Source organism: Heterodontus francisci, chromosome 17 (assembly GCF_036365525.1).
Source record: "Heterodontus francisci isolate sHetFra1 chromosome 17, sHetFra1.hap1, whole genome shotgun sequence".
In the NCBI taxonomy this organism is placed as follows: domain Eukaryota; kingdom Metazoa; phylum Chordata; class Chondrichthyes; order Heterodontiformes; family Heterodontidae; genus Heterodontus; species Heterodontus francisci.
Genome location: NC_090387.1, coordinates 60,651,806 through 60,795,984, shown reverse-complemented (window position 1 = coordinate 60,795,984; position 144,179 = coordinate 60,651,806). Strand labels below are relative to the sequence as shown.

The following is a 144,179-nucleotide window of genomic DNA, read 5'->3' as shown; positions in this document are numbered from 1 at the left end:
TCTTACATTTAATCTTACACAATAAGGCTGCAAAAAATGAACCTCAATGATGACTATATTCAATTTATACAAAAGTAGCTAATCATGGACTAGGAATCGTGACATTATGGTTTAAAAATCAACAAAGCATATAGAATGCTGCATCAAGCAAGACAAACGATAAAGTATGTCATAAAAAGTCATGCTGAAACTATATAGTGCTCTGTTCAAATCATACCTTGACTAATACGTTCAGTTCTGGTCACCAAGATGCAAGGGCCATTCAAGCACTGCAAGTGGTTCAAAGAGCCACAAGACTGGTTCCAAGCATTGGAGGATTGAGTTGTGAGGAGAAACTTTGGCTTTACAGCTTTGAAAGGAGGTGACTAAAAGGGGATCTTATGTACAAGATAGTAGGAAGTAGAGAAATGGTATATCCAAAGCACTACTTCAAACTATGACAGCAGGACTGATGCCAGGAAAGTCTTCTATGCAGAAAAGGGCTCACTCCATGATTGCACAGTGCCAATACTTCAATGGAGCATAGATTGAAAAATCACAGCTCAGCATCTCATGATTTTCCGACCATTGAAATTTCCTGACTTGTACTTGCTGTGAGCCACTTCCTGTTGGTAGTAACTGATCGCAGAGTCAGGCCTAATTTAGTTTTAGTTTAGTTTAGAGATACAGCACTGAAACAGGCCCTTCGGCCCACCGAGTCTGTGCTGACCATCAACCACCCATTTATACTAATCCTACACTAATTCCATATTCCTACCACATCCCCACCTGTCCCTATATTTCCCTACCACCTACCTATACTAGGGGCAATTGCTAATGGCCAATTTTCCTATCAACCTAATGAATGATCAATACAAGGAATAGAATTACAGGTAGGGCAGAAACCTTGCAATCATTTAAGAAACACTTGGATGCTACAATGAGGTGTTGGGGGCGGGGGCAGTGTGTGGTGGTGGTGATGGGGAATGGGTGGTGGTGAGGACTGACAAAGGAGGAACTATAGAATTATTCTGAATGGATCAGTTAAGATGGGCTGAATAGCATTCCTCATCTATAAGATCTTGTTAAGAATTTACAAAGATTTAATTTTGCAATATGTACTGAGAAACAATAATATCTGAAATAATACAATATGAGTTTAACGAAACAGTGCTCACTAGATTCTCTAGAGATTGTTTCACAAAGGAAAATATCATGGCCATACTTTGTTCTGGTTACGTTAATGTTAACCTTTTTATTTTTTTCTGTTCTGTAGCAGATTACCAGTATCCTTTACAGTCCTTTGGAGTTCAAATGACATTAGAAACTTCCGATACTAATATTCCAATCACGTCAAAAGCCTTCAATGGCAAGCATTTTTCTTTTTGTGCCTAAAATAAGTGCTGTTATTTTGTGAATGTTTTTCCAGACACTGATCATTCTAAACAAATTATTCAGGTTTGTGCTGGGCGCTTATGATGTATGCCATTTCCCTTTGATTACTACTTGTCTTGAATGGAAAAGTTATTTACATAGGTCAAGTGCTTTCCTTCGCGCACTTAAAGCAATAATTTTCAATCATTACATCTGAATTTGGATTGATTGCCTTACATTCAATTTACAGAATTTTTTATGCTATTGTAATGGGTGATTCAGCAAAGAACACTGGCTGGATTTTCCCACCCCTAACCTGAGTTGAAAGGTGTTTTCCTGCCTACAATCAGAAGATAATGCACCATCAGGGAAGTCATGAAAGAATATAAATTGCTGATGTAAGCACCAGAAAGGTTTTCACTAACAATTATTCCTAATTGCAGAAGGCAAATAGATTCACTAGTTCATAAGAACTGAACACAAGGACTATAGAGAGCTTCATTTACTGACGTTTAAGTGTTCTGTCAACAGTGGTATTCCTGCACTGAATTTAAAGTATAATAGATTTTTTTTCCAGATCTGTGGTTATTTAACTCCTCTATTTGAGGATACCCCCACAGCACACATCAATTTCTTTAAATGACATCTTAGAAGGTGGTTAAGTGAGTTCTCCTGAATTTCTGATAAGGACAATCTTGTGCTAGCCACCTGTGAGAGTGGACTATGATGGCTTCTCCTCTGACAATCCCTCTTTCTAGATAAATGAAAGGCTTCTGCTCAGTGCCTCACTCTGAGATCTGGCACTCACAGCAGCAAAGTGTATGTATGGTGTATGTATACGAGTACCAGTGATGCATCACCTTGTGCAGCATATTACCGCATCAATGCTGCATCACCACCCATTGAATCTTGGGTTCACGAATGGTGCAGCATCATAATGACTTCAATAACAATTGTGAAAACCTTTTGGCTTAGTTAAATGATTGACAAGGACCTTTGGCAGAGTGTACATTGATAATAGAATTTATGGATACATAAAATACATAGGAGTCACAACATGGAAACAGGGCATCCGACCAAACCAGTCTGTTGATGTTTACACTCCATGCAAGTAAATAGTCCAGAGTCCTAATTACATTTGACCAACAATTTTCCCATTCCCCTTTTCCTTGGAGCATGGCAGAACTCTGTAGCTCTTCTTCAAATAATACCATGGGATTTTCTTTTACAAAAGGTAACACTTACGACAGTTCAGAACTCCCTCAGTACTGCACTTCAATGCCAGGTTAGATTATGTGTTCAAGTTCTGGACCCGAGTTTCAAGGCATAATCTTCTGATGCAAAAAAGTGGGTACCAAGGCTGACACTTAAGCTGTGAGGAAGATTAAGGAAGGTGGGCTTGTTTTCTTTGAAAAAGAGTCTTTGAAGTGCTCTACCAGAAGTTTTCATGATTAAGAAGATGAATAACATAATAGGCAATTTTTTCAGTATGGTGAAGAGTACACTATGAGATGACTGGTTTAAAATTAAAAAAGTTAGATGGAAGGTCAGGTGGGAATTTGCACTCAAAAAAGAAAAAGAGCTGTAGAATAAATTACAGGGAAGCCATTAAAACAGTATAAAAGTACTCAAGAGACAATGGGCAGAATTTTTCCAGCCAGGTATAGGAGTGTTCCGGTATGTGTGGGGTGGGAAAGTTCCAGAAAATGACGTTGGCTCTTGATCCTCACGTCAGTTTGCCCTCTTCCAGCTTTCCATGGGGCGGGTTCTGAGTCCTGTGGGGAACCACCGGGTGTCTGGCAGGAAAGCAACTGATGTTATCAAAAGGGTAATTAAGAAACATTTTTAACCATGAATTCCTTCTTTCCCAATAGCACATGGCTTCCAAGATATGTCTGCACCTCGCCAGGGTCACCAAGGCGATTGCACAGTGAGAAGTTTCTTCAGTGAAACTGACAAATTGGGACGCCTTTGATCAGTTGCACTGAAGAGCCCCGGCCATGGCCATTGACAGACTGCTGTTCGAAGTACTTCTTCTTTCAGAGTGCTTTCACTGCTTGACCAGTGATTGCCAACTTCTTGGAAGACACTTCACCTGTCTAGCACTTCACTCACCTTCAGCTGCACTTTCCTGCTGCCAGCCTTCACCACAACATGGGAGCAGCTTATGCAGCTCCACCTTCTACCTCTGCTGAGGGGCAACAGCAGAAGCCACACCACTCTCAACAGCTGCACCAACAGCAGGGCCAACACCAGAAGCAGCACCTTCTCAGCCATATGTCCCTTCACAAGGAAGAGGGAATGGACACAGAGATCCAGCTGGAAGATGGCAAGACACCCAACACAGAATCTACAGGCATAGGATCAGCTGTCTCGACGTTGCTGAGCACCAGGGCCTCAAGAGGCTCAGGCTCTCACGGCAGGTCACTGCTGGCATCTGCAGTCTCCTGGAATGAAACCTCCTTCCCAGTGGAGCAGGTGGGCATGCTTTGCCAAGGTGCCTGTCACTGGATGTCCAGTCCCACCCTCTCTGGTTCTCTGCCCCTTGCCAAGTTGTGTGCTCTCCTCCTGCAAGGATAGAGAACAGAGGTGTGAGTGTTTATAATGGCTTGTGTGGAGAGGAGTAAAGGACACCATTTGTGGAGGGTGACTGTGAGGCATGGGTGTGAGAGGGCAATAGTCTGAGTATGAGTGTTGGCTGTTTGGATGGGGATATCAGATGCCTGCAGAGAGAGTAATGACTGGAATTGCAAGGTGTGCTGACATGAGGAGTGCTCTGGAGCAGAATGCTAGGAAAATCAGAATGTGGGGCTTGGCACCTGAAAGTGTTAAGCCAATCATCTGTCATGCCCACCTGAGGTCTTGGATCCTCTTGGTGCATTGACTCCAGGTTGGAGGGAGCACACTTCTGTTGTTGTCTTCCTCAGCCACTTCCAAACACCTGCTTGGCTGGAGAGGTTGTCCTTTTCCTCCCATCCTTGGGAGAGCTCATCTCACTGCAGTCCCTCAGAACCTGCAGCAGAATCTCCAGCTAAGAGTGAGAGACCCGGGAAGCAATCTTCCCAGGTCTCCTCTCCATTCCTGTGGTTGCTGCAGCCTCAAAAATCCAAGTGCTGGTGAGCCCTTGTAACCCATGCTGTGGTCCCTTTAATTAGAAATGCTCCTTTGACAGAGTGGACGTGTCATCCCTCATGCTCTCCCTAATTAGTTGTGGAGTCCAGAGGCGGGATGCTAGTGCTGTTGCTTTGGGAAGGAGCCTTGGCAAAGCCTGCCCATTAGTTCCTGACCCAAAAATCGTCTCGCCATCCCTGCAGGGAATAAGTGGAGAAGATTCTGCCCAATGTGTTTCTGGGGAGGGAAGGAATTGAGGGCTATAGGAGTGGGTAGGTGGGTTTGATCTGGGAGAAAGTAATGGGTTTGTCCGGGCCTTAATGACCTTTTCTCATTCCTGAAAGTCTTATGGCCTTGCATGAATAAGGTAGTATGAAAAAAAGTATTATTTTGCGCTAAACTTATCTTGAGTGCAATTATTTGGCCAGCTGGGTATCTGACACACACAGAAATCCACAGTGTGATTTTGAGTGCAAACATAATTCTGTTTAACAGCAGCTGTAAACAGATGGACAGATGATAACAAATGGAAAACAAATATTATTAAACTGCTATATTCTTCAAAACTATCTGGAAAAAGAGATCTCATATTTCTTTCAGATGTTTATCAGTAGGTGACAATATATTCCATAATTAACTGTTGTCACTGTAAATCATGGAACATGTCCCTTTAATCAGGAGGGTTGAAAAATGTTCAGGAAAGTAAAGCAAAACAATCAGTTAACATGCTGGTTGATTTTCTATTCCTGAGAAATTACTGTTGGTAATGTCAGCAGTTGTATGTTTATAGGTTGAAATGACAATTTCTCTGCCAGCTATTTTAATGGAAATATTAACTCACTGAAAATAAAGGAAGAACATTATACAAACCTGTTAATATTGCCAACTGTAATTTCTAGGTTTTGATTAGAAGAAATCCATGAGGCTGGTTATAAATTCAATCAACATTCTGTAGGTCTAAGCATTTCATTGACCTTTGACTCCTTGCTAGTTAAACTTTTAATAAGTTGAACTTTTAAATGCTTGTAGTTCTTTAATTTTATTAATTCTACATTGAATTCAATTTTTTAAAAATCCTGTGCATTATTTGAAATTTACTTATATTTCCTGTTTTGTCTGTAGAATATAGTGTGGAAGAGCCATGAATAGATTCTGGGGGTTTTGGCCTAAGAGCTAAAGACCTGCCACCTGACTCAAACCCGATGGGACCCAACGACATGTGTCGGGTTCGGGTCGGGTCAGGTCGCTCTTCCGGGTCCGGCTTTTGGGTTCGGGTCGGGTCGGGCACACGCAGTAAGTATTGCTCTGCTGGGAAGTTGAGATTACTAAGTGTCAAAAGTTGAAACGCCTACCTGAGCTGGGAGTCCGGGACGTCAAAGAGGGAAACTCTGAGTCTGCGCAGTGAGCGTCTCTATGACGTCATCGCGCTCATGCTGCAGCTTCCTGCAGATTCGGAATCGCAAGCTAGGTAAAGTGAACATTCTGGTGATCGGGTCAGGCTCAGGTCGGGTGCGGGAAAAAATGGAGGGACTTGGGCCGGGTCGGGCTTGGTCCGATATGGTTCTGTTGGGTTCGGGTTGGGGTTTTTTTCCCTGACCTGAGCAGGCCTTTACTAAGAGCTACCCATTGTTGTGACAAGAGAGAATTTATGACTTAGCATGAAATTTACTTGGAAAAGTAGTTTCATTTTGAACTTTAAAAGCCAGTGGGTTTGGACTAAGACAGGCAATTGGAATTTGAGATGACCTGCCAGGAGTTCAGAAGGAAAAACAGAAAGCTATTACCTCTCTTTAAAGAATCCCTGCTCTGGAAAAGCAAAAGCTTGTATGAAGTGGTACTGTTGCATCCTGTAATTTTGAAGGCATCCTGTAATTTTGAAGACATCCTGAATGCTTGCAGAAACCTTGCATCTTTAAAAAAAGGAGTTTTGCAATTGAATGTGTGTGAGGACTGACACCTGTTGCTACACACCTGATGGAAGACCTATGGGAAGCCTTCTACAGTTGAATTTCTTTGAATGTCTATCCAAACAGACTGTTCATCAACCTCACCTGGAAAAATTCCTAGTGGCAGCCAACTATTCAACTTTGGGACACCTCGCCAAACCAAAGCACTTCCTTTCAGATCATTGCAATCTAAGTTTTTTTTATTGTTATTCCTTTTATTCCTTTGAAACAGCTGTAAACAAAAATCCCTTTTTTTCTGGTTAACCGGTTGGATGTATGTGTGGGTGCATGAGGGCTAGGATAATAATATGAAAGTAAATATATATTCCCTTCTAACTTACCCAACACACCAACACACACACACCAGTTAAAGCAAAAATAAAGAAGCTTTCTCTGCAGAGATCAGCTTTACAAAAAACAAAAATACTTTAGCCAAATACTTGTAAATTCTTGAAGAAAAGGGATAAAATATGGAATTTTCCAGATAGCTCTTTGGTCTGGCATCCAAGAACACGTAGACGGATGTCACTAGACATATGTGGTTGTCACTGGTATCTTTTCAGAAGCAGTTTGTTCAGGAGATGTTGAGAGAAATGCTGCATCAATTTATCCAGTTCTCACACTGAATTCTCAGGGTTTCTCAAAGAGGTGGAATGAGATGAGCTGATAGCCTCTCTTAGCAGGCTTACACCCCAATTGCCCACTTAGACAGTTCAAAAACAAAACCAACCCCTGACAACCATAAATCTAGACATGTCACTTCTCTGTAAACAACTCCAATAGTCAGCAAGGCTCCTGCTGTTTACTTAGCTTAAGACATGTGACTTCCAGTAAGTGTTTGTTTTTAAACAAAGTCCCAAGTGTCCTTACAGTGACCTTTTAAAAAAAAAGTCCAGCATCTCCTCAAATATTCTCCACAGTCTTTTACACACATCCTCAAAAAAATTAACAATGGAAGCACGTTCATGATAATTGTTTTAAGTTCGTTCCTCCCTCCCTTTTACCTCTTGATTTTCATATATTCTTGGGATTTTTTGTGTGTCTTCAACAGTGTAGACAGGCACAAAATACCCATACAACCCTTCCGCCATTTCCTTGTTTCACATTATTATTTCCCCAGTGTCGTGCAGGCCCCCACCTGCCCAGAATGAAGCACATATATTTTGCCACATAAACATTAAATTTTAAAATTGTTACTGGAGTAAAGAAAGAACTTGCTTTTTTAAAAGAAAGCAACACCAGACCCTTGACTGGAAAGACATTTGCATATTTACAGACAGTGCTTAAAAGGGACAAAGACCTTTTCCTCATACATTCAAGTAATTGAAAGGTAATTGAGGTAGTTTAGGAAGCAATTGACTACAATTTTACGTCTGAGGTCTGATTTAACGTCCGTAAATCGGCTCGTGGGGCATGTCGGACATCCGGCAGGTTCATAAGGGCGGCAGGCATTGATTGAGGAGGGAGTTGGAAGTACAATTTTCAGTTTTACTCTGAAATAATTCTAATGCTATTTGTATATCCTGACAAGGTGTGTGACTTGCAACTAGTGCTAAAGGAATCATCTGAATGTTCTGCACTGCTGATGGGGACCCATCAACTTTGATTTATGTTATGAAAGGAAGGGGATCTCGTGAGCCAGTCCTAACTGCTGGAAGCTAATACCTGTGGTCAGAGCATCTGGTGAGTAGTACAGCAGTGGGAATTGTTCAATCTGGAGGTGGATTATCAGATGAGGAGGACCTTGCCCCTGTGAGGGACAGAAGGACAAATGGGCAGGGGAACGTGCGACAAGCTGACCCAGTGCACCATCGTGATGTGGGAGGGAGAGTAGGTGGCAGAGTCACCCGGGAGTGAACACGTCAGGATACGTGCCTACCCAGCAGGAAGGCATACCGGCCGTGTCTGAGCTACCTGCAGCTGTCAGATCGCCAGTGCAAAAGAAGACTGTGGCTGTCACGGGAGACTGTCACATCTCTTTGTGAGATGTTGGCAGTGGATGTTTCCTCAAACTGTATCAGAGGCCATCCAATGTCGGTCGCTCTAAAGGTTATAATAGCTCTTAACCTCTATGCGTCTGGCTCATTCCAAGCCTCAGCAGCAGACTTGTGCGGAGTCTCACAAGCAGCAGCGCATTATTGCATCAAGGTTGTGACTGATGCATTGTTCCAACGTGCTAACCATTTCATCACGTTCAAGGCGGACAACACTAGTCAGGCTGAGAGAGCCAGAGGCTTCAGCACTATATCTGGGTTTCCAATGGTACAGGTGCGTGATCGACTGTACTCATGTGGCCCTTAGAGCCCCAGCAGGTCAGTCGGGGGCATTCATTAACTGCAAGGGATACCATTCAATGAACGTTCAGCTCGTCTGTGATCATCGTAAGAGGTGTGTGCACGTTACCGTGGGAGTTGTCATGATGCCTTCATTCTGCGAAACTCCCAGGTACCTGCATTTTCAGCCCTCCAGACAGAATGGAGGGATGACTACTTGGCGACAGGGGTTATTCTCTGAAGACATGGCTCATGACACCAGTGAGGAATCCAAGGGGTCATGCGGAGGAACGATACAATGAGAGCCATGCGGCCACCAGAGTGACCATCAAACAAACTATAGGCCTGCTTAAGATGAGGTTTAGGTGTCTTGACTGCTCAGGTGGAGCACTGCAGTATGCACCTTCAAGGGTTTCAAGAATAATTGTCGTCTGCTGTGCCTTACATAACCTGGCGATTGAAAATGGAGAGGCACTGGAGGCGGATCAATGTCAGCGCGATGTGTCATCAGATGACGATGATGTTTCTGATGATGAAGCTGGACATGACTCACTTGATGGTCATGGCGAGGAAGCTGAATGTAATTTGGCCCTAACTGCTCGAGAGACAAGAGAGTCTTTAAGAGGCAGACGTTACCATTGAGAGTCTGTAAATTTTCGCACAATTGGGATTACCGTATGACAAGACTAATTGTGAGGCTCTGAAAGGGCAAATTCACTCACCTTCACGGGGAGAGAGAATGCAACTATGCAATCCTTCACATCATGAGGAACGCAACCCAAGTGTGAGACCTCACATGTTGAACTACTTTTGTCGAGCAACGATGTTGGATTTGACTTGAGGAAAGCCATGACAAAATCTCAGATAACCCAATTTATTACAATATTCTGTAACACATTCAAATAAAAAATCTTTCAATTCACCCTGTGAACCAATAGTGATGTTAAAGTGATTTCTTAATTCTTTTCCGAGTGCATGATCCGTCGCCACCAGACACACAAGAGGCAGGTGGCTGAACTGTTTGCCGCCCTGCTTGTGATGACTTTGGCGGACGTCCTCTGCTTGCTCGCGGCCGTGAGGGCCTCGGCATCTCAGGGTTCTCCTGAGAAATCTCATGAGTACCCTGTAACACCGTGGGATTTCGCTGATCACATATCCCTGGCAGAGGGAGCAAGGAGCTGGAGGATGTATCAGAGGCGCCCTGAGAGGAGCTCCCATATGCGATCTGCTAACCCTGTGCCCTTGTGAGGCTCAGACGATCCTCAATGGTGACATCAGAGGGATGAGTGGCCTCAATCTGGCGCCAGTGCATCAGATTCTGCTCTCTGGTGCTCTGGTCCAGGGAGGCCACACTCGATCTGACGTCACGAAGTGCATCCAGAACTGGCCCCTCCACTGCAGCCACCAATCTGTCAATGGAGGAAGCCAGATGTTCAATTGCCTGAGAGTTAGCAGAACTCATACTCTGGATGGATGTAGCCAGAGTTTGATTAATTGCGCGCAGTGCCTCAGGCAACTCCGCCAGATTTCCAAGGACCGCTTGCTGCACCTGCAACATCTCCCGCCGAATGGATGTTCTCAAAGGCATGTCATCAGCTTGCTGCTCTGCACTGGCCTGGCCTCCCACACTCCTCCAACTGTGTGAGGCATCGGCCGATTCTGCCTCTGGTGGCTGGCCTGGCACCTGTGATGTGCTGACACCTGGATGTGAAATTGATTCCATGGACACGCAAATCCCAACCGAGGTGTCTGTATCTGTGCTGGTGCTTGGTGTGTCGCGAGGATGTGATGGTGCGCCCTCTGAGGCGCCCTCCTCAATCTCAGAGGTGAATGGCAGTACAACGGAGACGCTTCCTGTTCCATGCTGTTGGTCACCTGCTGGGAAAATCATATTGATCAGTTTGATCAGAAAGCCAGAGTGAAGAACATGTATTTGAGTCCATTATGGTCACATCAGTGTGATGTGACATTTGAGGGCAAAATTATGTTCATTAGTCAATCATCACAACATTGGTCCACCAGCGCTCCCCCAACCTGCCCCCTCGCCCCCGAAATGCACGAATACACCACTTTCCGGATCTCTCACTCTCATGGCCACGTCCACTGGCCTCGCCATCTGCTACGGCTCGTCCTCCTTCCTCCCCTACTATCATCAATGCGTCCTCCTCCATTCTACTGAGGAATGCAGGACAGGCCACGCCACCACCTGTCCGGGACCTCTCGCGGGCGTTGTGTGCCCTCTTTTCCTCATAAAAGAAAAAAAATTAGTTCAAACATTGTTGTGGGCATGTCACGCAATCACCCAAATGGGTTGATGTGGCATTTAACTGCTGTGCCATTGCTGAGCGTGCCCTCAGCAATTCCTCCTCAACGTTCATCTCACATATGCCCATCTTGCATCCCAATGCAAAGAGGCAGCCAGGCAATGATCACACAGGGGTTCCACATTGCATCATGAATACAAATACACCCTCCCTTGACAAAATAGTGATTAGATGAATGAGGAATGCCCCTTACATGGGCAGAGCGAAGCAGGTCATTGAGACGCTTGCGGCACTGTATCCATGTGCGCCGAACAACGCCACGGCTGCTGACCTCCTCCGCAACCTCCAGCCAGGACCTCTTTGTCACTTTAGACGGTCGCCTTCTACCATCTGGGTTGAACAAGGTCTCACGCCTCTCCTCAACCGCGTGAAGGAGGACCTGTAGTGATGCATCCGAAAAGCGGGGGGCTGAGCGAGTGCTTCTCCCCTCCATGACTTTCTCCACCGGTGTTGAAATCTCTAAGTCCTTCTGCCCTAACAAAAGTGTAGCCTCTCAGTGCACCATAACTAATACAGCACATTTACAAATAATGAATGACTACCTGGTCAATTTCATTGAACTAAACATTTTTCAAGGGCTTACGTCAGATATTCCCGGATGTGGCTCTGCCCCCAATGATGTATATCTTCCCGCCCGCATGGGCCGATTCAGGTCTCAGTTACGCTGCGGGGCCGCTAATTGGCTGTCCCGCGCGTGATGCTGGTAGACAGGGGATGCAGCGCAGGATCGGAGGCCGCATCTGTTTGAGTTCCACCCGTACCGGAGCCAGCGATTAAGATAAAATTCCGGCCAGTGTGTTTAAAATTAAACCCTGTTACAATAAGACCAGGCTGAGAAAGACCCCTAGCCACCTTTCTCACATGGTCATAACACCAGTCTCACTCTCTAAGTGATCAATGCTCCACTTTAGTTACTCTTTTCCTTTTTAAACACTTATATAAACTCTTACGAATGCTTTTTATATTTCTAGCTAGCTTTCTGTCGTACTCTAATTTCTTCCTTTTTTTAGTTATTCTTTGCTGGTTTCTAAAATCTGTCCAATCTTCTGAACTACCACTAATCTTCACAGTATTGTACACTTTTTCTTTCAACTTGATACTATCCTTAATTTCCTTAGTTAGCCAATAGATGGTGTATCCTTCTCATAGTCTTTCTCAATGGAACATATCTTTGCTGAGAGTTATGAAATATCTCCTTAAATGTCTGCTATTCCTTCTCTGTTGTCCTTTTAATCTATTTTCCCAGTTCACCTTAGCTAACTCTGTCCTCAAACCCTTGTAATTGCCTTTATTTGATTTTAAGACACTAGTCTTAGACCCACACTTCTCACACACAAACTGAATGTGAAATTCTATCATGATATGATCACTATTGCCTAGAGGTTCCTTTGGTATGAAGTCATTAATTAACCCTGTCTTGTTACACATTGCCAGGTCTGGAATGAGCTGCTCCCTGGTTGGCACTAGAACATACTTCTCTAAGAAATTGTCCCAAATACACTCTATGAATTCCTCTTCCAGGCTACCTTTGCCGATCTATATGAAGATTAAAATCATCCATGTTGAGGACTCCCAAGCCCACTCCCACTAACAGTATAACATTGTGTCCCAACCTTTGGTGAATCTATCCCATAGATGTGACAGGCATGGTGATAGAGGAGACTGCTAGAGGAACCAAGATTTGGTAGGAATGGCAGGCTTCCTTCCCTGAAGGATATCAGTGGCGTTTTATGAAAATCTTGCAGCTTTCATGGTCATTTTCTTGGTACTGACCCACAAGTTATCAGATGTCTTAAATTCAATTTTATAACTTGCCATGATGGGATTTGAACTCATAACCTTCAGGTTGATGGCCGACTACATTACTGTACCCCTATATTAAAAAAAATCTTTCTGAAGTCCTCCTTATGTTTCTGCTTTCTAACTTGAATTGCAATAACTGAGAAATTTAAAGCATAGTTCAAAAATAAGAATGGTAAGCTCACCACTGCTCAAGCTTTGACAAAGGTGTCAGCTCCATGTAAATCAAACAAATTGAAGAATGTCATTAATCATAAACTGGAAGAGATTTTCTTTCCATTATTGGAGATGAACCTAAATTAAAATTTTCCATTATGTTGGAATCTACAGTGGCTGCAATGGATCCAATTTCTGGAATGCACTGTGGAAAGCCAACAAAGAAAACTGGATGATTTAGAAAGCTAGGAACAGACAAATTATAGCATTTGGCCAAACTAAAGGAATATAAAATACTTGCACTTTCCCCAGGCATTGAAAGTAGGTGAGTTAATGGAGCACTGGCCTCTCACAACCCAAGGTAACAATGCCATAAGTTGCAAATACTCTGCAAATGACATCAAATAGAGAATTAAATGTTGGATAGTCATCAAATCAAGATGCTTTTTGAACTCCTTGCCGCATTGCATTGCTCTTGATAAAAAAAGATACAGCGATATACATCATGGAGTGAGTTTCCACAGGGATTAGGTAAGATGGAACCCTGGAAAAATGTCTTAAACAGTGTATGGGTGAGACAGAGCCCATGGAAATTCGTCCCTACTGCACCCCATATACTTTGAGAGACAAGATGCACTCAGGTGCTGGGTGTTTGAATCAAAATCCAAATTGAAGGAGTAAAGGTTTCCACTGTCCAAGCTGGAAGATACTGCAAGAAACTGAATCTGGGAACTTTTAAATAATGTTTTAGTTTGTGCAGGCCCCTAGTATAGAACTGGCCACAGTTTGTGTCTGTAACTGCTAAACTCATCTAGACAAATGTTGAAAATGACTGTCGCAGGTAGTAGAAACATGTCTGGGGGTACAATGTGCAGAGGGGCTCTTCTGCTGTGGGAAGCTAAAAAAATTATTGAAGCAAAAGTAGAGGAAACTTTTCTATCTCATGGTCGTGCAATTCTTGACCTGGGAATTAGTAATGCTGGGTGGTCAAAGTAGAAAATTGTCCATTCCCCAGCACTGACATTCCTTCACTGACGAGGGCATAAATGCCCTAATATAAAAACGGAAAGCACTGGAAATACTCTGGCAATATCTGTGGAGAGAGAAACAGAGTTGACGTTTTGAGTCTTAAGACGTCATATCCTACTTGAAACGTCAACTCTGTTTCTCTCTCCACAGATGCTGCCAGACCTGCTGAGCATTTCCAACACTTTCTGTTTTTATTTCAGATTTCCAGCATCCGCAGTAATTTGCTTTCATTTCAGTGCATAAATGCCCTGTTGCACACCACATGATGTTACAAGGCAAAAAATTAAGCAATGTACTTCAACTCGCCAAAGAAACAACAATTCTCAAGAACTGCAACACCAGTAAATGAATGTATTTGGACTATTGCTTTATTGTTGTTTCTGTGAATGATATCATGGCTACAAAATTCATTACCCTCGTGGCACTTAGCAGGGGTGCGATGTGCCGCCGAATGCTTCTGCATAATCCATTTGGTGTTCTATCAGGAAAGGGCGCGCCTGATGTGCACTGGAAGGCTGTGAATGCATGCTATCTTCACACCACACAGCCCAACTGGCTGTTGCAACACCAGGATTCCTAACTTAGACCCAACAGGTCCAAGCAATAAATTTGTCACTCACTCAGCAGATAACAATCATGAAGCTGCAAGATGGGCCCTGCATCAGCATTCCTTAAAGGACTATGCATGAAAATTGCAGGTAAGGTCATTTTTAAGAACCTCTGCCATAGCAAACTGTCTGGAAGTGCTCCTGTGTGTTTTTGGAGATGTTCTGGTGAGTTCCTGGACTTGCGAGAGTGCGTCGCTGCACCCTTGCAGAGATGACAGAGGATTTGGTGACCTGTCCACACAACGACTGCAACAGGTATGGGGACAGTAGTGACAATACCTCTGGGTCTGTAGCATGACAGAGAGATGGAGCAGAGGCTGCAGAGGTTAAGCTCTGTGCCATGTCTTCTGCCAAGTTGCAGTTGGACTCCTCCATGCTCCTTGACATTGACAGGAGGCTGTCTGACAGGCCATCCAATGCACCTAGCATCTCAGTGTGCACATCCATCAGCATTCTGCTGTATGCCGCCCCATCGAGGTCATCATCCGAGTCCTCTGCAGCGACTTCACTCTCCAGCGAGCGAGCAAACGAACCATTCTTTACCCCTGCAGGCCACTTGGGCCTGTAAGACTCACTATGTGCTGTACCCAAACCTATACTTGCCTCCAAGGTATGTGCAATGCTAGTATCAGAGCTGGTGACTGCGAGTGTCTCATCAAGTGATGGAGCCTCTTCATTACTGCTATATTGTTGCTTTCTTTCTTCCTCGTTGGGCTGCTGTGGCTGGGCAGGTGGCAGTTCTTGGGTGTCTGAAAGCAGGAAACCAGAAGGGGAAGGTTGGTGTGAGGGAAAGGGGGTGGAGTAGAAAGCAAGAGGTCCATGCTCACTATCTACAGCTTGCTCATCATGCTAGATAGCAGAATGAGGGTGAGCTGGGAATTGAGAAGGGGCATAAAGTAGGTACAAAATGTTATGCTCAACGTTCTCATGCTGTAAGATATGGGCTGTCGTGCTGGCCCCATGATGTGGACAACGACCTCCTCTGTAAGCTCAAGAGATGCAGGCATACTTGGCCCCTGCTCTGCTCCCTTCTATTGTGGGCCAACTTGTCCTGCAAGTGAGAGGGCAGAATGTCAGTGATTGTGTTGCATTGAGTTTGGACAGTGTGTCTGCCACAGCTGAACAGCTGGAGGTATGTGGAGGCAGTGAGAAGTGGCTGTGAGGCTGGCAGCATTAATAGGTGTGTGAGGGGGAGGGGGAGTATCTGGATGTTAGGCGTTAATCCTGAGTGCCAGGGAGGGCTGATGGGTGAGTGATGGGAGTTTGGTGCATTGAGCAGTGTGAGAAGTTGATAGTGTGATGGGTAGGAGATGCCATGTGAAATTGCATTCACAGCCCTTGATCACCTGCATGGGGTTATTAGATTTCTTGTGGTACTACTACCAGGTCCTTGGGATCAGATGCTGGGAATTGACCACCCTGCCACTTGCTCCCAATCCCTTCTGAGGGTGGTGTGTGGGGGACTCTTGGTCTCCAACAGAACCATGGCGTCTCTCCTCCTGCCCAACTCCACCACTAATGCCTCCAGTGTCACATCCGTCACACTGGAACCCTCTCTCTGTCCAGATGTTCAATTTTCCATGAATTAAATTCCACCAATATTATTCAGTGCAGCTACCCTTTAAGATGGACAGCCTGGCTTTAAGAGAAGGCTGGTTACACCACATGGTATCTGCACAATGCTGTCCGGCCCCCTGCTGTGCACAGAGGCAGCCAGCAGCACGAAGGAGAAGGAAGCAGCACAGGACCTGCTTGGCCAAATACTACAGTCATGGAGATGACGTGGGTGCACCAAATCTATGCGCTGCCCAACTCAATCTGAAAGAGCCTGGGCAGGTTGCGAATTATGACCCCCATACCCAAAAACCAGGGCATACAAATTTCTCGCCCTATATCTTCAACTCAGAAATTACCAGTTTTGTGTATAGAGTCTGTCACAATATAAGTCTTGAAATTAGGCTGTGTGGTTACAGTATAAAAATGCTTGATAGTTTCATATTAAATTCCCTATTCTGCTATTTTAATGCAAGGATTAATCTGTTTTAAATAATGCACCAAAGAGTCATAAAGTGGTACAGCACAGAAACAGGCCCTTCGCATCCATGCCGACCATAATGCCTATCTATACTAATCCCACCTGCTTGCATTAATTCCATATCCCTCCATGCCTTGCTCATTCAAGTACCTGTCCAGATGCCTCTTGAATGTCGCTACTGTTCCTGCCTCCACCACCTCCTCCGGCAGCTCATTCCAGATACCCACTATTCTTTGTGTGAAAGATTTACCCCTTTGATCCCCTCTAAACCTCCTCCCTCTCATCTTAAATCTATGCCCTCTAGTTTTACTCACCCCTACCATGGGAAACAGACTCTGGCTATCTACCCTATCTATGCCTCTCATAATTTTTTATACCTCTATCATGTCCCCTCTCAGCCTTCTTCACTCCAGGGAAAACAGATCCAGCCTATCCAATCTCTCTTTATACCTCAAGCCCTCCAAACCAGGCAACATCCTTCTGAATCTTTTCTGCACCCTCTCTAGCTTAATCACATCTTTCCTGTAGTGAGGCGACCAAAACTGCACACAGTATTCCAAATGTGGCCTAACCAAAGTTATGTACAACTGTAACATTACGTCCCAACTCTTGTACTCAATGCCTCGGCCGATGAAGGCAAGCATGCCATACGCCTTCTTCACCACCCTGTCTACCTGTGTTGCCACTTTCAGGGAACTATGTATTTGCACCCCAAAGTCTCTCTGCTCAAGAACACTCCCCAAGGCCCTGCCATTCACTGTATATGTCCTGCCCTGGTTTAACTTCCCAAAATGCATCACTTCACACTTGTCTGCGTTAAATTCCATTTTGCCACTCCCTTGCCCACTTTCCCAGTTGATCTATATCCTGTTGTAACCTTAGACAACCTTCTTCACTGTCCATTATACCATCAATTTTGGTGTCATCTGCAAACTTACTAATCATGCCCCTTACATTCACATCCAAGTCATTAATATATATGACAAACAACAGAGGGCCCAGCACCGATCCCTGCAGTACACCCCTAGTCACCAGCCTCCAATCTGAAAAACAACCCTCCACTACCACCCTCCGCCTCCTATCACCAAGTTAATTTTGTATCCAATTTGCTAGCTCACCCTGGATCCCATGTGTTCGAACCTTCTGGACCAGCCTACCATGCGGGACCTTGTCAAAGGCCTTGCTAAAGTCCATGTAGACAACTTCCATCGCCTTGCCCTCGTCAATCCTCTTGGTCACCTCCTCAAAAATCTCAAAGAGTTTTATATAAATGCATTAAGCCTTTGGTGTCCAAGATACAGTCACTAAGTTCCTGCAGGCTTTATTCTTTACGCTTGTGGACAAAGCCAATTTCAGCACCTTCAACCTGTTCAATGTTCCAGGGCCTGAAGGACTGGAAAAATCTGCTCCCTGATTGGTACATTGTGACCATTCAGCCTTTAACCATCCTCCTGGCTCTGCAATTTTTAAGAACTGAAGCATACTCTCTCTGTACCAATATTTGAAGTGCATTATTATCCAGAGCAAAGGATCTAATTATATCACAATGATTATCAATTGCTTGCCCAATCTTCTGAAGGTCCTTAATCCCTGCTGCAATGGTAATGTTGACGATGGCAAAGCTGGTTAGAAAATTTCTGCTTTCATTCAAAGTAAACGAAGTCATTGCAAAATGAGGTTCTGCAATGGGGGAGAAGGGAATGTAGTAATGACAACAAATCAGGCCTTGTGGTAGACGAGCTGTGTGCAAAACAGCCAAGAATTTTAAGTTTAATTTCTTCTTACCTTTTGTACTTAGCTTTGCAATAGTACTTTCTAAAGGGAATTTGCACACATTTAGAACAGCAAAGAATGCCACCAAAAGACTCAATATAGGAGAAACACCACAACTGGGTGAAAAGGAAGTATGTGTGGGATAGATGAATGGTCATGCTTTTTTGTGGATGGGGTTTCGCTGGTTTGCGTTGGAGATCTCGTGTGTGTGTGTTTCTGCTTGCCTCAGCTCATCTGCTTCTGAAACCCTGGCTACCTCCAGACTTGACTCTTCCAATGTTCTCTTGGCCAGTCTACCATCTTCCATCCTCCAAAAACCTGAGCTCAACCAAAACTTTGCTGCCCTTATCCTAAATTGCACCAAGTGCTCTTCACCCATCACCCCTGTGCTCACATTGGCCCCCAGTTCGGCAACGCCTCAATTTTAAAATTCTCTTGGTTTTCCAAGCTCTTCACGCCCTCACCCCTCCCTATTTCTGTAACCTCCTCCATCTCTACAACCCTTGAAAATATCTGCACTCTTCCATTCTGGCCTCTTACACAACCCTGATTTTAATCACTGTACCATTGGCAGCTGTGCCTTCAGCTGCCTATGCAGTGAGCTCCGGAATTTCCTCCTTAAACTTCTCTGCCTCTCTTTCTCCTCAAAACTTACCTTTTTGACCAAGCTTTCGATTATCTGTCCTAATATCTCTCATGCCTTGGTGCCAAATTTCATTTGATAATGCTGTGAATCACCTTGGAATGTTTTACTACATAAAAGGCACTATATACATGCAAGATATTGTTGTATGTGTTTGTATTTTTGTGTATGTGCCCTCGCTTCGCTGTCATCATATGCAGCACACTCACTGATCTTTGCCAACATTATTCAGCCCTCAGTTCCAAAAGGTTGGAGATCTCTGTAGTTAAAGTTTTCATGCTGACATTCACACAGCATAATTCCAAAACACAAGGGCATCAGGCCTTCTGGAGGATGTGTTTTTGATTTAATCATCAGGTGGGAAACAAATGCTGAAGAGGAGAGCGGATTTTCAGAAGTCTATGTGAAGAGCTGCTGCTCTAACATTGGTGATTAGTTGAACTTTTGGATCAAATATATATCTCCATAACAGGTCATACGGCATTGAAACTATTAAAAAAATTTTAAGTTCATATACAATCAAGGTCCACGATTCATTGTTCAATTCATATAATCATAAAATAGTGCAGCATAAGAGGCCATTCAGCTCATCAAATCTGAACTGATTACTGCAAAGAGCAAACCAGTTAGTCCCATTCCTCAGTTTTTACCCCCATATCCCTGCAATTTATTTTTTCATTCAGGTATTTGTTCAATTCTTTCTTGAAAGCTACTATTGAATCTGCATCTACCACTTTCTCAGGCAACACATTGCAAATCCTAGCCACTTGTTGCATAAAAAAGGTTTTCCTTTCGTCTGTGCCTCTGATTCTATTGTCAATCACCTTAATATCTGTGCCCTCTGGTTATCAATCCTGCAGCTATTGGAAACAGTTTCTCTTTATTTACTCTATCTAAACCCTTCATGATTTAAACACCTCTATCAATCTTATCTTAGCCTTCTCTCCTCAAAGAAGAACCCTAGCTTCTCCAGTCTATCCATGTAACCATAATCCCTCAATCATTCCATTAAATCTCTTCTGTACCCTCTTCAAAGTCTTCACATCCTTCCTAAAGTGTTGTGCCCAGAATTGAACACACTACTCCAGCTGGAGCTGAACTACTGCTTTATAGCATAACTTCCTGGCTTTTGTACTCTATGCCTCTACTTATAAAGCCCAGGATTCCATATGCTTTGTTAACCTGTCCAGCCACCTTCAAAGATTTGTGCACAAAAACTCCCAGGTCTCTTTGTTCTTGCACCTACTTTAAAATTATAACATTTAGCTTAGATTGTCTCGCCCTCATTCTTCTTACCAAAATGTATCACCTCATACTTGGCTACGCTGAATTTCATCTGCCACGTGTCCACCATTCCACCAGCCTTTCTATGTCCTCTTGAAGTCTATTACTATCCTTGCCAGTTTTGTGTCATCAGCAAATTTCAAAATTATACCCTGTATCCACAATCCAAATCATTAATGCACATCAAAAACAGCAGTGATCCTAGTACTGAATCGTGGCGACCACCACTAAAAAGCTCCCTCCAGCTCGAAAAACAGCTGTTCACCACAACTCTATTTTCTATCCTTTAGCCCCCAATTTTGCATCCTTTTTCTCCCACGGGCTTCAATTTTGCTAACAAGCCTATTACGTAATATAATTTTTCCAATTTTACTGAGCAATTTTGTAGTGCAAATTATAAAGAGGCTTTTTAAGCCCATAATTGGCCAAAGGAGAGCACTAAACTCCCAAGACCTAAGCTGCCCAACAAAAACAAAACCGAAGACACACAGGACTATAAATTGTAGCCATGTGACCTCAAAGGTCTATTAAACAAGGGCAAAGGTGAAGGTGCACCAGAAGTAAAAGGAAAGTCGATCTACTTTCACCTTTTCATGAGGACAATGCATTCTTCCTCAGGTTTTGGTAAGAATCCTCTTCTAAATTTTGTGTTCCTGTAATTCAAAATGCAAATACCCTATAATGCTGATCAACATAATATGGATGTCAACAATTTACAGAACAAATTATACACAAATTCAGTGCCTGCTTTTATCCACATCTCAGTTATTGAAAGCAGTTTTCAATATTTTATGCAATAATTTTATGAAAACTTGAAATGGCGTTGAGTTCAAAGCTGCACATTCATGAATTATACTTTCATTTCCACACAGGAGATTCATTTCACAGCACAAATCGTGAGCAATTCATCATAAGGCAACTCAATCTATGGATTTGAAGTGCACGCCACAGACATTAGGGTGGTCTCTAGGACTTTAAACTAGTGATCGGGGGGGAAGGGAAAGGGAAAACGACAGGGAGTATGATGGTAAATAAAAAGGTAAGCAGCAGGTTAACATGTGTGCAGGAGGGTTTAAGTTCAAGGCAGACTATGAAAGAAGCAGAAAGGAAGGATAACTCAGGAGTTATTATTAGAGATGTTGGAAATCATAAGGGTAAGAAAGCTAGCATAAAGGCACTTTACCTGAATGCTCGTAGCATTCGTAACAAGGTTGATGAGTTAACGGCGCAAATCATCGCGAATGAATATGATTTGGTAGCCATTACGGAGACATGGTTACAGGTTGGTCACGACTGGGAGTTAAATATCCAGGGGTACCAGACTATTCGGAAGGACAGACAGGAAGGTAAGGGAGGTGGTGTAGCTCTGATATTCAAGGACGACATCAGGGCGGTGCTGAGAGATGATATAGGTTCTATGGAGAATGAGGTTGAATCCATTTGGGTGGAAATTAGAAACTCTAAGAAGAAAAAATAATTGATAGGCGTAGTCTATAGGCCACCAAATAATAACATCACATTGGGGTGGGCAATAAACAAAGAAATAACTAATGCCTGTAAAAATGGTACGGCAATTATCATGGGGGATTTTAATCTACATGTAGATTGGTCGAACCAGCTCAGTCAGGGTAGCCTTGAGGAGGAGTCCGTTGAGTGTATCCGTGATAGTTTTCTTGAACAGTATGTAATGGAACTGACGAGGGAGCAAGCTATCCTAGATCTAGTCCTGTGTAATGAGGCAGGAATAATTAATGACCTCATAGTTAGGGATCCTCTTGGAAGGAGTGATCACAGTATGGTTAAATTTAAAATACAGATGGAGAGTGCGAAGATAAAATCCAATACCAGGGTCCTGCGCTTGAACAAGGGGGACTACAATAGAATGAGGGAGGACTTGGCTAAAGTAGACTGGAAACAAAGATTTTATGGTGGGACAGTTGACGAACAGTGGAGGACTTTCAAAGCAATTTTTCAAAGTGCTCAGCAAAAGTATATTCCAGTGAAAAGGAAGGACTGGAAGAAAAGGGGTAATCTGCCATGGGTGTCTAAGGAAATAAGGGAGGCTATCAAATTGAAAGAGAAGGCATACAAAGTGGCCAAAAACAGCATGAAACTAGAAGATTGGGAAAACTTTAAAGGTCAACAGAAAGCCACAAAAAGAGCTATAAAGAAAAGTAAGGTAGAACATGAGAAAAAACTAGCACAGAATATAAAGTCAGATAGCAAAAGTTTCTATAAATATATAAAACGAAAAAGAGTGGCTAAAGTAAACGTTGGTCCTTTAGAGGATGAGAAGGGGAATTTAGTTATGGGATATGATGAAATGGCTGAGGCATTGAACAGGTATTTTGTATCGGTCTTCACAATGGAGGACATTAATAACATGCCAGTAATTGACAAAGAGACGAACGTAGGTGAGGACCTGGAAACAATCATTATTACGGAAGAGGTAGTGTTGGGCAAGCTAATGGAGCTAAGGATTGATAAGTCTCCTGGCCCTGATGGAATGCATCCCAGGGTACTAAAAGAGATGGCGGGAGAAATAGCAGGTGCACTGGCGGTAATTTTCCAAAATTCGCTGGACTCTGGGGTAGTCCCAGCAGATTGGAAAGCAGCAGATGTGACACCACTGTTTAAAAAGGGAGGTAGACAAAAGATGGGGAATTATAGACCGGTTAGCTTAACCTCTGTAGTGGGGAAGATGCTTGAGTCTATTATCAAGGAAGAAATAGCAGGGCATCTCGATAGAAATTGTCCCGTTGGGCAGACGCAGCATGGGTTCATGAAGGGCAGGTTATGCAGAGAACTTATGTTGCAGCTGTATAAGGTACTGGTGAGGCCACACCTGGAGTACTGTGTGCAGTTTTGGTCTCCTTACTTGAGAAAGGATGTACTGGCACTGGAGAGGGTGCAGAGGAGGTTCACTAGGTTGATTCCGGAGTTGAGGGGGGTTGGCTTATGAGGAGAGACTGAGTAGATTGGGATTATATTCATTGGAATTCAGAAGAATGTGGGGGGATCTTATAGAAACATATAAAATTATGAAGGGAATAGATAAGATACAAGTAGAGAGGATGTTTCCACTGGCAGGTGAAGCTAGGACAAGAGGGCATAGCCTCAAGATTAGAGGGAGCAGATTTAGGACTGAATTAAGAAGGAACTTCTTCACCAAGAGGGTTGTTAATCTATGGAATTCCTTGCCCAGTGAAGTAGTTGACGCTTCTTCAGTAAACGTTTTTAAAGCTAAGGTAGATATCTTTTTGAACAATAAAGAATTAAGGGATACGGTGAGAGCGCGGGTAAGTGGATCTGAGTCCACGAAAAGATCAGCCATGATCTTATTGAATGGCGGAGCAGGCTTGAGGGGCCGGATGGCCTACTCCTGCTCCTAGTTCTTATGATCTTCTTATAGAATACTGCAGCTGAACCAAGGACCTTGCTTAGTTTGTAAGATTTTGTGATGTTACAGAAGATATCGTACAAATTTACAATATGTCTGGAGCCGACTAAGCAAATGCTTATAAACTAATGGACTAACTTCCACAATAAACTGTGCGTGGAGCTGCTAGGGTCCCACAGTCTAAAACTAAGTCCATTGGCACAGGCATGCAAATGAATTAAACCCTGCACTTGATCATTTGTTTACTATATTGCAAATGCCATCTAATATGTGAGGACCATAATATAAAATGATAAAGATGACCGACAGCAATCAGGAGTTTCCTCCCCCACCCCATCACTTCAGACTGGGAGTGCCCAAGAGCTTATGGTGCTGGAGTATTTCTGAATGCTACACACAGTCTTGGACCTGCTGCAGAGGGACATTGCACCTATGCATCATTACTGCAGCTATACAGGGACAGCAGTTACTCTAGGCGATTTACTGTCACCTACTACCCACCTCCATGGCAGCTTCAGAAATTGCCCTGTCAAGCCCATGGGGGTTTATGAGGCAGTTATTGGTCGCACGGTTTGGATGGCCTCAATTTCCACAGTGAAAAATGTGTAATTTTTCTCAGAAACAGAACCTATGGGGACCTTGCAGCTCCATCCACAGTTTATTGGGGCAGTTAGTGTTTGGTGGAATTTTGCCAAAGATAACATTACTTTTAATATTTCTCTTTCAGACGTGATGTAGCTTGTAGCTACTCTGCAACGTTTCAGTCCACTTGGCTGTGGCTTGGGATCCCGATAGTGAACCTTCTGGTCAAAAAAATTAAAGAGTTGAATTCTGATTGTACAGGGGACAAGTTTCTTAAAGGAGCATACTTTCAATGTCTCTCCCCTCTGCCTGGAACAATACCAATAGTCTACTAGACATGGAGGTTGAATTTCCTTCAAAGTATTTAGACAACCATATCTTTCAACGAACCAATACAGAATTAACAGTTGTTTTATTTAATGGTTTACTTGGTTGCTAATGATTCAGAAAAGAAAATGCATTATGCTCTTCTTTTAGTTCAATTAAAAATGCATCAAAGTAACATTGGACCCATGCCAGTAAACCCTTCAACATGCCCAGTGCCATTACTGCAGCTTATTAGTAGTAACCATTGCTGATATATCAGGTTAAAATCTGCTTTCATCAAAATGCTTCAATAGTTATTTGGATGAAAAAAATGAAAGCAAAAAGACTGAAGAGCATTATTAGGTATTGAAAATTAACACAATATGAATTTTGTCAAAAGATTAACATTCTAAATGAGTGTTAGCACCCGTACTTTATGAGCTGTGAGATAGTCCATTCGAAAATTACATGGGGTGTCCAGAGGCAGCTTGCTGGTTTTGGCCACAGAGACCGGTGACAGTTGCAGGTCAGTCCTGAGAGAGGTGTGGGGAGGTGAAGCCAAGAGGGATGGTGGAGTGGGGAGCCCGGACTGGCAGTAGCCTGCAGTATTTTGGTAGAATCCCAAATAGCACTCTTAAATTGGTAATCAGGGGTCCATGTATGTCATAGGACCCTGATTTGCATCTTAAAAGGCACTTCCCTCCTGAAATGGGCAGGCTTCTTCAGTCATCCTGCAGTAGGTTCCTGTGAAAGCAGCAGCCAGCTGAGCCTAGGTTAACGGGTGTCTAATTCTACGGAACAAAGTCTAGTTTAACCCCGTTACCCCCAATTTCAGCAGATTAGAACTGACTGTCAATATCTTTAACGTTAGCACAAAGTCAGATCATTCATTAACCGACCAGATTAGGAACAAGAAGCTCTTAACACATTTTCAACACTAAAAGAACCAATCAAATCAAAACACTCCAGTTTTTTTAGTTACAGAAAGGCCCACAGATGAAAGTCCAAATTCCATGCTCTCACGACCACAGTGGGAAACTCATGTTCACAGGCTATTGGATCAGGGATTCACTGTTTTAGCTACATCTTAGAGCTGCACTTCCTTTGAGCAGTGTTTCTCACTTGGAGCACGGGATTGCAGAATTAACCCTCTAGGGTCTTCAAAAAGAAATATTGATGAAAAGACAATGATGAGAAGTGGAAGGCAGCATGGTGGAGTCCTTCGACTTAACACCTGTACAGTGAGCATTCTTCTTCAGCGTAAACAAAACACAGCACCTTTGCTGTCATTTTATGCTCAATGCCAAATTAGATTACAAGCTGAAGGCACAGGCTTCAATGCACAACATTGCAGAGCTCTAATCTGTACACAAATTCATCACAATACTGGATTCCCACTAAAAAACATAGTTTCAGGCAAAGAATTCCCATACAGCTCATGGCCACCTACAAAATGATGCCAACTGCTGCAATTCCAACGTGCAGCATGTGTGTAGAAAGGTCTGCTTTGTTCAACCTATAGCAAGTACTCAAATAATAAATAAGGAAACTGGCATAAGGGAATTCTTAAGCAGATCAAGACGGAATTAGACATGGCAAAGCTATGCCCTAGTACTGAATAGAACAGTAGCAATGAAATGGAGAAGGTGAATTAAACAAAAGGAATAAAACGTAAATGATGATGCAGTAGCACCTTGAACCAGCATTCTGCCAGTACAAATATACATAAAAACACAATAAGAATGTTTGTTTCTGTACTTTTTTTGCTACGTTCACTCATTGTTAATACAGGAAGATAGAGAAGAAAGCCAACTCGATGCATAAAGAAAATACATTGCAGTGGGATGGGGGTGGGGGGAGGGGAGGGGGGGGGGGGGAAGGTATGACATATGTGAAAAGTCTGTTATGGCAACTAAGAGTAAGAATATATGTTAAATAAATATTTCCAGGTGGTAAGTGAAGCCATAGAATGGCCTGCGCAGAAATGATACCACATCTAAAAGGTATTAAATCATATGTGGTTAATGGGTTGAAAACTATGCAGGTATTTGTGTAAGGCAGAAACCAATAGGGAAAGAAAACAAACACTTTAGCACTCGCTGCAGTTTCTCTGGCAGACCAGGATCTCCCTTGTTCCTGAGGCATGTGGCCACCATATTAAAACAACATTCCAGCAAAATCTACAGAGTTCATGGAAGATCAGCCACAAGAAAAACAAAGAGGGAGTACTGGCTGGTTAAAAGTATGTATAAAACGTTGCGCATGCCACTTCATAAAATTCCAATTTATTGCATTATAGCTGGGATGTCAGTTGTTATATTTTCATCAGTGACAGACTGTTTTCTTTTATTCATGTCCAGAGAGGTAGTACAGGTAATTTCTGTGCCGTCGGAGGCCTCTTCGTCTCTTTTTCGCTTGTGCTTCATTGGGTTTTCTCCCTCACACAATCTTCCCTCAGGGAGTCCGAGAGATCGCAGGCACACAATAGCTGCGGATTGTTCCACTACCTTCTTTGTTTTATCCCTGAAAAGAAAAATAATGAGGCTAATTTTAAGGTTATAATGAAAAAAAAAAGGATCTGTTTAAACAGGCATCACTGTTCGCTGGGGAGGGAGGATAGCTGGAGCAGCAGTTTGTCACGTTCATAATGTTAATACATGCAAGTGACATCATTTATATTTTTACCCTACATACAGTTGCATTTTGACAGGAGCTACACCGTTGGTCTGACAAACACGTACCCAAAAATGGAAAAATCATCCTGGTTATTACCCCTGATCTATAGAAGTCAGGCAAGGACAAAGTTAGTTCTGATTGGGATGTCCTATAGAGTGGAATAGCTTGTTGATGTTTAGTTTAGACTACAGGAAGTATAAACCAGCATGAGTCACAGGAGAAAAAAGGATGAAAACTGGGGAAAGATAAACACAAATTATATAACAGATGTTACGATCAGGTGAGGAGAGGTCACTTGTCTCTTATCCTTCCTCTTATTTGACTGCAACAGAGTTTATTCCTTTGTTAAACAGTGGATGTGGTTACCACTTCAGTAAGTGTTTTACGTTTTACCTTTGTTGTGATCGTAGAAGAACCAATCGGATAGGTTTTCTTGAGTTTAAACAGAAAGAGGTGAGTTTATTATATTTAATAATCTAAACCTGATCTAAATAGAATAAAATAACACTACACATTCACGCATGCACTCACACGAAAATCACACACACACTCACAAATAGATGAGAGTGATGAGGGGTAGATTTGTGGTTGGATTAGAGTCCAGAACACATAAAAATTAATACACAGTCTGTGGGGTTGGATGATTCCGTTGTCCTCCTGCTGAAGTTGTGTTCTTGCAGTCTTTGGCTGGTAAATGTGCAGGTGGCTGGCCTACCTGGTTCAGGCTTTTCCTGTAGGCTGAATTGTAGATGGCTTTCTTCCCCTGGTGTCTTTGCCTTGGATCCAGCAACTAGGCTTTGCACGAGGTCTTCTGGAGAGAGAGAGAGCTCTTCTGGCTTCTATCCAGAATCAGTCACTGGCTTGTCTCTTTTATCCAAGGGAAAATGCCCAGCTTCCACAAGATGGACAGACAGACAGTCACATGACTGCCTCAGTGTATTGCCTGGAACCTTCTAATGAGATTCAAGAGTTTCAAGTTTAGGAATTTCAATCCCTCAGGCTTCAGGATGTTACTATTTACACCTGGAAGGGTTGGCCCTTTCAAAGTTAATATGCCACGATGGCTTTGAATGCCACACGAATGAATGTAATCTCTCGTGGTTCACTCAACAGAGTAAGCCATTGTCTTGTGTACAGGCTCAAACAGGTGTCACCTGTTTGAGGCCTTGGAATGTCTAAGGTGTTCAAATGCAAATTGCAGTGGCCATCTTGGCTGCCAGCTTTTTAAAAAAAAAGTTAACTGTAGAATTCCAGCTCTTTCTGTTTCATTAAAAGTTTAGTGTATGTTTCCAATCAATGAATTAAAAAAAAAACCTTTGGCATAGCAAGTTTTCTTGACACAGACCTGAGATTTATTCTAAGTCAACTACAAGCAGCTGATTTGAGATTAGACATTTTTTACCTTATAAAAATCATAACCTGACAACACCAGCATCTATACAGAGAAACTTTGATTCAGTTATCTAGTGTATAATGCAATAGCTCCAACAAAAAACTTGAATTTAAATGATATAGTGATCTTAACTAAATGTTATTTTGAACGAGCCACATAAATGCTGCAGTGCACAAGTGCATCTCAGCAATGAAACAAGTAAGGAATGCTTTCCACAGATGTAAATGACTGGTTATCATTTAGGCTGCATTTGCTGACAGCGCAACCACTAGCTGGTGCAGTACTTGCACATGTGGCCTCATGCACTGAAACGTCACTGTCTGCGTCGTTTTTGGCAGTTGCCAGTAGTAAAGGTGGCGCTGCTCAATTTATCACAAAAATGAAAACAAATGAAACCCAAAGTCTCCCTCCCCTCCCCTACCTATCTTGTCACTGTCTCTCTCCCCCGCTTCCCCCTTGCGGAGAAGAATGGCAGCAATTGCAGGAGGGAGTGGGGAGCAGAAGCAGAGCAGAGGGGAGGAAGTGGCGAGTGGTCCAAAGTTAGGTGGGGGGGCGGTGCGGGGGGAGTGGAGAGTGAGCAGCCGAGGGAGGAGAAGTGGCGAGGCGGGAAGCCAGTGCCTTACAGGTAAGTGGAGTAAGTGGAGAGGTGAAGCGGGGAAAGAGCGGCCGAGGGAGGAGAAGTGGCAAGGCGGGGAGTGAGTGGTGAGCAGACGTTGCAGTACATGACGACGTTTTCGCGAGCAAGTGTGAATTAGACCTGGCAAGCTGGGTGCTGACGTAGGCTGCACATGTGCAGCACCATACTGACTGCAAGAGTCTCTTCTGCGCATGTGCGAAGCTGGGAGCCCTCTGATGTCAGCGCTGGGCTACATTGTCAGGAGTCAATTTGTATCATTTAAGCATATGGCCCCAATAAAAAGCAACCCTCACTCAAATAGATCATAGAAATTTCTGACTCAAACCATAAAGGGCAAATTAATTTATTAAGGTCATATTTTCTCAAAGCAAAATAGCCCTTCAGCAATTAATTAATTAATACGTACAAATGAAGAGCAATATTGCTAAGCTTTTAATAATCAGGTAAACTTCTGAATATTGCAGGTCAGAAACTGACTGCACATCAAGTCAGAACTCTGGAGGACAATGGGATTTTTGTTTTGAGTATTTTTTAAATGTTAATCATTTGCTTGGTGTTCAGTTATTTGCTTCTACCAGACTATAAATAGTCTCACTTTACCCTTGTACGTTGTACCAGGCAAGAAAGGCTGAGGAAACATGCCAATGTTAGTGAAAGTCCAGTCACTTGTTAAAGTGAACTCCTGTTAACCCTTGGATTAACTGGCTGGACAGAGTCAGGATCAAATAAAATTTCACCTGCTTGTACAGGTGGAAAACAGTTCAAGCTTTTTAACTTGTACTGGTTCCTTTTCTCACCCCTGCTTTGGCTCAGTCCTTTCAGCTGGCAAGGTAGGTGAGCAGCTAGGTTGTTTAGCCACTGCTATTCTGTACCTAACCGTTGGGAGGTGTCAACTGCACCATTCCATCCTGTGGGGAAGCACCTGAGTTAATCTTGCATTAAAATGCCCAGATAGCAGCTGTGTGAGAACAAGGTGTAAACCTGTGCTGTGCTGCTCTACGGCCCGGATGATGGCACATCAACTGGACAAACTTAATGGTAAATTTTCAGAGAGAGCTGTTACACAACACAAAATACCTAAGATTGGGCTCAAGTACTATGATTAAATCTGCACTTAATCATTAGCTTAAAAAATCCTATCCCCATTTCAAAAAAAAAGTTCTGAGACATTTATAAAGGACTTCATATTTGTAACTCGACCTCAGAGTTTACGTATTTCTGGAAGCCAAGCAACGATAAGATATGGAATCACAGAGGGTACAGCACAGAGAGGGGCTACTTTGAACATCAGCTCTTTGCTGGAACGATGAGTATTCCTGCCTGAGTCAGAAGCATAAGATTTATATCCCACTCCAGCCAGTCTTGGTGATTGGAGACTGGAGCTCTGGCTCTGCATTCAGGGTTGACATCGAGAGAGATACTCAAGCCTCGTGACTGTGGGTGGCCCAGCCCTCATCAGATAGGCTGTGGGAGTCCATAAGCACGAAACATATGGGACTAACCACAATATCAGCTGGTTTAAAGATGGTTACAGCTATGGAAGAAGCATTTACATTGCAGCCTGTCAGACTGTTAAATAGTTTGAGAATTCTACCACAATTCTCCAAGGGAAGATATAAAAACAACTAGAGAAATTCAAAATTATTCCCAGTGCCCCAAGCTCCCCCTACAGCCTGCACCTTCCTCAAATATAATCTTCCTGCTCTTCAGGCACTGTCCTCTCCTTCTCAAAATGAGCATCATTATCCCTCTCCTGAAAAAAAAAATCTACCCTCCACTGCTCCATCTTGCCAAACTACTCATCTCCAATCTTTCCTCTCTAATCTGTGCTCTTCTCTCGAGCAACTCTCTGTTTGAATCGCTCCAATTAGGTATCCACCCATATAACTGAAATGGTCCCAATCAACCCCAGAATGCAGAGTCAGAGCTCCTGTCTCCAATGACTATTGCCATGTTGCATTATCTTCCATATTCTGCTCGACGTGCCTGCAGCCTTTTTTCATCTAGCCACACTATCCTCCTCCAATGCCTCTTCTCTGTTGCCCAACTCGGTGGGATTGTCCTTGCAATCTCACCTTGGGGGTCACTCAAGGATCTATCTTTGGGCCCCTTCTCTTCCGCATTTTCATGTTGCCCTTGGAGCATGTGTAGATATGGGCTCAGCTTCCACATTTATGTTGAAGATACACAGCTCTCTCTCTCTCTCTCCACCAGGCTCATGACTCCTCCACTGCCTTTGTGTTGCAAGACTGCTCGTCGAACATCCAGTCTTGGACGATCCACAATTTTCTCCAGCTAAATATTGGGAAGATCTAAGCCGTTGTCTTTGGCCACTGCTACAAACTCCGCACCCTTTCCACCAACTCTATCCCTCTGTCCAGAAACTTTCTCAGGCTGAACCAGACCTTTGAATCCCACTTGACCCTAAGGTAAGCTTCGACTTCATATACTCTCCATCCAAAGACACCTACTTCCACCCCCATAACATCATGTGGCAAGTCCCACTTACCAATAACCTTGTTCTCACTGACTCACACTGGCTTTCACTCCCCCAGTGTCTCAAATTTGAAACTTTCATCCTTGTTTAATTCCCTTCATGGCATCAGCCACTGCCCGCACCACCTCCCATCCCGCCCCCACTCCATCTCTATAACCATCACCAGGAGTACAATCCCTGCCCCTCAAACTCTTCATTATTCTAACTCTGGCTTCACCCCCATCCGTTTGCCCCACTACTGGTGACCAGGCCCTCAACTGAATTTCGGAATTGCCTCCCTAAACCCAACTGTTTTGTTACCTATAAGACTTTCCTTAAAACCCACTGTTTTGTCCAAACCTTTGATCATTACTCATACTTGGGATCAATGGTCATTTCTCCCCTTGTGAAGTATATTGGGATGTTTTTCTATGTTAAAGGCACCGTATAAATACAAGTTGTTGTTGTCCTTTCGATAATGAGGATCCCAAATCAGCAAACAGTGCATTAAAGGTGATTCAGCCAATCACAGAATTGTTACAGCACAGAAGGAGGTCATTTGACCCATGGTGTCCACACCAGCTCTCCAAATGAGCAATTCATCTAGTGCCATTCCACTAGTGCCTTCTTCCCGTAACCCTGCACATTCTTCCTTTTTAGGTAACAGTCTAATTCCCCTTTGAATGCCTCGATTGAACCTGCCTCCACCACACTCTCAGGCAGAGCATTCCAGATCTTAAACACACGCTGTATGAAAAAGTTTTTCCTCTTGTTGCTTTTACTTCTTTTACCAATTGCTTTAATTCAGTGCCCTCTCGTTCTCGATCCTTTCATGAGTGGAAACAGTTTCTCTCTATCTATTTGGTCGGTGGAGTTGTGGATAGTGTCGAAGGGTGTTGTAGGGTACAGAGGGACATAGATAGGCTGCAGAGCTGGGCTGAGAGATGGCAAATGGAGTTTAATGCGGAGAAGTGTGAGGTGATTCACTTTGGAAGGAGTAACAGCAATGCAGAGTACTGGGCTAATGGGAAGATTCTTGGTAGTGTAGATGAGCAGAGAGATCTTGGTATCCAGGTACATAAATCCCTGAAAGTTGCTACCCAGGTTAATAGGGCTGTTAAGAAGGCATATGGTGTGTTAGCCTTTATTAGTAGGGGGATCGAGTTTCGGAGCCACGAGGTCATGATGCAGCTGTACAAAACTCTGGTGAGGCCGCACCTTGAGTATTGCGTGCAGTTCTGGTCACCGCATTATAGGAAGGATGTGGAAGCTTTGGAAAGGGTGCAGAGGAGATTTACTAGGATGTTGCCTGGTATGGAAGGAAGGTCTTACGAGGAAAGGCTGAGGGACTTGGGGTTGTTTTCGTTAGAGAGGAGGAGGAGGAGAGGTGACTTAATAGAGACATACAAGATAATCAGAGGGTTAGATAGGGTGGATAGTGAGAGTCTTTTTCCTCGGATGAGGATGGCAAACACGAGGGGACATAGCTTTAAGTTGAGGGGTGAAAGATATAGGACAGATGTCAGAGGTAGTTTCTTTACGCAGAGAGTAGTAGGGGCGTGGAACGCCCTGCCTGCAACAGTAGTAGACTCGCCAACTTTAAGGGCATTTAAGTGGTCATTGGATAGACATATGGATGTAAATGGAATAGTGTAGGTCAGATGATCGGCGCAACATCGAGGGCCGAAGGGCCTGTACTGCGCTGTCATATTCTAATTCTAATACTCTGTCCAGACACCTCATGATTTTGAATACCCCTATCAAATCTCCTCTCAGCCTTTGCTTCTCCAAAGAAAACAGTCCCAACTTCTCCAATCTATCTTCATAGAAATGTTTTCTACAAATTTATTATTACTTTAATATTGTGCTTTACACTGGGGAAGGTGCTACGGCAGACTAGTGCCCTTTTTCTGGGCCATGCTGCACCTTTAGCAGCTTCTGAAAGAGAAAGCGGGTTTGGAGATCTTGGAAGCCTAAATATTTCTTCGGATAGTGAACAATTTAAGTGGATAATTTAACATTTTCACACAAACTACATCATAACTGGTGGATTATTACAAGCTTTTTCTCTTGGAGAATAACATTCTTTTTAAAGCTGTTTTCTTCTGGTACTATGCAATATCAGAGCCAAGGCAAAAGACAACCTGTTCCAAGGATTCAGTCAGTGCTGCTCTGAATAGATTGGCAGGACATGTACAGCATTAGGCCAGAAGTGATTTGGTCTCTGATATTTGTGTGGGAAAGCACCTGGTCTCTGGCCAGGTCATCCTTCCCTTCTCACCAGCTTTTACTCTACCAAAGGCATCAACGTTTTAATAGAGTTGCATGGGTGCCAGGTGCTATTTGGTATCTTATACAAGTGGACATTGCTCGTGTATGATCCTAGATATTAAGTGTCAGCACACTATCTGACCTCAATGGGGCAGTGGGAAGGGCCTCATCCTGAGCTGACTGTGTCCTCACCCGATAAGCATACATACACACCAGCAGGGCTTCTCTGCTAGCTAACCAATAGAACTTTGGTCAATATTCTCCTCAACAGCAAGAAAGCCAACTGTAGCATCCCTAACTTAAAACATAGTACAGTCCTGTCTCCGACCAGGGAACCTCTGGTCAGTACAGTCAGGCTTCACAATGTTAATCAACTGAACCATTTGGAAGGGAGGTGGGGATGCTCTGTTCTTCCTAACAGTGATGCAGTTAAAACTGGGCACTCAGTAGAAACGCACATTCAGCCACCTCATGGTGTTGTGCAGATGTCCCAAACTGCCATCCAATGAACACCACCCAAACCAATTCTAATCTGTACAAACACATTATGGCTGGAATTTTACGAACCCTCAAAGTGCGGGATGGTGGCTGGGGGTGGGGTTGATGGTGGGCGTAAAATGGAGTGGGGGGCTGCGGGGGGCCCTTCCCGACCAGTTCCCGCTTTACGCAGGGCAAGAGCGGGAAACGACCCGCCCTCCCCAGGCCAATCAAGGCCCTTAAGTGGCCAATTGACGGCCGCCACAGGAGATTTTAACCTTGGCCAGTTGGGCGGCCCAGGCCTGAGAAAAGCCGCCTGACAAAAGCAGGCAGCTCTCTGATGGCTTGATGGGGGCGGGGGGCCCTCCTGGTCAGGGCTGCCTCCTATGTCCCAACCACCCGAAATGTCCAGCAGGGCCCTCGCCCCACCCCCCCACCCCCCAATCAACCACCCTTGCCTCGCCGGGGCCCAACTGATCACCCCAGGTGAGGCCCTTAAAAGTTACCTTTTCTCGGGGTCGTCCTTCCTGTTCTTGGCGATGTTGGGTTGCACTCCCAGCAGTAGCCACCGCTCCCGGTGGCGCTGCTGGGACTAAGAGCTGCCAGCCCACTGATTGGCTGGCAGCTCCATTAGGCGGGATTTCCTGCCTCAATGAGGCAGAAGTTCCACCTCAGACTTTTTAAAAGGCTTGGGGACCATAAAATTCAGGCTGGATCCCCAGGCCAGGCAGATGCGGGATCGCCACCTACCTTTTGGTCGGTGGACGGCTCCCATCCAACGAGGATAAAATTCAGCCCTATGAGTTCAACAACTCCAAACATTTAAGATGAAACAAAAGCCTACAAGTGAACAAGTTACAACCGCAGAGACTAATCTGAATACTCGTGGAAGAGAACATGTGAACAGATGAAAAAATAAAAGTTCATCTGCTATTCTCTACCATGCTGTCAAGTAGACCTCTGGCAATTATTTCACCAGAAGAAAAGTAAGACACCCACTCAGCATTCACTTGCATTGGGTAACTAGGTGGTGCAGTAGGTTTGTTATTGGCCTATCACCCCTGGGATCTCAGTTTAAATACAGCTCAGAAAGGAGAAAGGAAAGGCTCTGCCTGCTGGCCGTAGGCGACCTATGTGAAATGGGTTCTTTTTATTTGTTCATGGGATGTGGGCGTCGCTGGTAAAGCCAGCATTTTTTGCCCATCCCTAATTGCCCTTGAGAAGGTGGTGGTGAGCTGTCTTCTTGAACCCCTGCAGTCCATGTGGTGTAGGTACATCTGCAGTGCTGTTCACGAGGGAGTTCCAGGATTTTGACCCAGTGATAGTGAAGGACCAGCGATATATTTCCAAGTCAGGATGGTGTGTGACTTGGGAGTGGGTCTTGCAGGTGGTGGTGTTCCCATTCATCTGCTGCCTTTGTCCTTCTAGGTGGTAGAGGTCATGGGCTTGGAAGGTACTGTTGAAGGAGTCTTGGTGCTTTGCTGCAGTGCATTTTGTATATGGTACACACTGCTGCCACTGTGCGTCTGTGGTAAAGGGAGTGAATGTTGAAGGTGGTGGACGGGGTGCCAATCAAGCAGGCTGCTTTGTCCTGGATTATGTCGAACTTCTTGAATGTTCCTGGAGCTGAACCCATCCAGGAAAGTGGGGAATATTCTATTATGACTCCTGACTTCTGCCTTGCAGATGGTGGACAGGCATTAGGGAGTCAGGAGGTGAGTTACTTGCCACAGAATTCCCAGCCTCTGACCTACTCCTGTAGCCACAGTATTGACGTGGCTGGTCCAGTTCAGCTCCTGGTCAATGGTGACCCCCAGGATGTTTATAGTGGGGGATTCAGCGATGGTAATCAGAACAAAGAACAGTACAGCACAGGAACAGGCCATTCGGCCCTCCAAGCCTGCGCCGATCTCGATGCCTGCCGAAAATAAAACCTTCTGCACTTCCGGGGACCGTATCCCTCTATTCCCATCCTATTCATGTATTTGTCAAGATGTCTCTTAAACGTCGCTTTCGTACCTGCCTCCACCACCTCCCCCGGCAGCAAGTTCCAGGCACTCACCACCCTCTGTGTAAAAAAACTTGCCTCGCACATCCCCTCTAAACTTTGCCCCTCGCACCTTAAACCTATGTCCCCTAGTAACTGACTCTTCCACCCTGGGAAAAAGCTTCTGACTATCCACTCTGTCCATGCCGCTCATAACTTTGTAAACCTCTATCATGTCACCCCTCCACCGTTCCAGTGAAAACAATCCGAGTTTATCCAACCTCTCCTCATAGCTAATGCCATCCAGACCAGGCAACATCCTGGTAAACCTATTCTGTACCCTCTCCAAAGCCTCCACGTCCTTCTGGTAGTGTGGCGACCAGAATTGCATGCAATATTCTAAGTGTGGCCTAACTAAAGTTCTGTACAGCTGCAGCATGACTTGCCAATTTTTATACTCTATGCCCCGACCGATGAAGGCAAGCATGCCGTATGCCTTCTTGATTACCTTATCCACCTGCGTTGCCACTTTCAATGACCTGTGGACCTGTACGCCCAGATCTCGCTGCCTGTCAATACTCCTAAGGGTTCTGCCATTTACTGTATACTTCCTACCTGCATTAGATCTTCCAAAATGCATTACCTCACATTTGTCCGGATTAAACTCCATCTGCCATTTCTCCGACCAAGTCTCCAACCGATCTATATCCTGCTGTATCCTCTGACAATCCTCATCACTATCCGCAACTCCACCAACCTTTGTGTCGTCCGCAAACTTACTAATCAGACCAGCTACATTTCCCTCCAAATCATTTATATATACTACAAAGAGCAAAGATCCCAGCACTGATCCCTGCGGAACACCACTAGTCACATCCCTCCATTCAGAAAAGCACCCTTCCACTGCTACCCTCTGTCTTCTATGACAGAGCCAGTTCTGTATCCATCTTGCCAGCTCACCTCTGATCCCGTGTGACTTCACCTTTTGTACCAGTCTGCCATGAGGGACCTTGTCAAAGGCTTTACTGAAGTCCATATAGATAACATCCAATGCCCTTCCTTCATCAATCATCTTTGTCACTTCCTCAGTGGTTAGCACCGTAGCCTCACAGCTCCAGCGACCCGGGTTCAATTCTGGGTACTGCCTGTGTGGAGTTTGCAAGTTCTCCCTGTGTCTGCGTGGGTTTTCTCCGGGTGTTCCGGTTTCCTCCCACAAACCAAAAGACTTGCAGGTTGGTAGGTAAATTGGCCATTATAAATTGCCCCTAGTATAGGTAGGTGGTAGGGAAATATAGGGACAGGTGGGGATGTGGTAGGAATATGGGATTCGTGTAGGATTAGTATAAATGGGTGGTTGATGGTCGGCACAGACTCGGTCGGTCAAAGGGCCTGTTTCAGTGCTGTATCTCTAAAAAAAACTAAAAAAATTAGTGAGACACGACCTCCTCTTCACAAAACTATGCTGCCTCTCGCTAATAAGTTTGTTTGTTTCCAAATGGGAATAAATCCTGTCCCGAAGAATCCTCTCTAATAATTTCTCTACCACTGATGTAATTATAGGCTCACTGGCCTATAATTTCCTGGATTATCCTTGCTACCCTTCTTGAACAAAGGAACAACATTGGCTATTCTCCAGTCCTCTGGGACCTCACCTGTAGCCAATGAAGATTTCTGTCAAGGCCCCAGCAATTTCTTCCCTTGCCTCCCTTAGTATTCTGGGGTAGATCCCATCAGGCCCTGGGGACTTATCTACCTTAATGCTTTGCAAGACACCCAACACCTCCTCCTTTTTGATAATGAGATGATTGAGACTATCTACACTCCCTTCCCTAAGCTCATCATCCACCAAGTCCTTCTCTTTGGTGAATACTGATGCAAAGTACTCATTTAGTACCTCGCCCATTTCCTCTGGCTCCACACATAGATTCCCTTCTCTGTCCTTGAGCGGGCCAACTCTTTCCCTAGTTACCCTCTTGCTCTTTATGCTGTTGAACATCAAGGGGAGATGGTTAGATTCTCTCTTACAGGAGATCGTCTTTGCCTGGCACTTGCGTGGCATGAATGTTACTTGCCACTTATCGGCCCAAGCCTGAAAGTTGTTCAGGTCTTGCTACATGCAGGCAATGACTGTTTTAGTATCTGAGGAATTGCGAATGGTGCTGAACACCGTGCGATCATCGGCAAACATCCACACTTTTGAGCTTATGAGGGAGGGAAGGTCATTGATGAAGCAGCTGAAGATGGTTGGGCCTAAGACAATACCCTGAGGAACGCCTGCAGTGATGTCCTTGGACTGAGATGATTGGCCTCCAACAACCACAACCATCTTCCTTTGTGCTAAATATGACTCCAATAACAAAAACTTATATTTATATAGTGTCTTTTATGTAATAAAATATCCCAAGGCACTTCACAGGAGCATTATAAACAAAGTATGACACTGTGCCACAAAAGGAGATACTGGGTCAGATGACCAAAAGATTGGTCAAAGAGGTAGGTTTTAAGGAGTGTCTTAAAGGAGGAAAGCTAGGTGGAGAGGTGTAGGGAGGGTATTCCAGAGCCTGGGGCCTAGGCAAGTGAAAGCGTGGCCACCACTGTTGAAGCGATTAAAATCAGGGATGCACAAGAGGCCAGAATTATAGGAGCGCAAATATCTTGGAGGATTGTGGGACTGGAGGAGATTTATTTACTTATTTAGAGATACAGCACTGAAACAGGCCCTTCAGCCCACTGAGTCTGTGCCGACCGACAACCGCCTGTTTATACTAACCCTGCAGTAATCCCATATTCCCTACCACCTACCTACACTAGGGGCAATTTACAATGGCCAATTTACCTGCAAGTCTTTGGTGGTGGGAGGAAACCAGAGCACCCGGCGAAAACCCACGCAGTCACAGGGAGAACTTGCAAACTCCGCACAGGCAGTACCCAGAATCGAACCCGGGTCGCTGGAGCTGTGAGGCTGTGGTGCTAACCACTGCGCCACCCGTTAAAAGGAGGATCACTAATTCTTCATTGTTGTGTGATGTTTCAAGACCTCATACTCGACCATTTGCCAGCACAAAGACGACTTGTCAAACCAAAATACTGAGAATCAACCGTTTCTGCTTGCCTGATAAGTGCGGATCGTCAGCATGGATTTGTTAAGGGAAGATCTTGTTTGACCAACTTGATTGAATTTGTTTGAAGTAACAAGGAAGGTAGATGAGGGTAGCGCAGTTGTTGTAGTCTACATGGATTTTAGCAAGGCTTTTGACAAGGTCTCACATGGCAGACTGGTTAAAAAAATAAAATCCCAGGGGATCCAGGGAAATGCAGCAAGGTGGATACAAAATTGGCTCAGTGGCAGGAAACAAAGGGTAATTGTTGACAGGCGTTTTTGTGACTGGAGGGCTGTTTCCAGTGGCGTTACAAAGGCTCAGTACTGGGTCCCCTGCCTTTTGTGGTACATATTAACAATTTGGATGTACATGTAGGGGGCATGATCAGTAAGTTTGCAGACCACACAAAGATGAGATAGGGAGGGGCAAGGCCATGGAGAGTTTTGAAAACATGGATGAGAATTTTTAAAATCAAGATGTTGTTTGCCTGGGAGCAAATGTAGGTTAAGGGGTGATAGGGGAATGGGACTTGGTGCAGTTAAGACACAGGCAGCAGTAAAATGTGGGAAACCAGCCAGAAGTGCATTGGAGCATTTTCCTCTGATTCACAATTACTTCAATTTTGCTAAGACGTCTTGATGCCACACTCGGTCAAATGCTGCCTTGATGTTAAGGGTAACCACACTCACCTCACGAGTTCAGCTCTTTGGTTCATGTTTGGACCAAGTTGGTCATGGGGTCTGGAGGCCAGCGTCCTGGCAGAACCCAAACTGAGCGTTGGTGAGTAATTGCTGCTTGATAGGGCTGTCAATGATACCTTCCATCACTTTGCCGATGATTCTGAGAGTAAACTGATGGGGCGGTAATTGGCTGAATTGGATTTGTCCTGCTTTTTGTGGACAGGACATATCTGGGCAATTTTCCACACTGTCAGGTAGATGCCAGTGCTGCAGCTGTACAGGAACAGCCTGGCTAGGGGCGCAGCTGGTTCTGGAGCACAAGGCTTCAGTACTACAGTCGGGATGTTGTCAGGGCCTTTGCTGGTTTTTGGTCATTCTTAATCCCTTTCCTAGTAGGCATGGGCCTACAGCACAGAATTGTCCTACTTCAGAACTAATCGGCAGTCTTACTCAGAGATACCACAAAATGGCTGGCTGAGGGTGGGAAATGGAAAGAATGTCACACCAGTAGAGTAGAGGCTGAAGTAGATGGAGCTTTACACTGCGTCTGGCTGTGCTATACCTGACACATTTACTTGATGTTAATGTACCTGAAATGAGAAGAGCTTCATTCCCTTACCTTGATGAGCCAAAAACAATTTTTTTTAAAAACCTGAATGAGATAGGCCGAACAAGTTTAACTACCAAAAGCGATCCATTTATTCTATCTAATTAGTTTTTATTTGCTACTGAATGCAAGCAACAAACAGCAGAAACTGCATTTACTGCAAATGCCATCTAACATACCCATTAAACAGCTTAATACCAATAATTTCTCTTGGACACAGAATCCTACCCAGTAATAATTGTAAACCATCAAAGGGATTGCTGTATCATTGCAAAGATATTAGCCATGTATCTAAGGCTAGTGGAACACCGGTGGGCTGCAGGAATTTCACAACCTGCTTTGCAGAAAATGGCCAGGAAAATCTGAGGATCTAAACATTACTTTTGAAAGACGAGAGATGGCCTTAGAGAACCAATTGATCTGATTAGAACTGAGCATGTCACAGATACTCTAACTCATTGAACAAGGATCTGACCCATTTTCTACATCTAATAATTCCAATAGCTTTAACAATTTTTATTTAACTGCACATTTTCCTAGTTCGCATGCTACATTCTCAGTGGATCATAATGCTGTGTAATGAAAGCTCTTTAAAGCACAAAGTAAATATTCTCATTAATCTGTAATTATCTGACTAGTTAATCTTCAGCACAGTTTTCTTTACTGGCTGAAGAGTCTGCAAAGTTTTGTTTTCTGTAAAATCCTTTGTTAACATATAGTCGGTCATGAATTAAACAAAAATTTCTATCCCCACAGGTGGTGTGTTTAGACAAGGTTACATTTAGTTTAAATTCAGTGCAATAAGGAAGCAGCAAAACAAAAACAGACTGAGTTTAAAGCAGACTGAATCTGTGCTAATAATTAGTTATCTAATTGGAAAACAAAGTTTGACATGAAATGGATGAAAGCAGCTGATGGACATTTGAGCCAAACTTGATTTTTGGAACCAGGAGTAGGATTTAGAGAGAGGCAGAGAATCAAGCTCCACATTACTTACCAACAGGAGGAGCTGTAGTGTTTGTCTGCTACTGTCACGACTGAATTAAATAATCTGTCCGAAGGTCTTTGTATCTAGTACAGAACAAAACATCCTGTTAAATAATCTTGCTGAAGGTCTTTGTACATAGCATAGAACAAAACATCCAGTTAAATAAAAACAGATAATGCTGGAAACACTCAACAAGTTAGGCAGCATCTGTGGAGACAGACAAGGAGTCAAAGTTTCAGGTCAATGACCGTTCATCAGAATTAGAAGAAGTTACAGATTTAACAACTTTTAAGCAAGCGTAGAGCTTGGGAAAAGGAGGAGAGGGAGTGAAGAACTCCAACTTCTTCCATTTCTGATGAAATCTCATCAAACTGAAAGGTTAACTCTGTTTCGCTCTCCATAGATGCTGCCTGACCTGCTGAGTGCACATGGCATTTTCTGTTTTTGTGTCAGATTTCCAGAAGCTGTAGTATTTTGCTTTTGATCCAGTTAAATAAACCATTTAAAGGGATTTGTATCTAGCACAGAAGAAAACATCCAGTTAAACATCTTAGTCAGTAACTTCAATCAATCACCTTAGTTATCAGAATTTATTTTTTTTAAATAGCAAAGTCTGCCCTATTATCCTGGTGCAAATTAAACCCCAGTGTAAATTGTGGGTTCATACAACCCAAGTGTTGCCCCACTGCAAAATGTGTGATTTATTTGTTATTTGATGTATCTCATTGAAAAAAATCTGAATGTTCTCAAATTGTGTGCATTATCGTCCCAGTTCCACATGCTCCTTATTGGAGAACAGTTAGCGATCTCTTTGTAGCATTTTCCAGTTTTGGAGATGTGCAGTAACTTTGAAAGGAACTTCCATTTTAAGAATTCAATTTCTATAAAGAAAGTCGTTCAACTCCTATCTGCTGCAGAATGATCATCCTCACTTATCAGTTCTGATTAACTAGATTTAAACATGGAGCAGTATAACATTCTAACTGTAGAACAAAGATCCTATATAGCCTTACTAAGCAGTATTCATTTAGCATGCCAATGGAGAGCCAGCTAAAAGTATGTTTGCCTGTATGAAAACATAAATCACAGCACAAACTAATGGTTTATAACTTACTGTATCATACACTGGTTGAGGAAGCTTCTGTTTTCGACACCACTCAAGTAATATCATTTTGGGCGTGATTTGAGGTGGGTAGTCACGCCTGGAGGAAGCAACACAAACAGCAGCAGTCACTTGAAATGTGAACGGCGCACAATTCTGTTTTTTTCATAATATTACAATATGTATTGTTGGGCTGACAAAAACAACCCAAATAATTCTAGTAAAACATTTGTTGGACAGGTAATTCTTTGGACAGTTCATTAGATTTAGTGCAGAGCTTTAAGACAGGATACTGGACTCGCGACACCTGTTTATGGATGCTTTGTAGTTACCTTCTAAGACAGTATGCTTACATTCTTTGGCAAAATATTGTGGCTACAGTTCTCGTTAAATGGTCTTTAAATCTGCCAATGGACTCTTGCTGCCAGTTGGAAAACACAGAGAACAATGGAAAAATGGTTAGTGGACGATTGCCACTGGCAGCAGTTACTTTGACATTCCACTAGTCATTTTCCTTTATTTGTTTTGTCCCAGGTTCACTCAAGCTTTTCCTTCGCAGACACACATATTGTAATTAATTTCTGAAACTTTTAGTTCAGGGACGATGCAGTGTAACCTATATTCCAGCTATGATTTATGTGCAATAGGACAGAATGCCATTACTACCCACTCTATGTACAGCAGGCAGTGGAAAAGATTCTTCACTGCCAGGACAGAGAAGCGCTTTCCCTGGTGTGTTTGTGTAATTCCTGTAAAATTCCCATCTTGACAGCTTGTTAAATTTGAACCTTTGACTCAGCCATAAGCTATACTGCTTCACATAGATGGTGCCTCAGTAAGGGAGCACAGGGCTGTTTCCAGATTCATGAAAAGAATATCTCTATTTTAACTGATGGAACTTTGGTCAGTAGCCAAACTCTCAGGCTGAAGTATTACTTTGGTTCCTCATTGGTGGTTGGTGCAGTTCACGGACCCTCCTGCGTGAGACTGAAGCCACCAGGGTGTTGGTCTTCCAGCAGTAGTTGCTGGATAGTCATCAGGAACCCAAGATGATTTTCCTCTCCCCCAAGCCATAAGCACTGAACCTAAGTGCTCCCTCAGCAGAGATCCAGTATGTCAGCAACTGGTGGTGGGGTGTGGGAGTTTAACCTGGGACCTTCCTACTCTGTATTGCTCATCTACCCACTGCACAACACTGGGACACATCTGCTGTCTTGAATTGTATCCACTCTAACCTAATATAACTGTCATTGCCCTTTTTTTGTCTGAGAAAACTAGCTTTGGAAACCATTTTCTTACCCTTATTCACTTCTTTTTTTTAATTTCCAAAATATACTTTATTCATAAAAATCTGTAAAAATTACATTGCCAAACAGTTTCAAACAGCACCAAAAAACACAAACATTGCAAGGGAGATCAGTTTCCTTCAATACAATCATGAGTTGCCTCACAATCATTCCATTTCATTTGTCATGCCATTAACATTTTTACATTTTACAGCAAATGAAAACTTTCCCGATACAGTTCGAGGGGTTTCCCATTGGATCCAGCCCCTCAGTTCAGCTTGGTGGGGGGACCTTACACTGTGGTCTTTCCCCATTGAGCCTTTGCTGCGGCTGCCCCAAGCTTTAGTGCGTCCCTCAGCACGTAGTCCTGGACCTTGGAATGTGCCAGTCTGCAACATTCGGTCGTGGACAACTCTTTGCGCTGGAAGACCAGCAAGTTTCGGGCAGACCAAAGGGCGTCTTTCACCGAATTGATAGTCCTCCAGCAGCAGTTGATGTTTGTCTCGGTGTGTGTCCCTGGGAACAGCCCGTAGAGCACAGACGCCTGTGTTACAGAGCTGCTTGGGATGAACCTTGACAAAAACCACTGCATCTCTTTCCACACCTGCTTTGCAAAGACACATTCCAGGAGTAGGTGGGCAACTGTCTCTTCCCCACCACAGCCACCGCGGAGGCATTGCGCGGAGGGGGCGAGACTTCGGGCGTGCAGGAAGGATCTGACGGAGAGGGCCCTTCTCACCACCAGCCAAGCGACATCTTGGTGCTTGTTTGAAAGTTCTGGTGATGAGGTATTCTGCCAAATGACTTTGACGGTCTGCTCGGGGAACCATCCGACAGGATCCACCGTCTTCTTTTCCCGTAGGGCCTTGAGGACATTCCGTGCAGACCACTGCCTTATGGATGGGTGGTCAAAGGTGTTTTTCCACAGAAACTGCTCCACGAAGGATAGGTGGTATGGCACGGTCCAACTGCATGGAGCGTTCCGCGGCAATGTGACCACGCCCATCCTTCGCAACACCGGGGACAGATAGAACCTCAGCATGTAGTGACAATTGGAATTTGCGTACTGGGGATCTACACACAGCTTGATGCAGCCGCATACGAAGGTGGTCATCAGGATGAGGGCCACGTTGGGTACATTTTTCCCGCCCTTATCCAGAGGTTTGAACATCGTGTCCCTCTGGACCCGGTCCATTTTGGATCCCCAGATGAAGCGGAAAATGGCTCGGGTGACCGTCACAGCGCAGGAGTGGGGTATGGGCCAGACCTGCGCCATGTACAGCAACAACGTGAGCGCCTCGCACCTGATGACCAGGTTCTTACCCACAATGGAGAGAGATCGCTACCCCCACAAGCTCAACCTTTGTTGTACCTTGGCTACTCACTCCTCCCAGGTTTTGGTGCACGCCCCGGCCCTTCCCAACCATATCCCCAGCACCTTCAGGTAGTCTGACCTGATGGTGAAGGGGACAAAGGATCGGTCAGCCCAGTTCCCAAAGAACATGGCCTCGCTCTTGCTGTAGTTAACTTTGGCTCCCGAGGCCAGTTCAAACTGGTCGCAGATGCTCATCAGTCTGCGCACGGACAGCGGATCCGAGCAGAAGACGGCGACGTCATCCATGTACCGAGAGGTTTTAACCTGAGTGCCTCCACTGCCTGGGATTGTTACCCCTCTTATGCCCGCATCCTTCCTAATATACTCAGCAAAGGGTTCAATACAGCAAACAAACAAGATCGGGGAGAGAGGACAGCCCTGTTGGACTCCAGATTGGATCGGGAAACTTTTCGATTCCCACCCATTGATTGAGACTGCGCTATATATATATATATATATATATAAATGATTTGGAGGAAAATGTAGCTGGTCTGATTAGTAAGTTTGCGGACGACACAAAGGTTGGTGGAATTGCGGATAATGATGAGGATTGTCAGAGGATACAGCAGGATATAGATCGGTTGGAGACTTGGTCGGAGAAATGGCAGATGGAGTTTAATCCGGACAAATGTGAAGTAATGCATTTTGGAAGGTCTAATGCAGGTGGGAAGTATACAGTAAATGGCAGAACCCTTAGGAGTATTGACAGGCAGAGAGATCTGGGCGTACAGGTCCACAGGTCACTGAAAGTGGCAACGCAGGTGGATAAGGTAGTCAAGAAGGCATACGGCATGCTTGCCTTCATCGGTCGGGGCATAGAGTATAAAAATTAGCAAGTCATGCTGCGGCTGTATAGAACCTTAGTTAGGCCACACTTAGAATATTGCGTGCAATTCTGGTCGCCACACTACTAGAAGGACGTGGAGGCTTTGGAGAGGGTACAGAAGAGGTTTACCAGGATGTTGCCTGGTCTGGAGGGCATTAGCTATGAGGAGAGGTTGGAAAAACTCAGATTATTTTCACTGGAACGAAGGAGGTGGAGGGGCGACATGATAGAGGTTTACAAAGTTATGAGCGGCATGGACAGAGTGGATAGTCAGAAGCTTTTTCCCAGGGTGGAAGAGTCAGTTACTAGGGGACATAGGTTTAAGGTGCGAGGGGCAAAGTTTAGAGGGGATGTGCGAGGCAAGTTTTTTTACACAGAGGGTGGTGAGTGCCTGGAACTTGCTGCCGGGGGAGGTGGTGGAGGCAGATACGATAGCGACGTTTAAGAGACATCTTGATAAATACATGAATAGGAAGGGAATAGCGGGATATGGGCCCCAGAAGTGCAGAAGGTTTTAGTTTAGGCAGGCATCCAGATCGGCGCAGGCTTGGAGGGCCGAATGGCCTGTTCCTGTGCTGTACTGTTCTTTGTACTGATGTTTACGTAGAGCAGTTTGATCCAATTGCAGATTCCCTCCCCAAACCCCATTTTGGAAAGCACATCCATCATGTAGGTGCGCGATATCCTGTCAAAAGCCTTCTCCTGGTCCAGGCTGATGAGGCAGGTGTCCACCCTCCTGTCCCGTACGTAGGCGATCGTATCCCTGAGTAGCACAAGACTATCAGAGATCTTCCTGCCGGGTACAGTACAGGTCTGATCGGGGTGGATCATCAACTCCAGAGCAGACTTGACTCGACTGGCTATGACTTTGGACAGAATCTTGTAGTCAACATTAAGCAGTGAGGTGGGCCGCCAATTTCTGATTTCTGCCCTCTCCCCCTCCCGCTTGTAGATGAGGGTGATGATGCCTTTCCTCATGGATTCTGACATGCTGCCGGCCAGGTGCATACTCTCGTATACTTCCAGCAGGTCATGGCCGACCCAGTCCCACAGGGCCGAGTACAACTCGACCGGTAAGCCGTCGCTTCCAGGAGTTTTACTCGTCTCGAAGGACTTGACGGCCTTTGTCAGCTCGTCCAGAGTTAGCGGCTTGTCCAGTCACTCCCTCCTGCTGTCATCTAAGACCTCTGTGATAGATGACAGGAAGGACTGGGAGGCTCTGCTGTCTGTGGGCTTCGCGTCATACAGCCCAGCATAAAAGGATTTGCTGATCCTTAGTATGTCGGACAGCGAAGACGTTACCGAGCCATCTTCTTCCTTCAGGCTGCTGATAACAGAGCTCTCTCTGTGTACCTTTTGGAAGAAGTAACGCGAGCACGTCTCATTCTGCTCGATGGAGCGGACTCTGGACCGGAAGATGATCTTGGAGGCCTCCCTGGCAAAGAGCAAGGCCTGCTGGCTCTTCACCTCTTGGAGGTCCTCCTTGACCTCGACCCCCATTGACTGCAACCGGAGCAGATTTTGCATACTTTTCTGGAGTCGGGACATTTCCCTGTCTCTCTCTCGCCCTTTGAACACCTTTGTGGATGAAGAACCTCTTGATGTTCTCCTTAATCGCTTCCCACCAGTGAACTGGAGACTCAAAGAGGGGTTTCACGGTCCTCCAACCTTTGTAATCCCTTTTGAGTTCCTCAACGTTCTCTGGGGTCAGCAGTGTAGCATTGAGCTTCCACGTCCCTCTGCCAACCCGCTGGTCATCCTGTAAGTGACAGTCGGCCAGTAAGAGGCAATGGTCGGAGACGAATACCGTCTTGACGTCGGTGGATCCGACCGTGACAGCACGGGACACAAACAGGACGTCAATCCTGGAACGGGCAGACCCGTCCGATCTTGACCATGTGTATCTGCACTGCGCTCCGTCTGCAGGTTTGCTGAAGACGTCATGCAGTTTGGCATCTTTAACTGTTTCGATTAGGAATCTGGACGTGGTGTCCAGTTTGCTGTTGTCACTGCCGGATCGTCCAGCCGCATCGATGATGCAGTTGAAGTCACCGCCTAGGATGACCGGCCTGGACGTCGCCAGCAGCAGTGGGAGCTGCTGGAAGACGGTCAGCTGCTCGCTGCGTTGTACTGAGGCGTACACGTTGATCAACCGGAGCGGAGCGTTGTTGTACATCACGTCTGCTACGAGGAGGCGACCGCCCACCACCTCCTTAACTTTGGAGATGGTGAAGTTACCTCCCCGCAGCAGAATACCCAGGCCGGAGGAATGGCAATCATTACCCCCTGACCAGATACATGGCCCGTGGGACCACCATCGCGACCACTGCCTGTAGGTGCTGAGGTGTGGTATTCCACACTCCTGCAGAAACAGTAGGTCGGCTTTGACATTGGCGAGGTAATCCAAGGTTGAAACACATCGCGTAGTAGATTTAATGCTACGCACATTAATGGAAGCAATCCTTAAACCCATTTTTTAAAGTTAGTTGTTGCTTCCCATACCATTTGTCCTTGCTAGTCCCAGTCCTTCGGGATGTTCCTGCATACCCATCGTGTGCGCAAGCTGTTTCACGTTGGTTGGGCTCAGAAACCCCTCCTGGTTTTTCATGCAGGGTTTGTTCCGCTGGGGTGACATCGGGGGGGGGGTCTTATAGGCAGCAAGGATTGGGTTGTCCTCTGCTGCTTCCCTCTGTTCCTCCTCGAAAACATAACTGCTCCCGGCTTCCCGGAGCTGAGGTGCGGCAGACGTGTCTTTGCTCACGGTGTCCCGGAGCTGAGATGCGTTGGCCACGTCGTTACGTGTGGCACTTTGGGGTTGGGGCACGCCGGGCCCATCACAGCTTCCAGTGCCCGGGGGCTGGGATGCTTTATCTTCCATCTCCTTGGAGTTCTGCCGCCTCTTTTGAAGGGGCTGTCGTTCCAGCTAAGAGGAGCTGCTGTAGTCTGTTTCAGAAGGTAGCCTCCTCTTGCCACTGATTTGGGTGGTGGTCTGTTCCACTTTTGGAGGTCTTTTCTTTGTGGTTTTCCTCTGGACCACTTGCCACTGACCTGTTTGTCCATCTGCTGCCTCCTCCTCCATTGGTTCTGTCTGTGGAGGAGGGGTTTCCGGGCACAGGGTAGGTTCTGGGTCGCTGGTTTCAGCTGCCTCCGCAGCAATCGACGAGGATTTTCTTGATGAAGAAGGTGTGATCGACCGGTGCATCTCCTTCCTTGTCCTTCACGACCACCCGAACGGTGTTGCGCACTCCCAAGCCTAAAGCTCGAAGATTGGTTATAGCCATTTTACTCAAAGCCTACCCAGGATCAAAAGGCAATGATCATGGTCTCTTCTCAACCAAGTAAGCACTGATAAGAACAGATACTACACTTGATCTTAGCCAAAAGGCCGAGCGTTACCCTTATCCACTTCCTCCTGGCTCACTGTCCATTTTGGAAGAACACTGCAAAGGCAGACCTCAAAAGGTGCATCTTTTAAAAGCTAATTAAAAGGCAGAGGATCATAGGCTGACAAGGTAATGTCGATGCAGGGAGGGTTGCTCATCAGCAGCTAAACAGCTTAATGGTGTACTCAACTAAATATGAGTACATTTAATAGGTTTTGAGTAAATAAGGAGGGTTTCTGAGGGGAAGAACAAAAGGGAAGGTCTGCAATAAAGGACAGGCAAAATTAAATGTCAGAAGTTTTCATGGTACAAAGCCAAGGAAAGGAACAAAAGATATGTCTGAATGAGGTGTGAACGGCAGGATAGCAGTTCTCTGAACACTAAGTAAAGGAATTAAGAAACAAACAGTGGGGCGGGGAAACAAACCAGCCCCTCTTTTTCCCTGGCTCCTGGGGTGTTAAAGATGTTACTAAAAATAAGCCCAGTTTTATTTTATTTAGAGATACAGCACTGAAACAGGCCCTTCGGCCCACCGAGTCTGTGCCGACCATCAACCACCCATTTATACTAATTCCACACTAATCCCATATTCCTACCACATCCCCACCTGTCCCTCTATTCCCCTACCACCTACCTATACTAGGGGCAATTTATAATGGCCAATTTACCTATCAACCTGCAAGTCTTTTGGTGGTGGGAGGAAACCGGAGCACCTGGCGAAAACCCACGCAGACACAGGGAGAACTTGCAAACTCCACACAGGCAGTACCCAGAACTGAACCCGGGTCGCTGGAGCTGTGAGGCTGCGGTGCTAACCACTGCGCCACTGTGCCGTTCTATAGAATTTCCCCTCCATTCAATTGAATTGATTCCATATATTTGATGAATGATTAAAAATGGACTATCAAAATGCCCTGATTGCATTTGGTAAAATAGTTTCACTTCTTCAACGTCATATTTCATAATACAAAGTTTGATCTAAATCTGGTGAGCAGCAGGTTAAAACTATACTTTTTAAGCTATCAAAACATTACACATTTTGAAATTTGACAAAGAGCCATTCTGAAAAAAATGTACTTGTACAGCTCACCCGAAAAATTGAATATCAAATCCTAATAATTGCAATTACATTGCAGCCTTACTTGTTGAACCTGATTGCCATTTGTACAGCATCAGTAGATCCATTATCTCCAGGTTGTTGTTCTGATTTCTCTTGATCTTTTGCATTCAACATGTCTCTCTTTGTTTCCAAGCAAGCCATAACTTCTTTATAATACTCATTCATTTCAAAAGCCTCACTGTGTACAGAAGGATGTAACCATGGTTACCAAATGGTCTTTAATGTTAGTCATGAAAACCGACTGCAATTTAACAGATTACATACCCAATGTTCATCACTGGGTAAATTTAGCATTTTTTTTAACCAATATACTACAAGGGGGCAGGGAGAAATCAGGGTGGGGGGATGGGAGGTTCAGGTGAGGGGCTATTTATAAATCTAAAGAGAAAAGTCAAGGCCATAAAGCAGTGTAGCAATTTGGGTAAAGATAAGCAGAGTATTACAGGAAGGGACAGAGAATTGCGGTAATCGTACATCAGTGAATAAGGTCTAATCAGGGAAAAAAAGTTTAAATTAATGGCACAAATAGAGAAAAATGAATTTGATCTAATAGCTATTACAGAGACCTGGTAGCATGGTGACTAAGGTTGGGAATTAAATATTCCAGGATACTTAATGCTTTGACATATCAGACAAAATGCAAAGACCCATGGGATGGTGAAGGGGCAGGCAGCCCTGATAATAAAGGATGACACAAAGACAGTAGTGAAGAAAGAGCTTGGTTTGGAAGAGCAGTAAGTAGAATTAATGTGGGTGGAGATAAGAAATGACAAGGGGCAGAAAAGACTAACGGAAGTAGTTGATAGGCCCCTGACGGTAGCGATACTGTGGGACAGAGTTTTAAATCAAGTCATTAAGAGTTTTTAAACAAAGCTAATGCAATAATTGCAGGGAATTTTGATCTCCATCTAGACTGGTCAAATCACATTGGCAAAAGTAGTTTGGAGGACAAGTTCATGGAATGCATTCAAAAGAGTTTCCCAGAATACATCATAGAAGCAACTACAGAAAGAGGCTTTTTTAGATCTTGTCTTGTGTAATGAGACAAGGTTAACTGGTAATCTCATAACAAGGCATCGTCTGGGGAAGAGCAATCATAATACAATAGATTTTACATTGAGTTCGAGAGTTACATACTTAAGTCCAAAACAACAGTCTTAAACAATTACATAGGTATGAGGGCAAGTTGGCTAAGGTAGATTGGAAAATTAGATTAAAAAGGTATGACAGTAGATAAGCAAAGGCCAATATTGAAAGAAATATTTCATAATCTCAAATGTATATTCCAGTGAAAAATAAAAACTCCATGGGAAAAGTGAATTATGCGTGGCTAACTTAAGACTTTAAAAGATAATATTAGATTAAAACAGGACTACAATGTTGCCAAAAAGAGCAGTAAGCATGAGGACTGGGATAGTTTTAGATACCAGCAAAGGATGACCAAAAATTTGATAAAGAGGGAAGAAATAGAATGAAAGTAAAATAGCAAGAAATATAAAAACAGATTGCAAGAACTTTAACAAATAGGTAAAAAGAGAGTAGGCCTTAGAGGCTGAGACACGAGAGATTATAATGGGGAATAAGGAAATGGCTGAGACATTAAACAAATTTTTGTGTCGGTCTTCACAGTAGAAGACACAAAAAAATACCAAAAATAGTGGGGAACCAAGGGTTTGAGAGTGAGGAACTTAAAGTAAATAATATTAGTAAAGAAAAAGTACTGGAGAAATCTAATGGGACTGAAAGCCGACAAATCCCCTGGATAGCCTACAACCTAGGATTCTAAAAGAGAATAAGTTGCCGAGATAGTGGATAATGTTTCCAAAATTTCCTCAGTTCTGGAATGATCCCAGTAATTTGGAAGGTAACAAAGGTAACCCTGCTATTCAAGAAAGGAGGGAGAGAGAAAACAGGGACCTACGGGCCAGTTAGCTTGACATTAGTTGTCGGGAAAACTGCTGGAATTCATTACAAGAAAGTGGTAACAGGGCACACAGAAACTCATAAGGGCCCGGGTTTTGCAGACAAAGTGACAGTGCTTGCCGCTGAATTTGAAGAAAGATGCCCACAAACATCTAGCAATCTCTGTAGTGTGGATTTCACCTTTCCTGATGTTAGTTTAAATCAGGTGTTCAGCAACAGTGATGTCATTAAGCAGGCTAGCAGTCAATCACATGCGAGAATTTTCGCAGACAGCAAACCAGGAAGTAAAATGCACTGATTATCCTTTACTTTTTAAAAACTTTACAGTGCAAAATAATTGATTGGGACATGCACATTAGAAACTGAAATATCTTAAATACATTTTAAAAAAATTGAAGAACCTGCAATTTTTTACGAATGGAAATAAATGACATTCCACAAATATAAAATTAGTTTTCCAGGGCTAGAGAAGTTGTTCAGTAGTAGTCATGACTTATTAGACTGTTAAAAACCCAGTTACACCTCATTAACAGTCTGCAACCTTTTTGTATGGGGGGGGGTTTAACAGCAATATTACATTGTAAAAGGGGAAGTTCTCGTCAGTGCAGTGATTTCTATTGATTGTAGTCAGCAGAGACTTCACAGAGCACCCTATGGAGAAACATAGATTCATTGACAGCAACGTCTGGATGTCCGTGTTTAACTGTGCATGCAGGGACTCCAGAAGCTGCCATCAGTTTCAGAGGAACAATGATGGCAAATGCTGACAGTTTCTGAAAAATCTGGGCCAACGTGGTGACAGGTAAACCATGTTGACAAATCAATTAAGAGTTTTTCTGAAGATGTAATTAGCAGGGTAGATAAAGGGGGAATCAGCTGATGTAGTATATTTGGATTTCCAAAAGGCAAGCCATAACGTGCCACATGAAAGGTTGCTCCGCAAGATAAGGGCTAATGGGATTGGAGGTAACATATTAGAATGGATCGAGAATTGGTTGAAGGACAGAAAACAGAGAATAGCAATAAACAGGTCATTTTTCAGATTGGCAAGTTGTTACTATTGGGGTGCTGCAAGGATCATTGCTGGGTCCTCAACTATTTATAATCAATATCAACTTTGATGAAAGGACCAAGTGTAATGCATCCAAGTTTGCTGATGATACAAAGCTAGGTGGGAAAGTAAGCTGTGAGGAAGATACAAAGAATCTGCAAAGAGATATAGATGGGTTAAGGGAGTGGGCAAGAAAGTAGCAGATGGAGTATAATGTAGGAAATGTAGGAAATGTAGGTTTATTCACTTCAGTAATAGAAAAACAGAATATTTTTTAACTGGTGAGAAATTATTAAAATGTTGGAATCCAGAGGGATTTGTGAATCCTTGTTAACATGCAGGTACAGCAAGCAATTAGAAGGGCAATGGTTGGGTTTTAGTGCAAGGGGGTTGGAGTACAACACTAAATATGTCTTGCTGCAATTCTACAGGGCTTTGGTGAGACCACATCTGGAGTACTGTGCATAGTTTTGGTCTTTGTACCTAAAGAAGGAAGGACTTGCCTTCGAGGAAGGGCAAAGGTTCACTAAATTGATTCCTGGGATGAGAGGGTTGTCCTACGAGGAGACACTGATTAGAATGGGCCTATAATCTTTGGAGGGAGTCTAGAAGAATGAGAGATCTCACTGAAACATAAAAGATTCTGAGGGCGCCTGACAGGGTAAATGCAGAGAGGCTATATCCCTTGGTTGGAGAGTCTAGAACCAAGGAGCATGGCCTCAGGATAAGGGTGTGGCCACTTCGGACTGAGAGGAGGAGACATTTGTGGGAGTCAGTTGCCAGCGTTCGCCAGAGCTGGCGGGCAGCCATAAAGGCGGGGCTAAAGTGTGGCGAGTCAAAGAGACTTAGCAGTTGGCAGGAAAAAAGACAAAAGCGCAAGGGGAGAGCCAACTGTGTAACAGCCCCGACAAACAAATTTTTCTGCAGCACCTGTGGAAGACCCTGTCACTCTAGAATTGGCCTTTATAGCCACTCCAGGCGCTGCTCCACACACCACTGACCACCTCCAGGCGCTTACCCATTGTCTCTCGAGATAAGGAGGCCAAAGAAGAATAATCTTTGGAGGGAGTCTGGAAGAATGAGAGAGCTCATTGAAACATAAAAGATTCTGAGAGGGCTTGACAGGGTAAATGCAGAAAGGCTATATCCCTTGGTTGGAGAGTCTAGAACTAAGGAGCATGGCCTCAGGATAAGGGTGTGGCCATTTCGGACTGAGATGAGGAGAAATTTCTTCACTCAGAGGGTTGAGAATCTTTTGAATTCTCTACCCCAGATGGCTGTGGATACTCAATCATTGAGTATATTCAAGACTGAGATCGATATATTTTTGAACTCTAAAGGAATCAAAGGATATGAGGATGGGGTGGGAAAGTGGAGTTGAGGTACAAGATCAGCTATGATAGTATTCAATGGCAGAGCAGGTTTGAGGGATTGTATGGACTACTCCTGCCTCTATTTCTCATGTCTTATGGAGTGCTGCATTGTCAGAGGTGCCATTTTTCAAATGAGACATAAAACCAAAGATAATAAAAACAAGAAATGCTGGAACCACTCAGCAGGTCTGGCAGCATCTGTGGAAAGAGAAGTAGAGTTAACATTTCGGGTCAGTAACCCTTCTTCGGAACTAAAGCCCATAAAACCAAAGCCCCATCTACCATCTTAACTTGTCATAAAAGATTCCATGGCTCCATTTGAAGAAAAGCAAGGGTGTTCTCCTGATGTCTGGGCCAACAGTTATCCAACACTCACCAGCAAAAACAGACTATTTGGTCATTTATCTCATTGCTGTTTGTGGGACTTTGCTGTGCGTAATTTGGCTGCTGCATTTCCCTGTGTAACAACAAGGCCTACACTTCAAAGGAAATGCGTTAGCTGTGAGGTATTTGAGAACATCTTGAGAATGTGTAAAGCGCTATATAAATGTAAACTCTTCCTTTTAGATAGTGCAAAATGCTCTCTCCAGACTCACCCCAAGTTTGGAAGGACAAAAAATCCATTATTGTTTTTTTTAACCCAGTACAAATGGATACAGAGGGGGATACTTCTGTATTTGCAATCCCAGCAGGAAGACTTGCCTGCCTGTATTGAATTCAGACGTACACTGCCTACAATTTTCTGTCTGTTAAAATTAGAAGATTTTGGGCAGCGCACGCCTGAACTTGTGATATATCCTACTGGGAGATAGGACATCCCATTCACAGCACAAGCTGCACACCAATCATCTCGATATAGTCCAAAAAATGTGACATGATTCAGATCATATTCCTATGCAACATTCAGAAGTTAGTTATTTAATCAAATTCCTGTTCATGGGCAGTACAATGGGAAAGTCTTTTAATGCATGTAATAAACTGAACAAAAATTTTAAAATGAGCAAGTACAATTTATTTGCTTTTGGACTTATTGATTCATTTCACTTTACATGACAGAATTACAACCTAGACCTTAGCAGAATTGCAATGTAACCACTGGGAGGAAGCATTTTAGATAAGTTTTCCAGAAGAACTTCAAGGACTGTTGATCAAAATATGCATTTTCCTCATCTCAGATAATGTCTGATGTATAAAATAACTGGTGCATGCAATTGGAGTGTACAGGCAGAACACTTTTGTATGTTAAATGTTACAGTCAATAAGTAGCGTGTCAATGGAAAAATAAGTAATTTTCCACTAGTGGAGTTTTAAAATTTTGTTCCTGTTCCATCAGCAAAGTTTTTGGAATATAGAAGTAAAATTCTTGTGTGTGCATCCATTTTTTCTGCTGTGAATTTTGGTCTTATTTTAAGTCAACATTTAACATTGAAACTATCCATCCCAACATTTCAAATGGAAAGCCTGTGTGTAAACTGTTGCCTGTTACAATGCAGTTGCAGGCTCTGGCCAGTGATAGTATTAAAGAGCAAGCATTTGAAGTTCTCCCCCAACTGTATTGCCTTCTTCTGTGCTGTTATAGAACTAAAGATACAAATATCTAGACAGATATCTAGATAGAGGTATAGTTATCTCTACATACCCAGCTAAATGCAAAATTTGGCTCTATAGCACCCATTTTTTCAGTGCTTTGGATGCCATTTAGGGTGCAAAGTGCATCAGTATGGGCGTTAGGAGCATGCAACGAAAGTATGCAGAGCAGGCAGATTATGACATCAGTGTGTGACGCTAATTTGACACCAGCGGTGCCATTTTCGATCTTAATGCTCCAGTTAACTCCCTCTCTTAAACATGCAAAGCTGAACATGCATTCAGCAGCAAGAAGGACTCCTTACCAGCACTATTTAAAGGGATCATCAACTACTGTCAGGTTAGTTGTTGATTGATTTCTATTGGTTGCTGCTGAGTTTGTAGAAGTGTTTGGTGGTTTCTCTCTCACTTAAAGTTGGTGAAGTTTACAGAGAGTGGTATTGCATGTGGTGGAGTCCTTAGTTCTGACTTCAAAGGTTCTGCGCAGACCACTTGCTCCAGTTATAGGTGCTGCAGTTACCATCCCCCTTGGCCTGCAGCATGACAAGGAGATAAAACAGGGATAATACAGGAGGACATGTTGCTTGCAGAGTGAGGAGGAGGGGAAAAAGGGCTCTTGGCAAGAGAAATTATCCACCCAGCATCTTCAAGGACCCTCAACCTCATGTCAACCTCAGCGAGGAACCGTGTGTACAGTGTCTTCAGGTCATGAAGGAGGTGTTCACTGAAATCTGCTACCTCTTGCAGGTAGACTGCAGCCTCAAAGTAGGGTGAAGACGACATTGCCAGTGGCTGTGGAGGTGACCATGGCCATGAACTGCTTCACATTGTGATCCTGCCAGGCTGGAGGAGGTGTCATCTCTAACATCTCCCAGTTTGCTGTTTACTGCTGTATAAGGGAAGTAACTTACACTCTATGTCAGGAGAGAGAAGTACGTTGCGCTGTCTCTGAACAGGGAGAAGCAGACAGAGTGTGCACATGCCTTCTCCAGGATAGCGGGCATCCCCATAGTACAGGCTACCATTGACCGCACACACATGGCTTTGCAAGCACATCGAAATGCAGATGTGTACCACAACTGCAAGGGGTTCCACTCCCTGACTGTGCAGTTGGTGTGCTACCATGCTCAGCTTGTCATGCAGGTCAATGCCCGGTGTTCTGGCAGCAGTTAAGATGTCTTTATTGTGCACCAGTCCACTGTACCATCAGTATTTGAGCCACAAGAAACCAGAGGGTTGCTATTAGATGACAAGTGCTATCCACTGACCACATGGCTCATGACTCTGGTGCGCAACCCAAGCACATATATGCAGCATGCATACAACGGAAGTCATGAAATGTCATTAAGCAGACCATTGGGGTGCTTAAGCAACTTTTCCACTGCCTGGACTGCTCTGGAGGAGCACTGCAGTACTCAGAAAAATGTCTGTCATGATTTATCATGGTCTGCTGCATCCTGCATAATCTCACAATCATGAGGGCACAGCCTTTGCCACCAGGTATACAGTGAGCAGCTGAGGAGGAGGAGGGGTAGGAGGGGAAAGGGAGGAGGCAACCTACACATCCCCTTTCCGGCTGGCTGTACGTGATAAACTCACCTGACTGGGGTACCATTAAACATATGCCCAATACCCATTCTACAACAGTCCCACATCTTAGCTTCCGCCTGATACTGACCATTGCAGCATCCTATTGGCCACAATGCAAAAATAAAAACCACCACAAAACAAACATTCCAACCCAACTTTATAAATCAAACCTTCCAATATTTCATACAAAAGCCAACTAATCACCCTTGTGTATTCCCTTAGTGCCTATTTCGTGGGTGCCTTTGTCTGTCCTAGTGCTCCTAAGCAGTGCTACCCCAGTGGCTGCAGCATGACTGATAGCAGACTGCTGACTCTCAGTGGAGGAGACTGCAGATGACCTTGAAGGTAGACCTTGAGCAGCTCTGGCCCTAGAAAGCCCAGCTTTGGATTGCACCATCTCAGCAGGGGTGGCAGCCGTCTGGGCTGGCTGACAGGCTCTAGTGGAGGGGCAGTGGTGGAAGCGTGAATGCTGTCATCCTGAGAGGGGACAGCAGGCTTGAGCTCCACGAAGCCACTGCCATTCCTCTGGATGGTGCCTCAGCAACCCTAGTAATCTGCTGGAACACAGATTACTGGAATGCTACGAGACCCTGCAAGCCTCTTTGAACACTGGTATCTGCAGCCAAGATTGCAGCAGTCTGAGCTTGCATGGCAGCCAGTTGAGCTTCCACTGCAGCATTCAGATGTTGGGTGGCTTCTGCTTGTGTTGCAATGGAAGCTGAGATACCGGTCATCGGACGCTGCATCATGGTTGGGTCTGGAAGTATACTCACAGAGTTGGCCACTACTTCCATGCTGGAAAAGATAGGCTCCAAGCTCTATGCTAAGACCTGTGCCAAGTTAGTGCCAGATTCTTCCAAGCTCCTTCACAGTGACATCAAGCTTTCTGGTAGGCTTCCCAATGCACCAAGCATTTCATTGTGCATCTCCATCAGCCTTTTTCTGTACATTGCCCCAATGTCCTCACCTGAGCCCTCTGCAGCAGAACTCTTGTCTTCACCCTCCGAGGAGCTGCGCCTTGCGCTATCCTTTCCCCCTGGCCTGGCTGCAGGCTACTCATGCAGCTTCCATCGCTACGCTACCCTTTAAAGTATGTGCAGATCCAATATCCTGTCTGGTGGTTGCAAATGTCAGCCTCCTTCTCATCTTGGGCTTCACCTTCCCATACTTGTCTGGGCAGATGGCAGTTCTTGCCCAGCACAAGGGTAGAGTTGCAGCGAGGGAAGGGAAAAAGCAAGAGGTGCATGCTTACACCATCAGCAGCTTATAAATCAGAGGAGATTGTGAGATGAGGAGGAAGCGGGATGTGAGAGGGAGGATTAGGTAGAAACATACCTTCATCTTCAATTCTTTCTTCCCCCACTGCTCCAATGATGGCCAGCACTGTCTCCTCCATCTGGGTAGGACATGCAGGTGTGCCCATCCCCTGCCAGTTAGGTGCTGCTGCCTCCAATTGTGCTCCACCTTGTCCTGCAAGAGAGAGGGAAATGTGTCAGTAAGTGTGGTGCAGTGTGTTTTGATGATGTGGCTGTCATGGTTAAATAGCAGTGTGTGCAAGATAGGAGTGTGAGGCTTGCAGGAGTACTGAGTGTATGAGGGTGTGTTGAAGACATGAATGTCAGGTATGAGTTGTGATTGAGAGAGACTGATGGTAGGTGTGATGCATTGAGCAGTGTCTGAAGCTAGTGGTGCAGTTGGGAGATTGTGGCATTTGAAGATGCATTCACTAATCTTGATCATTCATGAGAGGTCATAGAACTTCTTTCAGCAGTGCTTCCAGGTCCTTGGGGGCGACACTTCTGCATGGCCATCTGCTTGCATTGCCTTCTTAGAGTTTGTCTGGATGGTCATCTGGGCCCATGTGGATATAGAATCTCTTTCCTCCCGCACCAAGACATCCAGTGCTTCACTGGAGAACTTTGGAGCTGGCTCTCTGCCGTGTTATGCCAATCCTGTGTCTTTCTCAGCTACAATATACAATGCAATGAACTGCAGCACCTGCTCAAGCCAAAATACACCTTCCCTTTAAGAGGGGTGGACTAGCTTGAACTCTCAAGATTTTGCACCCCTACTCAGGCATACAGCCACTCAACAGTGCGCTTTGCACTGGCTGCATGCTGCAATCGAGTAAATAAGCAGGCTACACAGTTGAATTGCACATTGCAATCCCACACCTGTTTGAGCCTTATCCAAGTTTACCAACCCCTCCCAACTACATCTATCTCTTTTAAAGGGTCTCTGTCTTTGTAGACAAATGCTCGAAAACCTTATTCTTTTGAGGTTTAATCTTGTCTGATGTTATCATTCACCTTGTTGTTATTTAAATATAGAATTTGCAGAGAAGCAACTGCTTCGGTTTCTTCTTTTTAATTGATTCATAAAGATGACTCTGGGTTGCTCCAATGCCTTTGACACAGAAACAAACTTGCATGGGGCCCTTTGTTTTAAAGAGGCACAGCTAATGAAAAATTGCAACATAAAGTCTGATTTCAAAAGAGCCAGAAGAAACTTATAAAACTAAAATACAATGTTACCCTGTGGTTATTAGACACTATTTCCATGGTGCCTGCCCTGCCCTGTTTGTCTACTGACACATAATACTAGAATATCAATCACAGTGAAACACGTTGCATCACTTGTGCGTTGCAACATCCTCACAAAACAAAGACAGTGCTTTTTCAAAGGATCTTAGCAATTGCATCAGAAAGCCTTAATTCTTCAGATAAAACTGGCTGAGTAAAGAAAACTGAGAATTTGAATAACTGAGAGAAAAAAAAAATCACTTGAAATAATTAAATAAGATTGCATAAAGCCATTTTTATGAAATGGAAATAAGATTACGGTTATGAAGTGAAAATGTGCAACATGAATTCTGTATCAGGCAAACAACAGGACTGCTTTACTCCCCAACACCAAACCTAGATTGCAATTCTGTATCTGTGCCATTAGGTGGCAAGCTTAGTTCATCAATGTAGAAACAGTAGCTGCCAGTAATGATAGCACAAATCTCCTCTCCACACCCACATCCCACACAAACAACCCTCAATTGATTTTGCAGTTAGCATGACAGATTATGAATTAGTCAATACTGATCCATTCAGTGCCTAGTAAGGTCAATTCTTTTGTATTTTCTGCTTCTGAACTACTGTAGTTTGCAACTACATTTTCCTGAAGGCAATGATTTTACAAATTATTTTTACCTGCATGCTATTGACAGCTTAATACAAAAATATTCTCAGATAATTGTGAATGCAATAAAACATAGGGAACACTATCAGTGTGAGTTGTTTCAATATTAAATGTGACTATAGATAAGGGCATTGGTGCACCTGTATGAAACACTGGATGGTTTGACTTAGAGATACAGCACTGAACAAAACTTGTACAAAAGTAGAATGGTTCAATCTGTTAGATAATTATATGTGAGCTCAGACAAATCAGAATTTTAAATTATAGTAAAAATTAACCCAAGTATATTGAAAGGACATCTAGGATTCTCAGTGACAATAGCCTGCAGGCAATTTTTGTTCAGTTTGGGTCTAGCTGCCTCTTAATGTTGAGAGGGCAGACATGCAAGAATGCAGTAAAATGTAATTTCAGTCAGCTCTGAGGAAGGATTATATATCTGAGTTATCAACCTGTCCTTTCCTTTTACAGAAGTTGACAGGCTTTGTATTCATTTCCAGCTTTTTCTGTTTTTATTTCAGATTTCCAACATTTGCAGTTTTCTTTCCTTTATCAATTTTAGCCCTGCTTTGGTACTGTGCTACCAGCTGGGCACCTCGATCGACAGGACCAAATGATTTACAGTAATCATAATCCAATTGAAAAAGGCATGAGTGACACTGCAATTTGCAGTTACTCCCTGATCCGACCAAAGATCAATCAGTTCAGCACCCTACAGTGTTTCAGTAGCAACGAACAGAGTGATGTGCAGACACTGGGATTGTTATTAACCCAAATGATGTGTGGCAAGGTTGAATGAAATAAATTCCGATACGGCAAAACCCAGATCTACTGCCCCAAGTTCAGTATTATTACTAGAACACTTTAGCAGCATAGTTAGGCAATCAATAGGTAAATTTATTAAAGCTGGTCATAGTAATTTGATCCTGGAGAGAACTTTAGGCTTTAAAATCGAAGAACACTGACAAAATAATTAAGATCATTGAGTTCTGAAAAATAAAATTTTAAAAAATCAATTACTTTTTAGTGAAACAGTAAATCCTCTAATGGAACAAGCTACATCAGAGGCCTCAGAAAAGCACTTAAAGTATGCATGGAGGTTTCTTGCACACTCACTTGGCTTGATGAAGCAAGAAATTCATATAGTTGCACAGCAGTGGGGACATCATTTTAAAATTAGAGCTAAGTCATTCAAAAGTGAGATCAGAAAGCATTTTTTCCACAAAGGGCAGTAGAAATCTGGACCTCTCTTTCCCCAAAAGGCTGTGGATGCTGGATCAATTGATTGGAAGAGGGCTAATTTCTGTGAGAAGCAATCTAGCCAGGGTAAAATGGAACCAAAAACTGACAGGAAAAGCTGTATCGGAACAATGGGTTATGTTTAAGGAAGAGATGCTTCAGGTACAGGTTAGGTACATTCCAACAAGGGTGAAAGGTAGTGGAACCAAAAACAGGGCTCCATGGATGATGAGGGAGATAGAGATTATGATGAAACAAAAAAACAGGGCGTATGATGCATGCCAGGTGAATTCTTCAAAGGAGAACCAGGCCATATACAATGAGTTGAGAGGGGAGGTGAACAGGAAAATAAGACTGGTAAAGACAGCACGTGAGAATAGAATGGCAGTCAATATAAAAGGGAACCCAAAATCTTCTAATGGCATAAAAATAGTAAGTGGATAGTAAGAGGTGGAGTGGGGCCTATTAGGGACAAAAGGGCAAGATATGCTTAGAGGCACAGGGCAAGGCTAAAATACTTAATGAGTACTTAACATCAGTGTTTACTAAGGAAGAGGAATCTGACAAAATATTGGCAGAAGCGGAGAGAGTAGTGGCTTTGCTTAGCGTAGATAAGTCACCTGGTCTGGATGGCTTGCATCCCAGGTTGCTAAAGGAAGTGGGAATGGCAATAGGAGAAGGACTTGCCATAATCTTCCAATCTTCCCTGCACATGGGGAAGGTGCCAGATGATTGGGGAGTGGCAAATGTGACACCCTTACTCAAGAAAGGGTGTAATGACAGTCCTAGCAACTACAGGCCAGTTAGTTTATCAGTGGTGGGTAAGCTTTTAGAAAAGATAATCAGGGGGAAAAAAAATCAATAGACATTTGAAGAGGTTTAAATTAATTAAGGAGAGCCAACACGGAGTTGTAAAAGGGAGATCATGCTTGACTAATCTAACTGAATTTTTTTGAAGTAGTAATAGAGAAGATTGATGAAGGGAACGCGGTGGAAGTTGTCTATATGGATTTTAAGAAAATATTTGATAAAGTACCACATAAAAGGCTGATTAACAAAATTGAGGCTCATGGAATAGGAGGGTCAGTGTCCAATTGGATTAATAAAAAATGGCTTAAGGAGAGAAAACAGCGAGTCATGGAAAATGGTAGTTTTTCAGACTGGAGAATGGTAGACAGTGGTGTTCCCCAAGGGTCAGTGCTTTTTTTTCCCCTATATATAAATGACTTAGATCTTGGAATACAGAGCAGAATTTCAAAATTTGCCAATGACACCAAACTTGGAGCCGTGGCGCACTGCAAGGATGGTATGAACCACCTACAATAGGACATAGACAGGCTAGCAGAGTGGGTAGACAGGTGGCAGATGGAATTTAATACTGACAAGTATGAGGTGGTGCATTTTAGCAGAAGGAATAGGGAGAGACAATATATACTTAATGGCACTGTTCTAAAGAATGTGCAGGAACAGAGGGACCTGGGGGTGCATGTGTATCAATCTTCAAAGATGGCAGGACATATTGAAAGAGTGGTTAGTAACATATGGGATCTTGGACTTCATAAATAGAGGCATAGAGTACAAAAGCAGGGAATTTTGCTGAACATTTTAAAGGCTCTGGTTAGACCCCAACTGGAGTACTGCATCCAGTTCTGGTCACCACACTTTAGTAACGATGTGAGGGTTCTTGAGAGAGTGGTGTTGTTCTCCCCGGAGCAAAGAAGACTGAAGGGTGATTTAATAGAGGTGTACAAGATTACGACAGGCTTAGATAAGTTAGGCAAGGAAAAACTGTTCCCATTAACTAATGGTACTAGAACTAGGGGACAAAGATTGAAGGTTTTGGGCAAGAGATGTAGGGGGTCTGTTAGGAAGAACTTTTTTATGCAGCGGAGGGTAGATTTGGAACGTGCTGCCCATAGGGGTGGGGGGGAGGGGGCAAGTGGAAGAGGAGACAATCAATGATTTAAAAAAGGAAATTGGATGGCCACTTGAGGGAAATAAACTTACAGGGCAACAGGGATCAAACAGGGGAGTGGGACTGACTGGATTGCTCCGTGAAGAGCAGACATGAACTCGATGGGCCGAACGGCCTCCTTCTGTGCCTAATGACTTCATGAGTCTAACTGGAGCCTTCAAGACTGATTGATAGATTTCTGTTAGGTAAGGGCATAAAGGGACATGGAGCAAAGGTGGATAAAAGGAGGTGAGATACAGATCAGCATTATCTAACCGAATGGAGGAGCAGCCTTGAAGGGCTGAATGGCCTACCTCTGTTTCTAATGTTCCAGGCACTGTAACTAGGACTTCAAGTGTGAACAAAAAGGCATCTTCTATAGCACATGACTCTTCCCTTATATGAACAAAACACTCTTAGTAATTACACATACAATATTTTTTCCTTGAAATATAAACTAAAATGAAATACTTACCAGATCTCCTTATTTGATTGTGCAGCATGCAACTTTTTCCCTTGAGCTGATTCTAATTTCTCTCTCAACATTTGGCATAGACAATATTTTGTATTTGAGTAATGACTGTCATATCTAATTGCCTGGAGGCCAAAAAATATAAGCACATCAATCATTTTTTAACACCGTGCATCCTGCTTTACAAATTCCTACCAACTGTTTTATGGGTGGTTCAAGTTCTCTAAAATTATACATGGCAATGTTTATATAGATTTGGGTTTTATTAAAATGGAATATTTGTGTTCAAAGCAGGTATCTAAAATAATTGGACCAACTTTTCCTCCTTTTATGGTTTTCCTGTTATTTAAGTATCAATGCTGCGCTTCGTGAATCAGGCTAATTTATATAGTGGGCTAAACTTGGATTACAATTTGGATTCCTGGCCCAAAGAGCTACAAGCCACTGGAAACGCTGGATACTTTAGGCTGAAATTCATTTCTATCCCTTTCACCATCTTTCTGATGAGCTCTATAAGTAACATTCATATTTTTGTTAACAAAACGAAGATTATGAATATTAGTAGAATGAAAGGTGTGTGGACGGTGATTGGCCAGTTATAGATATCTCAAATAAGGACATGCTTATAAAATAACATTTTCTGCTTTAGATGCTCCTAATTTGGAAAAATACTACCAAGGATTGGAGATATTTTGACAAGAGGCACAGTATGCTTGACAATGGAAAGTACACAGAGCCATTTGTATGCATATCTCTGTTCAATTATTCTGCAGAGTGCAGACACCTTTGAGTGACAATGGGTTAACTTTTTGCGAATTAATGGGTGGTTTCATACACCATACCCTTTCCATCGAAATTTGTCATTGGTTTATGACCAATTTTGTTTTAATTTACAGTTTGAACAGTGTGATCAGACATTAAGACAAAAAGAGATAGACAATAAGCTTGTCAGGAAAAAAAAACTGACCTTTAACCCTATAATTCTTGGAAAATCTTAGCAAGTCTCTCCCTCACCCCGCCACTCGTTTGTGGAATCTCATGCGGAATCTGAATACTCAATTATTAACAAATGGAATTGATCCAAATGGGAAGCAGATAAATTGTCAGTCCTATCGAGAGTACACATTCTCCAGACCTTTTCTTTTTAACTACTTCTTTCTACAGTTAGCATCAAGCATATTAAATTGCCTGCAAAGCAGTTGCAACTAAAAATACTCACATACGAGAGATATTCTTTTAAAACCTTCTCTGCTGGTAACAGTCCCTCTTTTCTGAAGATGGAAGGATTCCACATGGCTGCACGGGCCACCATTACTGAAGAAGCATTTGTTATCCGGCGAAATTCTTCAATGCCTGCAAATTCTTTGATAATCTCCTGAGATCCTCCACTGAGAGGGACAGTAAACTGATTTTAAATCACAACTGCAGAGATATAGCACACTATGCTATATAGCACACAGGACATATAATGCAGCAAAACAAACCAATAGGCTACTTGACCAATGTAATATTTTGGAACTGAAGCAACATAACATTGATTCCTGGACAAACCATCAATATCCAACTGGAATATACCCAGATCTATCATTCGTAGATATTAAGAGTTCTGTTTTAAATCATGAGACATTCTTTGAATAGATCAAGCTATATTTTCTAACTATATAAATGCATAAAGCTTTTAAAAATGATGTGAATATAAAGTGCATAATGAATTTAATCCTTGGTCAGTGCCAAGTTATCCAGTCTCTCCCAGTGCTTCATTGCAGCACCATAATTGGCATTTGCAACCTGCACTTGCAGATGGCAGTGGGGGGGGGGGCGGGCGTGAGCATATGTGTGTCTGATTGTGATCTGATCATTCTACTGATCAAGAAGGATCGTTACCAGGGTAGGGTAGAGGAAGGCAACTGTTGCTTGTGCTGTCATATACCTGGTGCAAGTTTCTCCCTTCAGGAGAGAAGAAAGTAGAGTGTCAGAAAAACTAACAAAGAAATCCATAAAACCATAGCAAACATATAAGGAAGGGAGTATAACTTGTTGCAGTCACGTGAAACAACATTTAGTTCGAGCTTTCTGGCTGCAATTTGAAAACACTACATGAGGTAATTTAGATGAGAACTATTTGAGTTAGAGGCCCAAGCAGGATATTCTTGTGCTTCCTTATATGCACAAGGAACAGTTGCCTTCCTCTACCCTATCCTATCCTATCTTGACAATGGAGCTTCTGAAAATTTTTAGGTAAAAACATTTATACATAGGATTATACATAAATCAATGAGGACGATTCCTCTGCGATTAATTAAAATCAGCTCTACATTTCAGTGCTATGGAGAGAAATTAGCTAAAAATAGATCCAGATGTGATGTTATTTTACAGCTAGTGACTGAATAAGTTGAGTGGTATGAAATGCTGGTGCTACAATCTGGTTGGGTTCCTTGCTTTTTAGAAAGTTATAGAGAAAGCAAACATTAAGCAACTTCAGATTCCTGAGACTATACATGGTCTGTCCCTTATAATGCTACAGTACACGAGAACCAGCAGAGGAATGGATTTTTTTTTTAAAAACCAAATACAAGTCCCATTTTCCTTTCATTTTTCACAGTACTCAAAGCACAGGCTGGCATTCTCAACTATCAGGTGAAATGAAAGGTAAAGTGTCAAAACTCTTTAAACAGAGCTTCACTGCATCGCCAACATTATTATGAGGCTTGCTTCAATATAACAGAGGTCTGGTTGTAGGTTTCAGCAGTGTGATGCAATTAAATGGATTTTATCTAAAGTTTACTTTTTCAAGGAAGGGAATGGGAAGCAGGGTTATCTAGTTAGTCACATTATGTGAATACTTTCTCATTTTCCACTGGGTTTGTGCAACCACTGCAAATAGAAAACAAACAACCATGAAAACCTCCATGTTGAATTTTATTAACATCAGTGTGAAGATGCACTACATTGGCCCAAACCTTGCTGCAGCAGGCATCTTGCGGCATGCTCCGTTAGTTCGACCTTTTCCTGCACCCCTCAGCTCGAAAGTTTTTTTGCCCTGTAACTTGCCGCAAGTGTTAACTGATAATGGGGCATCTGGGATTCTGGTGAATGACAGGACCAGACCTCTTTAAGCAATAAGATTTAAGGATTGGGAAAGAAAACAGAGGAACAAAAGAGGAGGGAGGTAAATTAGAGGTTAATTAGATACAGAAAGAGAAATGTGAGGGAAAGAAAGATTGGATTGAGAGAGAGAAAAAAAGTGACAAAAGAAAAAATTACAAAAATTAGGTTGATTGGTATTGTATTAACATTTATCATGTCATTAAAGGGACAGCTGCACTATTAGTACCAGCTCTAATTTTCAACTGATTTTAGAAACCTTAATTCTACTTGGTGTCATAAAGCACAGAGCATGTGCAAAATCTAATGTTTACATAAGTTGTTAAAATGGCACATAGATGAAGTTTGCTGACAAGTGCCCTAGCATGGACTTCCTAGCTGAATGAATCCCTAGAATCAGCTGAAGCCTGGCACTTTATACAGGTTTTCCAAATCACCTTGTTCAGTTTACCCAGCACTACTGTAAGTTACACAGTGGATGGTATTGTAGTGTAGAAGGGCAACTTGCGCCCAGGTCTTTTCTAAGGAGATAGGGTTACCCACCACCTGAACGTTTCTTAGATTCAAGTGTAGATTTTAGCCTATGGAAAGGGTTGGGCAGAGACGTGCAACCTTGCGATTCATCAAGCAAAACAGAAAATGTTTTTTTGCTTCCATTTTACACTTACTATTGAACACTTTACTGAACTACAAAATAGCTCAGCTACTAACTTCTAAAATATTTAATTGAAACGTAAGGGTTAATCTGAACTATCGGCGGCAGTGGCCATGGGTTATACATCTTGTCCAATTTACCATTCCATTGGAATGGGGTGTAAATGGTTGGTCGTTCTGTCACTTAAAATCACGTCCTGCAGTGCCTATGGATCTAACTGTGTGTGCAATTGGACTGTTTTATTTTACTTACTTTGCTATTACTGGGATAGACACAGATTCAGAGATTGCTTTAATTACATCGCAGTGCACAGGATGCTGTGGCCTTTCTTCTTTTCTCCTGTGGAAAAGACACATTAAAATATTGCTCTGTGGCTGCAGAAGAAAACAGCGAGGTGTTTTACACACATTCACTGTTATAGAGATCGAAGCAGTAGGCATCACTGTCCTAAATTCCCCTTTTGTAACTCTCGGTTGTCACCTTTTTCCTGTGCTCCTCCAATTCTGGCCTCTTGTGCATCCGATTTGTGGTATTCCACCATTGTTGACCGCGCTTCAGGTATCCAGACCGTAAGCTCTGGAATTCTCTCCTTAAACCTATCTGCCTCTCTAACCTTCTTTAAAAACTACTCTGTGACCATCTGTCCTAATATCTCCTATGTGGCTCAAATTTTGTTTGATAATGCTTCTGTCAAGTACCTTGGGAATTTTTTTTAAACATTAAAGGTGCTATATAAATGCTGTTGCTGTCCTCGAAGGTGGAGTCATTCTGGTCTAAGATGTTAGATTAGAAGATGTTCTCGTTGCACAGTTCAGTGATGCAGCACCAAAGCTTTAACCATGAAGCCATCGGGGAAGTAAACAATACAATGCAATCTGTTCATGTGAGGCCTATAAATTCTGCCACCATTTAAAACTGATGACGTTGGTATTTTTGTGTAGAACCTAGCAGGGATGGGAAAATATAACTATAAGGAGAGACTTGAGAAACCACAAGGTGCATCATTTGAACATCATTACCTCCAAGTTCCCTTCAGAGTCACAAACCATCCTGACTTGGCTAGAAATCACTGTTCCTTCTTCACATCTGGCCACCAAACACTATCACCATAAAGACTGCATTGGCTCAAGAAGATTCGCCTCCTTCTCACTGCAACTAGCAATCAACTATAAATATGGCCTTACCAGCACTGCCCACATCCCAAGAACGAATTAAAAAGGGAATTTTTCACTGGAGCACAGAGGGCCAAGAGGAGATTTAATAAAGGTTTTTAAAATTCTAAAGGGCTGAATGGGGAAAGACTATTTCCACTGGTCAGGAAGTCATGAACATAGCAACGAACATGGACAGCAGAATGGTCAGCAGAAATTTCTTTATGTAGAGTTGCTGGAGGATGGGATGCTTTGCCACAGGGAATGGTTAAGAGAGAGGCAATTGCATCTTTTAAGGGAAAAGTGTACAAATGTTCAAAGTAGAGGACAAGGGAACGGGGAGAGAGCGGGGCAGTGGGATTAATTAGCAAAGAGCAAGCATAATCACGATGGGCCGAATGTCATCCTCCTGTGCTGGAAACATCTGTGGTTCTAACTGAATTCTGGCCTTACAACAGCAAAAAAATGTTGATACATGGAACAACAGTTCTCCCAATGTAGCAAGTCTGAAAAATGATCTCCATGGCTACATGGTGGGATATTATTTTCTGGGAAACTAGTGGTAAACACTTAAGGCATTTTCAATAGAAAATCCATACCTAATATTTCAAATCAAGAATTGATATTGAAGTGGGGCCAATTGTAATCTTCATCACACTCCATGTATATAATTTATAGTTGATAGGAGAATGGTAAAGTTAACCAAGATTCCTACCATCAGATACCTCCAAGTTAGTGGTACCACGTGGAAGCTCTAATTCCAAAGTGAAACCATCACAACAGACCTGATGGAAGTAATATATGATGCTGAACTAACCATCATATTGGATGGCTCCTTAGAAGTGCTTCAGTCACAATATATCATGTTTTTCGTGAATGCCAAGGAAACCAAAACCAGCACAACCTGATTGGCTGCAATCCCACAAACCATATCGCCAAGCATCGGTATAATTGCCCCGCAATATGCATGGGGAATCTTCTTCAAAAGCTTTAGGTCAGCAGAGACCCAGAGTCAGAGTTGTGCCAACTGTTGCAAGGGCACATGCAGCTAAGTGCAGCCATGAGATGGCACCAGTCAGGCAAGACTTCAAACCTGCCTCTAACTCCAATGCTGACTCTTTAGGGCAGCTCTGTGGAACGATAAACAGGGGCAACTTCCTCATAACTACCTCATGTAGCACCACTGCCAATTCAGCATCCATTAAACCAAGAAGTCAGGTGCTGGTCTGTTAGGTTACTTGCCTGCTGATCAATGCCTGCACATTGTGGGTTTCCTTTCCCACTAATTTTGCCTGCCACTTATTCGGCCCACTCCCCCTTTAACCCTGGCAATGGCTGACAAGAAGCTGAAATGCTGTTTGCTCATCTCACTCTGTAAATGCTCCTATAAGTCAGTGTATCCTATTGACACTGGCAACCAAATGAGAATACCGAGATTTCAGTTTTACCTTCCATGTACCGCCACAGCTGCAACGCCTGTTCTCTCGATACGTTTTACAAGGTTAATGGTGTCTTCTAGCTGCAATGAAAAGCAAGCATTAAAACAAATCATGAGATCAAAAGGTGAGCATCAATTTTATCTTCTGCTTGTTAATTTGATGAGCAACACCTTAAACAGTGAGTGTCACCATTAACATCTCTTTTAAACACCAACCCAATGGCAAAAGAATATTAAAACAACAGCAACTTTCTGCTTTCTCTGACCAAGCAACTACTGCTGACATTGTCGGGGGGCACCGGCTTAGCACGGGTATTGAGGCGACTGAACGAATAGTGGGAGAGAGTTGAAGAGTGCTTCATTTGCACTATACTTGCAGATTCAGTTACCTCGGACCATTCCAGAGCTGTTCCTTGCAGAGAACAACATTTACTAATTTAAAAAAATGCTTTTAGCAGTTGATTAGAAAATGGCATTGGGACAGGCTTGGGAGCAATGTCTCATCAAAAGATTTCTGGGGCTACATGCTGCCAATTTCCTTTCTGGAAAGTATAACTATTGAACTGGGAGAGATAATTACAGTTTGATATAAAGTTGATCATTTTAGATCATACTGGTATCTTGGAAATAGTATTCTTCATGGTTATAGTACAACAGCAATCCAAAATTAACCCCACCGTCCACACTCCTCTCACGGCAGCATTTTCCTCTGCTAATATTAAACTAAATGTAATCTGTCTCAACCACTCTGTCTCACCTGTGGCAAAATAATCCATGTTCTAACAATCCCCCGCGAGAAGAAATTGCTTCTAGCCTCTCTCTCGCTCACTTGATGACATTTTTAATATTGACCACTGAATCTCCAATCAAAACAGACTTTCCCTATTCAATCTATCAAATTCTTTAAGCTTTTAAAATCCCTTAAATCTCCTCTTGGCCTTAACTGCTCCAGCATCTCAAGTCTCTCCTCACAACTATAGCTTCCTATGTTGGTGAGTCTTTACACTGTATGCCCTAAATGGCTTTAAGATCCTTTCAATACTGGGGAGTCCAAAACTGCACAGAGTACTACAATTGTGCCCTAGTAACTGTTTTGTACAAATTCATTAATTATTGATGCTCCTAATAATAAAGCCCAAACTGCTGTTAGTCTATTTTTATCTACCTGCATTTTCAGGCTGTTCATCCTCTGTTCATCCCCACCTTTTAGAGTTTTTTTTTTAATTGTGCATACTCCCATGCCTTGGTTTTTCTCCCAAAATGTATCACCTCACATTTATCTACATTAGACTGCATCCATCACTTGTCTGCCCAATCCGCTTCCTGGAATTTTTTTTTTATTATAACAGTCTTCCTCACAGTCTGCCAAACCTCCTACTTTTGGGACACCAACAAATTTCAAGGAATGGAGATGCATAGGGTTTAGCAAAGTTTTTTTTTAGTGGGTTGAAGAGGCAGAAGGCTCTGCCATCAATGGTGGAACAAATGGAAAGTAGGATGCACAAAAGGCCAGGGTCAGAGGACCAAAGATGGAAGGAGGTGATACAGGGCTGGAAGAGATTAGAGACAGGGTGAGGACAGACAGGGATTTGAAGGCAAGGACTAGATGGGTAATTTCAAATTTGATGCATTGGGAAGTTTAAGTAAGTTAGCATAAAGGATGGGTAAGCAAGACTCAATGTGGTATAAGATAGAGGACTAGTTGAATTTTGGGAGTTTCTGGAAGGCGCAGGACTGGAAGCTGACAAGGAAGCATTGGAGAAAAATCAAGTCAAGAGGTTCACAAAGTAAGATGTAGATCTACACAGCAGTTCATAAGGGAAAAAGAAACAGAAGCAGCGTACTGCATAAGCTGCCAGTTTGGATCCACCACGAGTGCCCCTCAAGACTACCCAACAACGTTCTCCACTATTTTGCTGCTCTCCACTCACTTTTAGAACGTGCTGGATCTTGCAAATCCAGTCGATTCAGGATGGAATAATTTCACAGTATCAGCTGGCAGTGATTGGACTGAAGGGAAGTAATTAGATGACTGAACAATGTCTGAATATCAGGAAGAATTAAGATTGCCCAGTTAATAACTATAGGGAATAGCAAAGCCATTGTCTGTGGACCCCCACACAAACTCTAGTCCTAAGCCACCAACTCTATCCCTCTCCCTGACAACTGTCTGAGGCTGAACCAGACTGTTTGCAACATTGGTGTCATATTTGAACCAGAGATGAGCTTCCAACCACATATCCGCTCCATCACCAAGATTGCTTACTTCCACCTCTGTAATATTGCCTGGCTCCGCCCATGCTTCAATTCATCAGCTGCTGAAACCCTCATCCATGCCCTTGTTACCTCTAGACCAGCCTATTCCAATGCTTGCTGGACCACCTTCCCATCTTCCAACCTCCACAAACTTGAGATCATCCAAACCTCGATGCCCAAGTCCTAACTTGCACCAAGTCCCATTCACCCATCATCCCTGTGTTCGCTGACCTACACTGGCTCCTGGCAACGTCTCAATTTTAAAATTCTCTCATCCTTATTTTCAAATCCCTCCATGGCCTTGCTTCTGCCCATCTCTGTAACCTCCTCCAGTCCTACAACCCTCTGAAATCTCGGCACTGCTCTAATTTGGCCTCTTGAGCATCCCCACTTTTAATCGCTCCACTACTGGCAGCAATGCCTTCAGCTCTGCAATGCCTTCCCTAAACCTCTCGGCCTCTCTCTTCTCATTTAAGATGCTCCTTAAAACCCAGCTCTTTGACCAAACTTTTGGTCATTCATTTTAATCTCTCATTATGTGGCTCAGTGCTCAACTGTATTTCATAATGCTCCTGTGAAGTGCCTTTGGACGTTTTACTCTGTAAAGGCACTATATAAATGCAAGTTGTTATTGTTAAAACCAAAGGAAGGCTCATCAGTGGAAATTATGTTTGAAACTGTTGGAAATTTCTGATCTCACCTTCCATACCTTCGATTAAATTAGTTAGGTACAGTGACCTCATTTTCATATACTGTTTAAAAGTTTGTGTTATTAATATTTGAATATAATGCAGAAAATCAGCTGTGGTTGTTATTCCTTATTTATAAACACATATCTAAAAACTTTATATGTGTTTCTCCCGGCATTAAGAGGTCACTGAACTTCAAAGCATTTGAGGTGTTTCTGAGAGATACAAGGCTCGACTTGAATGGATGTCTTCAGTTTTTCATTCTTGGGTTGTAGATGCCACTGGCAAGGTCGAAATTTATTGCTCATCTGTCACTGTGTTTGGGAAGCAGGTGGTGGGCCTTCTTCCTGAACTGCTGCAGTCGTAACAGTTTAATGCAACTAAGCAGCTTGCTAGTCCACTTCCGAGTCAACCACGTTGCTGTGATCTGCAGTCACATTTAGGTCAGACTTGGTTAAGTGTAGCAGGTTTGCTTCCTGAAAGGACATTAGTGAACCAGTTGGGCTTTTAGGACAATCTGACAGCTTCTTGGTCACTTGTTATTTCCAGATTTAAAGAAAAATTCAACTTAACGGTAGGATCTGAATTCACAATCTCTGGAGTGTTAGTCCAGGCCTCTGGGTTATCAGTCCAGTAACGACAACATACTGCACTTTTTCTATAAGCAAAAGCAATAATAACAGATTACGAATATGAAAGTTACTATGTGCATTTAGGAAGAGGATAAACACCTAGACACTTACAGATGGCAAAATTCGAATTTTGCAGGTCACTGGCTTCGAGATTCCTTTGACAAGAGTGGAAAGGATCTAAAATGTAGGGCATAACACACAAAATTAGTTTAATACCATTATTAATAGAAATTACATCAAATCTTGATCGCTCGAAACCCTACGAGGGCTAAACTGGATAGCCTCTGAAAATGGGTGTAGGGATAGCCATTCGCAATGAACCCATGTCCGTTGATTGAAATGCTGGCAGCGCACCAACTTTGTGCTGCCTAATTAGTGCGATTGCTGATGCAGCCAGTGCTAACTGTGCTGTTCATTTGGCTGGACACTTCAGCAGGGCCCAAAATTGTAACTTCCTCACACCAGTTAAAGCTAGCTTACACTGCCAAAAGCTAGCTTGCATCTCTTAAAGGGGAGATGCTTTGTGACTGAAACAGGTGCCAGCAGTCGTGCAGGAAGTGAACCTGACCGGGAAACAGTGAAGAATGGCACATGAGAGAGAGCAGGCTCCAAGGTTTTCAGCACTGCACTGGAGATCTTGGTGGAGCAGGTAGAAAGGAGGCAAGATGTCCGGTATCAGCAAGAGGCCTGGAGACGATCCAGATGCATGGCCAAAAGGCAGTGGGAGCAGGTAGCTATGGAGATCAATGCCAGGGGTCTAGCCCGAGGACCTGGATGAATTGCCGCAAGAAATGCAGTGATTTCAAACGAGTGGTCAAGGTCAGCGAATGCATCTTGAAATGCTATACCCTACCAACCAGCCTCAGACCCTCCTTAATTCACCACAGCCCCATCAGTCATGCATGAAATTTTTTAAAAAAATTCATTCACAGGATGTGGGCATACCTGGCAGGGCCAGAATTTATTGCCCATCCCTAACTGCCCTTGGGAAGGTGGTGGTGAGCCGCCTTCTTGGACACAATTGAGTGGCTTGCTCAGTGATCTCAGAGGGCAGTTAAGGGTCTGGGCTCACATATTGGCCAGATCGGGTAAGGATGGCAGATTTCTTTCCCTAAAGGACTTTATTGAACCACATAGATTTTTATGATCATCCAGTAGTTTGTCACTAGTATTGATGCTAGTGCTTTATTCCAGATTTATTTAATGAATTGAATCTAAATTCCCCAGATGTCTGTGGTGGGATATGAACTCATGTCTCCAGGTCATTAGTCCAGGCCTCTGAATTAGAGCATGGCTACCTGACCCGAACCCAACGACTTGCGTCAGGTTCGGGTTGGGTCACATTTCCAGGTCTGGCATTCGGGCTTGGGTCGGGTCGGGCCAGGTCGGACACACTCTATCACCATTTCCGGTAAGTGGCTCCAATGTTAATATACTTTTTGGACTTGAAAGGTTGTTTAGTTACAGTTTTATTAAGCTTGTGCAGATAAGCAACAAAGTGAAAAATGGAAGGTAGGTTAACTGATGGTCGGGTCGGGCGTGGGAAAAAAATGAAAGGACTCGGGCCGGGTCGGGCTCAGGGTCGGATGTGGTTCTGTCGGGCTCGGGTCGGATTTCATTTGCAGAGCCGAGCCGGCTTTTACTCTGAATTACTAGCCCAATAACATAATCACTATGCTACTATACTGTACCTGGACCTTTATCAAACAAGATTCATTTCTAACATCCACAACACCCTGCGGCTCTGAATGCCTCTTGTTCATTCTCCCAGTTATGTTTTATTTTGACGGGAATACCTACTAGTACACCATGTCTGGGAGCAACTGGTTTATGCAGAAGCCTTGAAGTCAGGAAAACATCCTTCAGCACCTGATACACTACTCCCTGTAAACTTTTGCAACTTGAAACAATGGTAAGCACCAAACACTTGTAGAATCATAGTAACAGCCAGGAGCAACTAAGCTGTAATTAGATGATGATTCCTTTAAATAACAATGGTGGAGGTTCATCCTGCTGCTTAGCATGTGTTCAGCTATTTGAGGTTAAGAAAGGGCGTTGACTGGAGCATTGCACTCTAAAATGGCACTGCTGGTCATTAACTGTGTGCCGCTAATGCCTCACTGAGATGGCATCTGGCACGATGCATGGCAGAAGGGTGCACATGCATCGGATGCCATTTTGGTATCCAAATGGCACCCATAGCCCCCAAATAACAGGCGCTATCAAACCCAATTTTGTGCCCTATTGCTTTAATTATAATTATCTGCTTTTGCAAAAAAAAAAGTTAAATTCTGGATTTTCCCAAACTAAAATTTTATAAATTGGGACAGCCAGAAGCATTATAAGTTCTTGTTGTAAATTCACACCAAAGCATACTGCTGAAAATCTTGTTACAGAGCTGCACAAATCTCCGGGTAAATTCAATTAACCTCCCACACAGTGTAACAATCTGAGGTTCCAGAGGCTGCCTCTCTACCGGTGAATCTCAGTGACCTGAATCTCCCAAACCTTTATAACACAAGATCAAAATGTTCACAGCAACAAGCCCCAAATCAAATCGAAGAACAGCAAAACTAGACCTTTCTCTGCAACTCCACAACATCCTCATTTCCACTATCTTGTAAGTCTCAAGTCAGATCTGCTACAAAGTATATACTAAATGTTAAGAAACCATGGAACTCACAAAGCACATGGCACAGGGACTAGATTTAAGGTGAAGACTATTTTCAGTTTGATTCACTCATTTGTATCCATCCAGAGCTAAGTTTTGGTTGTTACTGCATTGTGGCTGAATTGATGTTATACACCAATTTTGATATTATACTGATATTAAACAATGCTCATATTTATCGCTTTCAGTAATTCTCAGTCACATTTCTATTGCACAATTTCACAGGTAGTATGTGGAGACTTGAATCTGAAGAAATCAACTATCAGCTGAATAACATATCCGTCCCATGATTTGCGTAAACAATGAATTCAACAATTTTGAACACATTAATAATAAAATTACATTGGTTTACAGCTTTGAACGTCCCCATATGATAATTACCTCTGAAGAAAAGGTATAATCTTAATCAACAGGTGGTATGCAGATGATGGCCTATGGGAGGTTACAGATTTCCACTGTAACATGAATTGTCATCTATCACATTGAAAATGCACAGGCTAACTAGCATTAGAGATAAGTAAACAGCACTTTCTTTTAAAAGTGTGAAACTACCAGTGTTCACTGTCGTTACTGCACCGAAACTGATAACTTCTGGGGTGCACACATGCACAGAAATCCAGAGGTTGCTGTTAGTGATTCTATGCTTCTCAAGCAGGGTGCACTGTTGAGGTACCACCGTCCTCCCCCCTCCCCGCCCCCGACAGACTACAATCAATGGGAAATCTATGCATTGATGATAACTTCCACTTTTACATTTTACAAAAATGTTTGAAAAAAATTACATCTTGTTGAATGAGGTGGAACTGGGATTTTAACAGCGTACTAACTGCATATTTACTACTGGCTCTGAAAAGCTAATTTCATATTTGTGGAATGTCAAATTTCCCAGTAATATATAAAAAATTTCATATAAAAAAACGCTCCTTCTTTTAAAAGATTACTTATTTTTATTTTAGCTTCTATCTTAATCCGATCAATCATTTATTTAGCTACTTGAAAATTTAAATGCAAAGGATTTTAAGTGTTTTTAATTTCCTGGCTTGCTGTCTGTGGGAATACTTCAATATGATTGGCTGCTTATCTGCTTGATGACCACACTGCTGCTGGATGCCAAGACCTCCCCTTGACCTGGCGACAAATGCAAACTGTTGACGGGAATGTGGAAATCCAAGCCACAGAGATTGCTAGATCTCTGTGGGCAGTTGTCTTCGAGCTTTGCAGCAAGTGCCATCACTTGGCAGCTGACTGCAAAAACTGGGTCGTTGTCTTTAGGAATAAATGTTTGGAGAGAGAGATAGATAAAACCCCTTGTTTTACGGAGCATCTTTAACATAGAAAATGTCCCAAGGTCCTTCACAGAAGTGTAATTAGATGAAAAAATGGCATGGAGCCAAAGGACATATTTAGAGGAGTGACTACAAGCTTGGACAAAGAAAGGGCCTTGAAGGTTTTAAGCAAGATCTTAAAGTAGATGCAAGAACTGGAAAGGCGAAGAGGTTTAGGGAGGGTATTTCAGAGCTTAGCGCCAAGGCAGCTGAAGGTATGCAGCGAATAGTGCAGTGAAGGAAGTGTGGGATGCATAAGAATGCAGAGTTCTCGTAAGGACCATGGTGCTGAGGGTGGACTAGAGACTAGGTGGAGACTGTGTATTGCTTGCCACAAAGCTTACTTCTCCACTCCTAACCCCCAGCCAGTGCTGGCTGGCTCTTCTTTATATATACATCGGAGTACAATTAACTAATCAACACCCAACTCCTGTTCACCCTATTACCTTCAACTACTAGGTATTTAACATCCATTAACAGAAATTAGATACTAACAGATTCCCCTCTTTTCTTTAAATTAAATATATATATAAAAAACAAAAATGGAGACACAAAATGATACATTTTTCTTTATCTTACATTATTATACCATCAGCCTTCAACAGCACCAGCCATTAACATAATGTATATTCCCTTTTTTTAAAAAACAAAACTTGTTTAAAGAATTACAAAACAATCTTAACATAAAAATGTTTCCACATTTTCCTAACTCATCATAACACATGTCCTCTTCAAGGACATCCAACAATTTCTTTGAACAAGCACCTCTCCTCGTAAAACAATCCAACAACTGATGACTTGTGTCGATCCATTTTAGTTTGGAAATTTCTTTCCAACATTTCTTTTATACTCGCAAGATCAGTCCTCAACTTCTACCTTTTGTCGAATGGAAATTGTCCCAGAGAGAATGGTTATCTATGTAGCATGCTATAGGAAAATTTTTCGCCAACTTCCCCTTATATAAGAGTTCCTTTAAAATACTCGATGAATACGCACCCATATCTATCGCTTCTATTAGTGCAAGTGTCTCAGCAGCTTTTAACTATCCTCTTTATTTTCTTCGATTCCCAGGCTAATGGACAACATTTATCATTTCTTCTCACCAAAAATATAATGAACCCTGCTGTCCTCGAATAACCATCGGGAAGATTAGTCTGCGAAGCATCACTAAAAATGACATTTCATTTCTTCTGGGTCACCCAATGCTGGAAACTTGTGTACATTTTCAAAACTCAATCTCTTCAATGTCTTATTTGCTTCCAGCACTTCCCCAACAGTAGCATGTTTCAGCATGGTGCCCAATTCTAATACATCACAGCAAACATCCGGTCTAGATTGTGCGCGCAACCCGTTTAATTTCCCAATTAAGCTCCTTAACCGGTCTGCTTCTTCCTTGGTTGCAGAGTCTTCCTTTTGTGAGGAAATGGCCCCACTTATTGGGATCCTATTAACATTCCTTGGGTAAGATTGTTGATTTTTGGTTACCCCCAACTTAGTCTGCCTAATATTTAACCCTATATATTTAAAAGCTCCGGAAGCCAGACTTGCTATTTTAAATTCCTGTAGAATTTTATCTATTACAAATTTCTCAAATGCCTCAGATCTTCCCCACAGAAAATCGTCCACATGCATCAAGAAAACGGCTGCTAGTTTTTCTTCACAGTACCAATAAAACATTGCCGGATCCGCTTTTAGCTGAATACAACCAGCTTTTAGTAGGATGGACCGAACTGAAAAATACCACACCCTGGATGCATCATTTAGCCCATAAACACACTTGTTTAGCTTCCATAATTTCCCCTCTATATCTCCAGCTTCTTTTGGTGGCTTTAAAAATACTTCCCTATTAAATTTCTCCCCTTGCAAAAATGCTGCTTTGATGTCAATGAAATTACATTCCCATGAGTGTGTTGCTAAAAGGGCTAGGAACATCCTCAAACTTGCTTTTCCTGCTGTTGTGGAGTCCACTCTAACTTCTTGGTTTAGTTGTTCCTCAAGTCCCCAAGCTACAAGTCTGGCATTCGCTTTATACCTACCATCGGGAACTACTTTCTCTGTACAGATCCATTTATGGGACAACGCTGGTTGTCCTCTATCTGGCACCTCCTTGTTTATGCCAAACTCTTTCCAACTGCCAAGCTCTTTTTGTTTTGCATCCTTTACCAACTTACCGTCTAACTTGTTAATAGCCACTGGAGCTTCTCTATCGTAAGGTTTCCTACTTCTTGTTGCGCTCCTCGCCTGCTGTCTGGTCCTTGCTCTTGTGAAACAACATCCCCTACTAGATTTCCTATCTCTTTCTGGACTGCTACTACTCGACCTGTCCCTCCTACGACCAGACTTCCTTTCACAAGTTTGTGACCTTTTCCTTGGACTATGAACATCTTCAGGTTCACTGTCTGAACGTACGATATGTTTTCTGGCCTTCCACATTTTCACTTCCTTCGGCTAAAATTTTTCAGAGCATCTGGTCAATCACGGCGTGATTTCTCTCACAAATCCCATGACTAAAAGGACTTTCTGCTGCTGTGTGCATTGCTACAATATTCATATTTTCACACATATTCCTGAACTCATCATTGGCAAATTCTCCTCCATTGTCAGTTAGAAATCTAGCTGTTGCTCTCAGTCCTGTACCTATCCACCTTTCCATTATCTTGTCCACTATTACTTTTTCGTCTTTACTATAAATTACTGTTGACAGACTGAATCTAGTTGCTATGTCTATAAAGTGTAGAAGAAAAATGTTTTTGTCTTGATCCCATACTTCAAGTCCATTGCTGCAATTTCATTACAGTCTCTCGCTAATGGCAGACTCACTATGGGTCGCGATGGCGTCCTCCTATATTTTTTTTTTTTACAGATGTCACATTTTTCACTGATAGCTTCGATAAGTTTAGTGTAATGATCATCTATTACCCCTGCATCTTTTAACAGAATCTTCAACCTATGACAAGATGGATGTGCAAACTGTCGATGTAGTTTTGAAATAATTTGCCTTTTCTCCTTTAAATCCCTACCCCGGATGCTAATAATACTTCTTTAACATCCTGCTTAGAGATGTTAGGTCTCACTAAAGGAATACAATAATGTCCCGACTGCGTAAACCGCAAAGGTACAGATTTCCCATATCCAATTTCAACCGAGCCTTTTTCATAGACGGTTTACTTAACAGCAAGGGAATTTCACTGGATACTACATCCGTACTAATAAAATGGCTTACCCCTGCTATTTTACACAGAATTACCACTCTTCTTAATAATTTCAATGTGTTGTCATCCCCAAACTTGAAACAGGTAGAACTGTCATATACTTTGGTCTTCCTGACTTAAAGAATCCATGTAACACCTTAACCAGTCCACTCCACACACCATGGACGTACATCCACTGTCTAGTACTGCGCAATTGAACGAATCTGCGACTAGGACTGAAGCTTCTCGTGACCAGTACAATTCCTTCTGATTGATCAGTAGCATAACCCTCGCCTTCCGAACCTTCCACGAACTCAAAAACCCTATTATTCCTTTTTGGACAATGCAATGCATAATGATACTTCGAGTCACATTGGAAACACCTATTGACCACTCCTTGGTTATTCCTGGGGTTCATCCTTCTGCCATAATTGCCCAATTCCTGCTGTCTGTTATAGCTGCCAAACGGGTCTCTATCCTCATTCATTTTGTTTGTGATTCCCCTTTCATACGGACGTTTGGGCCACATATTTGAATAGGCTCGAAATGCTGCTAGCATTGTATCCTCCACCTGCGGTGTCACCGCTGAAGAGCCCATTTGCGCCATGAAAGCAGCCGGAAAGGAATGTTTTCCCCCCAAAATTTTCAGGGCGTCAGACATCTGATCAAAAAGCATATCTCGTTCTTTGGATCGAACTCCAGTTAATACCAAGAGCAATTCCATGTTTGATATCCTAGCACAATCCAACAATTTGAAGGCAAGTACTGATTTAGGAATTTCCAAGTAGAATCGCTGCAACCCTGCATATAGTCGGTTAAACTCCAAAATATATTCTTCTATGGAAGAACCATCCATTAAAAATGTATCAAAGTTTGACCACATCTCATAGGCACTCAGTAAGTCATCTTTCATATAAATTTTAGCCATATATTTCAAGAGTTTGTCCAAACCTTCCTCATTGTCCAAATGATGAACCTCTAGCTCCAAGAACACTTTGCCCCTGATCTTGCTTCTGGCAGGAAGTGAAAGTGCAAGGGCTATTCCTTGCTTCCTTTTAGGTAAAGACGTAACCCATGTCCATAGATCAAGCAAGCAAACAAGGCGGCTAATGGTATGTTCGCCTTTATCGCAAGAAGATTTGAGTACAGGAATAGTAAAGTGTTGCTTCAATTGTCTAGAACCATGGTTAGACGACACATGGAGTACTGTGTGCAGGATATTATCGCCATAGAGGGAGTGCAACAAAGGTTCACCAGACTTGTTCTCGGGAGGGCAGGACTGTCCTGTGAAGAGAGATTGGGGAAATTGGGCCTGTATTCTTCAGAGTTTCAAAGAATAGGAGGTGATCTCATGAAACCTGCAAAATACGTAAAGGGATAGACAGGGTAGATGCAGCCAAGGTGTTTCCCCTGGTTGTGGAGTCTAGAATCAGGGGACACAAATTCAAAATGGGGGAAGCCACTTACAGCAGAAATGAGGAGAAATTTCTTCACTCAGAGGGTTGTGAATGTTTGGAATTCTCTACCCCAGAGGGTTGTGGAAGCTCAGTCATTGAGTAAGTTTAAAGCAGAGATTGACAGATTTCTAAACACAAATGACATAAGGGGATATGAGGAAGTGTGGGAACGGCATTGAAGTGGAAGATCAGCCATGATCATACTGAATGGCAGGGCAGGCTCACTGGGCTGAATAGCCTACTCCTGCTCCTATTTATTTATTTTATTTAGAGATACAGCACTGAAACAGGCCCTTCGGCACACCGAGTCTGTGCCGACCAAGAACCACCCATTTATACTAACCCTACAGTAATCCCATATTCCCTACCACCTACCTACACTAGGGGCAATTTACAATGGCCAATTTACCTATCACCTGCAAGTTTTTGGCGGTGGGAGGAAACCGGAGCACCCGGCGAAAACCCACGCGGTCACAGGAAGAACTTGCAAACTCCGCACAGGCAGTACCCAGAATTGAACCTGGGTCTCTGGAGCTGTGAGGCTGCGTTGCTAACCACTGCGCCACCCTATGTTCCTATGTAACTTCATTCTTCCATTGATCGTAAGGTTGGGCTTCACAAAACAGCAATTAAAAATCATATCCAGACACCTTGTACCTGAATTCAGTCATCCTTCTTCACAAAAAAACTCCAATTACAGCCTTCTCAAAAAAAAACCTCCAATCCTAATCTCCTGTCTGAAAATAAATCTTAGTCGCCAATCTTCACTTTCAGGCAACAATCCTCTGCTCCTACTGTTAGAGAAACTTCCAATCCTGTTTGTGAAGAAGACACTGAGACTAGGATGCTTTTGTGGAGACTGTTTATTGCTTGCCACAGAACTAACTTCTCCACTCTGAATAACACCCAGTCAGTGCTGGTTGGCTCTTTATATATACATCGGAGTACAATTAACTAATCAACACCCAATACCTGTTCACCCTATTACCTTCAACTACTAGGTATTTAACATCCATTAACAGAATTTATTAGACACGAACACAGAAGGACCTGGGGATTCATGTGCATAAGTTCTTTGAAGGTTGCAAGTCATATTGAGAGAGTAATTAGCAAAGCCTATGGGAACTTGGGTTTCTTAAATAGAGGCATTGAGTACAAAAACAAGGATGTTATGCTGAACCTTTATAAAGAGTATAAAAACTAGAGTATTGTACCCAGTTCTGGTCGCCACACTTCAAGAAGAATGTGAGGATCCTTGGGAGAGTGCAGAGGAGGTTTACCAGAATGGCTCCAGGGATGAGGGATTTTAGCTACAAGGTTTGGGTTGGAGAAGCTGGGATTGTTCTCCTTGGAGCAAAGGAGATTGAGAGGAGATTTGATAGAGGTGTACAAGATTATGACAAGTTTAGACAAAGTAGACAAAGAAAATTTGGGCAAGAGATGCAGGGGGAATGTGAGGAAGAACATTTTTACACAATGAGTGGTAATGACCTGGAGCCCGCTGCCCACGAGGGCGGTGGAAACCGAGATGATGAATGATTTCAAGAGGAAATTAGACGGGGACTTGATGTAAATAAACTTGCAGGGCTATGGAGATAAAGTGGGGCAATGGGACTGATTGGGTTTCTCCACAGACAGCTGGCATGGACTCAATGAGCTGAATGGCCTCTTTCTGTGCTGTAATGACTCTATGACTCCTTCCACCCTTCAACATCTAACTCTATCGACATATTCTTCCATTCCTTTTTCACTCGTGCTTATCTAGCTTCCCCTTCACTGCATCTATGCTATTTGCCTCAATTACTCCTTGTGGTACCAGGTTCTAATCACTCTCTGCGTAAAAAGCTTTTTCCTGAATTTCCTATTGAATTTATTCGTGACGATCTTATATTTATGCCCCCTCATTCTGGACTTGCCTACAGTGGAAACATCTTCCCTACACCTACCCTATCAAATCTTTCCATAATCTTGGAAGGCTTCTATCAGGTCACCTCTGAGTCGTTTTCTTTCTAGAGAAAAGAGCCCCAGCCTGTTCAATCTTTCCTCAATGGTATATTCTCTCAGTTCTTATATCAGTCTAGTAAACCTTTTCTGCAGCTTCTCTAGTATTTCTATTTCCTTTTTATAATATGGAGACCAGAACTGTTCACCATACTCCAAGTATGGTCTAACCAAGGCTCAATACAAGTTGAACGTAACTTCTCTGCTTTTCAATTATATCCCTCTAGAAATGTACCCCAGTGCTTTGTTTACATTTTTTATGGCCTTATTAACGTGCATCACTACTTTTAGTGAATTGTGTATCTGTACCCCCGGATCCCTCTGTTCCTCTACCCTGTTTAAACACTTATTTTCCAAGGGGTACGTGACCTCCTTATTCTTCCTACAAAAATGTTCTACCTCACAATTACCTAACATTGAAGTTTATTTACCAATCACAGGGCCATTCTGCAAGTTTATTAATGTCTTCCTGTATTTTGTCACAGTCCTCCTCTGTTTTAGCTAAACCTCCAATTTCATGTCATTCACAAATTTTGATATTGTACTTCCAATTGCCGAGTCCAAATCATTTATGTAACTGCTGAACAACTGTGACCCCAGCACTGATCCTCATGGACCACTGCTTCCCGCTTTCACTAACTCTGTTTTCTGCTTTGTAGCCATCTTGCTATCCTTCTGCTACTTGTCACTTGACTCCACGTGATCTGAGTCATGTGTCTACAATGCAGTACCTTATTGAAGGCTTTTTGGAACTCTAATTATTACTACTCTTATTTACTATTTCTGTTACTTCTTCAAAGAATTCAATGACATGAGTCAAGCTTCACCTTCCTTTTTGGAATCCATGCTGACTACTCTATTATATTTGCAGTTTCTAGATGTTTTTCTACTAGATAGAGTTATAGTAGTCATAGAGTTATACAGCACAGAAACAGGTCCTTTGGCTCATTGTGTCTGTGCTGGCTATCAAGCACCTATCTATTCTAATCCCATTTTCCAGCACTTGGCCCGTAGCCTTGTATGCTACGGCATCTCAAGTGATCATCTAATGAGTATCTGTAGCAAAATTCATAGGATTTTAAAAGGAAATCTCTTGTGTTTAAATTCATCTCTCAGGAAATGTAATTGAGTTGTGCAAGAGACCATGACAATGCAAACTTTCCATGAGCAATTCCAGACTTCATGTTATTTTATGTCAGTGTAGCTGAGGAAGGAAGATGACCCAAATTGGTGAGTTTCCATGAAGCAAGAAATTTGAAGGTGGTACAAGATGTCATGTTTTTCTCCGGGTACAGCACTAAGAGCACATAGTGAATATATCAAAATACACAATATTTTGTGCTGTTGTCCTGTTATAATCAATGCATTTTCTGTCTCCGGTGAAGAACAGGCATTGCTATAGAAACAAGAAGTCAAACAAATTCAAAGCAGAAAAATGAGGAAATCTTAAAATCAATCTCAGTGCAAACATATCTAAAATTTCAAAAGGATGTTTTGAAGATGTAACCAATTGACTCGATTCTTTTGTAAATGTTATATGAACACAGAAGACACTCTTTGTATTTTTATAAATGCAGGATCTTAGGAAGGATATGAGGGTCCTTGAGAGGGTGCAGAGGAGATTTACCAGAATGATTCCATGTATGAGCTATTTTAGTTACAAAGTTAGGTTGGAGAAGTTGGAGCTGTTCTCCTTGGAGCAAAGGAGATTGAAGGGAGATTTGATAGCTGTGTACAAGATTTTGACAGGTTTGGATAGGGTAGACGAAGAAAAGCTGTTCTTATTAACTTATAGTACAAGGACTAGGGGCACAGATTTAAGGTTTTGGGCAAGAGATGTAGGGGGGATGTGAAGAAGAACATTTTAATGCAGCGAGTGGTAATGACCTAAAACTTGCTGCCTTTGAGGGTGGTGGAAGCGGAGACAATCAATGATTTCAAAAGGAAATTAGATGGGCGCTTGAGGGAAATAAATTTACAAGGCTACAGGAATTGAGCAGGAGAATGAGACAGTTTGGATTGCTCTACAGAAAGCCTGAATGGCCTCATTCTGTGCTGTAATGACTCTATGACCTTTTGAACTTGTAGCAGCTTCACAGGATGTTATTTTAATGTTTCTTTCCCATCCTTAAAAAGGGTAATTCAAAAAGCCAAGAAAACAGAGCACTGAAAGAGGTAGCTATGGAGATAGTAATTGCATTGGTGATCATCTTACAAAATTCTATAGATTCTGGAGCGGTTCCTGCAGATTGGAAGGTAGCAAATGTCACCCCACTATTTAAGAAGGGAGGGAGAGAGAGAACAGGGAACTACAGACCTGTTAGTCTTACATCAGCAGTAGGGAAAATGTTAGAATCTATTCTAAAGGATGTGATAAATAGACACTTGGATAATAATGATCAGATTGGGCATAGTCAACATGGATTTATGAATGGGAAATCATGTTTGACGAACCTGTTGGAGTTTTTGAGGATATTACTAACAGAATTGATAAAGGGGAGTTGGTGAAAAGGCCTGCTACCCGACTCATACCCGAAGGGACCCGACAACAGGTGCTGGGTTTGGGTTGGGTCAGGCCCCTCTTCCAGATCCGGCTTTCGGCCTCGGCTAGGGTCGGGCCGAGCCGAACACGCAGTGAGTGCTTTGCTGGTAAGTATTGAAATTAAAAGACTTACCTGAGCTGGAAGTCCGGGATGAAACTGAGTCTGCGCACTGAGTGAATGATGTCACTATGACGTCATCATGCATGCGCTGCAGCTTCCTGGAGGTTCCGAATTGGAAGGTAAGTGAAGGGATGGTCGGGTCGGACCGAGTTGGGGTCGGGCTCGGGGCAAAATCGGAGGGACTTGGGCTGGGTCGAGCTTGGGTCCGCTGTGGTTCGGTCGGGTTCTTTGTCCCGACCTGAGCAGGCCTTTAAGTCGGTGGACGTAGTATACCTGGATTTTCAGAAGGCTTTTGATTAAGTCCCCCAGAGGAGGTTGGTTAGCATAATTAAAGCACAAGGGATAGGAGAAAATATACTGGCATGGATTAAGGATTGGTTAAAGGCAGAAAACAGAGTAGGAATAAATGGGTCATTCTCACATTAGCAGGCTGCGACCATAGTGGGATACTGCAAGGATCAGTACTTGGGCCCCAGCTGTTCACAATATATCTCAATGATTTGGATGTGGGGACCAATGTAATATTTCCAATTTTGCAGATAACGCAAAACTAGGTGGGAATATTTATTGTGAGGAAGATGCAAAGCGGCTTCAAGGGGATTTAGACAGATCTACTGAGTGGGCAAGAACGTGGCAGATGGAATATAATGTGGAAAAATGTGAGGTTATTCATTTTGGTAGGAAGAACAGATATGCAGAGTATTTCTTAAATGGTAAGAGATTAGAAAGTGTAAATGTACAAAGGGACCTGGGTGTCCTTGTCAATAAGTCACTGAAAGCTAACATGCAGGTGCAGCAAGCAATTAGGAAGGCTAATGGTATGTTAGCCTTTAACACAAGAGGGTTTGAGTACAGCAGTAGTGAAGTCTTGCTTCAATTGTATAGAACCTTGGTTAGACCGCACTTGGAGTACTGTGTGCAGTTTTGGTCCCCTTACCTTAGGCAGGATATTATTGCCATAGAGTCAGTGCAACAAAGGTTCACCAGATTTGTTCCTGAGATGGAGGGATTGTCCTATGAAGAGACAGTGGGGAAACGGGGTCTGTATTCTCTGGAGTTTCAAAGAATGAGAGGTGATCTCACTGAAACCCACAAAATAATTAAAGGGATAGATAGGGTAGATGCAGCTAAGATGTTTCCCCTGGTTGGGGAGTCTGGAACCAGAGCACATAATTTCAAAATAAGGGGGGAGCCACTTAGGACAAAGACAAGGAGAAATTTCTTTTCTCAGAGGGTTGTGAATCTTTGGAATTCTCTACCTCAGGGCTGTGGAAGCTCAGTCATTGAGTGTGTTTAAAGTTGAGATTGACAGATTTCTAAATACCAATGACAAAGGGATATGGGGATAGTGTGGGGAAAAAGGCATTGAAGTGGAAGATCAGCCATGATCGCACTGAATGGCAGAGCAGGCTCGATGGGCTGAATGGTCTACTCCTGCTCCTATGTTCCTATTTACTAACTAGAAGGTGCAAGCCACGTCTCAGTGATAACAATCTTGCTTTCGAGTCAGAAGGTTGTGGGTTCAAGCTGCACTTCAGGTACTTAAGCGCACAATCCTGGCTGACACTTCAGTGCATTATTCATGGAGTGCTTCATGGCCAATATTTGTCCTGCAACCAACAGCAGCAAAAAAAAAAACAGATGATCTGGTCAGTGTCTCATGGTTGTTTTTTTGGCGCATTGCTGTGCGCAAATTGATTGCTGCAATTCCTACAATACACTTGAAAAGTATTTAATGGGCTGTAAAGCAGTTTGGAACATCCTGAGGTCATGAAAAGCACTGAAAAAATGCAATTTTTTTAATATCACTGTACACGATGCTGTCTTTCAGATGAGACGTTAAACCGCAGCCCCGTCTGCTCTCTGATGAATACAAAATATTCAGTGGCATTATTTGAAGAACAAAAAAAAGGGGAAAGAGCAGAACAATGAGATTAGAGCAGATATCTCCAATATGGAGGTAAAACCAGCAAAGGGATTGGTGCAAAGGGTTGAGTGGCTTCCTGTGCAGAAATTTTTATTATTTTACACAAGTTAATAAAGCTTTGACTGTCAGGCCACTCCATATCAGAGAAACACGGCTGTCATTTCAAAGCAACACTACTTTCAGCACTTGCAACCAGAGCAGAAGTTGAGTAAACCTTCAATGTTTGCAAGACATCAGACCTCCCAAAACCAACCGACAAGTCTGTTATTTGCATTAGCTCCCTTTCCTCCGAAAAGTGATAAGTTATAGAACAAGAGTAGGCCATTTAGCCCCTTGAGCCTGCCATTCAATTACATTATGGTTGATCTTATTTTAACTCCATCTATCTGCCTTGGTTCTGTAATCCTCAATATCCTTGTCTAGCAAAAAACTATGAATCTCAGTTTTGAAATTTTCAATTGACCTAGCCTCAATAGCCTCTTAAGAGGAGACAGTTCCAGATTTCCAAGACCCTTTGTGTGAATAAGTGCTTCCGGACATCACCCCTGAATGGTCTCGCTCTTTTGGACTCTCCCACCAAAGCAGATAGTTTCTCTCTCTCTCTCTCTCTACCCATCTCCCCTATCAAATCCTTGAATCATCTTAAACACCTCAATTAGATGACCCCTTAATCTTCTGTACTGAATGGAATACAAGGCTAGTCTTTGCAACCTATCCTCATAAGTTAACCTTTTAGCCTCAGTATCATCCTAGTTAAATGTAAATCATGTAAGTTTGAAAATATATCACTTCTATTCAAAATTAATGGGATGTTAATGGCATGGTGCTGCATCCAACTGAAGAGCTAGTTGGCCAATATTGCTTGAAAATCAAACGAGCCAAAAACCTGAGACACCAGGCATTCCTTAATGGAATCATTAAATGCAAATATGGTCACAACAATTTTAGGCATTAACCTGAAATTGCATTCAAAAGAAAACTTCAAAGAGAATTTGTCCTTTAAAGGGAATCCAACACCCTAATCACTTTGATATAAAGACAGTTGCAATGCTGCCATACCCACTCAGTATACATTCAATTGAGCATAAAATTACATTGGGTTCATTGTTAATCACCTAGTTATTCCTTTGATGATTCTCACATCATTCCTTACAGTTTAACAGATATCTTACACAAATTAGGTATCTATCTAGCTTTTCTTTTATGTTCATCAAGGGAATTGTCCTTGTGCCTTCTAGTTCTGTGATTCGGTTGAAATGAAATGGCTGATTTATGTCTATACCTCTCATCATTTTAAAAGCCAAGATCACAATCCTCTTGATCTTCTTTTGTCCAGTGAAAGATCTTCTGTCAGTATCTCTTCATAAATTTGTGCATTGTCCTGGAAACACCCACGTCTCTATGTTCTAAACTCTGTCTTGGGTGTCAACATCCGTAATGGAGGATGCCCAAAGACATCTCAAGGCACATTAAAGGGCAGAGGACAAACAGTAAACTCCATCATGTAGGATGAAAAAGGAAAACTCAAAAGTTAGAGATGAGGATACAGGGGCCTAGTTGGAGACAGGTTTTGTGGAAGCCTTTGAAACCAGAAAAAGTGGGAGCAAGATGGAGGAATCAAGGGAGCAAATTCCAGAGTAGGAAAGTAATGGTGGAAACAGCACGGAAGTGTGCGAGGAGATCTTGCTGGTGGAGATTGCAACAAGACATTTGGGAGTGTGAGAATAGGTAACATATGATGGGTAAGTGGAATGAAGAAAACAGGCTTTAGCAGCCCAGGAGTCTGGTGGAAGAAAATAAGTAGATATCAAGGGTGGAGGCCACCCTGTCAGCAGTGGTCCGACAGGGAGTGGGGATGGTGACCCATCCCAAACACCACCCCACTAGCTTCCCCCATTGCCAGCACTCACTGCCAGAGAGAAAACTGAAACTTTAATTGAAGTGTGAAGTTGCTAAAATCAACATTGAGACCAAAGGGTTATAAAGTACCTAACAAGATGATACAATGCTGTTTCTTTAACTTCTTTTCCACTGAACAATGCCCCACCCCACCTTGTCTGATGAGAACTGGACACATAGTGGGTTAAAATAGCAGAGTACTTACCTCCCTTTTTGCACCGTACTCCTGCCAATTTAACGTGCGAGTCATTCATCACAGGGTGGCAAGGGCGTAAATTTTCAAAAGTCAAGATCGATGATAGCATTTAAACCCTGGCACGATTTAAACCCTAGGCTTTGTAAGTCGCACACAGTGCTGGTCATGTCAGGGAAAGCTGTCAGCAGATGGACCCATGGCCAGAAAGGATCTTGCAAGATAGGTAATTCTTTTAAAGTTTTACTGGTTTTATTGTGGTGCAGTTCTAATGAAAGGTCACAGACCAGAAACATTAACTCTGCTTCTCTCTCCACATAGAAACATAGAAAATAGGAGCAGGAGTAGGCATGTGAATGGCATAAACTGAGAGAGGGGAATATGCAATGAGACCTGGGTGTTCTTGTACACCAGACACTGAAGGCCCTTCGAGTCTGCTCCGCCATTCATTATGATCATGGCTGATTATCCAGCTCAGTAACCTGTTCCCGCTTTCCCCCCATATCCTTTGATCCCTTTCGCCCCAAGAGCTATATCTAACTCCTTCTTGAAAACATACAATATTTTGGCCTCAACTGCTTTCTGTGGTAGCGAATTCCACAGGCTCACCACTCTCTGGGTGAAGAAATTTCTCTTCATCTCAGTCCTGAAAGGTTTACCCCGTATCCTTAGACTTTGACCCCTGGTTTTGGACTCCCCCACCATCGGGAACATCCTTCCTGCATCTACCCTGTCAAGTCCTGTTAGAATTTTATAGGTTTCTATGAGATCCCCCCTCACTCTTCTGAACTCCAGCGAATATAATCCTAACTGACTCAATCTCTGCTCATACGTCAGTCCTGCCATCCCAGGAATCAGTCTGGTAAACCTTCGCTGCACTCCCTCTATAGCAAGAACATCCTTCCTCAGATAAGGAGACCAAAACTGCACACAATATTCCAGGTGTGGCCTCACCAAGGCCCTGTAAAATTGAAGCAAGACATCCCTGCTCCTGTACTCGAATCCTCTTGCTATGAAGGCCAACATACCATTTTTCTACCGCCTGTTGGACCTGCATGCTTACCTTCAGTGACTGGTGTACAAGAACACCCAGGTCTCGTTGCATATTCCCCTCTCTCAGTTTATGCCATTCACATGCTGCCTGACCTGCTGAGTATTTCCAGCACTTTGTTTTTATTTCAGATTTCCAGCATCTGCAGTATTTTGATTTTATTATAGAAGAGGGTAGCAGTTGGACAGGAACTGGTTGGGCCACTGTTCAAGAAAGAGGCAGAGGATCTACCTGTTTTTCAATTTCAATGGGCTAACCCCACCCGATAGTATTAGTGGACTGCTCTCTGTAAAAGGGGTGGCACTTGATGTGTCTCATGGGAGGAACTTCACCCACAATCTACCAACCTGTGCAAAATAGGGTGCATTAATTGTTCAAGTGTTGCACATGTCTTTGATCAATATGTATAGTCCTGCACTGAAAATCTACCTACTAACTAATGGTTTCTATAGTTACATCAGCAATTTGCTGCTTCATCCAGTTGCAGGTTCAGGCAAGAATTCAATTTTAACAAACAGGTTTGTTGTTTTTTTTTCCCCCATGTTCTGTAAGGATAATACCAGGAGCTTAGCAGACACAGACGATTACTGAGTGTGGTTTAAAGAGTGTTACGAACACTGGACATTGTAGCATGATTATGTTTTAAAACTGTGACTTTTAATGCAGTGTAAGATGGAGTCAGAGAAGACATGTGACTTCACATCAACTTTGCTTGAGGACAAGACAGGGATCTTGGTTACCAGGACAACAAATAACCCAGATCAAAGACCTTTTTAAAAAGCAGAAGGCAAGGTTGGGTTAGGGTTAGTTCCCCAGCAGACCTTCACTAAGTTTAACAACGTTGGGCCAAAATTCACTGCAGGCAGCAATTAAATGGCACCTGCTGTTTGTTAGACTTTCTCTTGCATGTTTACTTTCCATGAGACTTTGTACAGAAAATTGCAGTTCGTGGGAGAGAAATGGCATAGTGCCCTCTAAAGGGCATCTGAGATCTGAGTGAACAGGGCAAGTAACTGCTCATCTCCTTAACCACTCAGCTTGAAGAATTGAGGATTGAATAGCACAGAGTCTAAACGAGGAAGTGTAAGTTAGAATAATGAATTCAAAGTCAAATCAGGTACAGAAAGCGAAATAATGAGAGGGAAAGAAAGATTGAATAAGCTGAGAGAGAAAAGAGAAACAAGAAGAGAAGGTTAAAAAAATTAAAAATTGATGAAATGAGACTTCACATTTGTAACTGTTAATTTTCAGGGCCAGAGAAGTTTTTTGGTAGTAATTAAAATGTTTCACAGTGTTAAAAAGGGTACTTAGACTGAAATGGACAAGATCAAACTCTCTGTGGCCGGTTTACTTTGTAACTACAGTGCAAATACAGAAACTTAGTGGCATTTAATGCATTTGAAGGGTGAGCCAGACAGTGAGATGCTGTTTTCGCGAAGCTAATGCAGAGCAGCACATCTCGAACAGCAACTTTTGATTTTGTATTTAAATGCACATTTGCCCTCGCCTGAAGTCGCTGTGCAATTTGTGCATGAACAGTGAGCACTAATAGCTTCACTGTTATTTTGACGGTAATTTCTGCCCTGTTCTTTTTTGAAAAAAGGAATGCTAAATAAAAGCCTTTGTTACAATGACCTCTGTCTTAGTTGCAGATAATCAGCTGCTCATGACCATGGGAAACTATTTGCAGGATATGGAAATAGTTACAAGAACTTTATGAGGCACATCATAACCGTTTAAATTTCCAGTGTTCCCTGTTTTCCTATTTGTCTGTGAATCAGCTTTCTACCCACTTAATGATTCTCAGTGGAGACAAGATTGATTCAAAATGTCTCTTTTTCTAAAAAAAAAAGCAGTTACTTGAAATATTGAGTTCTAAACCTTACCATTGCTGTTTGACAAATTTTATAACACAAAAGCTGTGGGATACAATATTCAGATAAAGCCATCTTCAGGAAAAATAAACAAAGTAACATAAATTTTGCAATGACTTGCTGGCAGCTTTCCCAGTTATGATGCAGGCACAGCCTTCATAGTGAGAGACAGAACAAGCTCTCAGCCCAGTCCTTCCTGGGCACTGCTGTTATCGTGTATATGTCAAGCCCACACACCGAATTCCCAGTGAAGCATTCTTAATTAGTAACTTGAGGGCACAGAGGGAGGGCTAGACGATTTATTTTAATACTGCCACTGGGAATATAGTCTGAATTGATTTGTGATGTTTCCTTATGACTTTTTTTTCCACTTCAGATTATGGTATCTAGTCCAATGAAACTACATGGTGACTCTTGCTCTGTTTGCTGTTGTAGGTATCCAGAAGAAAGTGGTAACTTTCTACACACCACGTGAAGCACCTGCATTATTAAAGAGCTATGGGAAGTAGTAATTAGCGGCTGGGCCCATGTGACGAACTCCCAATTAGCTAAGTTTGTGTGCATGAGGAGACAGGTCAGGACTGACATTATCAAGCGGTCACCAGAAACTAATTTTAACTATTCTAAACGGGAGCATTATGCTTTTCATGTGAATGAACATAGAACATAACAGCGCAGTACAGGCCCTTCAGCCCTCGATGTTGCGCCGACCTGTGAAACCACCTGACCTACACTATTCCATTTTCATCCATATGTCTATCCAATGACCACTTAAATGCCCTTAAAGTTGGTGAGTCTACTACTGTTGCAGGCAGGGCGTTCCACGCCCCTACTACTCTCTGTGTAAAGAAACTACCTCTGACATCTGTCCTATATCTATCACCCCTCAACTTAAAGCTATGTCCCCTCGTGTTTGCCATCACCATCCGAGGAAAAAGGCTCTCACTATCCACCCTGTCCAACCCTCTGATTATCTTATATGTCTCTATTAAGTCACCTCTTCTCCTCCTTCTCTCTAACGAAAACAACCTCAAGTCCCTCAGCCTTTCCTCGTAAGACCTTCCCTCCATACCAGGCAACATCCTAGTAAATCTCCTCTGCACCTTTTCCAAAGCTTCCACATCCTTCCTGTAATGCAGTGACCAGAACTGCACGCAATACTCCAGGTGCGGCCGCACAAGAGTTCTGTACAGCTGCAGCATGACCTCGTGGCTCCTAAACTCGATCCCCCTACTAATAAAAGCTAACACACCATATGCCTTCTTAACAGCTCTATTAACCTGGGTGGCAACTTTCAGGGATTTATGTACCTGGACACCAAGATCTCTCTGCTCATCTACGCTACCAAGAATCTTCCCATTAGCCCAGTATTCTGCAATCCTGTTACTCCTTCCGAAGTGAATCACCTCACACTTTTCCGCATTAAACTCCATTTGCCATCTCTCAGCCCAGCTCTGCAGCCTATCTATGTCCCTCTGTAACCTACAACATCCTTCGGCACTATCCACAACTCCACCGACCTTCGTGTCATCCGCAAATTTACTAACCCACCCTTCTACACCCTCATCCAGGTCATTTATAAAAATGACAAACAGCAGTGGCCCCAAAACAGATCCTTGCGGTACACCACAAGAAACTATACTCCAGGATGAACATTTACCATCAACCACCACCCTCTGTCTTCTTTCAGCTAGCCAATTTCTGATCCAAAGCACTAATTCACCTTCAATCCCATACTTCTGTATTTTCTGCAATAGCCTACCGTGGGGAACTTTATCAAACACCTTACTGAAATCCATATAGACCACATCCACGGCTTTACCCTCATCCACCTGTTTGGTCACCTTGTCAAAAAACTCAATAAGGTTTGTGAGGCACGACCTACCCTTCACAAAACCGTGCTGACTATCTCTAATGAACTTATTATTTTCAAGATGATTATAAATCCTATCTCTTATAACCTTTTCCAACATTTTACCCACAACCGAAGTAAGGCTCACAGGTCTATAATTACCAGGGCTGTCTCTACTCCCCTTCTTGAACAAGGGGACAACATTTGCTATCCTCCAGAAATTTGATTTTTATTGCATCAACTCAGTTTGGTATTTAGCACAAGGGTCACATGCAAATTTATGAGATAAGGCAATCTCTGGAAATATAGCTGCATCCACCGGTTTAGTTATGGAATAATCCGTCGTAATTTTTGCTCAAATACCAGATCTGAAAGGTGTGTTTTGGATGGGGGGTGGGGGGGAAGGGCAAATAGTTAATGTAATTGATATTAAGGGTTGGGAAAGGGGCGTTAGAAATTTATTTAATAAATTTTGAGGGGTGTATCTTTAAAAAAATACATGTTGACTGGCAGGGCTGGCTGCCCTTTAAAAACGGCACCAGTGCCTCTGCACAGGCAGCTGATGCCATTGCCAGGGACGGACAGCCCGCCCCCTCCATGTGATTGGGGTGGGGGAGGGGTGGAAGAGCGGGCCCCCCATGCTATTTAAATGAGCCGCCCTGGGCTCTTAAATCCAGCCCATTTTGAGCAACAAAGGTTCACTGGACTGGTGAACCAGACCGGGGATTGTCCAATGAGGAGAAATTGAATAGACTATGCCTACATTCCCTAGAATTTAGAAGATGACAAGGTAATCGAATTAAAACATACAAGGGGAAAAATTTGCTTACATAGCACATGCAGGCTACGTTGATTCCCGGGGACAGGCAGTTCCATTGGTCAGTAACTGCACAGCCCACACAGCAGTCTTCAATGCTCTTCAAAGGAGGAATGCTGTGTGGGCCACGCAGGTAGCGGCCCACATCGCTGTGCGTCCCTAGGGATTCGACGCAAGCCTGCATAGTACCACTTACGCAAAGTAATTTTTCCCCATACGTTTCTTAAAGAGCTTGGCAGAGTAGATGCTGAGAGGATGTTTCCCTGGGCTGGGGAGTCTAGAACTAGGGGTCACTGTCTCAGAATAGGGGCTCAATCATCTAGGACTCAGCTGAGGAGACTTTCCTTCACTCAAAGGGTTGCAAACCTTTGATATTCTCTAATCCAGAGAGCTGTGGCTGCTCAGTCTTTGACTAAATTCTAGAGAGACTGACAGACGTTTGAGTATTAAAGGATATGGGGAAAGTACGCAAAGATGGCATTGAGGTAGATCAGCCATGATCTTGATTGGTGCAGGAGGCTCGAAGGGCCAAATAGCCTACCTCCTGCTTCTATTTCTTACATTCTTATATAATTTTACCCCAGCAGAAATTAGTTGGACCTGTCCCATGTTGTCTTGCGCTGACTTCAGAATCCTGTAACTCTACAGCAGTGTTTATTTTCCTCCTTAAGGGTCAGCGCAGAGCCTAGCTAATTTAAAATCACACTTCCCACTGGCACTTTTAAATAGCCAGGCTGTGTGCGCTTATTTTGAAATGGACAGTTGTGTTGAGACTAGCAGGCTGGACTACTGGAGGCGAGTGCACGCTTCCTTTGCCTCCGCCTGTGTAGCTCGAGAATTCACAACGGGTTTTCGGAAGGGTTTTGGTGGGCTCTCCAACTCTGTGCAGACCCCCTGTGATGTGAAGAAAAAGCTGAGCCAGTAGCTCAGGTCCACAATTCCTGTTGATACTGCACAATGAAGAGGCGAGCGAAGCTGGAGAGAACGGGTTGGGCAGGTGGAGAAAGGCAAGACTATTCAAAGTCCAGAGCAGCAATGAGCAGTGTTGAGAACTGCGGAAAGGTTTCCTCCAACATAGAGCTTCGCTATATAAAATGTTTTGTGATATTTTAGTTATTTAATAAAATGTGTGTTACACATGACTGCTCAACACTGCAAGCTTTTCAGCTCTGAGGGAACATTGCTTGAAAGGTCCTGCTCTTGGTAATCATTATTGATTTGTTTTCCGCATCCATAAATTGTTAAGCCAATGTTTACTCCTAATGCAATTGATCTAATGGAGAATCTTAAAAAAAACAACAGCAGTATATTGTATTTGTCGATGTAAATTTGTTGCTCTATGTTACACTGAGCTATAAATAGTTACCAAGAATCAACGTCTGGATTTCATTTAAAATTATAGCAAACAAGATTGTTATGTTTTATTAAATTAAAGGTTTTTTTAAAATATTGTTTCCATACCTCTTTCATCTTAATAACAATATGCTGCTTTTTTGGCCAACACCAACAGTTTAACTGCTACAGTAATATTCAGTGTTCTATCAGTAACACAGCAGCCTTTGCTTTATAAATGTTATTGAATTTTTACAGCGAGCAACCTTTTCCCTCCAGTAATTTTAATCCTCTGCCTTTTTTTTGAAGGCGTTCACCCTTTGTTGAAGCAAGGTTTGAAAGGCACTAGGCACTCTCCACCACCTCTGCCGTTAATCATGCACAAACCTCAATGGCGGAAGCGGGCAATTCAACCACAGAAGGTTAAAACATAATTTTGGTCCTGCCCAGTCCGTACAGCTCAACCGCTCACTGAATAAACTCATCAATCCATTGTGGGAGCACAGAGCCTTCATTTGGTGGGTGTTCTGGATGCAAATCCTCTGTCACTGGAAATCACACTTGCTTTACTATGACCAGAATTATTCCCTGTAATCTCTTGAAGGGCTAAATGAAGCGTAAATAAATTGTAAATTAAGACTTCTGTGCTGAACTACTACTAAACTTGTTGACCAGGTGCCATAAAAAGGTTGCTACATAAGATAAGAGCTCATGGGGTTGGGTTAATATATTAGCATAGATAGAGGTTTGGCTAACAACAGGAAACACAGAGTTTGGATAAATGGGGCATTTTCAGGTTGGTAAACTCTGACTAGTGGAGTGCCGCAGGGATAAGCGCCAGGGCCTCAACTATTTACAATCTATATTAGTGACTTGGATGAAGGGACAAAGAGCAGGATTTTATGCGAGGTGGGGCTCCCAGTACCGGGCCAAAACGTTGGTGGGGGGGAACCCAACCTCTCAATTTTTTCTGATCCCTGGAGTGATCCTCCGGTCTTTTGGGGTCAAAGTTTGAGGCGGCAGATCCCCATCCCTTTAAACACTTAATACGGACAGGGATCCTGCCCCCAAGAGCTGCGGGCCAATCAGAGGGCCAGCAGCTCATCAGTATCAGCAGCGCTACTGGGAGTGGTGGCCATTGCCAGTACTGCAGAGACGTCAGACCCAGGCCCAGCATTGGAACTAAAGCCTGGCTACCCGACCCGAACCTGACTACATGTGTCCGGTTCGAGCTCGGGTCGGGCCGGGCTGGACAGTGCTGCTTCCAGGAAGTCACGGGATCAGGCTCACCCATGATTCCCCACAACTCCATCTGCAGGAATAGCCTGCTGCCGGAATGGATGAACAGGATCACAATTATCACCATTTGAACAAGGTAGAGTACAATAATTTGTTTGATATCATTAAATTTATTGCAATACCTGGGACGGGTCGGGCTTGAAAAAAAATGAAAGGACCCGGGCCTGGGTCGCGTTGGCTGCGGTTGGGTCGGACCCGGATCAGGTTTCAATTTTAAACCCGAGCAGGCCTTTAGTGGGAACCCCGGACCTCAGGTAAGTGAGGCGAGGTCACTGGGGTAAGTCCAGAAGGGCCCGGGAGGTGGGGTGGGCATTTGGTCCAGGGGGAGGGGGGTCCGGGGGGTACATTTGTTCTTAGTGTGGGTCCTTTATGGGCCACAAATTGCCCACAAAGGAGGGTCCCCCCCAACCTCAAGCCCACAGGGAGGGCACCTCGTTTTCCAAGGAGTCCTCCCTGCGTGGTGGAGGCCACCCCCGCCGCTTCTAAGATCCCAGCGACAGCAGGAAGAGGCCCTTAATTGGCCTCTGGGCAGGAAGACCATCATCGGCCTATCCTATCCCCGGGAGAACAGGAATCTGCAATCCTGGTGTCGTGTTCTGTGGTGGCCGCAGCCACTCCGATTCTCTGCACCCCCCCCCATGAAACCCACAGTCGGGAAGAAAACAAGATCCAGCCCAAAGTGTACTATAGCCAAATTTGCAGACAATAAAATGATGGGTAGGAAAGCAAGTTGTGAGGGGGACACAAAGAGTCTGCAAAGGGATATTAGGTTAAGTGATTGGGCAAAGATTTGGCAGATGGTGTATGATATGGGAAATTGTGAGGTTATCCACCTTGGTAGGAAGAATAGAAAAGCAGATTATTATTTTAATAGAGAGACACGGATCTGGGTGCTCTTGTACATGAATCACAAAAAGTTGGCATGCAGGTACAGCAAGTAATTAGGAAGGTAAACAGACTGTTGGCCTTTATTGCAAGGGGGATGGAGTATAAAAGTAGGGCAGTATTGCTACAACAGTATAGGACATTGGTGAGACCACACCTAGACTACTGCATACTGTTTTGGTCTCCTTACTTAAGGAGAGATATACTTGCATTGGAGCAGTTCAGAGAAGGTTCACTAGGTTGATTCCTGGAATGAAGGAGTTGTCTTATGAGGAGAGGTTGAGCAGGTTGGGCCGATACTCACTGGACTTTAGAAAAATGAGAGGTGATCTTATTGAAACATATAACATTTTGAGGGGGCTTGACAGGGTAGATGCTGAGAGGATGTTTCCCCTCGCGAGGGAACCTAGAACTAGGAGGCACAGTTTCAGAATAAGGGGTCTCGCATTTAAGACGGAGATGAGGAGGAATTGCTTCTCTCAGAGGTTGTTAATCTTTGGAGTTCTCTACCTCAGAGAGCAGTGGAGTCTGGGTCATTGAATATATTCAAGTCTGAGGCAGATTTTTGATCTACAAGGGTTATGGGGGACAGGCAGGAAAGTGCAGTTGAGGCCACAATCAGATCAGCCATAATCTTACTGGATGGCGGAACAGGATCAAGGGGCCGAATGGCCTACTCCTGCTCCTTCACTGCCTGTAAAGCGCTTTGGGAAGTCCTGAGGTTGTGAAAAGTGGAAATGTGTTTTTTTTTTAAAAATAAATATGAACTTCATGCATATATTCTTTATAGAGCAAAGCTTTGTATGTGTGAATATGAAAGGTGCTATTTAAATGCAAGACTTTCCTTTATTAATTACTATTACAGCTGTAATAACTCTGCAGGATTTGGCAAACAATCTTTCGCTGGGAAGCAGGTAGGCTTATGTCACGTTTCTGTCTCAAAAAACAGAAGAACAAAAATTAAACTCCTCGCCAGCAACTTCCTTCTTCACCCTCTCAGAAAATCTTTCAACAGTCTGACATGTCCTTTCACTGGAGACAATGTTAAATATCCTTCGTTATAGTGACAGAAAGTGAAATTATAGAGTGCACAGCCCAGAAACAGGCCATTCAGTCCAACCAGTCCATGTCAGAGTTTTAACTCTGCTTGAGCCTCCTCCCATCCTTTCTCATCTAACTATATCAGCATAACCTACCATTCCCTTCTCCCTCCCATACATATACAGACTCCAAGCAAGTTTTCACAGTTTGGAATATGCATTGAGAAATGGGCAGCAAGGATTTTGAAACACAGCTATTACATTCCCTCAGTAAACCATTAACACTTTTAGAAACAATTCCTTATTTGTTTGCAGATCGACAGCGAACACTTGAAAGATAATTGTGCAACCACTTACAGCTTCAATTTTGTCAGGGTTGGATAACAGTGCTACTCCCATGCCACCCTACATAAATACAAAGGAAAACAAAGATTAATTGGAGCTGAAACTGCTTAAAAAAAAGAATCTATATAGTAAGTAATAAGCAAACCATAGTAATAGCTTCCTCATTCCAGACAGCAATATGAAGTGTAAGTGCCCAAGGAGATCCTGAGGTCTTCCTAAAGAAGTGGTTTCTGTGAAATACTTGGGATATTGTGACAATTTACTATGTTAAAGGTGCTATATAAATGCAAGTTGTTGCTGTTTCACCATCTGCCTCAAAAGGCAAGGTGACACTATTAAGGTGCAGAGAGGTGCAGAAACTGCCAGTTTCCATAAGATCTAAGGTACTTTTTTGGAATTTCAACTATATTTAAATATCTAATATTTCCATAATGTTAAATGCAACATTTCTGCTTCAATACTAAGGCAGGAAGCACAATCTCAGTTGGTTACCACAGCACATTAGAATGTAATTAGTAAGCAAAGAGAGGATATTAATGTACAATCTCAAGCATTAGAATTTGTGTAAACATTGCTGTTGGACTGTGTCCCATTTGCACATATTTCATAAATGCAAAATCTTATACCAAGGGATTTAACGCCTGAAATCAGGTCACAATGCTCCTTGTCATTAACTGAACATTGCATTACTAGTGGAGCAACACATCTGACCATACAGATCAAGATCACTTTTCACCTTGAAAGTCACAATTTATGGTATGATCATTTTCATTTGAAAGAAAGAGTGCGGTGAGCAGGGAGAGGCTTCATTGAACACAGCGCCAAGTACTGGGAGAGGCTAGCCTATCCAGTATCCTATCCTCGAGTCTATCCAGTATCCTATCCTCGAGTTTATCCAGTATCCTATCCTCGAGTCTATCCAGTATCCTATCCTCGAGTCTATCCAGTATCCTATCCTCGAGTCTATCCAGTATCCTATCCTCCAACCTATCCAGTATCCTATCCTCCAACCTATCCAGTATCCTATCCTCCAACCTATCCAGTATCCTATCCTCGAGTCTATCCAGTATCCTATCCTCGAGTCTATCCAGTATCCTATCCTCGAGTCTATCCAGTATCCTATCCTCCAACCTATCCAGTATCCTATCCTCCAACCTATCCTCGAGTCTATCCAGTATCCTATCCTCGAGTCTATCCAGTATCCTATCCTCGAGTCTATCCAGTATCCTATCCTCGAGTCTATCCAGTATCCTATCCTCCAACCTATCCTCCAACCTATCCTCGAGTCTATCCAGTATCCTATCCTCGAGTCTATCCAGTATCCTATCCTCGAGTCTATCCAGTATCCTATCCTCGAGTCTATCCAGTATCCTATCCTCGAGTCTATCCAGTATCCTATCCTCGAGTCTATCCAGTATCCTATCCTCGAGTCTATCCAGTATCCTATCCTCGAGTCTATCCAGTATCCTATCCTCGAGTCTATCCAGTATCCTATCCTCGAGTCTATCCAGTATCCTATCCTCGAGTCTATCCAGTATCCTATCCTCGAGTCTATCCAGTATCCTATCCTCGAGTCTATCCAGTATCCTATCCTCGAGTCTATCCAGTATCCTATCCTCGAGTCTATCCAGTATCCTATCCTCGAGTCTATCCAGTATCCTATCCTCGAGTCTATCCAGTATCCTATCCTCGAGTCTATCCAGTATCCTATCCTCGAGTCTATCCAGTATCCTATCCTCGAGTCTATCCAGTATCCTATCCTCGAGTCTATCCAGTATCCTATCCTCGAGTCTATCCAGTATCCTATCCTCGAGTCTATCCAGTATCCTATCCTCCAACCTATCCAGTATCCTATCCTCCAACCTATCCAGTATCCTATCCTCCAACCTATCCAGTATCCTATCCTCCAACCTATCCAGTATCCTATCCTCCAACCTATCCAGTATCCTATCCTCCAACCTATCCAGTATCCTATCCTCCAACCTATCCAGTATCCTATCCTCCAACCTATCCAGTATCCTATCCTCCAACCTATCCAGTATCCTATCCTCCAACCTATCCAGTATCCTATCCTCCAACCTATCCAGTATCCTATCCTCCAACCTATCCAGTATCCTATCCTCCAACCTATCCAGTATCCTATCCTCCAACCTATCCAGTATCCTATCCTCCAACCTATCCAGTATCCTATCCTCCAACCTATCCAGTATCCTATCCTCCAACCTATCCAGTATCCTATCCTCCAACCTATCCAGTATCCTATCCTCCAACCTATCCAGTATCCTATCCTCCAACCTATCCAATATCCTATCCTCGAGACTATCCAGTTCAGTGGAACGAGCCCTTCAAAGAAAATCAAGTGTGACATTACAGGCAAGCAGGTAGGTGATTGGTTGGGGAAGAAGCTATCTGTTTGGTGAGTATCTGGTAAGTGATTAAGGCCTATTCTAATCCTAATGTTTAAAATAGTAAAGGGGCTAGTGGTAAGCTTAATGAAATATATAAAAAAGGAAAAATAAATAATTGAATAAAATAATTAAGTAGTTAATTGAAACACATTAAGGATGGCAGGACAGGTGATGTGTCATGGCTGCAGCATGTGGGAGCTCCTGGACGCCAGTGTTATCCAGGGCAAACACGCCTGCAGTAAGTGTTTGCAGCTCAAAGAGCTTCGGCTCAAAGTAATTGAACTGGAGGCCGAGCTGCAGACACTGCGACACATCAGAGAGGGGGAAGTTACTTGGACATTTTGTGCCAGGAGCAAGTCACACTCCTCTGGATAGGGTTTTCTGATTTGGCCAGTGGTCAGGGAGAAGAGAGTGTGGCTGCAGCTGAGGCAGGTAGGGGGACCCAGAGGGCAGGAATGCAGGCGCCTCAGCCTTTGCGATTGTCCAACAGGTTTGAGGTTCTATCAGCCACTTGGCCCCTTGAGCCTGCTCTGCCATTCAATAAGTTCATGGCTGAACTGATTTCTCCACATTACCACCTACCCCCGATAACCTTTCACCCCCTTGCTTATCAAGAATCTATCTCCCTCTGCCTTAAACATATTCAAAGACTCTGCTTCCACCGCCTTTTGAGGAAGAGAGTTCCAAAGACTCATGACTCTCCAAGGGAAAAAATTTCTCTTCATCTTTATCTTAAATGAGTGACCCCTTATTTTTAAACAGTGACCCCGGTTCTAGATTCTCCACATGGGAAAACATCCTTTCCACATCCACCCTGTCGAGACCCCTCAAGACCTTAGATGTTTCAATCAAGTCGCCTCTTACTCTTCTAAATTCCAGCGGATACAAGTCCAATCTTTCCTCATAACATAGCCCGCCCATTCCAGGTATCAGTCTAGTAAACCTTCTTTGAACTGCTTCCAACACTTTTATGTCCTACCTTAAATAAGGAGACCAATACTGTACACAGTACTCCAGATGTGGTCTCACCAATGCCCTGTATAACTGAAGCATAACCTCCCTAATTTTGTATTCAATTCCCCTTGCGATAAATGATAACGTTCTATTAGCTTTCCTAATTACGTGCTGTACCTGCGTACTAACCTTTTGTGATTTATGCACTTGGACAGCCAGATCCCTTTGCATCTCAGAGTTCCGCAACCTCTCACCATTTAGATAATATGCTTCTTTGTTATTGTTCCTGCCAAAATGGACAACTTCGTGGCGCAGTGGTTAGCACCGCAGCCTCACAGCTCCAGGGACCCGGGTTCGATTCCGGGTACTGCCTGTGTGGAGTTTGCAAGTTCTCCCTGTGTCTGCGTGGGTTTCCTTTGGGTGCTCCGGTTTCCTCCCACAAGCCAAAAGACTTGCAGGTTGATAGGTAAATTGGCCATTATAAATTGTCACTAGTATAGGTAGGTGGTAGGGAAATATAGGGACAGGTGGGGATGTTTGGTAGGAATATGGGATTAGTGTAGGATTAGTATAAATGGGTGGTTGATGTTCGGCACAGACTCGGTGGGCCGAAGGGCCTGTTTCAGTGCTGTATCTCTAATCTAATCTTCGCATTTTCCTACACCATACTTCATCTGCCAGATTTTTGCCCACTCACTAACCTACCTATATCCCTTTGTAGCCTTCTTATGTCCTCTTCACAACTTATTTTCCTACCTATCTTTGTGTCATTAGCAAATTTAGCAACCATACCTTTGGTCTCTTCATCTAAGTCATTTATATAAATTGTAAAAAGTTGAGGCCCCAGCACAGATTCCTGTGGCACACCACTCATTACATCTTGCCAACAGAAAATGACCCATTTATGCCTACTCTCTGTTTCCTGTTAGCTAGCCAATCTTCTATCCATGCCAAAATGTTACCCCCTACACCATGAACTTTTATTTTCCGCAATAACCTTTGATGTGGCACCTTATCAAATGCCATCTGGAAATCTAAGTACAATACATCCACCAGTTCCCCTTCATCCACAGAACATGTAATTCCCTCAAAGAACTCCGATAAATTGCTTAAACGTGATTTCCCTTTCACAAAACCATGTTGTCTCTGCCTGATTACCGTCAATTTTTCTAAATGCCCTGCTACAACGTCTTTAATAATAACTTCTAACATTTTCCCTAAGACAAATGTTAAGCTAACTGGCCTGTAGTTTCCTGCTTTCTGTCTCCCCTTTTTGAATAAACGAGTTACATTTGCTATTTTCCAGTCCAGCAGAACCTTCCCTGAATCTAGGGAATTTTGGTAAATTAAAACTAACGTATCAACTATCTCACTAGCCACTTCTCTTGAGACCCTAGGATGAAGTCCATCAGGACCCGGGGACTTCTCAGCCCACAGCTCCAACAAATTATTCAGTACCACTTCCCTGGTGATTGTAATTTTCTTGAGTTCCTCCCTCCCTTCTATTTCCTGACTTACAGCTAATTCTGGGATGTTACATGTATCCTCTATAGTGAAGACCAATGCGAAATATCTGCTCAATTCATCTGCTATCTCTTTTTTATCCATTATTAATTCCCCAGACTCATTTTCTATAGGACCAACATTCACTTTGTTAACTCTTTTCTTTTTAAAATATCTATATAAACTCTTACTATCTGTCTTTTTATATTTCTAGCTAGCTTTCTCTTGTACTCTAATTTTACCTTCCTTATCAATCTTTTAGTCAGTCTTTGCTGATTTTTATATCCTGTCCAATCTTCTGACCTGCAACCCATCTTTGCACAATTATATGCTTTTTCTTTAAGTTTGATACTATCTTTAACTGTTTTAGTTAACCGCGGATGGTGGGTTCTCCCTCCCAGCCCTTGGAATTTTTCTTTCTTATTGGAATTTTTCTTTCTCATTGGAATGTATCTATTCTGTGTATTCTGAAATATTCCCTTAAATGCCTGCCACTGCATCTCTATTGACCTATCCCTTAACCTAATTTGCCAGTTTACTTCAGCTAGCTCTGCTTTCATGCCCTCATAAAAGTTTAAAATACTGGTCTTGGAGCCACTCTTCTCTCCCTCAAACTGAATGCAAAATTCAATTATATTTTGTGTTACTTTTATCGAATGCCTTTTGAAAATCCACATGCACAAGATCAACCACAATACCCTAATCAGCCTTCTCTGTTCCTCAAAAGAACTATCAAGTTGGGGTGGCACAGTGGCGCAATGGTTAGCACCGCAGCCTCACAGCTCCAGCGACCCGGGTTCGGTTCTGAGTACTGCCTGTGCGGAGTTTGCAAAAGTTCTCCCTGTGACTGCATGGGTTTCTGTCAAGTGCTCCGGTTTCCTCCCACAGCCAAAGACTTGCAAGTTAATAGGTAAATTGGCCACTGTAAATTGCCCCTAGTGTAGGTAGGTGGTAGGAGAATTGAGGGAAGGTGGGGATGTGGTAGGGAATATGGGATTAATGTAGGATTGTATAAATGGGTGGTTGATAGTCGGCACAGACTCAGTGGGCCGAAGGGCCTGTTTCAGTGCTGTATCTCTCTATGACTCTAAGTTAGTCAATCACAATTTGCCTTTAACAAATCCATGCCAGTTTTCATTTATTAACCCATATTTTTGCCAGCACCAATTAATTCTGTCCCAAATTATTGTTTCTAAAAGTTTCTCACCAGTGACATTAAACTCACTTGCCTGTTGTTTCCAGGTTTTGCCCTCTCCCCTTTTTTTGAACAGAAGTGTAACATTTACAATCCTCCAGTCCTCTGGCACCAGTCCCCTATCTAAGACTGTGACCAGAGTCTTTGCAACTTCCACTGTAATTAAAACGTGCCGACTGATGACTGTAAGCCTAAAAAGTTGAGCACAATTTGAAGAGTCTTCCCGGACCAGTACAACCATCAGAATCTCTCAGTATCATAGAATTAATAACAAGGAAACAGTTCATTTGGCCCAACTGGTCTATGCCAGCATTTATACTCCACACAAGCCTCCTCCCACTCAAATGCTATCAGCATATCCTTCTATTCCTTTCTCCTTCATGCTGGGGAGAATGCGGTCAGGTTTGTGATTCAATATAGGAAAATGGGTTGCCAAATAAAAAATTCAGCCGACATTTATTGGGGTACGTGCCCCGCAAGATGTGCTGTTTGCAACCACCCCTACCCCTACCATGGTTACTACAGCAAAGCACTCACATAAGCGAGGAGCAATACTTGTTCAATTGGTAATAAAAATTTGATTCAGCACTATGGATGCAAACACTACTTTTGTAAATCACAAACTGCATAAGTGTAATTCTTTAATGTAGGAAAAATCCATTGCAATGGGTGAAAGCAAAGTGTTATCTTACCTTAGTAGAATATTCTTTTGGGCAGCCCATATTTACATCAATTCCAGCTACATCATTTTCTCTGTGGAAAATTAGGAATATATTTACAAAAATATATATGCTTGGCAAAATATCCTGCAAATAAACATTATGACTTCATAATCCTTACATTCGTAAGAGTTACTTTTTTGTATACTAGCTGATCGTCTGCAATGCTGCACACACTGATGTGCAAAGTGCAATAACTAAAGTGTGACCAGAGTAAGTGAAACTTTTAAGTGTGCTCTAAACAAAAGCCTCTTACTGTATGAACAGCAGGTTCACCATCGCGTTGTTCACCATGCTGTTAGAATATGCTGTTTTACAATAAGACTGTTGGTGCCACATAGGGTACACCATCGCATTGAGAAATATGTAATTTTTTGATGTTTTTATTTTATTTAAAACTTTATTTTGGAAGTGTGGATTGGTCAGGTGATTTGGAGGATGCACTGTTTTATAACAATGGAGTAGTTATCAACAAAGTGTGTATCAACAAACTTATGTATGACAGGGAGAGTGTTATGGAAACCTAGTGTTACTGCATCCAACTTTATTCTCTCCTGCAATCCACACATGGACACTTTCCATCAGGAGTCACTCGACAGCGAATGGGAGCTAGAATATGGATTGATTTTTCTCATCTTTAGCCATCCTTTTTTCCCCAAATAAAAATTACAGTCAATTAATCAGTAAACATAACCTGTTGAGGAGGATATTGTTCCTTTTTCCTTCCATCAGCTTTCGCCTCTCCCCTCTTCAATTCATTGATACCTTCCTGAGGTACAGTTCTGGGATAAAGCCACTAGGCTACCCTCCAGCACTTTGCCCAAGGGACCAATTTATGTGCAAGTCTAGACTGATTTGTGATGGGCTATTTAACCATGGGGGGTGCATTACAGCAAAGCCTCATGCTGTCCTCACCTGGAATCCACAGAAATACACTTTCTAACAGCTGCCATTAGATAATGATCAGCAGGAAGGTCAGGATTGATTTCTCCCTCAACCCAGGTGCACTGAGGCCAATTGCAGCAGATCAGCTGTGGTGCTAGCTGAAACCAATAAACTCTTCATAGATTGGAGATCTGGTGTGGGTGGTGAAACCACTCACTGAATAAACTCACAGAGTCAGTGGGTTGCGCTGATAAAGACCCTTTAGTGGAAGTTTTAAAATTATCTGTTTTGGTGCTGTATCTCTCTATGACTCTATATTTTAGCCCCAATTTTTCCAAGGAGAAAAAGAATATTCATGAGCTCTTTGCAAAAATGTTTTCCCCTCCATATTTCAGGAGAGACTTGCTTACAGCAAAGCGCAATAGTCACTTTCACACCTTGATAGTTAGGAGGGTTCCTTCGCCGTGCCCCCACCACCACCACCACCACCCCCTCCCCCACCCCCCCCACCTTCTGCAACTTAGCCTCCGTCTAATTTAGCAGCAAAAAATTCAAAATTAAGAGTTCCCAGGATTTCCAATCTTCTTTCATCAATGTGTTCCTGAGGAAACAGGACTGTTTGTAATAAACAATTACAGCTCCAATCTCTTCAAAAATGATAAGTCATGCAAGACTTTATTACATTGGACTTTCTTTTCCTCATAGTTTAATGCCCCTACATTCACTTATCGTGTAACTGTTCTTTGAGGGCACTTTACAGCAAGTTCATTTTAGGCATTTACTGTGACTGGCCTTTTAAAGACTTACACAAGCTGTGCGACAGTTAGAGCTCTCTGAGCATCAGCTGTGCCCTGCAACGTAATGGAAATAGAAAAAAAAACGATTAACTTCCAGACGAGTGCTGACAATATACGAAAAGCTTTTGAAGGGCTGAGAAAGTACATTACAATAAAATGACAGCAGCACATCATGAAATCCAAAAGTGACATGGCTAATTGGCATAATGTTTTCAGATTCTTAGCAGCACTATTTCTGAACTGTGAAATAGTAGTAAACTTCATGTCACTGAGCCACATTCTATTTAAACACTTAAAACTGATTTAGTATCATATGAACATATGAATTAGGAGCAGGAGTAGGCCACTCAGCCCGTCAAGCCTGCTCCGCCATTCAATAAGATCTTGGCTGATATGATTGTAACCTCAACTTCACATTCCCACTTACCCCCGATAACCTTTCACCCACCTGCTGATCAACAATCTATCTGCCTCGGCCTTAAAAATATTCAAAAGCTCTGCTTCCACCATCTTTTGAGGAAGAGAATTCCAAAGACTCATGACCCTCAGAGAAAAAATTTCTCCTCATCTCCGTCTTAAATGGGTGACCCCTTATTTTTAAACAGTCACCCCTAGTTCGAGATTCTCCCACAAGGGGAAACATCCTTTCCACATCCACCCTGTCAAGACCCCTCAGGATCCTATATGTTTCAATCAAGTCACCTCTTACTCTTCTAAATTCCAGCGGATACAAGCCTAGCCTGTCCAATCTTTCCTCATAAGACAATCCACCCATCCCAGGTATTAGTCTAGTAAACCTTCTCCCAACTGCTTCCAACGCATTTACATCCTTCCTTAAATAAGGAGACCAGTACTGTACACAGTACCCCAGATGTGGTCTCACCAATGCCCTGTATAACTGATGCAAACATCCCTACTTTTGTATTCAATTCCCCTCGCAATAAACAATAACATTCTATTAGCTTTCCTAATTACTTGCTGAACCTGCATACTAACCTTTTGTGATTCATGCACTAGGACACCCAGATCCCTCTGCATCTCAGAGCTCTGCAATCTCTCACCATTTAGATAATATGCATCTTTGTTATTGTTCCCTCCAAAATGGACAATTTCAATTTTTAACCACATTATACTCCATTTGGCAGATCTTTGCCCACTCACTTAACCTATCTATATCCCTTTGTAGCCCCCTTATGTCCTCTTCACAACTTATTTCCCGACCTATCTTTTTGTCATCAGCAAATTTAGCAACCATACCGTCAGTCCCTTCATCCAAGTCATTTATTTAAATTGTAAAAAGCTGAGGCCCCAGCACTGATCCCAATGGCACACCATTCTTAGAACTTAGAAAGATACAGCACTGAAACAGGCCATTCGGCCCACCGAGTCTGTGCTGACCATCAACTACCCATTTATACTAATCCTACATTAATCCCATAATCCCTACCACATCCCCACCTTCTCTCAATTCTCCTAACACCACCTACCTCTTCTAGGGGCAATTTACAATGGCCAATTTACCTATCAACCTGAAGGCTTTGGCTGTGGGAGGAAACCGGAGCACCCGGCAGAAACCCATGCGGTCACAGGAAGAATACTAATCCTACATTAATCCCAGATTCCTACCACATCCCCTCAATTCCCCTACCACCAACCTACACTAGGGGCAATTTACAATGGGCAATTTACCTATCACCTGCAAATCTTTGGCTGTGGGAGGAAGCCGGAGCACCCGGCGGAAACCCACGCGGTCACAGGGAGAACTTGCAAACTCCGCACAGGCAGTACCCAGAATCGAACCCGGGTCGCTGGAGCTGAGAAGCTGCGGTGCTAACCACTGCGCCAATGTGCCGCCATTGAACCATTACATCTTGCCAACCAGAAAATGACCCATTTATGCCTAGTCTCTGTTTCCTGTTAGCTAGCCAATTTCCTATCTATGCCATTATGTTACCCCCGACACCAGGAGCTTTTATTTTCTGGAATAACCTTTGCTGTGGCCCTTTATCAAAAGCCTTCTGGAAATCTAAGTACAGTACATCCACTGGTTGCCCTTTATCCACAGCACATGTTACTTCTTCAAAGAACTCCAATAAATTGGTTAGACATGATTTCGCTTTCACAAAACCATGTTGACTCTGCCTGATTACTTTGAATTTTTCCAAGTGCCCTACTATAACGTCTTTAATAGCTTCGAACATTTTCCCTATGACAGATGTTAAGCTAACTGGTCTGTAGTTTCCTGCTTTCTCTCTCCCTCCCTTTTTGAAGTAGCAGTAAATTCTAGGATGTATTATTTGCTTAATCTAAAAGATCCCATGACACTATTTTAAAGATGGCCAATATCTATCTCTCAACCAAAACCTAAAAAACAGGTTATTATCACGTTGCTGATTATGGGAACTTGCTGTGCACAGATTGACTGTCGTGTTTCCTACATTACAACAGTGGCTACACTTGGAAAAAAAAAAGTACTTCACTGGGTGCGAACTGCCTTTGGGCATTTTGAGGTCATGAAAGATGCTACATAAATGCAAGTCTCTTTTTTTCTCTTTTAAAACACTCTACACTGTATATGTTAAAACATGGTATCACTGAATGAAATGAATCCAAATAAATGGATTCAGCTGCTGATGTGCTCGACTGCTCGTATCTTGTCCTGGTTATCTTTGACTTAGAAGCCTACACCACCTCCCTTCTGACCTATTCTATCCTATTTCAAACACAAGCAGCCAAAATATCTCTTCAGATTTTAAAAAAGTTGCTATATTATCCCCCTCAATGGAGAGAAGACATTTAAGAACTCCTTAGCCCTGTGGGCTGACCCAGTGAGGTCATAGAGAAGGATCCAACTGTATTTCAATATGTCTGCCTTCATTTCAAACATGGCCCACACCCTTAAGTTAGTCCAGGAGCCAATCCAGAGTTGTCCAATCCACATAGTACAATACTGGCAAAGTAAACCCAGTTCATTAAGGTGGGATTGGCACTAACAGGAAAATCATGCCGGAGATATTTCTCCCCCTACCCACACCGACCACCCACCATCACCCCCCCCCACCCACTTAGGGTTGTTGCTAAAGCATTAGGAAACCAGCTTCCAACTACATTCAGGAGATGTCAGCTATAAAGAGACTTTGACAGGAATGACTGATCAAATCGGTGGCAAAGATGAAGGGAAGACATTTAGATCTAATTGGGTTGAAATTTAAAAACAGAGGATTGCAAAGCAGATCCGTGACAGATGATGATAACCAAGAGAAGCTATGCTAAGAGTTTCAAAACATGCAAGGGAAACAGACATAAAATTGGGGAAATCTCAGGCTGGCTAAAAAGATAGTGGACTCCACAAGAGAGGGCAGCCTTTGCTTTTGCTGCCAGCATTCCTTCTGGAACTCTGTTATCAGGAGTTCCTCTGCAAGAACTGAGAGCATATTTTAAATACAGGTGTAGATGCTGCGCCAATTTTTTGACCTTTACCAACTTGGCAGGTGGGAAACACATTTCCAGCTTGCAATGAGCAAGCACTTCCTGCCCGCCATCTTGCAGGCCATTAACAGCACATTTTGTGGTGCAGCACAGTCTAGGCCAATGGGTTTGTTGGTAGCGATGTACACTTGTCACTATCTTGTGTTACAAAGTGTGGACAACACCTCTTCACTGAAACTGATTTCATCAGTCTTAACTGTAATATTCTGCTGTTTTACATATAAAATGACACCTGTATCTTTTCACACACTGACAAACCCATTTAAAATTCCATTTCAATAGCCCAACATGCAGGCGGTATATATGAATTTTCAACATCCTGAAATCAGTGCTGCAAGGAACTTTGTACATCTTCACATTCCCCTTCCTCCTAAATTTGGCATTAGGCAAATCCGAAAGTTTCTAACCCAGAAAATGCACAAAATACAGAGCTGTGCAACTAATCCAGGGCTAATTCAGCTCAAGCTTTTACAGCCATCCAAAATGACTATTGCAAACCATCAGTAGTTATTGTAAATTGCCACTGGAATGAATGGTTATTTCTTACCATTTGGAAGACAACATGACGCTTTTCTCTTTCACAAGTCCTAAAAACGACTCGCTCGTCAGTTGCAACGTAATCTATGGTGTCCAGCACCTCTGAGAAAAACAAATGGAAAAACAGGCGGAGAAAGGTGGATGAGTGTATGCGTAAAAATGGGAGGGGGCAGTGGTGAGTGGAAGGGGGTAAAAACAATGAAATGGCATCTTTGATAATCAATTTCCATAACAGTTTGTAGCTATGTCTGGTATAGTGCCCAGTATTCCCATTACAAATTAGATTTGAAAATATTTTCATCAAGCAAGTTGCCTATGGGATAAAAAATACCAGAGTCCCGTTTTCTCTAGTTATGCAATCTGGGCAGAAGTGGCCAAACTAGTGCAAAAAAACAAGGGAATTTAAAACATATGTGAGTTACGCCCAAAACACTGACACTCGTTTTTAATGCCATCTTTTTTACATTGGTTCAAGATTCAACTCATCTGAATCGGGCCCTGCACGCACAACTGGCCAAGCTCCCAGGTTAAAATTGAGAGATTCTGCCGATTAGGGAAGGCTCAAGTTGCACTCATTTTCTATTTTTTCAAATTCTTTCTCAGAATGTGAGCGTAGTTGGCAAGGCCAGCATTTATTGCCCATCCCCAATTGCACTTGAGAAGGTTGTGGTGAGCCGCCTTCTTGAACTGCTGCAATCCTTCAGGTAAATGTGCTCCCACAGTGCTGTGCGGAGGAGAGCTCCAGGATTCTGATCCAGCGACAGTGAAGGAACGACAATATAGTTCCAAATCAGAATGGTGTGTGGCTTGGCGAGGAACTTGCAGGTGGTGGTGTTGCTTGTCCTTCTAGGTGGTAGAGGTCACGGGTTTGGAAGGTGCCGTCAAAGGAGCCATGGCGAGTTGCTGCAGTGCATCTTGTAGATAGTACACACTACTGGTGCTGTGTGCCGGTGGCGGAGGGAGTGAATGTTTAAGTTGGTGAATGGAGTGCCAATCAAGCGGACTGCTTTGTCCTGGATGGTGTCGAGCTTCTGGAGTGTTACTGGAGCTGCATCCAGGCAAATGGAGAGTATTCCATCACACTCCTCACTTGTGCCTTGTAGATGGTGGACAGGCATTGGGGAATCAGGAGGTGAGTTACTCGCTGCAGAATTCCCAGTCTCTAACCTGCTCTTGCAGCCACAGTATCTTTAGGCTGGTCCAGTTCAGTTTATGGTCAATGGTAACCACCCCCCCAGGATATTGATAGTGGGGGCTTGAGCGATGGTAATGTCATTGAATGTCAGGAGAGATGGTTAGATTCCCTCTTGTTGGAGAAGGTCATTGCCTGGCACTTGTGTGGCACAAATGTTACTTGCCACTTATCAGCCCAAGTCTGAATGTTGTCCAGGTCTCTCTGCATATGGACACGGCCTGCTTCAGTACCTGAGAAGTTGTAAATGGTACTGAACATCGTGCAATCATCAGTGAACATTCCCACTTCTGACCTTATGAAGAAGGGAAGGTCATTGATGAATCAGCTGAAAATGACTCGGCCTAGGACACTACCCTGAGGATGTCCTGCAGGGGCAGCACAGTGGCGCAGTGGTTAGCACCGCAGCCTCACAGCTTCAGGGACCCGGGTTCAATTCTGGGTATTGCCTGTGTGGAGTTTGCAAGTTCTCCCGGTGACCGCGTGGGTTTTCGCCAGGTGCTCCGGTTTCCTCCCACCGCCAAAGACTTGCAGGTGATAGGTAAATTGGCCATTGTAAATTGCCCCTAGTGTAGGTAGGTGGTAGGGAATATGGGATTACTGTAGGGTTAGTATAAATGGGTGGTTCTTGGTCGGCACAGACTTGGTGGGCCGAAGGGCCTGTTTCCGTGCTGTATCTCTAAATAAATAAATAAAAACTGTCCTGGGACTAAGATGAAAACAGAAAGTGCTAGAAATACTCAGCAAGTCAGACAGCATCTGTGGAGAGAGAAGCAGAATTAACATTTCAGGTCTGTGACCTTTCATCAGAATGGGTCTGAGATGGCCTCCAACAACCACAACCATCTTCCTTTGTGCTAGGTATGACTCCAACTAGTGGAGAGCTTCCCCACCACCCCCCCCCCCCCCACCCCCCCCCACCACCCCTGATTCCTATTGACTTCAATTCTGCCAGGGCTCCTTGATGCCACACTCAGTCAAATGCTCTGCCTTGATGTCAAGGGCAGTCACACTCACATCACCTCTGGAGTTCAGCTCTTTTGTCCATATTTGAACCAAGGCGGTAATGAGGTCAAGAGCCGAGTGGCCCTGGCACAACCCAGGTTATTGCTGTGTAAGTGCCGCTTAGTATCACAGTCGACGACACCTTCCATCACTTCGTTGATGATCGAAAAGAGGCTGATGGAGTGGTAATTGCCTGGATTGGATTTGTTCTGCTTTTTGTGGATAGGACTTACTTGGACAATTTTCCACATTGCTGGGTAGATGTCAGTGTTGCAGCTGTAATGGAACAGCTTGGCTAGGGATGCAACTAGTTCTGAAGCATGTCTTCAGTACTATTGCCCGGATGTTGTGAGGGGCCCAGAGCCTTTTCAGGATCCAGTGCCTTCAACTGGTTCCTGATATTACATGGAGTCAATCGAACTGGCTGAAGACTGACATCTGTGATCCTGGGGAGCTCAACAGGAGGCCAAGAAGAATCAGCCGCTCAACACTCCTGGCTGAAAATGGTTGCAAATGCTTCAGTCTTGTCTTTTGCACTGATGTGCTGGGGCCCCCCATCATTGAGGATGGGGATATTTGTCAAGCCTCCTCCTCTGGTTAGTTTTCTAATTGTCCGCCAATATTCACGACTGAATGTGGCAGGACTGCAGAGCTTTGATTTGATCGATTGGTTGTGGGATCACTTAGCTCTTACACAAGAACTAGGAAGCGCATGTTCAAAGCTTTTTCATATCCGAAATATTTAATTTACTAAGGAACTGACTAGTGTACACCAATGAAACTATTAAATGGTTTAGTATAGCTTTTTTTAAAAAAAGTAATTATCAGTAATGTTAAAATCAGGTTACTTACCAAGACTGGGTAATCTAATTAAAAATGGTTATTGCTGATAAACACATTTTCAGCTGCATTATTAAAATTTACCAGGTTACCACTCTTAGATATATCAAGGAATACTTGTTACTGGAATGATTAAGAAGCAAGAGTTATGTTCTACTACGCTGCCTGATCACGCTGGTTCGTGAAAGATTTTATGTTTATGATTATGCAAATAAACAGAAATTACTGAACCTTGAAGTGCTACCTAACCAGGGCAATTTCAAGTGTATTATGGGCACAATTTCCCAATTGCACCCAAAGCAGAAACTTTACCCACTTTGTGCAATGCAACTGTAGTCACATTCCCAATTCCTGCACTGTATTTACATTCTGCTTGGAACGCTGTTACATGTTGATATTATAATACTGAGTTTAATTCAGTCAACTTCTTTTGCTAAATGTGTGAAAACTGCTTAAATATTCATTCCTAAAAGAGAAGAGGGGAAAAGAAAGCCATATAAAAGAAAAAATTGTCAACTCACCATTCACAACTCTCTTGCACTGTATCATTTTCAAGTCAATCAATTCCTATTTAAAGTGGGGAAAAAATGAAGTTCACAGGCTGACTGCAAAATTACTCCATTAACAAAATGATTGGTCCACCATGACAATAACATCACAGAATGTCAAGGGCACTGCTTTAGATCAAGTTGTTGGGAAACACTTAACCCAATTTATCTTAAACAATATTAAAAAATATGAAGTCAAGGAATATGGGATTAAACTAGGATTAGTATAAATGGGTGGTTGATGGTCGGCACAGACTCGGTGGGCCGAAGGGCCTGTTTCAGTGCTGTATCTCTCGATAACTCTACAACTAATATAAAATATCATTTTGACCCATTGCTTGTGAAGCTCTCCAGGATTCCATCTCTGCCACATTAGTGTCAAACTGTATTTTTTTTTTACAACCCTTGAGTTTTGTCTGGAAGATTGTTCCAAACATTAATCACTTTTGAGAAAAGGCTTTATTCCATACACTGACTGGTAATTAACCTAGAGAGCAGGAAGAATGAACTTGCATTTACCTAGCACTTATCATGACCTCAGGACATCCCAAAGCACTTCAGAGTCAATGATGGATTTTGAAGTATAATCACTGTTGTAATGTTGCAAAATGCAACACTGGGTACTGCCTGTGCGGAGTTTGCAAGTTCTCCCTGTGACTGCGTGGGTTTCTGCTGGGTGCTCCGGTTTCCTCCCACAGCCAAAGACTTGCAGGTTGATAGGTAAATTGGCCATTGCAAATTGCCCCTAGTATAGGTAGGTGGTAGGAGAATTGAGGGAAGGTGGGGATGTGGTAGGGAATATGGGATTAATGTAGGATTAGTATAAATGGGTGGTTGATGGTCGGCACAGACTCGGTGGGCCGAAGGGCCTGTTTCAGTGCTGTATCTCTCTATGACTCTAAGTTAGTCAAACACAATTTGCCTTTAACAAATCCATGCCAGTTTTCATTTATTAACCCATATTTTTGCCAGCACCAATTAATTCTGTCCCAAATTATTGTTTCTAAAAGTTTCTCACCACTGACATTAAACTCACTTGCCTGTTGTTGCCAGGTTTTGCCCTCTCCCCTTTTTTTGAACAGGAGTGTAACTGTTTCAGTGCTGTATCTCTCTTTGACTCTATGACTCTATAAGCTGCAAGAATACCCTGCCCAAAATTCTGTTTTGATTGATGCCTGATGTTTGCATGAATGATTAGTGGAGGGCAGCAGAGTCATGGTAAACTCTGCTAAACCAGAACAGAGGGCAGCTCACTCCGAGACAGTCTCAAAAAAGTTCACAGTGGCTGGTTGTACAGCAGCATTGACACAGGTCTAAGCTTCCATGCAGAAAAAGTAAAAGGATTCTTGCTTTTTACATGGATCACCATGCTGGGGAAACAAGGTGCCCTCTCCCCCTTACCCACTATTTTTGCAAGTTGTTAGAATTCCCTACTCGTGTGCTGATCTTCCCTGTGAATTATCCATCTCAAAATTAGAAACCTATTGATCATTTTGGATGCTGGGAGTAGGGAGACCTCAATGGCTGGAAATATAATCAGGGGCACAGGGTGCAAGGGTTTCCAACGAACATCATCGCAATATCAGGCACAGTGCCTGTCCATATTTCCAATTTGCATTGCTGGCAGGGAGACTCCCCACTGGGAACGTGACATCAGAATGTGCCCTGAATGTGTCCAAAGGAAATCTTTCTCCACAGCGAGGAATACATTGGTTGAAAGCCAATAAAATGGTTTACTGCAGAATGTAGCCTTTAATGGACTTTGCAGAAGCATGTGCAACTTCCAACTGTGTTTAAAAGTGAAAACAGCAGGACACAGAAGCTGAAGCTTCACTGATCCTTACTTTGTTTTTAAAAATCTCCTTTTTCTTGGATGGAATGGGAAAGGAACACTTCAAGAATAAATGCAAAATACCACATATGCTGGAAATCTGAAATAAATAAAAACTGTTTTCCTCTTTTCATTTAACATTTTAAGAGGTCTTAGCTTTAAATCAAATCTTATAAAATCACAGAATTATAGATTCAAAATCTTTTTTCCAGAATGAATTATACCATGTGAGTATTTTGCATTACGAAATGGTTGGTGTGTCCTCTAAATCACACATGGCCTTAATAGAAGTAACTCTTTCCTAGAACAAATAACCACATTATTGCTGCAAACAAAATTCACGAAGGCTTATTTTCTCCGATGGCCAAACACAAATGGTATCTCAAAGCTTTATAGAAACATTCCATTTCCAGTCAGAACACAGTATCTTACCAGAATGGTGGTGAATGGTATTGGAGGGCAGTGTACGCCCGTACGTTCACATTGGGTGCGACCTAGTTTCGGGACCGGTGATCACGGGATCGTCCCTAGTTTGCCTGTGGACGGGGTTGACCTGCTCCTAGGTAATGATCTGGCGGGGACGAAGGTGATAGCTTCCCCAGCAGTGAGAGAGAGACCAAAGAAGGTCAAGGAGACAGGGCAGCGGCAGGAGATGGTCCTCTGAAGTTCCCCTGAATGTGTGGTGAATCAGGCCATGGCCAAACCAGCTCCCCCAGAATTAGCCCTGCAGACAGATGACCATGCTGTCGGTCTATCTGAAACTTTCTTTGGAAAGTTAGAGGACCCAGGGAATGGATTAAATGAACCTTCCTTAGTTGAGGCTCAGTGAGCGGACCCAGTATTGAGAGAGTTAGCACAGGCTGCCCAAACTGAAATTGAAGCACAGGGAGTCCCTGATTGCTACTATTTAAAGAACGAGGTACTGATGAGGAAATGGAATTCTCCTCACAGACCTTAAGAGTGGACAGTGGTTCACCAGTTCGTGGTGCCACAGAGGTACTGGAGAGAAATATTAAAAATGGCCCATTAGATTACAATGGCTGTACATGTCGGTATCTTCTTCTTCTTCCTTGGCCTCCTTGTCTCCAGAACACAATGGATAAGCGCCTGGGGGTGGTCAGTGGTTTGTGAAGCAGCGCCTGGAGTGGCTATAAAGGCCAATTCTAGAGTGACAGACTCTTCCACAGGCGCTGCAGAAAAAATTGGTTGTCGGGCCTGTTACACAGTTGGCTCTCCCCTTGCGCTTGTCTTTTTTCCTGCCAACTGCTAAGTCTCTTCGACTCGCCACTCTTTAGCCCCGCCTTTAGGGCTGTCCGCCAGCTCTGGCAATCACAGGCAACTGACTCCCACGACTTGTGATCAATGTCACAGGACTTCATGTCGCGTTTGCAGACGTCTTTAAAGTGAAGACATGGACGGCTAGTGGGTCTACATGTCGGTATACGAAAAGCCAAAGCCCGCATAAGACAGCAGTATGACTAGCCAAAACTCCACAAAGATGTGCCAGGTTGAGGGGAAACCCCAACCTGCAGTGAAATCTGTACCCCTAAGTCCTGCACTAACGTTTGGAGGACCCTCCAGCAGAGGGCTGCTGAACTGTAAGGGACCCCTGCCGAGAACAAAAGGGGACAGACAGGCAAAGGTCTGGGTGAGAGTTAGAGAGGAGGGGGACAAAAAGGACAGGTTAAAAGAGGTCCGGGTGGATTCTAAATGAAAAGCCCTAATGCTCGGTTAGCTAACCCGGAAATGTTGGAAGAATTAGACCCCACACATCTTCCTTTGTAAATACAGACAACAGAAGCACACTACTAGGGCTGCTAACGGCATTTGCAGAGACCTGCAGGGACAAAGAAAGTCAAGAGGGCAGAGAAACAGTGAGGGTGATGCCTCACCTAGTCAAAGTGCTGCAGGGGAGTGCAGTGGAATCTAGACAAATGCCTATAGCAGGAATGTCCCAGAGGATAAAGGGAAGATTAGCAAAGAATCCTCCCCCACAGACAGGAGAAAAGGGAACCCATAATACCCTGAAGTAAGCAGCACTTGGATGACTCACCAGAGCACTGAAAGTGAGGTCAGAGTGCATCCACCCACTGCAGACTCCCATGATCAGAGCTCAAACTCAGAGCCAATGCAACCTAACAATCTTCCCGCAGACCACAAAAGGGAAAAAGGCAACCTAGACAATTATGGAAAAATGCAAACATCAAACCTCCCCAAAAATCACATGTTTATTGGGATGCCCATTCCCTTGGGGAACACATAACTATCGCAGATCCACCTCAGGGAAAAAGGGACAATTTAAAGCAGCACTGCTACAATGGAAAGACAGGCTGAAACAATTTTAAGATTTCTGACTGAATGAGAATGTATGGTAGAAATGCGTGTGTGGTTTCCTGTATTTTCTCTTCCTTCCAACTTGTAATGAAATGCTCCTCAAATCACCTTTCATTCGGCGAGGGGTGGCGGTGTGACAGAAATCACACCTGCTAAATGGAAACATATTAATTTCATCATATGGGACACGACTTGAAACTTTTTGCTGGACGTTGCAAAGAACTTGTTTAAAAAACAGAACTGACCAGCTGAAAACATGGCTGCACATTTATATTCTGAGAAGACGAGGACTAGCTGCGAGACAGTTGAACAGACAGACAATGGGAGTGCTCACTGATTCAGTTAGCGAGATTGGTCTGGGCAATAGTAATGATCAACATCCTTTGTCTGTGTAAGAGCCAAAACACCACCCCCCACCGAGTGTGTCTGGAAAACTTTGAAATTAACAATCCTCCCAGAAGCTGCTGTTTCGAACAGAGAGGGTCACATGACCTGCCTGCTGGCCAGACCAGGGCTTTTTGAATTATGCCTCACAGAAAGGAATCAGACTGCAATTTGAAAACCAAGGAGAAGGAAGGTCTCTCTCTCTCTCTAGCTAAGTCCCAGGAATACCACGGTGGCAGCTTCTACGCTTCAAGACTACACACAAAGCCTCTCTTCAACCTTCTGGTACCAGAGAAGCAAGCTTGAAATTGTGCACTGAAGCCCAGTGAGGACTCCAAGACCTTAACTCTCAATTGAGGACATTGTATCGAGGACATTACCACCCAGTAGCTGAATTCCAATTATTACAAACTCTACTTCAACCCCCTCCCCCACAATTCTTTCATCCCCTCTGTATCTATTTGTGTGTGTGTTTCTCTCATATGCATGCTAGCGTGGTTCTATTGCGTATTTTAATAATTTTAACCGGATTAGAGTAATAAGGCCAATAAACTTACATCTTTCTTGCTTAAACCTAAGAAAACCTGTCTGATTTGTTCATTTGCAGTTACAATCGGAGAGCAGTGAGCAAAGGCTCACTGAGATGGTCAGCTAAAATCTTTTTAAAAGACAAACCCTGTTACAGCAAAACCAGGAAAGGGGCAAGAGGGGAGCCTGAGACTCCTTCCTCACCCAGTCATAACATTATTTTAGAATCAAAATGTGCACACATAAATACAACTGTCAAGACATCATTATAGCATCTGGGAAGTCCACTACTTCTTGTCAAGTGTAAAACCTTTTACATTTGAGGCTAGGATAGGATAAATGTCCTTGTCTATGAAAACTTTGTGTCCATAAACTTGAAGTCATCCAAAACTCTGCTGTCTTAACTCACACTAAGTCCTGTTCCCCTATCACCCCTGTGTTTGCTGACCCACATTGACATTCCCAGTCAAGTAATTGCTTGATTTTAAAATTCTCATTCTGGTTTTCAAATCCCTCCATGGACTTGCCCTTCCCTATCTCTAATTCCTCCAGCCCCACAACCCTCCAAGATATATGCACACAGTGGCGCAGTGGTTAACACCGCAGCCTCACAGTTCCAGCGACCCGGGTTCAATTCTGGGTACTGCCTGTGTGGAGTTTGCAAGTTCTCCCTGTGTCTGCGTGGGTTTCCTCCGGGTGCTCCAGTTTCCTCCCACATGCCAAAGACTTGCAGGTTGATAGGTAAATTGGCCATTATAAATTGCCCCTAGTATAGGTAGGTGGTAGGGATATATAGGGACAGGTGGGGATGTGGTAGGAATATGGAATTAGTGTAGGATTAGTATAAATGGGTGGTTGATGGTCGGCACAGACTCGGTGGGCCGAAGGGCCTGTTTCAGTGCTGTATCTCTAAAATTAAAAACTAAAACTAAAAAAAAATATGCGCTCCTCTAATTCTGGCCTCTTATGCAGCCCTGATATTAATCCCTCCACCACTGATGGTTGCTCCTTCAGTTGCCTCGGCCCCAAGCTCTGGAATACCTTCCCTATACCTCTCCCCTTCTCTACCGCGCTTTCTCCCTTTAAGACGCTCCTTAAAACCTGCCCCTTTGACCAAGCTTTTGGTCATCTGACCCAATAACTCCTTTTGTGGCTCAGTGTCAGATTCTGTTTATAATGCTCCTGTAAAGTGCCTTGGAGCATTTTATGATGTTAAAAACACGATATAAATATAAACTGTTGTTGAAATCTCTCCAACCAACACTTCATAGAAATCAAAATAAAAGTAAAATACTGCAGATGCTGGAAATCTGAAATAAAAACAAAGTGCTGGAAATACTCAGCAGGTCTTGCAGCATCTGTGGAGAGAGAATCAGAGTTTACGTTTCTGGTCTGTGACCTTTCATCAGATGCCTGGTGACGTGCTCAGTATTTCCTTCATATAAACCAGTTCCCCTAGGCTCAATGCAGCATTTATATCTGGATTTTGTTCTCCTTAGATAAGTGTCCTTTCAGAATCATCACGTATCCAAAACGTAACCTGTTCAACTAAACCAGCTCACTGATCCCAATTTTCAGGCTTAGATTATAACCTACTTTGATAGAAACCATCGAACCAACACTTTCACAATTGACAAGGAAAAATAAAGAAAATGCCAGCAATCTGCAAACAGAAAGTAGCAGAAATGTACAGCAGGCCAGGCAGCATCTGTAGACAGAAGACAAGCTTCTGTTTTGTTATCGACTAAACGCCTGAATGTCACAACCTGTCTTTACTCTTTACAAATGCTGACGAACCTGCCTTGTGTTTCTAGCACTTTCTGTATTAGATCCTCGACATGGAAAACATTCTCATCCACTTCAGTTTATTAGTTTATCATTTGACATAATGACATGGAAACAGTTGGTCTGAATCTTAAATGCTCATCAAAGGTTGTAATTCACAACTAGAACAACAATCATGGGCTTCTAATGTCGAAAACATGACAGGTACTTGTTGCAAATCTCTACTGTAGGCAATGCTAAATGTTACCCCTATAAACTATATTCCCCAGTATATTTCCACACCCACCAAGCTTGCTGCTGGAATAATATGGGAGCCTTTCCTTACCTCACAGTATACAATATCCGCTCCATAGTCCAATGCCAGTAATCTCATTGGTAAGGTACCAACACGCACCATGGGGGCCAGGATCACCTTGTTTCTGTAACAAAGTCTGCTAACAGTTTGGTTGATCATTTCTTCTTCAATAACCTGCAGGTGGGAATGAAACACGTATTTGTGAATGTCCCTCTGCAAGTCTACAAATGTGCAGCAGCAACAGCCACTGCTTGCAATTGTACATCAATTTTTATGGAGAAAAATCGCTTCACAGAGCCCTAATCAGACAAAAAATACCAAGCTAAAGGAGATATTAAGACCGGACTGGGCCAAAGAGGTGGGTATAAGGAGTATCTTAAAGCAGGAGACAGTGGTAGAGAGAAGGAAGGGAATTCCAGAACTTAAGACGGATGATGGCATAGATGCAACAGTGGGGTGAAGGTGGGTGGGGGGTGGAAAGGCACAAGGGGCCAGAGTCAGGAGGAGCAGAGAGATCTCAGACTGGAGAAGGTTACAGAGATAGGGAGGCATGAGGCCATGGAGGGATTTAAGCACAACAGTGAGAATTTTAATTCTCAGGCACTGCGGAGGCAGGAAGGAGCCAATATAGGTCAGTGAGAAAAGACAAGTTAAAAGAACTTTGGGTTTTTCTGTTCGAATATAGACTAAGCACCCGGGATGTCACAACCTGCCTTTCCATATCTCTGACAGGGGTGAGGAGCGAGCAGGAAGCAGAGCTTTGGATAAGCTGTCTGCAAATAAAGCAGCTTAATGATTTGTTTCTGGCTATATCTCATGACTGGGTTTCCAGTCTGCCTTCAGAAAGTCTGTAGCAGTGAGAATGCCAATATCTAGTTTGGATTACAACAGGCTCCCTATTATTACATGCCTGGGTTACACTATCATATTATTAGATATTGCGCAGTCCCTGAATGTAAGGTGCTCAAACTGCTTATGGTAGAGATCAAAACCACTGTACTCACAGAATATCTAAGACCACCCTAAAAGTTGTGACATTCTGTTACTTTAACAGATAACCCTGTAAGATATAAACATGCCTGGAGTTTCTCAACCCTGAATCCATGACACTGGTCCATATGGAATGACAAGTTCAGCCCCCAGTCCTACTGAAATCAGCCTGCAGCCTATTGATCTGGTCTAATCCTATGCAGATTTTCATATCAAATTTAAGAACAGCTCCATTGATGGCCTTATCTAAATTATTAATGAAAATCATGGTTATGAAATCAAAACATCTTTCAAAGATCAGTGCAGTTTCCCCCACTTGAATCTTTGATGCCCAGCCACTGATTCATCAGGCTCGTATGGTGTACTTTCTTTCTCAATGTTTTCCTCCCATCGCCAGAGCTGCTGGGGGAGGGTCCACAGCATTGCTAAGCTTTAGATTCCTCGGCCAAGTCCCATTATTGAGGTATGAGCCAACACAGTGCATGTTAGCATGCTATTTAACTATGGGCTCAATCTTGTCCTTAGCCGATATACATCTTCCCACCCCTACAGCAAGCGTCCTTGGATAAAGGTGATGAGCAAGAACCCAGGGTGATATCGCTTTCCCTAATCCACAGGCGGTGAGGCAAATTGCGACATCCATACTCCTACCCTTGCTGAGATCAACTGGATCAGTGGAATATCAAGAAATGGCCGAGTGCGCTGGATACCACAAAGATTATGGGCCCTGATAATATCCTGGTTGTAGTGCTGAAGACGTGCTCCAGAACTAGCTGCGCCTCTAGCCAAGCTGTTCCAGTACAGCAATAACACTGGCATTTACCCGACAAAGTGGAAAATTATCCAGATATGTCCTCTCCACAAAATGCAGAACAAATCCAATCTGGCTAATTACCGCCCTGTCAGTATTCCCGATCATCAGCAAAGTGATGGAATGTGTTATCAACTTACTCCACAATAACGTTCTCACCGATGCTTAGTTTGGGTTCCGCCAGGGCCACTCAACTCCTGACCTCATTACAGCCTTGGTCCAAACATGGACAAAAAAGCTGAACTCAAGAGGGGAGGCAAGAGTGACTGCCCTTGACATCAAGGCAGCATTTGACCGAGTGTGGCATCAAGGAGCCCTAGCAAAACTGGAGTCAATGGGAATCAGGGGAAAAACTCTCCATTGGCTGGAGTCATACCTAGAACAGAGGAAGATGGTTGTGGTTGTTGGAGGTCAATCATCTCAGTCCCAGAAAATCACTGCAAGAGTTCTTCAGGGCAGTGTCCATGGCTCAATCGTTTTCAGCTGGTTCAATGACCTTCCCTCCATCGTAAGGTCAGAAGTTGCTGGGTCAAAATCCTGGAACTCACTACCCAAGAGCACTGTGGGAGTACCTACACCACATGGACTGCAGCGGTTTAAGAGGGCAGCTCACCACCACCTTCTCAAGGGCAATTAGGGATGAGCAATAAATGCTAGCCCTGCCAGCAATGCCCACATCCCATAACTGAATATAAAAAAATCAAATCTGACACCTTTCTGGCCTGCTCAATAGATAAACTCATTGAGCATCAGACAGTCATTGTATATATTTTTTGCTGGTTTGGAGAATTGTAAAACTTGGTCCATGAAAATTTTGACCCCTAAGGGCAGCTGTAGGACACATATCACAATGCTTTAAAGCCCAATTTGAGAAAAAGTCCAACTCACCCCTCAAATAAGGAATTATTGATGGCTTGGCTGAAAGCAAACAGCACTGCAATCTCATGACTTTGCCCCAAGGATAATTTTAACTGCTAACCAATATTACAGGTATTAAGACTTACTCCACATACATGGTCAATTCTCAAAATGTACAGAAGCAGCTCTGCAAGAGCAAAACATTAATGCTTGTGCATTAAATGGAAGATTCCAGTTTGAATTTTTTCTCTCAAATACCAAGCACAGGGAGCAATTTCAAAGCAGCAATCTTATCCTGCACTCAGAACATAGAAAAATCCTCAAGACTGATTTTGTTTAAAGTCCTCAAAAATATTCAGGCATTTCAATTAACCACCATCCCCACACCCCACCCCCCAAAAAAATCTGGCTCTACCTGAAAGACACAGCAGGCAAATGTTAGATGATGCTCACAATGTAATATCTCATTGAACAGCATGTTTGGCAGGTTACGTTTTTCTGACACATTAGTTTAAGATAATTGAAAGTGCCATATATATATATATATATATAAAAAATTTATATAAACATTATTCCAATAATTAACTGGGCTGCAGTTGTTATTCACATAGTATTTACTGTTTTGTTTAATAATTTTGTGATGGAAATCCCACATGCCAAATGGAAAATATTAATTTTGTCGTATGGAACATTGCCAGAGACTTTTTACTGCACATCATTAAAAATAACTTTTAAAAAGCAGAACAGAACATGGTCATGCACAAATTTGCATGAGAAGCCAAAGGCCGAATGGAGACAGAGGTAATTACCCAGTCTAGGTAGAATAGAGGTGCGCTCCGATTTAATGACCTAGAATAGGTTTTGTCAATAATGGTCGTCAAAAACCTCGACACCCATTGATTTTGAAAAGCCAAACCCCACCTACCAAGTATGTTGGCACAGCTTGAGAGAAAAACTTTGAATTTCAAAAAAAAACCTTCCAGAAACTTGTTTTCAAACAAAGAAGTTGCCACATGACATACCTGCCTGTGTAACTCTGAGTTTGTGAATTGTGCGTCAGAAAGGAGGAAGACAGTAACTGAACACCATGGATAGAACATCTCTCTCTCCTGTCTCCCTCTCCAGCAAAGCCCCAGGCGAACCTTGGCTGCAACTAAACCAAATCTACAGGCCCTCAAAGGCAACAACCAAGAGGACGAATAAAGCCTCTCTTCGGCCTTCCAGAATCAGAGACGCAAGCCCGAATTGTGCACGTGGCCCAGCGAGGATTTCAAGACTTAAACTTCAACTAAGGACACTGAAACTCTATTTAAATTCCATTTATTACGGACTTTCCTTCAACCTCCCAACTCTATTTTTCCCCTCTGTATCTATTCGCGTGCGTGCCTCTCATATGAATGTGAGCGTGGATGCGTCACGTATTTTAATAATTTTAACCAGTTTAGAGTGATAAGGTTAATAAACTTACATCTTTCTTGTTTAAACTCAAGAAAACCTGTCTGATTGGTTCATTTTCAAGTATATATTAGAGGAACAGGAGCACCAAGAGGTGGCAAGTTAAATCACTGTGTTAAAAGAATAAACCCTGTTGTGGTCAAACCAGAGAAGGGGCAAAAATCCTCACACCTTCCTCACCTGGTCCTAACAATTTTGTAATTTTTTCCTTTGTGCACTGAGCAGTTTTCTTAGGCCAGGCCGGCAGGCAGAATGGAACGGAGCACCATACCATGAGCCAAAGCAATAGTCAACAAATACCGAATCTTGAACCTCTTCTACTCGCTAAACACAACAATATTCAGAAGGGGCTACCTGTATCCAATCAATTACTTATTTTTAAACTGCTACATCATACCTTACATAATCACATACATTAAATAAGATTGACAAATTGTTAAAGCATATGGACTGTCATTTCCAACCTCAATATTTCATCTGGATAAATAAATCTGGCCCAGCTTAGATATGAATCTAGATGTCAGAAGTGAAAGGATTTCATTATTATAAAATTACCATGGATGAAAGAATTTGTATTATTTATAACCTCTAAGACCCATCTGTGGACTGTTCCCGATTCCTCATGTCACATAACTATTTATTTTCTCCTCTGTTTAAAACAGTGTACCTTTAAGACACAGTGAAAACAGTGTGTGCAGTAGATGCAGCTGTTACCTAGGCAACAGCAGGAGAGTGGGGAAGTCACATTGTGTACTGTAACTTTTAACTGTGTATAAAAACCAGCTATAACCAGTTGTGAGTCCAGCAAAGCATACTGAAGGAAGTTGTCGTCTATTCCTCTTAGCAAAAAACTACATTGAGTTACATGTTTGCCTAAGTAGAGAGAAAAACCCTGGAAAAAGATCATTTGCGTTATTGAAGTTTCTACTGAGAGACTGCCGGGTTTAAAATCAGAGTGAACCCATTAATATACTCCTTGTTTAAAGAACTGTGTGATGCCTGCTGCAACCGAAGTGCTTCGAATACCTATCAAATAAAGACTGTTTATCAAATCCGCCTGGAGACTTCGAGTGGCATCTGATTATTTTTTACACTAGGAAACGTCACCCATCAGGAAGGTAAACCACAAAGACTTACAACCCAGTTATTTATTTATTCTTAAGGAACAGCTAATTCTTAAAACATTATTTTTAAAAAACAGTTAACCATTAGTTATTGAATGCATGTGTGTGAGCATGGGGTTAAGGTTAAATAAGTTATAAGGTCTTTGGACATAAATTTATCTTAATATTAAGATTTCGTTTATTAATAAATAGTTAATTTGTTGTTGTCTAAAGATATCTGGTTTGATGTATTTTTTTATTCTGGGGGTTAATAAAGTGTTTAATTTGGATGTTTTCTGGTTGGGTGGGAAAACTTTAATAATATACTGCGACCTGTGGAGCGATGGTACTGAATTGACAATGCATTGCTCATGCCTCGGTCATAACACTCACTACATCCCCAGTCGCTTCATACTGAACATCCAGTACCAGAGTTTAGTGTTTCACCAGTGTGATATATAGTGAAGTGCAATCTTCTCCTTCCCCAACTACACTATTTTGAACAGGGAAAGCAACAAACCCACCAAGTCTGCCAACTGAAATAGTCAATATAGATACCACAAACATTAAAGGTTGCTTCAATGTGCACATTGCAGCTGATGGAGCTGCTAATATAAACAGAGGCAGGCTGCACACGACTATTATTTCTTAAAGAAATGTTGTATTTGCAATATTAAGGGGTCTGAATCAGATATAACCGCATACATCTGTAAGAAATAATGATCTCCCAAGTTAAACGATTTTATTGACTCATTCTGACTTACATTCATGACTTTGAGCTTACTGATATCAAACAGCTTAATGTAGCTCTAGAGTTGTTTACTGGAGAAACCTAATTTTCCCAAAACAATACTACTAAGCTGCACAACAGGAGTGCTGCTAGCAACAAGCTTCTTCTATAAAACACAAAATATCTAATCTCTGAATTGAAAATCTGGATATCGTTGTATAGTTACATCACCAATTATTTATGTCAACAGTTATTTAACGAACAAAATGGGGGCAACTGTGTAATCAGCAAACAAAATGAAAATTACAAAATAAAATATTGATATAAATAAAACAATGACACACGAATCAAAGCAATGGAAAAGGTTAGTCACCACTATGAATAGACATTCACGAGTTATATACTGTAGAAACGGTTGTTGCAATTCCAATACAACATTGGTTAACTTCACTAACAGTCTAACCACTGATACTGGAGAGATAGTGACCCACAATATGTTAAATCAGATTGAAACAATATTTGCCTATTCTTGGATCAGAATGTACCCAAGTCTTTGGAATAACTTAATGTATAACTTGATAACTTTTGATTAACTGTGGACGCAGACAACTAACATTACCAGATGTTGTGATCCAAGTTACTGACATCCTAAACTAAAAGTTAACTGTTGGATTACACTCTGCCTTACACACTGTCTCTCTACAGACCTACAAGTTACATTTATTCTGCAAAAACCAAGAGGTACTGCCAGTTTTAAGCAATTTATGATGCAAAAGGAAAGCCAATGGACCTGAATTGTTAACAATGCTTTTCTCACTTTGTAGCTACTACTCCAGTGTTTCCAATATTTTCTGTTTTTACTTCAGATTTCCAGCATTTGCAGTATTTTGCTTTTAAAGGAAAACTTGTCCCTAAGTTTGAACGTGTCAACCAATGATTTAGAATATAGTGTTGATTTGATCATGCCAAACATAATTGGGCAGTGATAAGCAGAACAACATAGATGAACAAAGCCTGCATGAGTGCATGTTGAACTGAAGAACGATATTGAACGAAGGGTGGAGGATCAGAATAATTAAACGACAAAAGGCAGGATGGTACAAGGCAAAGAAGCAGCCACTACCAGTCGCATCTTCCCCTCCCTTCCCCTGTCAGCATTCCGAAGGGATCGTTCCCTCCGCGACATCCTGGTCCACTCCTCCATTACCCCCACCACCTCGTCCCTGTCCCAGGGCACCTTCCCTTGCAATCGCAGGAGGTGTAATACCTGCCCATTTACCTCCTCTCTCCTCACTATCCCAGGCCCCAAACACTCCTTTCAGGTGAAGCAGCGATTTACTTGTACTTCTTTCAATGTAGTATACTGTATTCGCTGCTCACAGTGTGGTCTCCTCTACATTGGGGAGACCAAGCGCAGACTGGGTGACCGCTTTGCGGAACATCTCCGCTCAGTCCGCAAGCAGGACCCTGAGCTTCCGGTTGCTTGCCATTTCAACACTCCCCCCTGCTCTCATGCTCACATCTCTGTCCTGGGATTGCTGCAGTGTTCCAGTGAACATCAACGCAAGCTCGAGGAACAGCATCTCATCTACCGATTAGGCACACTACAGCCTGCCAGACTGAACATTGAGTTCAATAATTTCAGAGCATGACAGCCCCCCACTTTACTTTCATTTTTAGTTATTTTTTCTTCCTTTTTTTTTTGCATTCCTTTTTACATTTTTTACAATCTTTTTTTGCATTTATTTCATTTCATCTTAGTTTGTTCAGTTTGCTTACCCACTGTTTTTTTCAGGTTTGCACTTGCTGATGTTCAATATTCAGTATATTCACACCTAATCTGTACTAATGCTTTGTCTTTCAACACACCATTAACATATTGTTTGCCTTTGCTCCGTGACCTTTTGGTCAGCTATGTGGCCTGGTCCAATCTGCACCTTCCCCTTTGTTATCTCTTGCCCAACCCCCACCTCACTTGTTTATAATCTGTGACTTTTCTAATATTTGTCAGTTCCGAAGAAGGGTCACTGACCCGAAACGTTAATTCTGCTTCTCTTTCCACAGATGCTGCCAGACCTGCTGAGTGAATCCAGCATTTCTTGTTTTTGTTTCAGATTTCCAGCATCCACAGTATTTTGCTTTTATTATATCAGCAGGGTAATGGGCCAAGTAAAGAAACAAAAGATGGGTCTAGAAGGGGTGTAGATGCAAACAGCAGACCCATTACCAGCACCTGCTGTCCTAAATAATGGCAGCAACGTTTTATGTTTGGCTATCATCACTGAACAAAAAACCCTTCTAAAATGCATTCAATGATGACAGCTCAAGATAGACTGCTGTCAGTTTCAAGTACTGGTTAAAAAGAGAATTCTACATACAAATCAATTCTGCTAGCTTCATAGAATACAAAGACTTGTTGATTTAAAGATAGGAAATTTCCACAAACTTCAACGTATCCCATTCACAGGTCCCAGTTTACTCAAGACTAGGATCACATCGTTATTAAGCGCAGGACCTACTGTGTAGATTAACGCACTGTACCATTGTGGCACAAAACATTGACGCACAAAGCGATGAGGCGGAGTATTTAAAAATATAAAAACGTAGCCCTCACCTGGATAACAATGAACGCAAACACCAAACTGCGACCCAGCACAGAGTGCAGCTGCCGCACACCAGAAACACATGTAGAATGCCAGAGATCACTTCCGACTAATGGTTACGTCATTTCTATGCGCCGTGTTGTTCCATGACCGAATCCTGAGGAGCTGAGTGTTCCAGGGCTGGCGCGTGGGGAGGGGGTTCCCCGTTCTATTATCGAATCCTGAGGAGCTGAGTGTTCCAGGGCTGGCGCGTGGGGAGGGGGTTCCCCGTTCTATGATCGAATCCTGAGGAGCTGAGTGTTCCAGGGCTGGCGCGTGGGGAGGGGGTTCCCCGTTCTATGATCGAATCCTGAGGAGCTGAGTGTTCCAGGGCTGGCGCGTGGGGAGGGGGTTCCCTGTTCTATGATCGAATCCTGAGGAGCTGAGTGTTCCAGGGCTGGCGCGTGGGGAGGGGGTTCCCCGTTCCCAACTCAACAGCATGTTGGCATTCGGCTTGGGGTTCCATCGTCAGCCGTGGGGCCCCGAATCTCTGGCAACCCGACTCGGGACACTGTTGAGAGAGAGATTGGGGTTGGGCTTTTCCGCCAGTGGAGGGCCCCGGGTGTCGGCCCACAGCGGCGAGCTGCCCGTCATTCGCATCCCTCAGAAGACGCGGCTCCGAGCGGAGGAGAGGCTGAAACGCGTGGCAGGGGGCAAAGCGCCGGCGCTGAGGCTGGCCAGGCCTGGTCGGCTGCTCATCATGGGGAAGCGGCCTCAGCTGAACCTGCACGCCGGCTACACTTTCGGCAAGTTTGACCAGGTACCCCTGGTCTCCAAGGGCTGGAAGCACAGGAAAGCCGCTGGGGATTATTTTGTCATTAACAACACCCGCAACCAGCCGCCCGTTTTACCAGAAGAGGAGGAGAAGCTCAGAGAAAAGGTGCGAAGCTTCAGCTCGCTGGGGCTGTGCAGCGAGCTGCGGGATGCACTGGACAGGATGGGCATTTCCCACCCCAGCCGAGTCCAGGCGCAGACGATCGCTGCTCTGTTGAGAGGGAAGAACGTGTTGTGCGCGGCCGAGACCGGCAGCGGGAAGACACTAAGCTACCTGCTGCCTGTACTGCACACCTTGACATCGGAGAGCGCTGAGGTGGGGGACGCCGACTGTGACGGGCCGCGCAGTCTGGTGCTGGTCCCCTCCCGGGAACTGGCCGACCAGCTCCTGGAAGTGGCCCAATCGCTGACTGCCGACTTGAAGGTGAATGTGCGGACGGTCGGGGGAGGCCGGGGGATGGGCAACGTGAAGCTGACCTTGTCCCGAGGAGCAATCGACCTGTTGATAGCAACGCCCGGAGTCCTGTGGAAGGCGCTGAGAAGAGACTTCATCTCCCTCCGCAACCTGACCCATCTGGTGTTGGACGAGGCGGACACCCTGTTTGATGAAAGCTTTGTGGAGTTGCTGGAGGACATTCTCCTCCACACCCAAATCGCTGCACACCCCTCTGAAACCCGCGGGGTGGAAAGGAAAGCCCAGCTGGTGGTGATAGGCGCCACCTTCCCTGGTGGAGTGGGAGAACTTCTCAGCAAAGTCACCGATTTGGGCAGTATCATCACCATAAAGAGCAAGGGACTTCATTACCTCATGCCACATGTGAGGCAGAAGTTCATGAAAGTCAAGCGGCAAGACAAAGCTAGTGACTTGTTGCAAACGTTAAAGGAGCTAACTGCAGAGAACGCTGGTGCTGGAGTCCTTGTGTTTTGCAACAGTGCAGCAACAGTTAATTGGCTTGGCTATGTCCTGGATGACCATCGCATCAAACACTGCCGGCTGCAGGGGAATATGCAAGCTGAAAAGCGAAGTGGGATATTTTGCACTTTCCAGCAGGGTTTGGTAGACATACTTCTCTGCACAGACATTGCATCTCGTGGGTTGGATACTCAGAGGGTGGAAGTTGTAATTAATTATGACTTTCCCCCAACGCTGTGCGATTATATCCACCGCGCTGGGCGGGTGGGGCGTGTTGGGAGCAAGATTTTGGGGTCCGTAGTTAGTTTTGTGACACACCCCTGGGATGTTGAACTAGTACAGAAAATTGAGACCGCAGCCCGGCAAAAAGTGATACTCCCTGGCCTGGAATCTGAAATCAAGCAACCTGTGAAGAAAAGCATACCAGAATTATCAAAAGACCAGAACTGAACGCTCTAGAGAAACTTGTATTGGAATAACGGCTGTGCCAATATAAATAATTGAAGTAAAATATTGAAATTGCTGCTGAATATTATGATTTTTAGAAAACACAGAGAAGACAAAATAGTACTATGCATTATAACGGTGCGTCCTATTGTATCAGTTGAGGTTCAGTGGTAGCACTGACACCTCTGAGTCAGAAGGCTGTTAAGTTCAAGAATGACTCCATAGATTTGAGTACAAAATCTAGGCTGGCACTGCAGTGCTGAGGGAGTGCTGCACAGTCTTTCATTTGAAATGTTAAACCAAAGCCCCAACTGTCCCCTCAGGTGGACATAAAATGTCCCATGGCTCAATTTCAAAGACCACCAGGGGAATTCTCCTTGGTGTTCCTCGGTCAATTTCACTCAAACACATTGCCTTGTAGTTATCACATTGCTGTTTGGGGGAGCTTGCTGTGCACAAATTGGTTGTAAAGTGTTTTGGAACATCCTAAAGTTGTGAAAGGTACTATCCAAATGCAAGTCTTATTCTGTGCTTCGATTAGTCGGTCGGGTCAGTGTGTTGCAACTAGTTGGGGGCGGGAGAGGAGGGTAAATCTGGTAGAATCAATTAAAATACAACAGCCAGCTCCCAACAGAGTTTGTGTTTCTTAGAGTACCCCGTTTCTCCATCCTTCACTTTTGTGCCATCTTTCCTTCTCTCCATTTGTCTGTTGACATCTCAGCACTGCTTACTTTTTCCTTTCACTGTCCTTTTTTCCTCTTTTTTTTTGTTTTCACCATTCTGCCCAAGTGGGAAGGTGGCAGCATTGGCATTCAAGTGCTGTTCTGCCTCAGTTCTGATTGTAAAAAAAAAAACACCCTTTGTTTTAAGTAGTTACTTTAGTAACATTTTAAATTGTATTTTTATTGTTAGGATTCAGCTGCCCTTACATCCTGACCGCATCGCCAGACCTGCAGTCATTTGATCCCTTCTGCAGTGTCTCCCCTTGTGCGTGGAACTTCCATATGCCCTCTGCTATGTTGGTGTCTCTGACCTGTAACTGACCCTGCATCATCAAAGACTTTTTAATGGGTACATTAGCTTTTGATGAAACAAAACAAAAATTGCCATCTGTTTTATATCCATATGAAATGCACTAGCTTTTAAAATTCCACGAATTCTAATAGTCCTTTGGTATTACGTAACAATTTGCAACTCAGTTATTTTCATCCTTTTTTAAATCAATACAATTATATTGCTTTAAACAGCAACTTTGTGCCTAATAGATATATTTTTATGGTACTATTTTAGGCATTGTCAGCTGCCTGTCTAATATACTGATGACCAAAACCCCAGATTTGCCATTTTAAAAAAAATACATGAGGGCTTGAGTTAGTGGAGCTGAATTCAAGGATCTAAACACCAAACCAAACAGCATCTATATTGAAATAAAAACAAAGTGCTGGAAATACTCAGCAGGTCTGGCAGCATCTGTGGAGAGAGAAACGGAGTTAATTTTTCAGATCTGTGATCTTTCATCAGAACTGGCAAAGGTTAGAAATGTAATGGGTTTTGAGTAAGTGAAAGGGAGGGGGAAGAAGAACTAAAGGGAAGGTGTGATAGGACAGGGGACAGGAGAGATTAAATGACACTTGCTCAAAGCCCATACCAGAAACATTAACTCTTTCTCTCTCCACAGATGCTGCCTTACCTGCTGAGTATTTCCAGCAATTTAATTTTATTTCAATCTCCAGAATCTGCAGTTTTTTGCTTTTATTTTAGCATCTATATTGACTCTTTACTTGTTTAATTGGGTAACACATTAAAATTCAGAATTTACTTGTACAAATCTGGCATGATACCACTGCAAAAATAAGTCTTTAAGCAGACTGATGGTACTATACGTTCAAGAGCCCATGAACTGGATTCCCATGTGATAAGTACCACACCAATGTAAGTTTGAATAGAAGACAGTATTTTGATTCAGTTTTGCTTCCCTGTTTGGAGGAGAAAACTGCCACTGGAAAGTTGAGAAAGGGCCCTTTTGATGGCAATTGGCTTCAAACATAGCATGGACAGAGTGGATAGTCAGAAGCTTTTTTCCAGGGTGGAAGAGTCAGTTACTAGGGGACATAGGTTTAAGGTGCGAGGGGCAAAGTTTAGAGGGGATGTGCGAGGCAAGTTTTTTACACAGAGGGTGGTGAGTGCCTGGAACTTGCTGCCAGGGGAGGTGGTGGAAGCAGATACGATAGCGACGTTTAAGAGACATCTTGACAAATACATGAATAGGAAGGGAATAGAGGGATATGGGCCCCGGAAGTGCAGAAGGTGTTAGTTTAGGCAGGCATCAAGATCGGCGCAGGCTTGGAGGGGCCAAAGGGCCTGTTCCTGTGCTGTACTGTTCTTTGTTCTTTGTTCACTGGCATATTGATCTATCACATTTCATAAATGGACACGATCTAGTTATAATTGTCTAAGTTGGTAATTTTTTCAAGTCTCTAAACTTGAACAAAATGTCACAATTCTAACTGAATCAGTACATCATTCTGCCTCTCTAGCTTCAACTGTAGCGAATGATTAGATTTTAGATTAGAGATACAGCACTGAAACAGGCCCTTCGGCCCACCGAGTCTGTGCCGAACATCAACCACCCATTTATACTAATCCTACACTAATCCCATATTCCTACCAAACATCCCCACCTGTCCCTATATTTCCCTACCACCTACCTATACTAGTGACAATTTATAATGGCCAATTTACCTATCAACCTGCAAGTCTTTTGGCTTGTGGGAGGAAACCGGAGCACCCGGAGAAAACCCACGCAGACACAGGGAGAACTTGCAAACTCCACACAGGCAGTACCCAGAATTGAACCCGGGTCGCTGGAGCTGTGGTTTTATCTCCAATTCTTTCCTCCTTACCGACTTCTTGCTAATCTTCAATAGCCAACAAGTTAGGAGTATAGGCTTGTGTCCATCTTTCCAACAATTCCATGTTCTAATTCCTCCAATCAGGTTCTCAACCCTGCCAAAGTAATGAAATGGCTCTACCGCCCTTTCAGGCAATAAGCTCCAGGCCGTATTGCATTATCCTAGTCGATTCTTAACGCTCTGAGAACTCTGTTTCTGCACCAAAAGCCAACATATAAACACAAAAACTTTTTTTCATTCCAAAAATTATTATAAATGTTTACCTAATTCTATTTTGGTCATCAAAATTTAGCAATCAATTTGAAATGACTTTCAATACTCTGTTCTGTACCCCTGGATTGATTTGGGGCAAATCAAATGAGAAAGCTGATAATGTTTGAGAACTTACCTTCACAAATAAGAATGCAGAACCACTCTTAGAGTCATAGAGAGATACAGCACTGAAACAGGCCCTTCGGCCCACCAAGTCTGTGCTGACCAACAACCACCCATTTATACTAATCCTACATTTAATCCCATATTCTCTACCACATCCCCACCTTCCCTCAATTCTCCTACCACCTACCTACACTAGGGGCAATTTATAATGGCCAATTTACCTATCAACCTGCAAGTCTTTCACTTGACTCTTAATCATAGAAACAAGACAAAAAACAATCAGAGAGGCTGGTGGATAATTAAAGTAGGACATAAATGCAATTCTTTAATTCTGGAAGGAAATATTTAGGTTTGGTAGAAATATTTAATGGCTCATTAAGAAATTTGAGGGAGTGGGATAGGAAAATGCGAACAAAGTTGTGAACATGATTCTGAATTTCAAGAAAGGGAGATTTCACTATAATAATTGTGGGCATTTGCTTGAAATAACTAATGGTTTAAATATATGAAAATGCTATAACAAAATCCATTTAGGATTATCTATTTTCTCCCTTTAAATCTTTCTCATTCTTTGAATAACAAGCTGCCAACCTTCTATCAAGTCTCAACCAATGCTGTTTTGTGACCATTTGGGAGGAACCCTAGAGTGTCAGTATTCATTCATCTCTAATGTTTCTCTCTTTCCCGGGATGGGCGGGGGGGGGGAAACACCACATGTCCACTTGGCACCTCCTGACTATAACTGGGAACTCACTGCACAAGCTAACATTAGTGGTCCATCGGAGGAAAATGAATCTGAGTGATAAGCACACGTGGGACAAAAACTCGCTGACCACTGTCAGCAAATTGTCTTCAGACTGTGGGAGAACTTTATTTCATCCATTTGGAGATTCTGCTGTACTCCAGATACTTTATTTTGTAACATTTCCATAACGAACTGTAAGATACATTTTTCAGTATTGGGTCTAGATTGGGTGTACCAGTAACAGTTTAATGATGTCAACCATAAACAGCTTAATATTAACATTTCACAAATCTGACATCGTGTACTTGAACAACATAATTGAAAGACAGAATCATGTAGCATCATGGAATAGTTAATCCAGAGAACCATACAATCAGCTGTCACATGAAAGCTTAAACATTAAACACTGCAAGTTTGTATTGAGTATGCATTCCCAAAAGGCTTTTTAAGGGAACTTTTTCACTCCTTCATTCAAACAGTAAAATGTAACTTCACTCTACATGTATGACTGTAATTCACAAAGTAATATGACTTGCAGGGTTTTTTTAAACAAATACTGGTAGATGCTTAATAATGATCCTTGATTTTACATTTCCAAGCTTTCGAGGCTGCATTTCTTTACAGAAATCAAAAATAGACAATATTAAATACTTCACTGAGATTATTCCAGAAAGTTTGAAAATATACATTTAAATGGTACTATTAGTACTATTTTAAATTTTATCTCATCCCTGTTCACAGTTAATTGTTATTTACAATTGCAGTGTCCATAAATGTATCTCTTTTTCATTTTCAGTATCTGGACAAATGGGCTGTTGACATGAGATACGAAAACTATCTTATTCACATTAATTTCATATATGAGAAAAATGGTAGCAGTAGTAGATTCTGTCTGAACTTGTTTTCTGTTAATCCTACTGCATTTACAAAAATACATCATGAAGCTATTATAATGCACTGTATTTGAAAACCAGAAAAGATATTACTCCTGTGTTGAAAGACTTGTTTATCCATTTACCTTTTCATTCCTAGTCTGCAGATTTCTCTCTCTGTCTTTTTCTTAACACGAGTTCAAGATGCCTCCTCAATTTTCCTACATGATTGCCCTAGCACTATGCAAACATCTGTTAAATAATCACATTCAGACATAAAGCTTGCAAGTTCTGAGAATCTCATAAGGCTCATGCAGTTCAGTTTTTGTGAACAGAGCTGTTAGACCTTCAAACCAAGATTTCAGATCTGAACTTGAAATTTCATTACTATAAAGTGCCTGGCCTCACAGTGTCAATAATACAAGTACATTGATGTCAGGTTGAAGTCAGTGGGCAATCATGCATGTCAAACCACTGAAAAAAACTTAAGAGGGCAAATTTACAAAGTACAGTATCAAATCCAACTTCAACCTGTATCAATGTAGAATGTGCAAACTGTTTTTACAAGAACTGCTTTCTTACAAGGTACAGTTTCTTTTTTTATTTTTTTAATTTATAGATACAGCACTGAAACAGGCCCTTCGGCCCACCAAGTCTGTGCTGACCAACAACCACCCATTTATACTAACCCTACAGTAATCCCATATTCCCTATCACCTACCTACACTAGGGGCAATTTATAACAGCCAATTTACCTATCAACTGCAAGTCTTTGGATGTGGGAGGAAACCGGAGCACCCGGAGAAAACCCACGCAGACATAGGGAGAACTTGCAAACTCCGCACAGGCAGTACCCAGAATTGAACCCGGGTCCCTGGAGCTGTGAGGCTGCAGTGCTAACCACTGCACCACTTTTCTTTTTGGTATTGTAAAGATACTAATTTTAGCAACAGACATAAAAAACACAATGATTCGTATTAGACTCAATAATATAAGGCTGCAGTGCTGAATTAACAGACTTATAGTGTTAGTTAATTATTAAAATCTTATTGAAATTCATATTTGAAAAGTGATCCGTTTCAGAGCTGTTTTAAGTTTCCAAGGAAGGAGACTCATGCATTTCATTTTCAAACACAACCAATCCAAACTCCAACACCAGAGTCTAGTTCCATGATTAGCAAACCAAAGTTAAATAGAACTGAGGACAAAATATGTGGGTTGTGACTCAATCTCTTAAATACAGGTTCCTAAATAGATCAGTAATATACGGTACTTTAATGACAAAGGTTGTTGTGAACTACAACTCCATATGTAAATTACAAAATATTAACAGTTAAACTGAGTTGAGTCGCTAAGAAGTAATGTAAGCTATGGCTGGAGATTTAGAAGCCAATAGACTGTGCTTTTAAAGATTTCAATTTAATTTAGATTTAAAGAGCATTATTTTCCCCTATTTAGAGAAAAGGGAAGAAACATGTTTAACACTAATTTATGAACAATACTGTGGGAATGCTGTTTGAATCATGCTCTTCCTGTGTTCAATTTGATAACATGAATGTGAAAAGCAGCCAATCACGAAACGACTTTAACAATAATCTCAATACTTCTCAATTAGCTAATGAGCCACTTACCTGGTATAAATATTGAAAAGGTAATTAACCTAGCTATGGAATGCACAGTATTTCTGCTAAACAGCTCAATGACAAAAATTCTGCCTGTCATTGCTCAGCATAAACTCTCCACATCGACCTCAACGGCAACATTTGAGCCAGTCATTAAACAGGGGTGAGGCATATTCCTACTCCCATCACCTGCCCACAGATCCCATTTTGTGTTCCACACTTGATTCAGCTTCACTTTATTTTTGCCCAGCATTTCTTTCCCTTCCTTCTTGTGCAAAGGCAGCCAACCGTGTGAAATCTTTTGCCCCCATTTGCAATCATTTACTGGTAAGTGGCTGCATTCCTTTAAATTTAAGTCATGAGATCTTGAAAGCCCTCCATTTGAGGAGGTTCTGGTGGCAAGAACAAATGAGGTCAGGAGTTAATAATTAATATAAAAACAAAGTGCGGAAATACTCAGCAGGTCAGGCAGATGTATGGAGAGAAGCCTGAAACGTTAACTATGCTTCTGTCCAGAGATGCTACCTGACCTGCTGATTATTTCCAGCACTTGATTTTTATTTCAGA

At 43.0% G+C, this 144,179-nt stretch overlaps 2 protein-coding genes across 6 annotated transcripts; one reads left to right on the top strand and one right to left on the bottom strand.

Annotated features, from left to right (window-relative positions):
- Positions 1 to 24,696: 24,696 nt before the first annotated feature.
- dus2 (dihydrouridine synthase 2) lies at positions 24,697 to 135,712 on the bottom strand. 5 transcript variants are annotated; one of them, XM_068049489.1, is made up of 17 exons: positions 134,922 to 135,712; positions 126,391 to 126,534; positions 119,177 to 119,222; positions 115,629 to 115,720; positions 111,603 to 111,646; positions 109,884 to 109,944; positions 103,144 to 103,191; positions 75,421 to 75,486; positions 71,743 to 71,813; positions 69,396 to 69,482; positions 68,344 to 68,469; positions 66,603 to 66,771; positions 65,387 to 65,508; positions 51,031 to 51,186; positions 43,031 to 43,118; positions 41,926 to 41,999; positions 24,697 to 27,167 (listed from the first exon to the last, which is right to left on the bottom strand). In XM_068049489.1, the coding sequence occupies exons 2-17, from the start codon at positions 126,517 to 126,519 to the stop codon at positions 26,909 to 26,911; spliced, it is 1,638 nt and encodes a 545-aa protein (XP_067905590.1). In that variant the 5' UTR covers positions 126,520 to 126,534; positions 134,922 to 135,712; the 3' UTR covers positions 24,697 to 26,908. The 5 variants fall into 5 exon arrangements, with proteins under 5 accessions (XP_067905590.1, XP_067905591.1, XP_067905592.1 ...); XM_068049490.1 differs by having other exon boundaries at positions 24,697 to 27,146; XM_068049491.1 differs by lacking the exon at positions 68,344 to 68,469 and having other exon boundaries at positions 134,922 to 135,711.
- On the top strand, positions 135,052 to 137,159 carry ddx28 (DEAD (Asp-Glu-Ala-Asp) box polypeptide 28). The gene has a single exon (XM_068049488.1). The coding sequence runs from the start codon at positions 135,389 to 135,391 to the stop codon at positions 137,084 to 137,086; it is 1,698 nt and encodes a 565-aa protein (XP_067905589.1). The 5' UTR covers positions 135,052 to 135,388; the 3' UTR covers positions 137,087 to 137,159.
- Positions 137,160 to 144,179: the final 7,020 nt, after the last annotated feature.

Excerpts from the sequence above, each read along its gene's own strand:
- dus2 (XM_068049489.1), bottom strand. The coding sequence starts at position 126,519 with ATGATCAACCAAACTGTTAGCAGACTTTGTTACAGAAACAAGGTGATC. Across the intron at positions 115,721-119,176 it reads GTGCAAGAGAGTTGTGAATG|AGGTGCTGGACACCATAGAT; the intron begins GTGAGTTGACAA and ends TGTTTTTCTCAG. Across the intron at positions 65,509-66,602 it reads TAAAAGAATATCTCTCGTAT|GCAATTAGATATGACAGTCA; the intron begins GTGAGTATTTTT and ends TTTGGCCTCCAG.
- ddx28 (XM_068049488.1), top strand. The coding sequence starts at position 135,389 with ATGTTGGCATTCGGCTTGGGGTTCCATCGTCAGCCGTGGGGCCCCGAA.